Below are 144,179 nucleotides of genomic sequence, written 5' to 3' on the forward strand. Positions count from 1 at the left end.
AGCAGCTGGTGCTCACTATATTCGTGGAGTCAAGTGACTAGTTTCTCGAGTTTTGCTTCTAGCAGGAGAGAAGAAATTGGGCAGTTATTAGATAAGATGGAGTATCTGAGTCCTGTTTCTTTCTTCTGGAGTATTGCAATTGTAGCAGACTTGAGGTTGGGCGAGACTCTTCAAGTGGTTAGCGAGGAGTTGCATGGGATCATTACTGGAGTAGCCAATGTGACTCTTAGTCCTTGGCCAGGTGGGATTAGCATGGCATCCTTCCATTTTTTTCTACAGAGTTTAGTCTTTAGAATCTTCTCTGCTTTAACAGATCAGAATGTTGTTAGAGCGCAAATGGGTTTAATGTAGGTTGATATTGGTACTGCTGTCTATGTCTTTAAAGTCATAGAGCTTCGGAAGTCTTCTATACTGGAGATGATAGGTTGCCATCTTCCGTACTTTGGGTTGGAGCAGAGTGAAACATTTTAGGCAGGTATGGCCAACGTACTGTAAATTGAGAACACTTCTTTTTTTTTAAACTCTTTATTGGTTTTTACACAACATTTAGATAACACACAACACATAACATAACATTCATACTAGCAGGTCGTGCTGGGAGTGTCCAACATCTTCTTTGTCTTGGTGCACAATCTTAGTCATCCATACTTGGATCTCTCATTACTTATTTGCAGCTGGGTATCTTCACCTTTAGGGTTATCTAAAATTAGGTCCATCCCTCCTCTGCTAGCTTGGGCTTTTCCTAACGATGCTTTTCATTTTCCCCTGTGTCCATGTCTGCGATTTCTGGCGCACTGGGATTGTCTGTGTCCGCTACGTCCCTGGGTGCAAACAGCTCCTGTACCAATGAGTTCCATGCCAGTATCTTATCACTGCTTTCACTTGCTCCTATGTGTAATGCCGTAGTCCATACCTTTGTTTCAGCCAGTGACCAGTGCTTTACGTCTGCCCTCCATGCGCCTATGGTTGGGCCGGTGTTGGAGTTCCATGCTATTGCTATGCAATGTTTCGCCAAGTGTGTTCTTGGCTTGCCAACTCTCGGGAACAATCCTAGCAGGTAAGACTCCGGTGACCACGCCTGCATGTGGAGTCCACCCTTTGCCGCTCTTGCCTTTGTCATCTCAAAATGTTATCACTGGACAGGCCCAGGACATGTTCAGCATATCTGCATTTTCTGTTGCGCATCCTGGGCAGCTTTGGGTTGTTGTTCTCCACATCTTGGATATTTTACCAGGGGTAAGGTATGCTCTTTGCGTGACTTAGAGCTGTGGCTGCCTAAACCTCGAGTTCCTGGAGATCCTCTTTATGTACCTTAAGGTCCTTGACCATTCCTCATCTGTGAAGGTTTTTTGGAGTTCTGCCTCCCACTTCCCTCGTACTGGCAGTTCCTGCGTGTTGTGGCTTTTCATAAGCAGTTCATAAAGTCTGGAAACTGTGTGTCCTCCTTCGGCCACGTCGCACCATACATCTAGTGTCTCCCTTGTTCCGCTGTGCTCTGGTAGATTTGGCCATCTCTTTGTTATTGTTTTCACCATGCTATAATATAGCATGAATTGACCTTTATGCACATCATATTGTTCTATCAGGGCCTGGAATTCCACCCATTGTCCCTCCTTCTATAAGTCTCCGATCTGTGCTATTCCTTTGGCTTCCCAGTGCCCACGATACAGGTTAAAGGCTTTAGGTCGGGTAGTCGCAAGTCCCACCAGCGGGATCTGTGCTGAGCAAGGGTCCGGGGTTCCCTGGATGTTCCTCAATTTCTTACAGAGGGTCAGATCCAGTTTGGCCAGTGTGGGGAGCGGTGCCGCCGTGCTGGTTGCAATAGTAGTGTGTCTATAGCAGTCTTGTCTCCAGCCATTGTACCACAAATTGTAGCTGCCCTGCCAAGTAATATCATTCAAAATTAGTCTGTTTAATCCCTCCCGACTCATAGTCTCTCTGCATTGTGTTTAGTGCCAGTCTATTCCCCCCCCCCCCCTTGACAGGAATTCCCATGCTATTGTGTTAAATTGTTTAAAGAATGTCCCGGGAATGTTGTGGGGTATGTTTGTGAAGTAATATAGGAGGCGGGGTAGTACTGTCATCTTCAGCAGGGCTGCTCTTCCTATCATCCCTAGTGGCAGTATCATCCAAAATGTTATTAACTTTACAATTTTCTCTAGCGCTACTTGCGTGTTGGCCCTGTGTGTCTCCGTGGGGTTGTGGTATATATCTATCCCCAAATAGCAGAACATGAGCGGCGCCCATGTCAGGCCTAAGTCGGGCAGTTGGTCTGTGCTAATTTCCCTGAGTCCTGCTAGTGGGTACAAGGAGGACTTCTCTTTATTAAAGGATATACCGCACAATCTGGCAAATGCTCCTATTACCTCATCTGGTAGGTTATTTTGTGGGTTTACGACATATAAGAGCATGTCGTCTGCGCAGAGCGAGATTAGGTGAATGACGTTATCTATTTTTATTCCTGCCTTACCATACTCCTCTCTCAGGAAGACTGCTAATGGTTCCAAGGCCAGTATGTAGAGCATTGATGACAATGGGCAGCCCTGCTTTGTGCTCCTGTTGATTTTTCCATGCCGCTGAGATGTGTCTGCCCATCTTCACCCTCACCCTGGGGTTCCTATATAGCAACTTGATCCAATGCAGGAAGCCCTCCCCCACCCAAAGTGCTTAAGTACATGCAATAGCCAGTTCCAGCTCACGGAGTGGAAGGCTTTTACTGCATCTAAAGACCCCACCTCACACTCCTCCTGTCTTAGGTTGGTCCGGTCTATAATGTGGTGCAGTCTTTGAAAATTCCATGTGGTGTTTCGCCCTGGGTCCGAGTGCACCAACGTGTGTATGACCCGTTTGAGCCTGTAGCCAGGGTCACAGTCAGGAATTTGCAATCCTGATTGATCATGGAAATAGGCCTGTATGAGCCGCAGTCTAGTGGTGACTTTCCCGGCTTCAGGACTGGTGTTATGAATGATTCTATCATGCTGTCTGGTAATTGACCCTGCATGTACGCCTCTTCATAGACTTCCAGCATTTTAGGTGCCAGCGTCTGCTTGTATTTTTTGTAAAACTCTCCGGGCAACCCGTCGGGTCCCGGGGTCTTGGCTGTCAGGAGACTATCTATTACAGCTTCTAGTTCTTCTGCTGTTAGCGGGGCTTCAAGTATCTACACCTGCTCGTCAGTTAATTCTGGTAGTTCTATTTGGGTCAGGGTGTCTCTTATGGTCAAGGTATCTGCCTCTTTGTTCTGAGAGTACAGATTCTCGTAGACTTGTGAGAATACCTGGTTGATGCCGTCTTGTGTCCTCGCCACTTCCTCAGTCCCATTTCTTATCGCATTAATCAGTTCCTTTTTTGTGTCCTGCTTGGTTAACAAGGCAAGGGGTATTCCCGGCTTATCACCTGCGTGTAGTTTCTGCACATTTTCCCGTAGTCTAGTTTCCCCAGCTTCTCGCAAATGGTATTACACTGTAGTTTTAGTGATAGTAGTTTGGCTGGTTCTTCCCCAGTTATGCCTGTCTGTCTTTCCGCCTCTTCTATTTCTTCCTCTACTTTAACCAATTGTGCCAGGATGCTCCCTTTAAGTCCCCCTGTCTTCCCAATCGCTGCTCCCCTGACCACCACTTAAAAGGTGTCCCACAGGGTCCGGAACTTGTCTACACTGCCTGCATTGTGGTCATAGTAGTCTTCTTTTGTGTCTTGCATAATTTTTCTGGAACTCACCCTCCAATAGTGCTTCTTCTCTTAGTCACCAAGTTGGTGTAGGGGCCTTCCTATGAGTGTAGTCCAATGTCGCCAGTAGCGGGGCATGGTCTGAGAGTGTTCTTACTCTAAAGTGTATGCTAGTGAATTCCCCCAGGGTTTCTATGACAATGAAAATATAATCTATACGTGTGTGCGTTCCCTGCGGGCCGCTGTAGTGTGAGTACCCCCTGGTTTCCTCATGCATTTTCCTCCAGACATCTTCCAGTCTGAAATGGTCTAGGATCACCTGTAGGGCTTTCGCCGGAGGTGCTGGCTTTATGTGTTTGTCTGACCTGTCCAACGTCAGGTTGAGTGTGCAGTTGAAATCTCCTGCCCAGATGCAGGTCACCTCTCTGTATGGGGCTAGTCGAGGTACAAGTGTCCTGAAGAACTTTGTCGCGTCGTGATTTGGGGCGTATGCATTCACCAAACACACTTCTTTGTTTTTCAACATTCCGTGCACTATGATCAACCTGCCCTCCTTGTCTTGTTCTTGCATTATAAGCTGGAAAGGGACATTGGGGGCTACCCACGTTAATACTCTATCATAGTTGGAATAGGTTGAGTCGTACATTTGTCCTACCCACTTTTTCGCTATTTTGGACTGTTTTTCTTCCGTCAAGTGGGTTTCCTGCAGCATTGCCACCTTCACTTTCGATCTGTTCAACAAAGCATACACTCTTAGTCTCTTGACGTAATTGTTCAGCCCTCGTACATTCCAAGTGGCTATTTGGATTACATCAGGGCACATTTTGGCAGCTCATGCTGTGGCTCGTCTTTTCCCATAGGCCTATATTGTTCTCTTGAACATGCCTTCCGTCCTCTTCCCCTGGTGTTTGCTTTCTACTTCCTCTACTGGTGTTCCCTCTTCCTCTTCCCCTGCAACCTTGCTCAGAGTGGGCATTTGCTTGGTTCCTTTGCCCTTCCAGTGTTCGGTTATACTTCCTCTTCTTTCGTGCTTTTGTCCTTTTGCTTCGTGCGCTCTCGTGATGTTCTTTGTGACTAGTAGATTCTCCCATTCTTGTGCCTCCTTCCAACCAACAAACTTTAACTGTTAACAAACGCACAGTCACCCTCCCCCTGCTCCGGCTCCGCCACTTTCCTTGCACAGTCCCAGTTCCCTGAGGCTGGCCCGCTGCAGCGTGATACCTTAGAACTGGCATCTCAAACTTTTTTGATTCCGAGGGGTTTGGTGTTGTGGCGTCCATCGGGGCACCCTAGGGGTCATTCTCCTCTGTCTCCTGGGCAGGAGGGTGTTTTCTGGTCAGAGCTCTGTGGGCTCTTTCTACTGCAAAGCCCTGCGATAGTACCCCAGCACCCACTTCTTGTAATAGTAGATTCTCTACATAGTTAGTGGGGTCCTTGTCTTCCTCTCCTTCCGGCAGTCCGACAATGCATATATTATTTATTCGTGCTCTTCCTTCTGCATCCTCAGCTATGTGCTCGAGGGTTTGTATTCGACCAAGTACATCTGGCATCTGGGATTGGGCGGTGGTGATGTTATTGGTGTTAGTCTGCACTTGCTGCTACGCTGTGCTCACTCGGTCTGCCAGAGCTCGAACATCTTGTCTTAGCAGACCCACGTCCACTATTACTGCATCTAATTTGTGTTCAAGCGATTTCTTCAGCGCTGCAATTGCCTCGAGGATGGGGCAGTCTTCTTGTCGCCCTGTTTGCTGTTCTGCTCCTGCGGTGCTCGTACTGCCATTCACCGGGGTGTGTTGGCTAGTATCGTTCTTGTGAGCATAGGATTCCATACTGGTCTACTTACCCTTGCCCCCTCGTTTCTCTGGCATGTCCTGGTCTCACAGTTCTTATTTATCCCTGTGCATTTCTGCCCTTTCTCAGGTAGCAGGTTTTTGTGATGTGGTCCAGTTGCTCAGGTGTGGAAGGATGCTGCTCTTGTTTCTGGGCCTTCTGCGCCCCTTCTCTGTTGTGTAGGTGGCTTGCTGCTTAGTTATGTGTGTCAGGCTATGGCCTCCTTCCCCCTCTCAATGCAACCTTTGTGGCCCTGGTTCAAGTTTCTCTTTGCCACTTTGGTTCTCTTTTGTTCCCAGGGGTGTGGGATCGGATGGAGTGCGGGGGGGGGGGGTGCTACCTGCTTCATGTCTCACCCTGCTTTCTCACCCTGTGTGTTCTTCGTATCCGTGCAGCACCGTAGTTCTTACCACCTGAACTATTTGGGCCCTTCCCAACGTTGTTTGAGCCGTGTGTTGGTTGCTCGGGGGAAGTTGCCCTCTTAACCCTCTCACTGCATGTGCAGCTTGCTTGCACTGCTGTGGGTCTGCTGGGGAGAGTTAGACAGCTGGGGATGCTCTTTTCCCTGCTCTGACTTTCTCAAGGGTCTCGTGTCTCAAGGATCTCGTGCCTGCCGCTTTCCCTCTCTGTGCTCCATTCGCTTTGTTCCACAGTTTCAGTAGTTTGTGTTCTCCCACGTGTGCAGCCCATCTCCGGGTGGAGGCGGGCCCCCTCTGCGTCCGCAGATTCATGCCGTATGGGGTGCGTCGCTGGGTTCCCCCAGCGGGTTAGTTATGTCGGCGCTCTGTGCCCGTGAGCCTTCTTATGTATCCGCCCCTCACGGGCCATGATATGGATTCAGGGGTGAGGGGGGTCTCTGCCTTGTGTCCTGTGCTCATTGCCCTCTCCCCTTGCCCTGTTCTCTGGCTTCCCGCTCTCCTTTGCCGGGCTCACCTGCTCACCTGCAGCTGCTGTCCGTTCTGGTTCTGTCTGCCACACCGCTCCGTATCATTGCCTCCGCTCCAACCTGTGCCGCCGTCTCACCCTTCCACTCCGCAGACTGCACGGCCACTTCTCGTGGTCGCCTGCAAACTCGTCTGCACCTACTCAGTGAGCCACCGGGCTCCCGTCCACCATCTTGGTGTATCTTCTGTGCGGCTCTGTTTTGGAGCGTCTTGTGTTGGCTCATCGTCTCTCTTTGCAACGGTTTTCCGCCCAGGTGTTCTCCTTGCCTTTGGACACCTTCCCATATAATTTTATAACAAATTGGACCCGATTTACTGATTTATCTGCAGGATAGGGTCCAACTCCTATTCACCAACCCTAAACACTAGCCTCTAGGACCCAGCCACTACCCCTGAGTCCTAATCCCTAGCTACTAAACCCTAGCCACTAATGCCTAGCCCTCAGATACTCACTCCTATCCAATAGCCCTAAGTAATTTACACCAGCTGTATATCCTCTAGAAATGGACATCTGCCAAACAGCTCCTAGTTCGACCCTAGTAACTACCCATTAACCCTCACCTGTAGCTACTAGTCATTATCACCTAACCTCTTTCTAGAAGCACCTATCCCCTAGTCACTTAGCTTAACTGTCAAGCTCTATCCCCTAGTTGTTAGCCTCTAGTTTGTCATATGTTTTTGAGTGTATCCTGATGGTTCCCACGGTGCAAAGGGGAAAAAGGCTGAAATCAATCTGGAGGTGGAGTGGCATTAGCTGACGGCACGCTGCAATTTCCCTCTCATGTGGGGGACATTCCGGCATAGATGTGTATACTGAATAGCTATGTGTCAAGTGCAATTTTCATGTCAGGGAAGGTCTTAAAGGGTAAGTAAACACAAACACGGAAACTGTTCCATAAATAATTTGCTTCTTGATCACCAAAGTTGTATATTTTATAACACACAAGGGTGATCACGAAGAGCACCACACAAATTTGAGGTATAGATTTAATAAAGAAGAGGTCTATTTTGCTAAGGCTATCTCTGTCCCTCTAGGAAGAACTTTCCCTGGAAGCCCAGGCTGACCCCAGTGAATGGTGTTGCGCCGCCTATCTAAAAGGGATAAGCGGAGGGATGTCTTTTCACTAATCTCAAAACTAGTTGTCCAAAAACACACAAAAGGCAGTTCAGGGCCACTCGCAATTCTTTGGACCACCGATAGAATGGGATTAAATTTTGTATGTCGCAGGACTCTTCCATTTAGCATTTAAAGGGGGGGTTCTTTCTTTTTTATTTTACCCACCCTCAAGTGTGCGTAAATAAGATCCGTCCTAAAATCAAAACATTTGTTGGTCTATAGCCACCTGCAACCACCCAAAAAAACCATGTCAAAAAAGATATACACAGAGTGTTAGTCTGCATTTATCTATGACAGTTTAGCATGACCTAATCCATTCATTCATGCTTCCATTTGTTTAAGCAGTATAGTTTGTTTTGATTATAGATTGATATTTGCTAAATCTATGCAGATATATTTAGCTTGTTATTTTGGAGAATGCCCATTGTAGTGTGTTTCTAGGCGCTATTGCTATTGTGTTTTTGACCATCATGAATCTGGCTCATGTAGAGCGTGGAGAGAGAAATGTGTTAGCAGACGTACCCAGTGGAAGCAATGTTTCCTTAATAAATGACTCTTGGCAGACCGTTAGAGAAATAACCTTGCTGGCTGCAGAGAAATGCTTGTTTTCATTCTGAATGAGACTGTCTCGATGCGAAAAGACAGGAATGTTATGTTACACAATATGCTGTTCTTCTTAGAATAGAATAGAGAACATTTCATGTCACCATGTTCTAGTACAGTATATGATTATGCTATGCTGGCTGAAATGATGTATGCACACATGTAGTATAGAATGCACGTAGGTTGACATGGAATGCTTTCTATGCATACAATTGTAAAATGAATGCGTCGTTGCTCTGTATAACAGTAGATTGCTGTTCTGTTCTGTAGCTAGAAGGAGGGAGGCTGTCTCACAGCTGTTTGACAGAGAAGGGAGGCAGCCTCAAAGTCTTAGTCTTGGAGGCTGGCTGTGTGGGGGTAGAGCTAATGCTGGGAGGTTGGGATTTGCTAAATGCACTCATTGCTACAAAGTGCTGCTTGCTAGAGATTAGTAACATTTTGTAATGCATGAATAAAGGTGCATTCCATTTTGAAATAATCTGATTCCTGTGTCTATTTGATCCTCTTCTGTTTTGTTTACATAGCATAGCATATCTAGTTTTACAAATGTCACCCAACGCGGGTCCCTTCCAATGATGATCGAGGACGGTGTTTGGGACAGAGGATCTGTGACTGCCAAGTAGGACTTGCCAGCAGCTGTCACTTCCGATCCACTTGTTGGCCGAGATTGTCTACTGCAAGGGTTTGAACCGCGTTGGGTTGCAGCTGTGATGCTGTTTGCATTTTGTTGGATGAAGAGATTACCATTCACAGAAATCGGAGTTTGAGTTGATGGGAGATCGTGTTGACTCTCTTTGGATCTTTGGAGTTCGGTGAGCATGCTCCGAATTTGTTTTGAATAGGCGTGTTTTGTTTTGAAATGTGTGCACATATTTGCCAGGCCAGAGAAACGTTTTTTGTTTGAAGATGCCTGAAGTTTGCTTGTAAACTCACACGTGTTGTAAGGCTTTGCCTGTTCAGAATAAACCTGCAGGGTTAGAAAATGGAATAGCGAGTCCGAACCTTAGTGGACTGAGAGCAATAGGGATAGACTGAGAAATATGTTAGAAAACTGGGAAGTGGTCCCAGAATCAGTGCACCAGTTAGTGTGAGAGAATGAGGAGATAAGGGTTACCAAGGAGAAGTTACCTAGGGCAGATTCATGTGTGATAGATATTATGGGCCTCATTACGACCCGGGCGGTAAGGGATTACCGGTACCGGTAAGGACACTGGTGCCGGTAATCCCTTACCGCCCAATTATGAGGGACCCGCAAAGGGACCTTGGAGGTAATTACGGTTCCACAATTTGCGGTGCCGTAATTACCGCCTTCCCCATTCCCATTGAGCCCTATGGGGGCAAGAATGGGAATGGGGAAGGGCCAATGGTGAATGGGGAATAACCGCCCCGCCAACCTTGGAATGGGGCGGAATCCGGCGTCAACCATGGCGCTAATAGGGCCATGGTTAACGCCCAGGTCGTAATGAGGCCCTATGTCACAAGAATGTTCCATTGACAGTTCAATGGTTCCAGATATTGCCTTGTCAGGGCAACAGAATGTTTCTGTAGGGTTTTCACGTATGCCAGAAATATGTCCTATGTCAGAGTTAGTACCCATTACTGTTGGTCCCTTTACAGAGAAATGCCACTTGCTGACTTCCCATTATGTAGAAAACGTATTGGGAGTGAATGTGTTGAGAGTAATGTATGCAGTAATTCAGTGCATTTCTGATGGTGTGTACTTCACTGTATTCTCGCAGAGAAATGCTTTTACACATTACTTAGCATTGCATTCTGATTTGGTGGGGAGAGGTGAAATTGGGGAAATACATGACAGCAATTCTAATAGCACCATGTTGCCAGTTTATAGAAATAGTGACAATGCTTTGCCCGACCGTTTTGCAATTTATGTAGAGGACAATTTGACCATGATTTCTGCACAGGGAACATGTTTTTCTGTGATTGATGCATTGGCGTTTACTAGAATGCCACGGGGATACACTAACAGTACTAGCATTTACAGTAGAGTACAGGCTGATGGATTAGAGTTTCCAGGGGATGCTTATGGTCAGAATCAGAATGCATTTGTCACTGCATACAGCCTTTTGTTGTGCTGCAATCTTGGAGATTTCGAATTATGTGAAAATGTTTGTTGTGTTTGTATATGTGAAAGATGGATGTGATTTGACAGTGTTAGACCGAGAACATGATGGAAGAGATAGTCCATGGGGATTTTTTTCCTATGCATTGGGTCCTGTTGGTTATGTGGTACCTGAATGTCTTAGAGCAGTAGCTACAGCAGTTGCTTCATCCAGAGAAAGTGAAGGCAAGATGCTTCACAGAGTTGACATCAGCTTGAATTATGACAGACCTTTGGCACTTAATCAACTAGTACACATTGAATGAGAATGGCCAGACACTGTGGTTCGAGCATTGCTAGCTCTGACAGAGACTAGAACAATGTTAATCGTGTATGAATTGTGAAATTCAGGGTAATGATTAGCTTTGTCTGGTGTGAAAAGAGTTTACCGATTACATACAATCCTTGATACTGATCTGTTCTGTAGCTGGAAGGAGGGAGGCTGTCTCACAGCTAGTTGAGAGAGAAGGAAGGCAGCCTCACAGTCTTATTATTGGAGGCTGGCTGTGTGGAGGTAGAGCTAATGCTGGGAGGGTTGGGATTTGCTAAATGCACTCATTGCTAGAGAGTGCTGCTTGCTAGATATTAGTAACATTGTGTAATGCATGAATAAAGGTGCATTCTGTTTTGAAATAATCCGATTTCTGTGTCTCTTTGATCCTCTTATGTTTTGTTTACATAGCATAGCATATCTAGTTTTACAAGAGTCAGTTAACGGGTTTCAGTGACATGTAGGTAGTCACTTTCTTCAGGACCATCAACAGTGGGGGTATTACTTACTTTAATGTAGACCACTTTCCTTCCTTGTACAGTGACAGGCCAGGTGCAAATTTGAACAACCTGGGAAATAGACAGGGAGCATGTTGTTCAATATTCTGAAGTGCCTACTGCACTTCTCATCACATTCACATTATCCTATAGGCAGGATATTGAACTATGTACTTTAAAACAGACAATCTGACACAGGGTTCAGCCACCAGGACATAACACATCACCTACGCATGTGAGACCTTTTAGTTACTTGAGGTCTTCACATCTGTGGTGATTCTTAAGGCGCTGTGCTTTGGCCAACCACCTAATATTGTGTAAAGCACATAACGCTCCAATTAGCCACTATGATCTGGCATTGTATTGCAGGTACAGGACTCTGCTACAACTAGTGCTCCACTGTCTTGACTAAATAAATAGGCACAGTCATTCTAATCAATACCTTGTGCAGCTTTCGTGCAGACACCGGCTCAGTTGTTCCTTCTGCCTGCACCCATAGTTTGAGTGTGGATGTGTTGCTAGGCAATGCTGTTATTGCTACCTCTGTACCGACATACCTCTGGGTCAGTTTGTGCATCTGTGTAAAGGGGAGAGTGTATTGCATGTGAGTATGCAGGGCAATTTTTGCTAGTTGTATTAGCACCTTATGTGGGATGTATTGACCCACTCTGCTATACTATGCGGCATCGCTCTGCTATCTATGGTGCAAGAAACAGCAAAAATGTCAGCAAAACTTTTGTGTGCGCCAAAACCTCCAAAACCGCGTTTTTCAACACACAAAAAGATGGATGCACAACCTGCCACCCATGGTGCATGTGCGGTGGAAAAGAGCACACACTGCAGAAAAAGGGCCAGTGGGCTCCATGACAAATAAACATAGAGTGCAGAGGGAGCAGCAACGCTTTGCAAGTGAAACTCCAGAATTTGCCTGTAAATGACATTTACTTTGCTGCTAAAACTCCAAAATGCCTGTACACAACACTTCTCAACACTCAAAATCTTGCTTGGCGCTAAAATCCATTTAACCTAATGAAGCACTGTGAATGTCAAAGTCCTGAAAGGTTAAGAGCAAAACATTTTTAGAGACTCATAACTTATTATCAGAAATGGTGAAAAATATAAAAAGGGCAGATTTGTTAGTCTAAGTTTTGGCACTACATTTCAAAATATGGTGGAACTGTGTAGCATATTCCGAACAGGAATGGCGGTATATGTGATTTTATGGGAACTGTATTTATGCTAGAATTGTTAAACTTTACACACACATCCCTATGATAAACACACATATTTGTAGAAATTTGGAGAAAGTTTGAAAAATGTTTTCATGGAGAAATTGACAAAATGCTGCAGAAAGGCGAAACAAGATCTCACAGCTGTGGGATTTTGATGAACAGATGCTACATAAAATATGGAATCCTTGTGTGTTATTTTTGTAGAGGTTACAAATGTATAAATATGTATTTAGGACAAAATTCGATTTTGATACTAGTGGCTAGGGGAGGTTTCTAAGGATTGTAAAAACCAAACCATAAACTTGACATCACCTCTGTTTGAACCAATCACTCAGATGCAAGGCGGAAAGGAGGCTCTGATCCAATCCCAGTCCACATGGGTGAGTTTAGTTAAGCCGGCCCATACACCCATTTTTGTGATGTCATTTAAAAGGATAAATAGAGACAGCTGACAACACATAGGGACTCACTCTTCTGATTCCAGCGAAGCACTCTGATCCAGCATTCAACATCCAGCACTCAACATCCAGCATTCAACATCCAGCATTCAACATCTTTCCAGATCCAGATGCCAAGGACCAGGCCAAGCAGTAGCTGAACCATTTTCAAGAAGGCCTCAATCCTCAAAATAATTCTTACAACCCAGTGAAGCGTTGTGGTGTGAGAAAGCATACTGAAACTAGCATCCTGGAACTATCTGGCTTGCTACCATAATGCTGCTTGATGAACTCGCCATCCCGCTAATTTGAAATACCCAGAAACAAGAAGGGCAGATCCTGTGCAGTTCCGGTGACTGTCCTAGATGATCTAGTCCCGTGCCTGATGTGCTGTCTTTCCTTGATAGATCCAATCCATTGACCAGAACCGTGACTGTCCAAAAATCTTAAACTTCCAATGGATTGTGAGTATTAATAGGACGCTGGAGAACTATTGTATACCTTGCATTATCTTGGTCCATTCTGATCTCTGAACTATCCCTACTTTCCCAGCCAGTAACAGTGACAAAATCTTTAGTGCTATCTTATTCTGTCTAGCTGCTAAAGCGCCATTTTCATAGTCCTCTTTATTTGTGTAACTCTGATCCATAAATCCCATTTTGAGTGTTTGGACTGGGGCCGCCGGGGAAGGTGATGGGGATCTGTTACTGAAGTCATGAATCAGTCTCAGAGCTTACTTCGTCCCGACTTGGTTGCCAAGCCTGAATGCTCTTGCCTTGAATGACAGCATAAGCCATATTTTCTGATTCTAAATGGAAGTGTCACGGCCGCCAGCGACTGGCGTTTGTGGCGAAGGTGGACGCGAGGACGCCATTAAATGTTCCATTACGTTCCTCCTCGTCTATCAGACTCGGTCTAGTTGTTTTCAAGATGGCCGCCGCCGTTTGTATATATATCACTCGGCTGCCGGCGGTTCGGCGCGTTGCAACTGTGTTTATTTCCTTGCCCTGTTGCTTGCGCTAGTTTTTCCCTTCGGATAGTCTACTTACTATCTTCCTGTTATTTCTCCACCTCCCGTTCCCTACGGGCCGCCCCCCTATCTCTGTATCCTGTTTGCCTTCTCTTGTGTTTCTGTTCCCGTGTTTAAATCTCTGCTGAGTATTTATTCTCTCTAGTGATACTGCTCTCGGATTTCTCCGTTTACTCTTGTCCTCCACCCCGAGGGGTACCCTCCTGTTAACCGCCATCTCCTATTCCCTCGAATAGCAGAATCGCCGACCTTACCTATTATCTGGATTTTCGGCGAAGGATCATTCAACCTACGACTGTGCTGACGACTCCCACAATCTTCACGTCTATATTGGATCCAGGGGTTTTTTGCCGTTCCAGTGGCTTTTTCCCCTCTGGCTATCGCGGAGGGGAGTCACCGTGGGGTTTCTTTGTCTGAGAGTCACGGTGGCTTCTTTCCGAGGTAGACCATATCTTCTAAAAAAGAAGAAGCCGTACACAGGACTTACCCGTCGGAAGAAACTGGACTATTCAGGTGAGGAGGAAGAGACCGGGGAGGGTTATAAATCGAGTGAAGACGAAGATATAGCTGAACACCTAGCAAAACCCGTAGCCAATATTGCCAGTCCTGATAGTTTGCAACGCCAAACAGAAAACATGGCTACGCCACAACAACTGCAAGAGCTGGTGACAGCTGTCCAAACCCTCAACGTAGAGGTCCAAACACTAAAGGCTGACAACGTGGCGCTCCAACAAAGAGTAGCTGCAAGAGAACAACAGACAACTGATTTACCCCCACTACCCCTGGTGTCAGGTAAATTCGACGGCTCGGAAAGAAAGGTTAAGGAATTCCTGGAGGCCTGTAATATTCACTTCACCTTCCGCAGAAATGCCTTTTCCACAGATCATTCCAAGGTGGGGTTCATGATCACGCACATGACGGGAAACGCCTTGGCATGGGCTACTCCATTGGTATCCCTATCAGACCCAGTGTTGCAGGACTACGCGGCCTTTAAGGAACTGCTGCGACACACCTTTCTGCGAACCGAATGCTCACATGTGGCTAGCGAAGACCTGCTGGACATACGTCAAGGGAGTACCGACTTACTATCTTATATCTCCACTTTCAAGAAACTTGCTGCAGAGGCAGGTTGGCAAGAGCAGGCCCAGTATACCATATTCCGCCGGGGCTTGCGAGAAGAGCTCAAGGATGAGCTTGCCCGGATCCCGCGCCCAGACACCTTTCTAGATCTTCAAACTGCAGTTCTAAGAATCGATTTCCGCCTGATGGAACGAAGAAATGAAAGGAAGAAGGTTCGAGGTCCACAATCTTTTTTGGATATACCCCCCGCCTCCTCCTCACCTGTATCGCGTCACGCGAGAGAGGAACCCATGCAGATCGGAAGCACCAGATCTCCGTTGACTGCCGAAGAAAAGAAGAGGAGACGTGAAGGGAACCTTTGTTTATATTGTGGGGGAGCCAACCATTTGCTGAGAGACTGCCCCGATGTGCCCCCAAGGAGATCGGGAAACGACCGCCCTCGATAGTCAGTGGAACGGACTATCGAGGGGCTACACCTTGTTCCTATACTACACTTTCTGTGGCCTCTTCTCAGATGAGCGAAGACGTACGTCTCATGGTGATAGCCATCAAACTTCGCTTCCGGGACAGAGAGGTAGAGACGCAGGCTCTACTGGATTGTGGTGCGGCTGGAAACTTCCTTGACACTTTTTGGGCTGATAAGATGGGTCTGCTAAGAATCGAGAAAAAGGAGGACCAAAAGGTTGAAGGAGTGGATGGTACACCCCTATGTTCAGGACTCATTACCCACACCACTGAGGAGATTCAGGTGTCCATATACCAGCATTCTGAAAACATAAGGTTCGATATTATACGAGTGGCCCATTTCCCTGTCATCTTAGGAATAGGCTGGCTCAGGAAACACAACCCAACGGTGGACTGGTCTAAGAACCTACTAAGTTTCCATTCCGCCTTTTGCCTAAGAGAATGCCTTCCAGAACCAACATTCACAACTGTAAGGACCATGTCTGCTGTTGAAGGCAGTACAATCCATTGCATACCAAAATGTCTTTCGGAATACAACGAAGTCTTTCAGGAGCAGACCCCCATTAGACTCCCTCCACATCGCCCAGAGGATTGTGGTATCGACTTAGTGCCACAAGCATTGGTCCCCTTTGGGAAGATGTATTCCCTCTCAGTATCGGAGAAGGCTGTACTCCGATGCTACCTTGATGATAATTTAGCTAACGGACTCATAAGACCTTCCAAATCCCCCGCTGGGGCCTCTCTGTTTTTCATACCCAAACGGGATACCAAGGAGCTGCGGCCCTGTATCGACTATCGGGGGTTAAACAGAGTGACCATAAAAGATCGATACCCTATGCCCATTATATCAGAGATCCTAGAGGCTGTCCAAGGCTCTGTTGTGTTTACTAAACTCGATCTACGGAATGCGTATCATCTACTCCGCATAAGAACAGGAGATGAGTGGAAGACGGCGTTTCGCACCCCCTATGGGTTGTTTGAATACCAAGTCATGCCGTTTGGCCTAGTCAATGCACCCTCTATTTTCCAGAGATTCATGGACCGATTGTTTTCCGACCTTCTTAACCTTAACACAGTGGTTTACCTGGATGACATTTTGGTCTTCTCACGGAGCCAGGAGGAACATACCCGACATGTCAAGGAAGTGCTGCGCAGACTACAACATCACAGTCTTCTGGTAAAACCTGAGAAATGTGCATTTGCTCAATCCTCATTGTCGTACTTGGGGTTTATCCTATCCGACAAGGGGGTTACTATGGACCCAAGGAAGGTGGATGCCATCTTGTCATGGCCATCGCCTTCTTCGGTTAAGGACATTCAACGTTTCCTAGGGCTGGCAAATTTCTATAGGAAGTTCATTCCAAGTTTTTCCTTGCTCACTCTTCCTATTACATCCCTTCTCAAGAAATCCACAGGCCCTTTCATCTGGTCTAGTGAGGCTGAAGAAAGCTTCCTCAGCTTAAAGCACAAGTTCTGTGCAGCTCCTATCTTGAAACAACCAGATCAGCTACTACCCTTTATCCTGGAAACTGACGCTTCTGCAGCAGCCGTAGGTGCTGTTCTTCTTCAGAGAGTCAAGGACCTAGAGCATCCGGTGGCATATTACTCAAAAACTCTAAATCCTAGCCAACGAAACTACTCAGTCATAGAGAAGGAATTACTTGCTATGAAATTGGCTTGTGTGGAATGGAGGCATTTGCTCCAAGGGAGCCTACACCCGTTCCAGATACGAACAGACCATAAAAATCTGCAAATACTCAAGCAGCAAGAGTGTTATAACACCCGCCAGGCCAGATGGGCTCATTTTTTCGCCCAGTTCGATTTTGTCATCACATTCATCCCTGGCTCTCAAAATCTAGTTGCCGATGCTCTCTCCCGCAGAGACGATGTTATCTTCCCTTACAGAACGGAGTTTATGTTTCCTCGTACCCGGATCATATCTACTGTGTCTAACTTCTTGGATGAAGTACGAGGAGCCTGCCTCCAAGAACCTGTTCTCACTATGGGAAATCAACCGGTCACCACTAAGGGCGGGTTGCACTTTATCCACGGAAGACTGTTTATTCCTTCCAGTAGTCTCAGAAGACGAGTCACTCAGTGGTGTCACGATTCCAAGACCGCTGGTCACCGAGGAGTACGAGGTACTCTGGAACTACTCCAAAGGGTTTTCATCTGGCCGAACATGAAGGCTGACACACAAGTTTATGTTAAATCCTGTATGGTATGCTTACAAAGCAAATATTCCACCTCGAAACCTATGGGGCTGTTACAACAGGAGCCGGTTCCGCTTGGCCCCTGGAAATGCATTTCTACGGATTTTATTGTGGAGTTGCCGGTATCCCGAGGCTGTACCTGCATTATGGTAACCGTAGACGCTTTCTCGAAGCTTGCACATTTTTCTCCATTGACAAAGATCCCATCCGCCTCGGTCATGGCTGACGTATTCCTAAAGGACATATTTAGGTTACATGGGCTGCCTCAAAAGATAGTTTCTGACAGGGGCAGCCAGTATACCTCCAGATTCTGGGCAGCATTGTGCAATTCATTGGGCGTGGAGAGAGCTCTTTCGTCGGGGTTTCATCCCCAGACAAATGGACAAACCGAGAGGTTAAACGGTACCTTAGAGCAATACTTAAGGTGTTACATAAATAAACAGCAAGACAACTGGGTGGACCTGCTTCCCACAGCAGAGTTTGCATACAATAACGCTGTCCACACGGCTACAGGAACTAGCCCGTTCTTTTGTACCTACGGATACAACCCGCAGTCCATAGTCCCGTGTTTCTGGGAGGAAACTAACGTTCCTACCTTGGAGAACACCCTTGCGCAGATCAAGGAGGCCCATAACACAGCCAGTCAGAGCCTCTCTAAGGCTAGCAGTCATTACAAGGAGCAAACGGACAAACACCGAAGTCAAGTTCCTGCCTGGGACAAAGGTTCCAAGGTCATGCTGTCCACCAAGTTCCTTCCTCGATGGGTTCGGCCTTCTAAGCTGTCACCTCGCTACATCGGACCCTTTGAGATAACCTCAAAGGTTAATCCTGTGGCCTTCCGCCTCAAGTTGCCAAAGGGACTCAGGCGGATTCATCCCGTGTTTCACTCATCTCTCTTACGCCCCTTTGTGCCAGATACCCGGAAACAAGCATCCCCCAAGCTGGGTACTTTGCCGGTTCCAGCTTCCGAGGAATATGAAGTTTCTCGGATACGGGATTCCCGTTATCATCGGGGATGTCTTGAGTATCTCGTTCATTGGAAAGGATATCCTTCCTCAGAAGACACCTGGGAACCACAGTTCCATATTCACTCTCCTCAACTGTTACACAAGTTCCACCGACTACATCCAGAAAGGCCGGGTGGGAGAAGCCTTCGGAGGGGGCATACTGTCACGGCCGCCAGCGACTGGCGTTTGTGGCGAAGGTGGACGCGAGGACGCCATTAAATGTTCCATTACGTTCCTCCTCGTCTATCAGACTCGGTCTAGTTGTTTTCAAGATGGCCGCCGCCGTTTGTATATATATCACTCGGCTGGCGGCGGTTCGGCGCGTTGCAACTGTGTTTATTTCCTTGCCCTGTTGCTTGCGCTAGTTTTTCCCTTCGGATAGTCTACTTACTATCTTCCTGTTATTTCTCCACCTCCCGTTCCCTACGGGCCGCCCCCCTATCTCTGTATCCTGTTTGCCTTCTCTTGTGTTTCTGTTCCCGTGTTTAAATCTCTGCTGAGTATTTATTCTCTCTAGTGATACTGCTCTCGGATTTCTCCGTTTACTCTTGTCCTCCACCCCGAGGGGTACCCTCCTGTTAACCGCCATCTCCTATTCCCTCGAATAGCAGAATCGCCGACCTTACCTATTATCTGGATTTTCGGCGAAGGATCATTCAACCTACGACTGTGCTGACGACTCCCACAATCTTCACGTCTATATTGGATCCAGGGGTTTTTTGCCGTTCCAGTGGCTTTTTCCCCTCTGGCTATCGCGGAGGGGAGTCACCGTGGGGTTTCTTTGTCTGAGAGTCACGGTGGCTTCTTTCCGAGGTAGACCATATCTTCTAAAAAAGAAGAAGCCGTACACAGGACTTACCCGTCGGAAGAAACTGGACTATTCAGGTGAGGAGGAAGAGACCGGGGAGGGTTATAAATCGAGTGAAGACGAAGATATAGCTGATCACCTAGCAAAACCCGTAGCCAATATTGCCAGTCCTGATAGGAAGTCCTTGTTCAAATTCGTGTCTTTATTTTCGAAAAACACCTCTCACTAAAACCTCTAGAAGTCCCTTTGTTTTTAAGATGGAAGTGAAATTTCAACTCCCACTTGTACCTAACATCCTTAGCTATATCTACAACTCCAAACAGTGTGACTGACCCGTTATATCAAAAATCGCACAAGTAAAAGTTTGCAGAAAATTGACATTTGGAAAGTTGTACACGGGTGAATTACCTGTAAATTATTTCCCACTTGACCTTTGAGATCCCAGCTGTTTCCTTTTGATTAAATCATTGCTTGTGTTTGCTTGCATCTGTTCAAAGCGGCTTCCGTAGGAATTTATAATAATTTAAGCATATTTTGTGTCTTTGCTCAGCCAATTTAAAGCCATTCTCATAGTTGAAAAGTCAAATCCGTTTTTCTCTTGTGTTTAAGGGGGGAAGGTGGGAGTGATATTCTGTTTGGTCTGCATTATTCCTGAATACCTGCTCTCTCCTCATATCTATATAAATTGCCTATTGGTGAGTTGAGGTGTGTTGCAAGGGGAACCCCTAACCATAGTGCTATCTGTTCGAAACCAACTCAGAAGTATTCTTTTCTTTGCTGCATTCTTTTTGTGTTCATTACTTCATTCCTAGTGGATGAAAGATATTATTCATTGTTCCTGTCACCCCATTGGTGATTGTTGTTACCTATTAAAAATATATTGTGATTTTAAATTCGAAATAAATAAACAAATAATTACCTTTACAACTAGCCTGATTCCTGGTTCAGTGTAACCTGGGGGATATTTTGAGGAGGGTGAGATATGAGTGGTATATCATTCAGAACATTGAACTTATAGATACAAATAAATAAGGGTTTAATTTGCGCACTCCATGCTGGGCGAGACTTGGATGTGTGCCTGATTGAAATCACTTACACTTAGAATCCCAAAATGAAAAAGCCTCTAGTTATATATCTTACATTCTTTTTACCACCAAAACATGCTGGCCCTCATTACGACCCTGGCGGAATTCGGAAAACGATGGCGGAAATGCAATACCGCCATCGAATAGCGCTCGGTGCGACTATGACCCGTCACCGCAAAGTACGATGCCATTAGCGACACCGTAGTGAACGCCAACGCTAACTGCACCAAGCACGCGCGCGCGCGCCATGCCAAACCGTAAACACCACCATGGCGCAACGGTACGCCAATTCCGACCCCAGCGGACATGTACCTAACGCCATCAAGCATGGCGGAATGCACCATTCCGCCATGGTGAGAAGTACGGCATCGCGAATCAACCGTAAACGGCCCCACTGACTGCCCGTACACCGCTCCCTGCCCACAAAGTACAACTCCCCGTAGGTGCAACGAAGCCACAATGCAACCAGTGAAATGCACAAGTCACCCATGCATGCCAACGAACAAATGGACCTCAAGAGGGGCCAATGGGAGCTGCAGGGCACAGATGGCACGAATACAGAAGCCATCCCAATGGACATGACCACAGTCCCCCACCAAGAAACGCACGCAAACACAGGCACCTGTGACCAGCAATATTCCGAAAATCACAACATTCCACCAGTCCACCTGGCTGACCGGCATCTGTCACACAAAATCCAATCCCCCGCCCCTGAGCATGACAACATTCAAACTGTCATATTGGCAGCCCCCATCCCTGACCTCACGGGCTTCGTAGGCAAACGCGCCCAGTACAGGACCACGCAACAAAACTCCGAAGCTGGAACCCAATGCAGATCCCCTCACAATACATCGCTCCCCAAATAGGAATATGCCACATCACTTGCAAAGAAGAACGCTACACGGCCCATATCAGAATAGAATTTTAATGCACATCAATATCACCAAGCCCATACAGCCATCAGGCCATGAACTCCAAAACACATTTCACCATTGTGGGCTGCATCCGCAAGAAATGACCAGCCACTACTCGTGTGACGCCCTGTTCCCTCATGGTACACAGAGCCACATACACGTACGAAAAGGCAACATGGAAGCGCACAGAACCGCAGGGCCGTCCCAATGGGGAGGCACTAGTCCAGCTGAAAGGCCGAAATGTTGCTCCGAGCCACCAGTACTGCGTAAGGGCATGTGGCCCATTGGCGATCGTCCCATAAGATCGTAATGCTGCTCCACTGATTAACACGAAGCAGCAGGTGTCGGGAGTAAAATCCATCTGCAGGAGTGGCATACAGATGGCAGTGGCAAAAGGGGAGGAGATACCTGTCAACCAAAAGAAAAGAAACAGAATAGAATGGCCATCAGAACTACATTCGAACAACTCACTTCAATGATCACACTAGATCCACAGCCATATGCATGCAAGCCCACTCCAAAGGATCATCACCACCCCAAAACCACTTGCGAATCATAACTACCTATATCGAGGTGAAAACACCATCACAAACGAGTGTACCTGTGCATGCGCCTGTGAAAACAGAATCCTTCAGATGGGATTGGTAACGTGCATGGACACAAGTGTCTGAAGGCGCGTCGAGACAGGGAGGGCTCAACAAGGCCAGATAGACGATGGTCCCACTATGGCAGCCCTGCATCACATAGCGCAGGGGGGGCGGACAGATCCCAAGAAGCCCTGTACATGGCAAACACTGTATCAAATCACCTGCCCATGCATCCATTCATCATTCCCTCATCCCGTAATGAAAACGCCTGAATATTTACTCACATAACATTAGAAATATCCATTGAGTCTGTGCGTTATGCAGCCTGCAAAATCCACAGTGCTCCAGCACGTAATTCCAGTCTAGTGAAGTAACATGTATTTGGGAACGTCCTGCCTTATCGTCCACTACGCAATTGCGCATCCCATACTATTCATATCAATCATAGCATTCTCGCCATGGCCCCTGTCCCAAGGACATTGAACAATAGAACGTTATATTTGCAGTCGGACCTGTGGGCATCTCCTCGCCGCTAGCTGAAAACCGAAAGCGCCGCCCTTCGAATTCCTCATTTGCAACATCACGTCGAAGAGGCATCTGTGGCCGTTTGAAAACACTAATTAATCCATCGAGTGCGGCTGTGTGTGAAAATGGCAACTGCCTTCACCCACGAATGGGACGCCCCGCCCGTCGTTGCAACTCGGTACAGTGATGAATGAGGGCCCACCGTTACTCGAGTACTACGTTCCACTGACCCTTCACAACTCTGTTCGCGACTGCACAGATGGTATGTGAAACAATGGGACCACAACAGAATGAACATATCAACCAATGTTACACGGCCATCGGGTACAAATACAAGATTGCAATAGCAAGATGCCATTCCACGAATTGCAGCGTTGTGCGCGGGACGTGCTCGGCCAAAGGGGAGAGCAGTTTGCACAGGTGGAATGAATCACCACAGGTGGAGGCCATTCAGCCTGGAAACACATAAATTTCACGCCCAGTCTCCTCCCACAACCACTCCGAAATGCTACCGGCAGGACTCGCGATGTTGGCCCTGGGGGACCTGATAGCACTGCAAGTACTCCAACTCCAAGAAGAAGACGAACACCAACTACAACCGGCCGCACGGAGGAGACGCAGGAGGAGGAGGAGGCCAAGGCAGGGCCAGCAAGGGCCGCCAGCACAGCCACTACCACCACGCAGGCAGCCCGCAATCCCACGCCTCCGAGCACATCCGTTCAACCTCACTGATGAGCAGATCCACACCCTCTACCGTTTGGACCGGGACACCATAACCGCCATTGTGGACATGACACAGGCTGACCTTGTCAGCATGATAGATAGCCCAACCGCCATCCCACCCCTACTGAAGGTGGTGTCTGTACTACACTTCCTGGCCACAGGCACCTACCAGCACACAGTCGGACAGTTGCATGGCATATCACAGCCACTGTTCTCACGGACACTATTGCAAGTGCTCGATGCCCTCCTGAAGCACGCAGACGACTACATCTCTCTACCACGCTCGGAGCAGGAAATTACCAACACAAAAGTGGGATTCCATGCACTTGGCGGCATACCGGGTTGCATTGGTGCCATCGACTGCACCCATGTGGAATTGGTCGTCCCACATGCCATGGAGGCCCAGTACCGCAACCGAAAACAATTTCATTCCCTGAATGTACAAATGGTGTGTGACTCCAACAGGATCATTACACATTGTTGTGCCCGATTCCCTGGATCAACCCATGATTCTATGGTCTTGAGGAACTCTACAATACCACGCTACATGGAGCGACACGCAGGGAACAGATCCTGGCTACTCGGTGAGTCTCATTACATGCATGATAATGTGGGATATGTGATTCGGCAATGACCTGGCAGGAAGGGGGGGGGGTGTGCGTACGTAGCAATGGCATTCCACATCATACGTTTCTCGTCCACATACAGGTGATGCCGGGTATCCACTGAAGAGATGGCTCCTCACACCAGTCCGCAACCCACGGGACCAGCATGAGGAGGACTACAACCATGCCCACTCACGTACCCGTGTAGTCATTGAACAGGCATTCGGCCTACTGAAGACCCGTTTCCGGTGCCTCAGCAGGTCTGGCGGGGCACTCCTGTACCGCCATGAGAAGGTTGCAAAGATGGTGATGGCATGTGTCATGCTCCACAACATGTGCGTACGTAGAAATGTGCCCATGCCCCCTGACGCAGAACTGCAAGCACCTGATGATGGTCATGATGAGGGTGGGGATGTGGCAGCACCTCAAGGTGTCTGCGAGGCACCGGAGGCCCGTGACATTCGTCAGCATCTCATTGATGCATGCTTCTAGCACTCACGCCTGGTGGCTGATACATGGACACGGGATGCGTGGCACTGTGTGTGTCTGGTACATGCACAATATGGACTGTACGCCTATAATGGCCTAGTACACAAAGATCAATGTCCACACATCTCATTGGTTGATCGTGCACTTTTTATGGCATATGTGATATCATGTTGTACACCCTATCGACCCGCCACCCAAGTGAGCCCAACACACCCCCTCCACCCTCCCACCTCCCCCCCGAACACCAGTGTCCAAAGATGCTCATCGTCCGTGGGCAGTCGCTATTGCAAGCCCCCTCTGCGGGTATCAGGGGCACCCCTGCCTGTGGAGCGCAGGTTCCTCCCAGATCTACGTTGGGGGCTGCCCTGGACGGAACTTGCAACGGATGATGTCTCTGCCTGCTCACGTCCATGCATGTCCCTAAGGGTTTGCGAGAGCTCAGTGAGCACACGGCGCACTGCGGCAAGTTCACCACATACGTCTTTGGACGTCGCATGCAGTACCCCCCTCAGGCTCTCGGTGCTTCTCTCCATTTGGACTCTCAGGCTCTCGGTGCTACTCTCCATTTGTGCCCTTAGTGTCTCTGTGCCTCTCTCCATTTGTGCCCTAAGTGTCTCAGTTGATGTTTCTATGTCTGCCTTAGTGCCCCCACATTCATCGGCATGGTCCTTGAGGAGCGTGGCCAGTTGCTGCTGTTGCACGATTAACTGGTCGAGGGACTGTTGCCTCTGCTGGGCCATGGCCATTTGCGGGGGTGTCACAGAGGGGCTGTTGTCCTCATGTTGCCCTGCCACAGGGCTTGTGGGGGATGGCCAGTCGTCGTCTTGTGGGTGCCCCTGCGTGGTATCCTCATGTAGTACGGGATGGAACAGACAGGGGGATTGGGACAGGTCATGGATGGATCTGACTTCGACATCCCCGTCTTCTGTGTCGGAGCATGCTGCCATCAATGGGGTGTCACCTATGGTGCTGCTGCCACCGGAGGCAGTGCCTTCTGTGGCATCCGTTGGGGGGACCTGTGGTGGTGGTGTTGTGGCCATGCTGGCTGCTGGGGTGCCTGTTGATGTTCCCTCCTGTGTGCTGCCACTTGATTTGTGCTGCTGCCGTGTCTTGATGCGTGCAGCTGAGGTGGAGGGTCTTTGGCCGTCGGTCTTGGCCCTCTTTGCAGGTGTGCTGGTAGGGGTGTCCTGCAGCTCGTCGTTTGGATCGGACCCTGTGGTGGAGTAAAGGAGGGCGAGGGTTATTGGTGGGTCTGTGGGAATTGGAATGGCAATGTATCACATGCATTGGGGTGGTACCTGAGGGTGATTTGGGTCGGGGCCTTGGAGGTGCTTCCATTTGTGTGTGGAGTGAGGGTGCAGTTGTTTGGCAGCCTGCAGTTAGGGTGTGCCTGCTGCACGTGTAGTGCGTGTTTTAGGGGTTTTTAATTATTTATGTATTTATTGTGGGTTTTAACGTGCGCTATCAGGCCAATGTGTGTGGACGTTCTCCTGGACATGTGTTTCTGTTGCACTATGGGGACACATGGTGCTTCGAATGGATGGACTTTGTGGATTTAGCATTGTTTCATTAGGCCCACCTACCTGAATCTTCGGATGTCTGCACTCCTTTCTCCATCCCTCCGACTCCCTCTATGCTCTCCATTCCGATGGTGGAGGCACAGATTTCTTCCCAGGGGGTCAGCTTGATTGGTGATTCCGACCCTCCCCCGGTGGCTGTGGCAATGTTGCGGTTGGCAGAGAGTATGCTGCGGACGCGTATCCGCAGGTCGTCCCACCGCTTCCTGCATTGCTGTGGGGTGCGGGGTGCGGTCCCCACCGCACTTACCCGCTGTGCCACCAGAGCCCATATGGCCTTCTTGTTTGCGAGTGCCGTCCTGGTCATTTGCGTGGAGAAGACGACGGCAGCATTCTCCTGGAGGGTCTCTGTTAGCACGGTGAGTTCCTCACGGGAGAAGTGGACCTGCCGCTTGCGGTCGCACGCTTTCTTCGCTACTTTTCCCATTTTTCTTGGTTTCGCTAGGGTGGATGACGGGTTGGGTTGTGTCTCAGGGTGGTGATTTTAGTGGTTGTGTGGTTTTAGTGGTTTTATAGGTGTACGGCGGGTTGTTTCCCGTTCCGGGCCCGTGTTTTAACTTCCGTTTCCGTATATTTCCGGTCACCGTACTTTACGGTAGGCGCACACTGCGGTGTCCGCTGTGATGGGTGGCGGTATTGCACCTAGGGCGCCGTACGGCGGCGGTGTGGGCCGTTTTGGGGTCATTTCCGCCATCGCGGACTTTGCACTTCCGCCATGCCGTGGTGCTCGTGCCCGATGGGTCGGAATGGGCCGCACTTTGCTCCTTCTTGCAATGGCGGAAACGCTATTTACGCTGTGGCGGTCCGGTCAGTCACTTTCCGCCAGGGTCGTAATGAGGGCCGCTGTGTTATACCAAGTTTTCAAAACCTGCAGTTTTACCCAACCATCTTCCTTTTTTAAAATAATTATTTTTAAACCCTGGAAGGTGTTTCAATAGAGTAGCTTAGTCTTCCATACCAACAGTTTATGGGTTAATGCTTGCAGATGTTAACACTTGAAGGATGACTATTTCATTTTATAAACATCTGTTTAGTGGCACATCCAGGTCAACCTCTGACTAACTTGAAATCACAAATGGCAGAGTAGACACAATTGAGTTTAAAATGAATGATTGGGGAAGATGGTCACTAGCCAATGCCTTGCCAATCTTATAATCCGTTACATTTTCTAACATGATAATAGTGAGGTCAATAGAGAAAATGTCTAAGACAAAAAGGTCTAGAGGGGCAGGCTCCAGCTTCCCATCAGTTGCTGCTAAACTCTGGAACTCCTTACCGCCTGAGCTAAGAGCAGAGACTTCCTACTGGCCCTTCCGTAAGGTTCTCAAAACATGGCTATTTGCCTAATCTGGACCTACTGACCCGACGCCCAATTACAAACTCAGCTCACATAACTATTAACAGTGTAACTAGTTGCAACAGCGCCCCGATGCCCTCGGGCTTGGGCGCTTTACAAATGAGAAAAATGAATAAATAGGCTACTGATAGAATGGTTTAACTGTATGATTCTTTAGAAAGTGCCTATTATGCCAAGGACGAGTATGCTCATTCTTTTTGCATAGACTTGCATAATAGCCTGGCAGTTAAGTGGTTAAGGTACACAACATTGATGGTATGCCTCTTATTTAGTAAGAAAGATCCACAAAGTGAGACTTGCACTGTGGTGAAATAAGGACTGCCATTGGGATTTTTCCTAGAAGGTTAGGTTAAGTTTGACATTAAAGCCCACAGTTCTAATTGAAACCTGATGAGGTTTCACCTGGCAAAAATGGTCGCCCATCTGAAATAGACCCGTTTTTTGTCACAAATTGCCATTTACAATGTTGCAAAATGTAGCCAACAACAAAAACAAAAATTATGAGGATAAAAAGTGTTTCAGAAACTAAACATCCCTGTGTGGTCATAGAATACAAATTGTGCATCATACTTCTTCCATTAAGCCAATTCCATGAATACCTGACTTAAGAGCACCTAAACGGCATCAATATGGCTGCCTAAATCATAAGCATTCAGTAATTTCTCCCTTGCAAACTCCTCATCATGCATATTTTTATTCTGGCATTAGGGTTTAATATAAATTGCTCTAACAAACAATGTGTCAATTTGAGGCTAAAACAGATTTACTCAAATTAACTTTCAACACCCACCAAGGTAATCTGCGGAGATATAAATGGTAGATCCTGGGATTTCATCACCCAACCTCACTGGATTGTACTTGCAATAGCCAAACCTCACACAGACATATTCTAGTCAGCCAATTTGCATAATTTGAAATAACTGAGTCTATTCAATTCAATTTGATTTCCAAAATGTTTATGAAGTTTGAGTTTAAGAAGGCTGTAGAGTCATTGTCCTCTACACAGCATACCAAACTGCCTGTGATCCACAACAGTTTGTTTTGCATGCTATTACACTAATGATGTATTAAAAGGAATTAGTAATGGTAGTAATAATAAATATTGTATGATGCTGTATATAACCCTTCATACCAAATTCTTTCAGTTTCGAAATACTCTAATAATTGGTGCCACCATCATTGCACGTGTGTGGTACGTAATTTATTGATTTCTGCAGGATAAAGGGCTGAGTCAGCCTGACCACAATATCAAATGTATAATGCACAGCATCATCCTGGTCCCAAGGTGAACACTGCGTTTTCTGTCCAGCCTTGACAGCATTATGTCTACAACCCTTTGCTAAAACCACCAAATGATCCGGTAAGTCACACTCACTGATTTTGTTGTCTCAAACAATTGTTTTGGTAAGGGATCCTATCACTAGGTGGCATGATCTGTACCATGAGACAATGTAATAAAAATGTAGTCATGAGTCGAAATACTGGTTTGATATTTCAGACAAAATTGAACAATACCTTCATTTTCTCTGCCGAATTTGCAGATTTAACATAATATGTTTAACTGGTGAATTCCACCCCTCAACCCCTAAGATTTCTTTATGGAGGGCAAAAGTGGCTGCCACAAGGCTGCCCGATGCAAAGAAGGCAGTACCTGCTACTTTGCAATACATAAGTAACACATGATATTGTACAGTGCATTGCCAAGGCTCTAAGCCTGCTACCTGGCCGCTGTTAAGTGTATCTGATCAACTAATCCTGTAATGCATCTGTGTTGACTGTAGTAAATACTGTTTTTGCATTCACTATATCAAGCCTGTGAAGCGTTTTAATATTTCTGTGAGGAATATATGGATCATGTGCAGTAACCAAAGATTAAATGCAGTTTGATACATTTCAGTCCCACAATGATTCAGCAGTTAGTTCTGTGTGTTAAGCTCCTTGCAGAAATCTGTCTCCATATGTCTGATCACAATACTAAATACAAGCGAAGGCCAAATTAGCTTTTCTGCTCTACACGATTGATAAACTTGAGTGTATGTATACTTTGGTGATAGGAGCAGCTACTCTGCCACAGAACAAATTACCTGCACTACATAGCAATATCCATACTTTCTGACATAGCATCAGCATGGTGCAGGTTCAGAGCCTGGTTCCTCCACAATAAGGTTGTAAAAACTGAACAGATGCCCACAATCAAGAGCACAAAACACCAATCTGGGGAGGTGATTAAGTAGCCCAATTTGAGAATGTGGAAGCAATGTGTGGAGTTTCAATTATTGGCTTTGCCACCAGGCTATAATGATACTGGAAAAGGTCATCTGTTGCGTGTATAGTATTGTGCTTCCTTCTATGAAAAAGTCTGTCTTTTCACATTCTGGTGGCATTCTCTAGCCCATTGCTTGCTCTTTCTTTTCATCTATGCCATTTGAATGGAAGGGGACCTAGGCAGAATGGAGCTTACCAAATGTCACATGCCTCTGCTAAGCTTATTTTTCAGGTCTCCTTATTTGGCACTGTGATGACATATTCTTCCTGGCTCTGCATAGAGGTGGGAGAGTGGACTTAGAGGCCTATATCTCTCGGAGCTACTGAATAATGAGTTTGAGGACAGAACAGTAGCAGTAGTCCCAGGACCCACTTTGTGCTACATATCAGGGGGAGAGTCACATTAGGAGCACCATAAACGTTCCTCATGTTATGCCAGACATCTGGGAGCACCTTACCCGCACCAATCCTACAGAACAACCTCTTCATGTAGCCCATATCAGATTCATAACTCTGGTGGTATAGAGTTGAACTGGAGACTTTCCAGCCCTTTAAGATGTATAGCTATACCCTTGAGATGGATGGGGATGCAGATTTTAATCAAACATCAATAATTCAGACGACACAAACAGTTTAGCAAAGGTTTTTCTGTTTTAATGTAAGTAAGTAAAACAGGGAGTACAACGAACATCAGCAATCGCTCAATACTCAACTCTCAACCCATTTAATAAAAAAAGAATATTTTTATAGACCAAATGTGTCACTACTGACGTGTAGACCTGCGTCATTACCAACGTCATCCTACGTGGCAAACTTCTAAAACCTATAGGGAAGCGGGATCGGCTCTAAGTGAACTATAGGTGTAATATCTGTATAGAGTAACAGAGAGAAATAATTGGATATTCAACAACAGGTGGGACAACTAAGCCCTCCCTTCAAAATGGCCACTATGAACATCACTAAATGTACAACGTCCCATTGGCTACACAAACTATAGGACCCCAACTACGTGGTCCTCTAAAATTGTTTGGCTTCTAACCCCTGTCAATATCTTTCCACCCACGTGAGCAGCATGCAGACTGAACAACCAGGTGCGGGTGAGCTTGTCTTGCTACCAGCTTCCCAGCTTCCCACCAAGTAAAAGTACATTTCCTTCATCACCTCAATGTTTCAGTGGCAATTAGTGTTTGAAGTTGTAGTTTTTAAGGATTATGGGTACTGTCTGGCTTCCGTGCATAGGTGTGATCTCCTCATGCATCCAATTTTCTTCCATCATGTGATTTCAGTCAATCACTGTGAAATATCGTGCATCAACAGGTATATTACATAGAATTGTGGATTGGTTAGCGACTAGGGGGAACTCAGCCTCTACAATCTTGTTTATTGGTCTTAAATACCACAACACCCCCTTTCCTTATTTCTCTGGGTAAATTGATGTATTGCATGATGACTCTGACGTCACCAAGATACCTTGGTCCATCATGGCGGAAATCATCTTGAAAATTCTTTCATCTGCCTTCATCTGCCTCTCGAGACATGGGATATTGCCGTGCTCGAGGTAAAATTGCTCCTGGTTTCAATTTAATCTTCACTTCCCCAACTCCTTTCAGTAAGCCTACGTCATATGGGCCTGGATTCCACAATGAGATTGGCACTTTCACCATATCTTCATCAAAATATTTAGGACGCTTCTTTGCTAGCATCATTCTCTGTGGGGCCTCTTTTTTAATCGCTTTGACTCAATAAGCAATGCACATTTCAAATATCACAAAATCCTCAGATTTGCCATCTCCAAACAAATCTTCATCAGTGACGTCAGTCACTCTGCGGCCTTCCTCAATGGCAATTACTGTGCACCATCGTCTACCTTTCTCATTAGTTGTATCAAGCAAAGCCATATTCCCTCAGACTATAGCTGCTTTTATGTCTAAGGGGAAAATGTGCCCCTCTTCTTCACCATAGGTATCTGCGGTCTAAACAGAAACTTATCTGGTATTCTCATGGTTCTGCCTACTAGACCTGGCAGCCATGTTAACAGAATGCGTATCCCATAATGGAACACTTCGGGCTCAAGGGTTTTGCTCTAGGCGTTATTTGTCCTGCGTATGCCCGCATCATTTCGCACACTTTTAAATAATGCATTCCTGGTGTTCAGCATACTATGCCATCAGCTGTAAATTAAATGGTCATATTCATTTTTGTCATTAAATCTCATCCTAATATGTTGACAGGTGTTTGCCTGGAATAAAGCAGTGGCTCCTTCATATCACACTCATGACTGGTAATGAGACTGGTAATTCTTCTCTAAAAGGAACACGACTTGTAGCTCCTGTAAAGCCCTGAGTATTCATCGCATCACCAGACATTAAAAATATGCCCTCACGTATACACGAGCGTGTCGCACCCATGTCCACTAAGAAGGAGTAAGCTTTGAAGCCTATAATTACGTCTATCCTTGGCTCCACACAAGGATTTGGCATAATAGATAGGACTGAACACATCAGGTCCCCCAGTGAGCTGTACTATTCAGGGTACAGCCTCACTCCATCACTCGTGAATGGATTTCCTCCATCAACAGTGACACCTCCTATTCTATGCGTCATAGGCTGTTCTGTGTTTGTGTTTTGCTGAAGTTGCATAGGAGATTGCTGCGATTGTCCTTGCGGTTGGTTATCTGTTACTTGCTGTGGTTGCAAGTCTTGCTGCACTCTCGGCGCTTTCTGCTGCACTGTTTGATCTTGCGCAACTCCATTTCCGCTTTGCTGCGAATATGCAGGTGGATTTGGCATTCCCTGTCTTGAAAACTGAGCATTCTGTACCATCCCTTGGCTTCTGCAGATACAAGCTATATGCCCTGTCATTCCACACGTCCAACACACAAGCGGTTGTCTTCCCATCTGCCCATTTTCCATGTTTTGAGTACCATTTTGAAAATTCTGAAACCCTTGTTGGTTATTCTGAAAACTTCCCCGATTATTCTGCCAATATCCTTAATTACCATGCCAACCTCTCCCTTGATATCCCCGTCCTCTTGGAGCAAATGCATTATTTGTCTGATCAAACTGTCTTTGGTTATTTACTTGTGGCATAGGTACTGCTTGCTATGGGTTTGATCCACCCACGTTAGTTAACATTGCCCCTTCAATGGCATACTTGGATAACTTTTTCTGCACTAACTTTGCTTCTTCACCTTTTCGTGCATTATTATCCTGCACGAGTCTGCAATAATGTGCGATGGTCAACTGAATTTCCGACCATGGTTTTGCTTCTATCCACACTAATTTCTTGAGCTGCTTCTGCACCTGCTCTGGCAGCCCTTGGCATAATATATGATATAATACAGGTATAGACTTCCCCCAAGCCTCACACGTTTCAAGCGCCCATGCGTCTTGAAAACTTTGAATATAAAGCAACGGATCCTCTCCTTCTTTCATTTTTCTTGTCATTATAGCTCCCATATTGGACGTGTCTGAATATAGCATTTGAAGCGCTTTCCAAATCGCTGCTCTACAGTTATTAAACGGTACTCCATCATGCGCGGTGTTGACTGTAGTCACACCCGGGTAACGTTCTCACGTCCATACATCATCAGCTCTTTCACCAAGTATAGCGATTAGAAGATCTTTAATATCTCCTATGGCTAATGTATTCTCTCCCATCATTTTTTCTAACTCATGTATCCATTTTCCAGCGCCGGAAGTTACATTTGGGAGTTTACATTTTTAAGTTTTCCCTGTCCATCTAGTGCCATTGTATATACTGTGGTCTGGTTCCTCCTTTTTCTAACAAGGAAAACAGCAATGCTCCAAACTCATGCTCATCTCATCATTTGTCTATCTACTGCTGGAGTCATAGTCCCACATCGCAGTCTACCTGGCAATGACCTTAACCTGCTTACATAGGGCGGAGACTGCCCCCTCTGACCATGGGGTTGCCCCTTTTGTCGGTCTGACTGTGTTAGTGGCTTTGATGCCTTAGACATAGGTAATTTTAAATCCAACCATCTTACTTCTTTATCCAAAGGCGGGTGTTCTTCTAGCTCACATATAAAACTCCTAAGCTCCCTTGAGTAGGTTTCCCTTTCTTCGTCTGATACTTCTTGTGCCCCAACTCCTCTCATCGTCATCTTTATTTAATGTTAACCTGTCTAAAGACAGCTACTTCTGTCCCGTACTACAGGAGGCTTCCTCCGTGTCATACAATTGGGTACTCTCAAGATGCTAATTTTTTCTCTTCCTTTGTGCTTCTTTCTGGGCTTGCATTTCGTGATATACTTTATCGATCGTTTCCCCAATGCTTTGCGAGTCAAATTCGTCTTCCAGATTTACGTGCCTGGAAATGGCTCAGACTCAGGAAACAATTCCTCTATGTCTTCCCAGTCTACCAGTGGATTTGGATCTCTTACTTCCTTTTCCAAATACTCAAGATCGTTTGCTCTCTGTCTCCTTTTGCGTTCCATGTCATCATCGACTTCTCTGCACTTTATCTCCTCTTCTCTTATTCTATCTTCCTCTTTCTTTTTCATATATCTTCGTTAATTTGCCCTTTGCTTTTCATCATCCCTTCGCCTTTGTTCTTTTTTCTCTTATCCTTTCCTGTTCATCGGCTTCTATTCTTTTCTCTTTTAATCTTTCTTTTTCCTCGGCTGTTCTTCTTTTATTATCACGCTTTCTTTGTTCTTCTGCTCTCTCTTGTTTTTTAGCTTGCTCATTTTGATATAACTGTTCTCATCTTTGTCTATCTTTTCTTCTAGCTCCTTCGTCTCTCAATCGTTCCTCCCTTTCTTTGGCTTTTTTGACTTGTTCGTCTTGATCTCCACTTTGTCTTGCATCTTCGATGCCTTTACCATCGTGTTTAAGTAAAATCTGACCTCCCAACCACTTGTTCTGTACGAGCGCTAGCTCATCAGTTTTATCCCCATCTCCCTTCCATCTCTTTATTTCTCTCCTGTTGTCTAGAGATGTACTCGCTTGATCACTTCTCTCCTTATCGCGTTTCTCCTTGTCCCTCAGGACTTTGGAGGTGATGTCTTTCTCGGTGTCTTTCTCTGGGCCCTCGTCACTACTTTGCGTAGGTGACTCATATGATGGATATCCCATCGCTGCTTTAAGTTCTCTTAATGGGTATAACCCTTCGTCTTTCTTAGTCTCGTCGTTTATTTCAGACAGGGAGGGCAGAGCAGAAGGCTCTTCACCCCCCTCTTTGCATATATTGACTATCTAATCTAAAGGAGGCTCCTCCTCCTTCTCGTGTTCATACATTTTCCAAAGCTCTAGACTCGGTAGGCGCTTTTCTAACTTTTTTCCTGTGTACACAGCATGCAAATAAGTCATCTTATGCTGTAGAACTGTTCTCGATAATGACCCACCTTGGGGCCACGGCATAACCATTTTGTCTGCGGTCCCTTTAACCCATTCTGCACTGTACTGTTTAAGTTTAAGCGCGCACTAATGGTGTAACCTCTTCCATTTGTAACTTTTACTTCTCTTTTTATTACCACTTCGCTTATGTTCTAGTTACAATTTTAAATTTATTTTTCAATCAACATACACTTATGAGCGAGCATCAATCGTTGCAAGCTCCAATCCTGTTACAATGCAATTTTTTTACTGAAACAACCATCAAAATGTAATCTTAAAATAATCACTTTTCGCGTCTTAACTTTTCACATTTCTTTATCACTTAAAACATTTATTTTTCCAGCTCTTACGTCATCACACTTTTCAACAACATAAAACAAAACAGACAGACTTGACCGGTCATATATACGTGCACCTCACAATCCTTTCCTTTGGACTCGTCTTATCCTCTACAATTCTTGTTCTGACTGGAACTTAAGCCAATTCCCTTAAGAAAGTCTTTAAACTTATCTTGTCTCCTATATGCCCCTCATAAAAGGGGGCTCTGAATTAAGGCTTCTGATAGCATTCTTTAAAATCTAGGAACAGGGCGTATCCTTGTAGCGTGGCTACACCTCACAACTATTTTCCTCATATATTGCTTGGCAACACTTAAGTCAATATCTTTCCCATATGCATATATTTTAGTCTTTTACACTTGCATTATATTTTATCCTGCCTCCCTCTGTTACTCTCTGTTATTTACTATGCATGCATCCCTTTTGCCACTCTCTTTGGTCTTATTCACTCATCGTTCGCATGTTTTCGTCTTCGGACCCTCGGGATCACTGCCTTCGTTACCACCTCTTCGAGCTGCTTTTCGATCCACTTTGCGTAGATGTGGGAGGGGTTCCTATTTTAAAATAGGGGTCCCGTCACACCCGTCTTGCAATATTTGGGTTCTATTCTAACCACGATCTACGGGGAGCTTCACGTCCTGTCAGCCGAATGGCGAAGGTTGTACGATATTGCCGAGACCCTAAAGTTTACTTATGTCGACGGCCGATGGTATCTTATCTAACCATCAATCTCTGCTACCAAGTGAACTGGAGACTTTCCAGCCCTTTAAGATGAGTAGCAATACCCTTGAGATGGATGGGGATGCAGATTTTAATCAAACATCAATAATTCAGACGACACAAATAGCTTGGCAAAAGTTTGTCTGTTTTAATGTAAGTAAGTAAAACAGGGAGTGCAACGAACATCAGCAATTGCTCGATACTCAACTCTCAACTCATTTAAGAAAAAACAATATTTTTATAGACCAAATGTGTCACTACTGATGTGTAGACCTGCGTCATTACCAACGTCATCCTACGTGGCAAACTTCTAAAACCTATCGGGAAGCGGGATTGGCTCTAAGTGAACTACTAAGTATAGGTGTATTATCTGTATAGAGTAACAGAGAGAAATAATTGGATATCCATCAACAGGTGGGAAAACTAAGCCCTCCCTTTAAACTGGCCACTATGGACGTCACTTAATGTACAACGTCCCATTGGCTACACAAACTATAGGACCCCAACTACTTGGTCCTCTACAATTGGTTGGCTTCTAACCCCCATCAATAACTTTCCACCTACGTGAGCAGCATGCAGACTGAACAACCAGGTGCGGGTGAGCTTGTCTTGCTACCAGCTTCCCACCAATTAAAAGTACATTTCCTTCATCACCTCAATGTTTCAGTGGCAATTATTGTTTGAAGTTGGCCTTGAGTCTGTACTGTTCTCTGGGATTTTTTAAGGAGTATGGGTACTGTCTGGCTTCCGTGCGTAGGTGTGATCTCTTCATGCGTCCAATTTTCTTCGATCAGGTGACTGGACACCACGATTTGAGCCTTTCTTTGTATTTGATTTTATTCTCCACTGGTCCTCTGACATCTTTTGTTTTCACTTGACCTTCTTGAACAGGACCTTCTGTTCTTTCACGTTAACTAATGTCAGCCAATTTTAGTTCTGATAAGACCTTGGCTCTTTGGCTCATCCAACTTCTTAGCTGAAATATATTCTGTGTTAATTCAATTGCTTTTGTAACTGCAACACTGAATTTGAGGCCTTCCTCGTTGTTCAAGACTTCTGTATACGTAGTGGAACCTTCATTCTTTATTCAATCCATAGTATCTTTGAGGTATATATGTATATGTTGGCGCTTGCCGCAATCTATTTACAATAAACATTTGGCTAGCTTCATGATGCTTTGCTGCTTGCGTTTCATTGCATCTGTACATGTTTAAACTAACTAAGTATCTTCATCATGCTTATGGCATAAATCTCTTTATCTTGATCTCAAGATGTCACTTATCCTTAGTACTTCTTTATTCTTCATAAATTGTCTGCCTCTCTGGTCTTGTTATTTTCTATATATGGAGTCGATTCAGTTTTGCATGACGTCACAATTCATCCTGGTCATTCAGTTTCTTTATTTCATCAGGAATCACATTCAAATGGCCATCATATTGGGCCTCATTCCGAGCATGGCGGTAAGGGATAGCGGCCACCGCTAACGAGAGCGGTGGCGGTAATCCCTTACCGCCATACTCCGAGTTCCCTTTGCGCCATGGTGGTTTTAACACCTGCCTTTAGCAGGTGTTAAAAACCATGGCGCTAAGGGACCTTGATGTAAATTACGCTACCGTAATTTACGGTGGCGTAATTGACGCCTTCCCCACTCCCATTATGCCCTATGGGGCAAGAATGGGAATGGGGAAGGGTAAATGGGGATTGGGGAATTACCGCCCCGCCAACCTTGGAATGGGGCGGTAATTCCGCCATCCACCAAGGCGCTGCCGGTCCGGGTACGGCGTCAACCAAGGCGTTAATAGCGCCATTGGTTAGCGCCGTACTCGGAATGAGGCCCATTGTCTTGGATGTAGGTATGGTTTCTTTGATGGATACTTCACTTACCATATTCCCTCAGGTATAGGTATTCTTATGGGTACTGCACAGAGTCGTTGCTCTTCGTCTTGCCTTCTGATTGGTGTAGTATATGTCACATACTTTGGTTCATACTTCTCAGGTAATGTATGCGGGGTAGGTGGAGTAGGGGTACTTGGCCCCTCCTCTACACAGTCACAAATTTCACAGGCACTCAGGGGTATGTACAATTTCTCACAGCACTTGCAGATACACTTGAGACTGCAGGCCCGCCCACAGAGTCCGCAAGCTTCTAAAGGTTAATAAACCCACTTGTGGCAACCACAGACCCACCCACAAGGTATGCAGGCCTTCAAGTGCGGGGGCGGTCCACAAATCCTCCAGGGAATTTAAGGGAATCCCGACGGGCACCCATACACCCCAAAAAAGATTAATTCATGATCAGCACTAGCACAGCTAATTTACAAGGCTGACAGGTTCAGCCTGCCTGGTTAGGTAAACAGCATTTATCTAGACTGCCCCCCATAAATGGATACAATTTTGGGACGCTCCCCTCAGCCTCATTGCAACCCACAAGAAGCGAGGGACACAGCTAATCACAACCCTCAAACAATCCAGGCCCTTGTAAATTGTTACAATTTGTTGTGGCTGGGTGTAATGTGGAATGTGGTTGGGCGGAAGGTAGAAGGAAGCTTGGGGAAAGGGAAGGGAAGCGAGGGGAAGATGGTTGGGTATTCAAGGATAGACAATAAAGGAAGAAGGAGGTAGATTAATGTGGGAGTCATTATAACTGGTGTGTCATTAGTGCTAGATTGGAACACAACAATTGGCGACAAGGGGAGACCCGCATATAAGGAAAGTAAAAAGAAACATACAGCCTATGGAGGTAGCTGATTTAAAAAAAAAAAAGGAAACTTTGGAAACCTTTGTAAAGGGAGTGACTAACCTAAAGAGTAGGTCGGAATCGACATTTACAGAACGTGCATACGGGGAGCGAAAGAGAAACTCCCAAAACTAAAGCCTGTCTGGAGATACCGTAACGGGACATGAGCAGATGGTTACGCCAGTACAAACACAACGAGGGTAACACAAAGACTGCGACCCGCCAAATACAAAAGGAGGCAGCAACTGGACTAATGGTAAGAAGCGCTATGCTGCATTGTCAAACAGCCAAACATACAAATAGTTATTGACAATATCATAAAATTATGCCACGACGTGCATGAAAATATTGATTGGAATTAGCAATAAAGTGTTGTACAAGTTTGCATCTTTGATATATTTGAAAGCTGCGTGCTGCTTACCTGCCAATGGCGCGTGAAAGCACAGACCAGCATTGACATCAAAACGCAGTGCGTAGCTCTAACACACACATGTTAAAGAAAAGGACCTAGGAGCGTAAGAAAATGTGCGGCCATATTGGATTTGACAACAGCAACACTAAGCTTGTCACAACAATGACACAAAGGAACAACTTCGGCTGGTATAATGCTGAATCCTCACAACGCAAAGAAACATTGCAGCTGCTGCAACACCCGATCCATAAAACAATCACACCTTAATGCTTTATTAGAGTGCGGAGTAAGCGAAAACAGTCAATTCATTGAAATGTAAATTTCCTAACGGTACATTTGAAAAAAAAACAGAGACAATAATAAATCAAACTACATACGTGGCAGAAAAATAATCAAACCACACAGAATAAGAAATCAATAAATTTATTGCAGCAGAAACAAACATCTCCAAAACAACATCACATGCTACATATTAAATAGCAAAATACACGCAAGCCCAAGAAGCAAAGAAAGGATAGGCAAACATGTCTTCTGGCAATGCAAGTGGGGCTACAACAGCATCACAAAATATGCTTGGGACACTTACAAATCCCGTTAATTACCTATGCCGTCCAAATCCTTTCAGTCTTGAACCACAAGATGATCAAGGACAGTGCTGGCAAGAATGGTGAGATGAGTTTGAGGAATTTTTGGGAGCAGTGGGAACTCAAGATGCTCCAAACAAATTGGACATATTCATACATTTGGTGGGGAAGGAGATGAAAAGTGTCATCAAGACCATACCAACTGAAGAAAAGACAACACACCAACTTTTAATTACCGCCATCAGTGGTCGTTGAGTAGTTCCTCCTAACAGAGACTATGAATGCTACATATTCAATCAATGTATACAAGCCCCACATGAAACTATTGCACAATTTTTGTTACAACTGCAAAGGAAAGCAACATATTGTGAATTTGCAGGGTTTAATGAAGATGAGGTGATAAGATTGAGAGTAATTGAAGGATACATATCATCACAATTTAGAAAACATCTTCTAAATAAATCTCTTCCTCTAAAAGATGTCCTAGAATTGGCAAGAGTGTATGAGAGAGTTGACACGCAAGCAGCCAACATTAAAAATCCAAAAAAGATAGACGCGATTGCCGCTTTGGGACCAAACATGAAAGGACAATCACGATATGCAAACATGTCATCTCGCCAAGATTCATGGAATAACAGTCGTAGGAACTAACAGTGTGGATTTTAATTTCAACATAAAGGTCAATGCCCAGCCCTGGGTCAAATGTGCTTGAGATGTGGACAAGACAATCATTTTCAAACTATGTGTAGAAAAACAAACCCTTTGTTACCAGTGTACAGGCCTAATATTCAGATGGTGCCAAATAGGAGATATGAGATGCAAAAGAACCCCAGCATAAAATTCCACCAGGAGAGTGACAACATACGACCAAATTTTAATAGGACTGCAGCAACATATCCATCACAGCCAGGATTCATCAGGCAAATGGAAAACATGCAGATGGGAACAACCAAACATTTCTCTCCGGAATGTGATCAAAAAGTACAGTCATATCAGAGGGAGAGTCAAGATCAAGAAAGGGAGACAGTGTTAGGAGATCATTATGAAAATCCACCAATTGAAGAACACTCAAACCTAGATCAATATCATGAATATGATAGATACAGTAAGGAATATGTTAGACTCTTTTATGATACCTCTTTCTCTACACATAGTTTGAATTTGCATTGTGAAACTTAGGCTTTTCTCCCTCTATTTAGGATTCTCCAATTTAGATGTGTCTTCCTTCCTGTCTTAAAATGTGCATTTTGTGATCTCCGAGAGTCGTCTTGTCCCGTTGTGCAAGCTGCTTGCCTCTCGCTGTCCTGTTCTGGCTGATCTAGTTATCCTTTCTAGTGTCTCCCTCTCTCCCTTCCTCCTCTCCCCTACCTATTTTATGGTGCTCTCTGTCTCTCGTATCTTCCTGCTCACCTCACCAAATCCGATAGGAAGAAGTTTAAAAATGACATCCTGGTCTCCAACCCAGGCCTCCCTATCGCTGACACCTACACCAGTGCCTCCTCCGAGGAAACTCTCACCGACATCCTCTTTGTCGTTCCTTCGCCAGACCTATGGACCCTTCATATGGACTCTGTGCTCTCTCCTTTCTCTTCCTCTCCCATTAATGGTGGTACCTGGTGGGATGCTCTCCTGGCCTCCTTCCATTCCTCTAAGGTCATCATTAATGTGTACTCTAATGCGACCGTCTTGGTCCAAGGCCCTCAGGCCAACCTTCACCTCTTTGATAGACGCTTCCTGTGCCACATCAACTTCCTTTCTTCTACAGCTGTACCCTCTCCCCTTTCCATGACTACCTTGCCTCCCCCTTCTGCCTCCTCCTCTGCTACCTTGCCTTCTCCTTCCCTCTATGCCCCCTCTCGGGCTCCTTCTACACCTTCGAAGGGCGTACCTCTGGTTTGTACCCCTGCCCGGAAGTCCTTCACAGTGGTCGAAGTGAGCGGGAGCGGTCGGGAGCGGTGCTCCTATACTTTTTTAAATTACCTCGTACAGCTCCTGTACTTTTATTTTAAAAAAGAAACCGTTCCGGAATGGTTTTGTTTTAAAATAAAAGTGTAGGAAGAAGTTGAATCCTTCGCTTTCCGTGCACTGCACTGAACATTCCCTTAAACAGCAGGTGCAAGTGTTTGGGGGGTGAATTGTGTGTGGGAGGGGTTGTGGCAATGGGGTTTGTGGGGAGCAGGGGCAGGCCAGCAAGGAACATAGTTCCACTACTTCTTTTCGTACACTTCGACCACTGGTCCTTCAAGGATGGCAACCTTCTCCGTATTGCCACTCTAAACTTGTGCTCTGCTTTCAAACATATCTGCTACCTTCTTGAAGAACTTGACCTTGATGTCCTCGATCTCACTGAGACATGGTTCACGGCCAGCTCTGTCACTGGCTTCGGCACACTCCTACCTGGCTGCCACAAGATCCTCTCCGCACCGAGGTCCGACTGCTCCGCGGGGGGTGTAGCCCTCATCTTCCCCGAGTGGATCCCTGCCTCTGGCACTCCTATGCAGGCCTACTCTTCTTTTGAATGCCTCGTCTGCAGGCCCTCTCTCTCTCCTAGCCATTCCCTTACTTTGGCTACTATCTATCGGCCACCTGGTCAAATCTCCTCCTTCCTCTCTGAGTGGGAGGACCTCTCCTCCTCACTCCTGGCCTCAACCACTCAACTCCTCTTTCTTGGGGACTTCAACATCCACCTGGATGCCTCCTGTCCTTCCTCTGTACCCTTTCGCAACCTCTGCAACTCTCTCTCACTCACTATTCTCCCCTCTGGCCCGACTCACTCTGCAGGGCACACTCTGGATGTTCTGATCTCCTCAGACCTTCCCCTCTCCGTTCCTCTCTCTACTCCTCTCTCCTGGAGTGATCACTGTCTTCTCTCCTTCCACCTCACCCTCCTTACCACTCAGGCCAAGCCACTTCCATCACTGCCACCCACCTTCTCGGTCATCTGACCCATGAAGCGCGTGTCAGCTGAGGCTTTCGCCACCACCTTCTACCCCCCTCCCACTTTGGCTGACTCTCACCCTGACACTGCCCTCTCCACGCTCCACTCTGCTATATCTGATGGTCTTGATATCCTTGCCCCTGTCATGAGAATCCGCCTGAAGCCTAAACCCAAGTGCAACTCCTGGTACGACTCAGACCTCGTCACCCTAAAACGCAAGTGCAGGGTGGCCGAGAGGAAATGGCGTGCTTCATGTACATCCTCTGAAAAACTGGCCTGTCGCCTGCTCCAAAGGCAATACCGGATCTCTGTCCTAATCAAGAAGAGAGCTCATATCCAAGCCTGCGTCTCTCCGGCATCTAACAACTCAGCTGAACTCTTTAAAATCTGCAAGGAACTGGCCAATCCTGCCACAGTCTCTACCTCTCCTGTCCCTTCCCAGGCCCTCTGCACGGCACTGGCTTCTTACTTCATCTCTAAAACTCAAGACATCCTGTCCTCACTCTCCTCCTATCCACTCCCTCCCCCTACTCCCTGCTCTTCCTCTGGCCCTTCTGCAGCCACCTCTCCTCCCTCATTCTCTGTCTTTCCCCTGTTCTCCGCTGACGAGGTTTCTAGACAAGTCCAATCTATGAAAGTCTCATTGAAACAGGTTCACCCCTGTTCCTCCAAAACTATCAAGGACCACATTGACTCCCTGGTTCCTGCCCTGGCTGACTTCTGCAATCACTCCTTCACCATTGGAGTCTTCCCAGCCCCTCTGAAGCACTCCCTTGTGTACCCTCTTCTTAAGAAACCCTCTGCCGACCCCTCCTGCCCTGATAACTATCGCCCAATCTCCATCACTCCCTTCCTGGGCAAGCTCCTGGAGAAACTGGCTATCTCCCAGCTTAATCTCCACACTGAATCTGTTGGTTTTCTTCATGACCATCAGTCTGGCTTCAGAGCTGCCAGAAGCACGGAAACTACTCTCCTGAACATCTGTGAAGACCTGCTCTCCAACCTTGACTCTAACACACCTTGCGTCCTTATCTTGCTTGATCTCTCTTCTGCCTTTGACACTGTCAACCATGCCATCCTGCTCAACCGTCTCTGTGATAACTTGGGTATCACTGGTCAGGCTCTGCCGTGGCTGACTTCTTTCCTCTCCGACCAACCCTCCCAGGTCCAACTTGGGTCCTTCCTCTCTGCTATCTTTTTCTCTGCCTGTGGTGTCCCCCAGGGGTCTAATCTCTCTCCCTGGCTGTTCAACCAATATCTGGCACTCCTTACCCACCGCAACAACGCTCTCTGCCACAACTTTCAGTGCTGTGTGGATGACACCCATCTCATCTTTACGGCTACCCTCTGCCTCCTCCTCTCCTTCCCTCATCTCTGACTGACTGTCTGCTATCCAGGAGTGGTGTGCCGCCAATGACCTCTGCCTTAATGCCAGTAAGACTGAGATTCTCCTCATTGGCTCACCCGCTCCCTCCTTCCCTGTAGCTCTCCTTGGCCTCTCTCGGCCCTCCCCCTGCTCCCACCTGCAAGGCTAAAAACCTTCGGATCATCTTCAACTCCACACTCTCCTTCTCTCCTCACATCTTGGATGTCTCTAAGAAGTCACACTACCAGCTGCACCTCCTCAGAGGTATTCTTCCTTTCCTCTCCTTCCCCCAGAAGCTCACTGTCTCCAGAGCTCTGGTTCTCTCTATGCTGGACTATTGTAACAGCCTCTTTCTAAATCTGCCTGCTTCTACTCTCCGCCCTCTGCAACTTATCCCGAACAGGACTGTGAGACTGGGCCTTGGCCTCAAGCCCAGGGATCGTATCTCTCCAGGAATGAAATCTCTGCACTGGCTCCGAGTGGCTGCGAGGATTAAGTTCAAAACCCTCTGAATCATTCACAAGTCCTTCTGGGGCCTAGGGCCTCAATACCTTCAACTCTCTCTTTCTAAATATCTTCCTTATCAAGCTCTTCGCTCATCCGTCCTCCAACTCCCTCAAGGTCAGTCGCTTCTCCAAGCAACGAGTTGGTGGTAGATCTCTTTCTTCAGCTCGTGCCTCCCTCTGGAACAACCTCCCTTAAACTTGAAGAGAACCATCTCCGGTTCTGGAAACACCTCAAAACCTTTCTCTTTGCTTCTGATTTTTCTCCTCCTCTCCTCTGCTGACCTCCTGGCTGTAACCTGAACTGCACTGGCTACCTGGATACCCTCTGACCTCGGGCCCAGGCCTTCCCCTGCCAGTGTCAAACACCTGCCCACCTGGTAACCTGTGCACTTGGGGACTGTTCTGTATCCCTACAGTCCCCCTACCAGACCTTGACACCTGATGCTGCCCGCACTTACCCATACACTTGCCACTTGCTGGCCATTTACTTACTATTTTTATCATCTTTCTCATGTACTGCACTGTCCCTGACCCTTTCCCACGCACTTGCGCGATCTGAATGACACCTGGCCTAGTAGGATCGCTGTCCGTCCTCCCTTTGTTCTGCTCCCTTGCCTCATCACACCTTGAAACACTTGTGTATAGGTGCGTTATAAATGCCATATCATATCATAATGTTGTTCTAAAGGTAACAGTGGATATAGGAGGGCGAGAGATACCATTTCTTATTGACACAGGAGCCACTGTGAATGCAAAGACTTATGAGAGCATAGCAGGCATATACCCATTGCAATCATCGCAAGCCCAAATGTTCCAATGGGGTGCGGCTCAACCCCAATTTTGGTGTGATTTGGTACACAAAGGACATTGTGTTTCTGTCAGCATAGATGTCATAAGCAGCCCAGCAGTGGGAAGGTGCCTCCTTATCTCCAAGACGGCTACTGAACTACAACTGATTGATGTCCACTATGACCAGTCTCAGATAATACAAGGATTTCCTCCACAAACTCATGACTTGCAAGCCTTGTCAAAGGGGGAATTAGATATTGATGGGCTAAAGGACTACTTCCCAAAACTGTTCCAAGGTGTCGGCAAGTTGAAAAATAATGTTATACATCTGCATGTTACCATTCGTCCTGTCCCACAACACAAACGATGGATAGGATTTCATCTTTAGGCAAGAGTTTCACATGAGTCGCAACAACTGCTAGAAAGTGATATTATTGAAAGAGTAGATGGTCCCCCCCCCATGGGTATCTCCTTTGGTGGTGGTACCCAAGGCAGATAGGTGCCTTTGGCTTTGTTTGGATATGAGAATTCCCAACACAGCGGTACAAAGAGAAAGACATCCTGAGCTTAACATTGAGGATATGGTAATCAGGCTAAATCAAGCTACCAGGTTCTCGAAACTGGATTTAAATCGAGGGTACCATCAATTGGTAATTGACCCTGAGTCTAGGCCCATCACTACATTCACTACTCATGAGGGTCTCTTTCGATACAAACGTCTACATTTTGGCATATCTTCTGCGGCAGACATTTTTCAGGAAACCATAAGAAGACTTATTGCACCTGTTGTAAATGCCCTTAACTATAGTGATTATATTTTAATATTTGGTGCTACACAGGATCAACATGATGAGGCACTGAAACAGGTTTGCACTATTCTGCAAGACAATGGTTTAACTCTGAATGGCCCAAAGTGTAATGTCAATAAATCCAGCCTATGTTTCTTTGGTCACATATTCTCTTACAAGGGAATCAAAGCGGATCCGGATAAAATTAAAGCCATCGTGGGTCTAAAGGCCCCACAAGATGTGATTTAGCTACGTTCATTCTTAGGGATGACAGGTTATTGTGCCCGTTATCTTCCGAATTATGCAATGATGACTGATCCACTCAGACAACTCCTCAAGAATAATGGAATGTTTGCATGGGATGAGACCTGTGAAGCTGCTTTTGATGCAATTAAGAGTGAACTAACCAGCAATCGACAACTTGTGTACTTTAAACCCAAGTGGGATAAAAAGATTACAGTGGTTACCAGTCCAGTTGGTTTAGATGCTATCCTGGCCCAAACGGATCCAAAAGGGAAGCAGTCTGACAGACACATCGTGGCACATGCCAGCAGGGCCTTGAACACCATTGATCAGGCGTATTCGCAGGCGGAGTGGGAAAGCCTTTCTGCAGTCGGGGCGTGTGAGAAGTTCCATTACTTCGGCATAGGGAGGACATTTGTCCTTATCACAGATCATCAAGCTCTTCTATCACTCTTTGGAAATCCTAAAGTTAAGATGCCTCCACGCATAGAACGGTGGGTTATTCGCCTGCAGGAGTATGACTATACCATATTAAATAAGCCAGGGAAGGAGGCTAATCCTGCAGACTATCTCTCTCTGTATCCTGAGGGGACACCTGAGGCTGTGATGCAAATGGAGGTGGAAGCATACTTGTCTCTTAATGTTCTCCCTCCAACTATCACCAAGGAGTTGTTTGCAGAAAACAGTAAAGCTGATCCCACAATTCAGGCAGCCATTCAGATTACCAAGACTAACAGGTGGAGATGCTTAGACACAGAATGATTTGAAAATGGAGAGGTGGATAAGAGGGATTTACAGAGATTGCCAAGAATACTTAGTGAGTTGACTGCAACAGATCAAGGGATATTGCTTCGGGGGAGTCGATGACTGGCCCCAAAAAGTCTGAGGAAGGCCCTTGTGATCATAGCGCATGAGGGGCATCGAGGGGTTGGAAACACAAAGAAGAGTCTAATGAATCGGGTGTGGTTTCCTCACATGGATATGATTGTGGAAGATGCCATAAAACATTGGGTGGCCTGTCAAGTGACTGATTCAAGTAAAAACCTGTGTCCGCTTCAAATAGTGCCGATGTTGGATGGACCCTGGCAGAGAGTCGCAATTGACTTCAATGGGCCAATAGAGGAAGGAGGGTGTGTTGGTGGCGATAGACGAATACTCCCGGTTTCCTTTAGTCAAACATGTGGTATTCCCAGCATTGAACCATGTGGTAACTGTCAGATGAGTTATTTAGTGAATGGGGTGTTCCTAATACAGTTAGGACCGACAATGGCCCGCCTTTCAAGGGACAAGAATACAAATGGTTTGCTGCACACTTGGGTTTCAGGCATCAAAAGATGACACCCTTGTGGCCTCAGGCTAACGCCATGGTTGAGAGGTTCATGGCCGCAATAAATCGAAAACAGCAGAATGCTGCTTCAGATCTTATGTCCATGCCCCAAGCAATCTTGCAAATGTTAAGGGGTTATAGGAATACGCCACATTAGGCGACTGGGCGCACCCCTGTCAAGTTGATGATACAATATACACCTAGAACTCGATTTCTGCAACTTGAGGACTATACCCCTGTGGAAGATGAAGACATCAGGAAATGAGAAAATGATAAAAGGAAAAGGGCTAAAGAATGGACAGATTGTAAGGGAAGAGCTGAAGATCGTCAAATATCAGTGGGTGAAACTGTCCTGGTTCAGCAGAGACAAACAAAGGGAAGTGGATCCTAGATACAGACCAGTGTCGCTAGTAGTCAAGGCAGTCAAAGGCCCTATGGTTACAGCGGTAGGAGATGATGGTGAAATAACCAGGAATACCTCGTTTTTCCCTAGAATGTTTCAGGATGACTCAGATGGAGAATTAAAAGATATGGATGAAGATGAGGAACTAAATACTGAGTTGCCTGAACGTTTTGGACAGTGTCCGCCTCACTTACAAGATCCTGAGGTCCAGGAAACATCTGTAACTGGTCGGCCCTAGAGAGTTGTCCGCAAGCCCTCTCGCTTGATTGAACAGATTTAGGTTGGGGACTTGATGAGTTTATGTGCTATGAACCTAGAGGATAGGTTGTGTTGAGTGGAATGTGTTTGGGCGGAAGGTAAAAGGAAGCTCGGGGAAAGAATGGAATGTGGGAAAGGGAAGGGAAGGGAAGCGGGGGACGCCGTTTGGGTATTCAAGGATAGACAATAAAGGAAGAAGGAGCTAGATTGATGTCGGAGTCATTATTACTGGTGTGTCATTAATGCTAGATTGGAACACAACACAAGTGAAGGGAAATCTTGCTATAAAACCTGGCCAGCCCAGTACAGTGGTGTGGTCTCTTATCAGGTTACGGCTGCTGGTGAGACAAGTTTCAAAGGGTTTGCAAAAACGGTGGAGAAGAGGTTGTTGCTAGATGAGAGAGGAGATGGCCAAGCGGCCATTAGGAGGTAGTAAGACATGGTGGTGAGAAGCTGGTACAGATGGTTACATCTGGAGGAGTGGTAAAGGGCTAAGGAATTGGCAGTAGGAGATATTTGTGAGAAGCTGATGGAGGAGGGCACATTAGGAGGAGGAAGCACGGACTGGAGTAGTTGGCAGGAGGTGGTGGTGGTGCGCAGATGGTGGAGGAGCTTATGTCAGAAGGAGTTAAAAGACAATTGAAGCTGAAGAAGGAAGAAACAGCTAGAGGGGAAGGCTAAAGAGGCAGCAGGAGGCACGAGCCCCAGAAAGAATGTTCAGAGATGTAAGGATTCTACATGCTAGTGGCAACTTGAATATATTTGAAGTAGCAGATCAGTGACCTGGGCAAAAGGAGCGGGTTTAGACAATTCCTGGCTCAAGCTCTCCAACCACAAGAAGTTCCAACATTACCTGGAACTGTTGGGGATGACCCGCAGTACCTTCCAGGTGGGGGCCCCAGAAGCTCTGTCTTGGACCTGATAATCACCATTCTGCTAGACAGTGGGCCTCATTACAACCTGCCAGTCCGGGACCGTGCAAAATCCGTGACGGCGGTAAAAATGTTTCCGTGTCTGCAAGGTTGCGGAAAAACCGTCCGATTACACGTTGTCGGTCGCGCGCACCACACGGACCCGGAAACGTTGTTACCGCCGTCACGGAAAACCCCACGGAAATGGAAATAACGCAGCCACAAGTGGCGCAAAACCCGTGTCCGCCTCCGCCGCCACGGACACGGAACCGGAAATACCATGATCGCCAAAACAGGAAACAGAGAGGCGGCCATCATATAAAAGCACAATCCATTGCCATCCAGAGCCAGCACAAGCACAATCCTAACTCTGAGAAGCCAAAAGGGACCACCAGCATGTCTGCCAGGATTCCTGCTCAGAGGCAGCGCAAACAGCGCTTCAGCGAGGCGGAGCTAACCGTCTTGGTGGAGCACATTGTGGACAATGCGGAGATGCTGTTCAGCGCCGACCAACGGCGTGCCACACAGCAGTGGAGGAAGGAGGTGTGGGCCGAAGCTGCACACAAGTGCACCGCTGTGGGCGTGACAGCGAGGAGCGTGAAGGACTGCCACAAGCGGTGGGACGACCTAAGGCTGAGGGTACGCAACCTCATTTCCACGCACCGCCAACGCAGCAGTGGGACAGGCGGAGGACCCCCTTCCCCACTGAGGCTGCAAGCATGGGAGGAGCGTTGCAGCAGCGTCCTCCACCTAGAGGGAATCCATGGGATTGGGGAGGCTGAGGCAGGAGTGAGCCCACCTGCAGATGCCGGTAAGTGCCCAAACATGAATGCCACATGAAAATATGCAGTTGTGAGTACTGGGCCAAAGGACCCATTAACAACCCCCCCCCTCCCCCAGGCAGTGCATGTGTGTGCCAAAGGACCCATTAACAACCCCCCCCCCCGGCAGTGCATGTGTGGGCCAAAGGACCCATCATGATCCGTATGGCAACCAATATCACAGAATGCATACACCAGCAATCCGATGCATGTGACCAACACTATTCAATGTACAATCTTAATGACGCATGTGATGCACCCATCTGCCACCACAACAACACTAATTGCATGCCCTTTGTGTCCCCACAGCCGTTTCAAGGGACAGTGATACTGCACAACAGGCCAGCCAATCTGCACCGGCAAGTACACAAGCCACCGCCACCACACAGGAGGATGCTGCCGGCAGTTCTGCACCTCTGGCCACATTACCAGCCACTACAGATGTGCCGCCCACCACCACCACCAACATCCCCACCGTCTCCACACTGCCTGCCTGCCACAGGTGCCACGGGAACCTATCATGGCCACCCAACACAACACCGAAGGCAGCAGCACTGCAGAGGGTGCGTCCTGCAGTGATAACAGTGCCCCGCAAGAGCACTCGGAAACGGGGCCACAGGGGGAGATGCCCACATTGGAAGACCTGGGCTCCTTCCATGAGCTGGAGTTCAGCCCCACATCACTGGGGAGTCCCATGAGGTTGCCCACCCCATCCATGGCTGAACTGAATGCGCGCATGCAGCGGATGGAGGACCAGCAGGCTACCCTCACCCAGCTGGTGGAGAGGCAGCTAGAGGAATCCAGGCTGCAGAGGGAGAGCTACAGCGCCTAGTGCGTCGCCTGTCGAGGTCCATCGGGCGCTTTGCGAGCACTATAGTAACCCTTGCACGCCATGTGCGGGAGGGCAACGACCACACCTCCAGGCTTGTAGAGGCCATGTTGGTTGGCCAACAGGCAAATCTGGCACGGATGCCCTCAATCCCAGATTCTGCGCAATCAAACACAACCACCCCATCCAGCTCCACTACTGCCAGTCCAAGGAGGCGCTCGAGTAGGCTAACGGGTCCCTCGGGCAAGGTTGCACAGGCACAGAAGCGCACACGGAAGTGATGGCATGTGTGTGGGGCAGTGCAGGACACATGTGGACTACAAGGGTGTGAGAGGGGTGGGCACGTTTGGGTGGTGGGGTAGGTAGTTTTGGGGGTCTGAACAATGGGGCCTGGGTGGGGGTGGGCACGTTTGGGTGGTGGTGTAGGTAGTTTTGGGGGTTTGAACAATGGGGTCTGGGTGGGGGTGGGCACGTTTGGGTGATGGGTGGCCCCGGGTGTACAGCTTCTCTAACCAATGCACCTCCTTCCCTGTTGTTGTTACATCAATACATCACCATTTCGAATCAAGACATACATGTGTGGACATTGATCATTTATTTTGCAGTGCAACTATTAATTCATTGTCGTCACCATGTTTGTGCATTTCTGTGAATGTGCCGTGACTCAAAAGTACATGCGAATCAGGGCATCCTGTGCTCTCTGGCCATCATGTGGACCCCCAGGGGGAGGCGTTGCCATCCCATCCCCATCCCCATCCCCATCTCCATTCCCATCCCGATCCCCATCTTCCTCATCTGCGTCTGGTGGCATTGGGATGTTTTTGCGCAGGCATATATTGTGCAGCATGGCACATACGAGCGTGATTTTACCCGTCTTCACTGGGCTGTACAGCAGTGATCCGCCAGATCTGCTCAGGCAGCGGAAACGGGCCTTCAGCAGTCCAAATGTCCTCTCAATCATTCCACGTGTGCGGATATGTGCCCTATTGTATGCCTCTTCATGCCTGTTTCTTGGTCTCCGTACAGGTGTCATCATCCATGGCGTGAGTGCATATCCCGCATCACCTACATGGGATGTAGATGGGGGAACATGTCAGTGTTTGTGGCATCATGTCCTCATCTGCTGCTCTGCATTCTTGTATCATCATTCATTCATGCATATGTACCATGCAGTGTATGGAGGTATGTTTTGGGCATCACGATGTATGTCGCTAACTGGATATGGGCCTACACATTAACTTGCATGTTTACTGTGCCCTGCGGGTGACATTTGATTGTGTGCATGTCACGGTGCAGTGCTGTCCACACATGGCAGAGTGACTCCACTGTACGGAAGTAGTAAATACACGTCGTCTCATTTACACGCCTCTCGTGCCTTTTGAGGCAGTGTTTCAATTGAGGGTGGGTGTCTGCAGTGGCACAAGGTTCATGGGACAGTGACGGGATTGGCTGTGCCAGCGTGTGCACGGGCTCATTGTGGTGCCCTGTCATGTCTTCCTTCATGATGTTTGGCATCCGCTGTGTATTTGGTAGATGGAAGGGGGGTGATGCATGTGCGGTCACAGCGGCACACTCACAATGCTCATTGGCCTGGACACACACACACCACTTCGACAGGGTTGTAGCATCGTCAGCTGTACTCACTCAATAGCCATGTGCTTTGTCCGGCATAGCGTTCCATGTACCGTGGCAACGTGGAATTCCGCAGTACCATTGAGTCATGTGATGAGCCTGGGAAACGTGCGCAGCAGTGTGTAATCAGTTGCATGGCATCACAAACCATCTGGACATTCAAAGAGTGATACTGTTTCCTATTGCGGAACACTGCCTCAATTACACGTGGTACTGTCAGCTCAACGTGGGTGCAGTCAACTGCACCTATGCAATTTGGCATGCCTGCTATGCCATGGAAGGCCAACTTGGTGGCAATGACCTCGGGGAGGGTGCGGGGTAGGGCTATGTGTTCCGACACATGGCGCAACAGGGCATCCAGTACCTGTACCAGGATTTTGGAGAAACAGGGTTGTGATATGCCGTGCAGCTCACCAACGGTGTGTTGATAGGTGCCAGTGCCAAGGAAATGCAGTACTGAGACAACCTTCAAGAGGGGTGGGGTGGCGGTGGGGGTGTCAATTAGGCTGCTGATGTTGTCCTCAATCATGGCGGTGACGTGCAGGATTGTTGCACGGTCTAGCCGGTACAGTGTGTGGATCTGTCCTGGGGTGAGGTTCCAGGGTGAGGCCCTGATGCGTGGTATTGCTGGCTGGCTGCGGGGTCGGGCTGGCTGGGCAATGGGGTTTGCCATAGCTGCAGGGTTGGCTGGTAGCCGCCTGCGCCTCCTCCGCCTACGCCTCCTCCTCTGCGCCATTACTGCCACCATGTGCAGTGCTGCCTGTTGGTTGAGTAGGCCCAGTCCCAGTGCTACTAGACCTGCTGCCTGCATGGTTCTGTGTTGTGTTGGGCAGGGTGTGGCCCTTTTGTAGGCTCCCAGTGGCCTGCTAGGTCCAGCTGGGCTGATTTGGTGCACCTGTGCCCTGATTCAGTTCAGCAGGCAGTGTATAACGCCATGTTCGCGGTGGCGGCGGTTCCGCCACCGTGATCACGGTATTTACGCCATTTTTTTGCCGGTATTTCCGTTTCCGCGCTAGTTGTGATGCTCACGGTGTTTCGTGTTGACGGTAACGGAGGGGTTTCCGTGCAGACGGACTTAACGGGACCCCTATTTCCGCGGTGGCGGTTGAGGGTGGTGCTATTACCGGGGCCGCGGGTCATGATTGGGCGGACATGGAAACGGTGCCGGTATGGTTTTACCGGCAGTGTTAATTCCGGACCGGAGTACTTGTAATGAGGCCCAGTGTCATGAAACCATTCGGATGGCGGTGGTTGCCGCGGACACGACTCCGCCGCCATTGATCGGTTCCATTACGCTACTCACGCTGTCATTGCAATGCTCTAGTTTTGTTCTGCTCGCCGCTGCCAGGAGTATTTCATCCCAGCTATCCCTGTGGTCTGTGCATTGCAACCGTTTTAGCTACTGCTTCGTTTACGCCCATACGCTAGTTTTCTCCTTTTTTTGCTTCATACGGAAGCCTGCCCTTCTCTGTTTACCTGCTCCTTTCCTCTCTTGCTTTTCCACTTCCTTTCTTTGCACTTTGCTCACCTAGCGATTCTCCGCTCTGTTTCCATTCACGCTTACTTGCTCGTTTGTTTACCTTTTTCTGTTCCTACCTGTCGCCGCCTCCTTGCTCGCTGCAGTCAGCATTTTCTGCCCGCTCCTTGTAGCGGTTCAGTCCATATCGATTCTTACCTTTTCTTCTCATTGGTTACTCCTTTACCTCTTATCCGCTGCCTCCCTCCAGCTTCACTCCGGTGAGTTTTCTGCTGTAATTTCATCACAGCCGGTGGACCGCTACTACTCCTGTTGGCCAGCAACGTGGGATAACCATGGGGGGTTTTTCCACCTAAGGGCTTTTTCCCCTGTTATTCCTGCTCCCGGGGCTGGAGTCGTGGAGTGGTCCAGTTTGGGATCCACCACGGCTACTTCTCGTGACAGGTCACAGACTTCAAAACAGAAGAAGGACTATCTGGCCCACCGAAAAGGAATCCGGGAGACAGACTCTGAATATTCAGGTGAGGAGAGTGGTGATTCGAGTGAGGACATTGACAGATTGCAACGCCAAAGACCTACAATGGCCACCCCAGAATAGGTTCAGGAGCAGATGCAAGAACTTTGGAAGGCAGTGCAAAGCCTTTCCCAAGAATTACAGACAGTTAAGGCAGAGAATGTAGTGTTGAAACAACTGGTCTCTAATAGGGAACAGGCACCTCCCGAACTACCACCAATTGCCTTATCAGGTAAATTTGACGGTTCTCCAAAAAAGGTTAAAGAATCCTTGGAGGCTGCTACAGTTTACTTTATATTCAGACCTCAAATGTTTTCTACGGATCAGGCAAAGGTGGGGTTTCTGATTTCAAACATGATTGGCAACGGTCTTGTCTGGGCTACTCCTTTGGTGACAGGAGGTAATCTCGTATTGCAGGACTATAGTGGGTTTCAGACCCTTCTCAAAGAAACATTCGAGAGACCAGAACTCACGTACACAGCTACTGAGGACATCTTAGATGTTCAACAAGGGTCCTCTGATGTTCTTTCATACATCACCACCTTTAAAACCTTGGCTGCCGGGGCTGGATGGGCCGAACAGGCTCAATATGCCATTTTTCACAGAGGTCTTAAAGAAGACATAAAGGACGAATTAGCCCGGTTTCCCTGTCCTAAGACTTTCTCAAATCTGTTATATCTGCTTCACTGCAGATAGAACATTGTTTACAGGAACGACGCCACGAAAGAAGACGCTACAGAATAGGTTTAGTAAGCAATGACCCTCCGCAAAATTCTTCATCACCACAGTCTGCTCCTCGAGATGACCCATGCAGATAGGAAGCACTCGAACACCACTCTACCGAAGAAAGAAGACGGCGAAGAGAAAGAGGACTATGTACTTCTTGTGGTTCAGATAAGCACCTTCTTAAGGAGTGTTCCGAACTACCACAACGATGATCTGGAAATGAGCAACCCCGGGCGTTTTCAGATTCATCCAGTCCCTACGTTTCTTTGTCCATTTCTACTAAGGAAATTAAAGAAGATTCCAGACTCATGGTAGTCAACATCAGCATAAAGATCAAAGACAAATTAGTTGATACTCTAGCTCTTCTGGACTTCGGCGCTGCAGGGAACTTCGTAGATACAGTATGGGTCGACGAGGTGGGTCTTAAGAGGCTGCCCCCCTTGGAAGATCAGAAAGTGGAAGGAGTGGATGGTACCCCACTTTCCTCAGGACTCATTACTCAGACTACGGATACCCTGGAGATCAAGATTTCTCAACACATCAAAAGATTAAAATTCGACATCATAAGAGCTGCCCATTTTCCAGTTATTCTGGGAATAACCTGGCTTAGAAGACACAATCCTCACATTGCTTGTGTCTCGAATCAACTGAGTTTCGAATCAGATTTCTGTAAAAGTCAATGGGCCTCATTACGAGTCCGGCGGTTACCATTCCGCCTCCGTGATTCCTGGAATTACCGGGGCATTACAACCCCGGTTTTCCAGGAATCACGGAGGCGGAATGGTGTAAATCCCCATTCCCATTCAGTCCTATGGGACTCGATGGGAATGGGGATCATGGAAACACCGGCAGCATCTCGTAATGCTGCCGGTGTTTCCTTGTCCGCCTGCAGGCGGGCGGTGTTAAACCCGCCAGTTCAGACCTTGCGGGAACATCACCTCCCGCCTGCAGGGGTCAGACTCAGGCGGTCCGGAAACAACGGTGGCGGCGGGTTTACCGCCACCGTTATTTCCAGACCGCCTGGGTCGTAATGAGGCCCAATGTCTTCCACACCAGTCTTTTACTAAACTACAACTTGCCCGGCTCTATGTCAAGAATCCTCAAGCATACACGCACTGCCGCATTTCTGTGAGGATTTTCAAGATGTTTTTACTGAGGTCAAACCTGCCGCTTTACCACCTCATCGGCCTGAGGACTGTTCGATAGACCTAGAGCCCAATGCTTTAGTTCCATTTAGCAGGATGTTTTCATTATCCCAGACAGAGAAGAGTGCATTATGCACTTATCTGGACACTAATCTCCATAATGGACTCATTCAGCCATCTAAATCCCCTGCGGGAGCTCCTCTGTTTTTTATTTCTAAGAGGGACTCCAAAGAATTGCGGCCATGTATAGAATATGGGGGTCTCAACAAAGTTACCATCAGAGATCGCTACCCCATGCCTCTTATAACAGACATTATAGAGGCAGTTCAAGGTGCACAGGTATTCACCAAGTTGGATCTTCGCAATGCCTATCATTTGCTACGCATAGCTAAGGGGGACGAATGGAAGACAGCATTTCGTACACCTTTCGGGCTGTACGAATACAGAGTGATGCCATTCGGATTGGTCAATGCCCCAGCAATCTTTCAAAGATTTATGGACCGCATGTTCTCTGATCTGTTGTATGTTTCAGTAATCTTTTACCTTGATGACATATTGGTATACTCCATCAACAAGGAAGAACATGAAGAACAGGTTCGGATGGTGCTTAACAGTCTTAAGGCAAACCGCCTACTAGCTAAGCCCGAAAAGTGTAAATTCGGAGTGTCTACCACCCCGTACTTGGGGTTTATGTTATCAGAACACAGAATTTCTATGGACCCACACAAGGTTTCGGCCTTCCTAGATTGGCCCTCGCCTTCTTCCATTAAGGAAGTTCAGAGGTTTTTGGGTCTAACTAATTTCTATAGAAGATTTATCCCCAGGTTTTCTGAAACCGTGTTACCCATAACATCTCTTCTAAAGAAATCTTCCGGACCTTTTGCATGGTCAACAACAGCTGAAGACAGCTTTAAGCATCTCAAGACACTTTTCTGCTCGGCTCCCATTCTATTGCAACCGGATCAGTCAAAGCAATTCATTGTTGAAACAGATGCCTCTTCAGCAGCCATTGGAGCAGCTCTACTCCAAGTGAAGGAAGGAGTCGAACATCCTGTGGCCTACCTCTCACATACTCTCACTTCCAGCCAAAGGAACTATTCTGTTTTAGAAAAAGAGTTGTTGGCCATGAAGCAGGCATGTGAAGAATGGCGTCATTCACTACTGGGTGCAAGCCTTCCATTCATCATTCGAACCGACCACAAGAACCTCAAGGTTCTGCAATCATTGGAATGCTCAAACTCCCGTCAGGCTCGATGGGTGTATTTTTTTCCCAATACAACTTCAAAATTACCTATCTACCGGGTTCACAAAATGTGTTGGCTGACGCCTTATCTCACAAGGAGACTAATTTGGAATCTCATCCTCTCCCTCCTGAACTCATGTTTCCATGTAATCAGATAGTAGCTCAGATTAATACTTTCTTACAAGAGGTAAAGGAGGCCATGGTATTAGAACCCGCTGTCACTAACCAGAAACTTTCTCATGATTATCAACTTAAAGATGGTCTCTGGTTCTACAAGAATCGCTTATATGTACCATCAGGTCATCTCTGCAAGAAGGTCATCAACTGGTGTCATGACAGTTTGTCCGCAGGCCATAGAGGTCAATCCAACACCACTGAACTCATTGGACGTTCTTTTTATTGGCCCAACCTCAAGGAGGAAGTCCGATCCTACATATCGTCATGTCCGGTGTGTGCCATGTCTAAGAATCTCATAGGCAAGCCATTTGGCCTCCTCACCCAGCCAGATATTCCTCAACGCCCTTGGGGACATTTATCCACAGATTTTATAGTGGATCTCCCCTTCTCGGATTCCTGTACCTGCATAATGGTAACCATTGATTCTCTTACTAAAATGGGCCATTTTTCTCCTTTAACTGGACTACCGAATGGCCGAAATATTTGCCAGAGACATTTTTCCTCTACATGGGCTTCCAGATAAGATTACTTCGGACAGAGGTAGCCAGTATATCTCAAAGTTTTGGAAGCCACTGTGCAGACCTTTAGGCATTGACCGGGCCCTTTCCTCAGGTTTCCACCCACAGACCAATGGTCAGACAGAGAGACTCAACGCAACCCTCAAGCAGTATCTCAGATGTTACACCAACCAACTGCAAGACAATTGGGTTCAGCTCCTTCCCACGGCCGAGTTTGCATACAACAACTCTAAACACTCAGCTACTGGTTTAACTCCTTTCTTTTGCAACTATGGTATTCATCCCAGAGCAATCTGTCCCATCTCTTCATTACCTAGCAATTCCCCAACAGTGGAATCTATCTTATCTGAGATCGCTGAGGCCCATAAAGTAGCCAAGAGCAGTCTGGGAAGGAGTTTCAACATCTATAAAAGACAGGTTGATGTACATCGACGCAAAGGCCCCAGAATGGTCCAAAGGAACCAAGGTGTGGCTTTCTACCAAATTTCTACCCAGGTGGATCCGACCCTCTAAGTTGTCCCCCAGATTTTCGGGTCCATTTCGTGTCCTAGAGAGGATTAACCCAGTGGCTTATAAGATCAAACTACCGCATCACCTCCAACGCATGCATCCTGTTTTTCATTCCTCCCTTCTCAAGGAATTTCATCCGGAGACGCGATGCAAACCTTATTTGCCACAAATCTTGCCACAGGGTGATACCCAAGATGAGTATGAAGTTTCCAAGAACCGTGACTCTCAAGTTTGCATAGGACGACTTCAATACCTAGTATCTTGGAAAGGTTACCCTAGGTCAGAGGACTCTTGGGAACCAGAGCACTTTCTTAAAGCTCCCAGACTGGTGGCTCGCTTCCACTAATTACATCCAGGGAAACCTGGTGGAGGTAATATAAAGAGGGGGCATACTGTCATGAAACCATACGGATGGCGGTGGTTGCCGCGAATACGACTCCGCCGCCATTGATCGGTTCCATTACGCTACTCACGCTGTCATTGCAACGTTCTAGTGTTGTTCTGCTTGCCGCTGCCAGGAGTATTTCATCCCAGCTATCCCTGCGGTCTGGGCGTTGCAACCGTCTTATCTACTGCTTCGTTTACGCCCATACGCTAGTTTTCTCCTTTTTATGCTTCACACGGAAGCCTGCCTTTCTCTGTTTACCCGCTCCTTTCCTCTATTGCTTTTCCACTTCTTTTCTTTGCGCTTCGCTTGCCGAGCGATTCTCCGCTCTGTCTCCATTCACGCTTACTTGCTCGTTTGTTTACCTTTTTCTGTTCCTACCTGTCGCCGCCTCCTTGCTCGCTCCAGTCAGCATTTTCTGCCCGCTCCTTGTAGCGGTTCAGTCCATATCGATTCTTACCTGTTCTTTTCATTGGTTACTCATTTCCCTCTTATCCGCTGCCTGCCTCCAGCTCCACTCCGGTTGAGTTTTCTGCTGTCATTTCATCACAGCCGGTGGACCGCTACTACTCCTGTTGGCCAGCAACTTGGGATAACCATGGGGGTTTTTTCTGCCTAAGGGGTTTTTCCCCCGTTATTCCTGCTACCGAGGCTGGAGTCGTGGAGTGGTCCAGTTTGGGATCCACCATGGCTACTTCTCGTGACAGGTCACAGACTTCAAAACAGAAGGAGGACCATCTGGCCCACCGAAAAGGAATCCGGGAGACAGACTCTGAATATTCAGGTGAGGAAAGTGGTGATTCGAGTGAGGACATTGACAGACAGCCAATGGTATGGGGCCCAGGAGGCCTGTGTCTAGGTAACTGAACCAGGGACACTGGCATTCTTGGGACCAGAGGGTGAAAAACAATGTTCTGGATTGTCTGGAAAAATTCTTGATTGGCAGAGACTTATGTTTTTCTTTCATTTGTCCGGGAGGAACATGTTTGGGTTATTGACCTGTGTCACAGATATCTGAGTGCAAGAAACAGGCTAATATAGGAACCTATATAGAGGCAGATATGGTCCCCAAGCTTTATTGAGTAGAAGTCACCACAATGTTGCACAATCACAGGCAGCATCTCTACAAAATGTTTCAATTTAGATAATCAACTCTATATATGTTTAATTCTGAATAGCAATCAGCAATATAGTCATACTTCTGCTTATAAATCACTGTATGAATACTCTCTTGACTTCGAAACAGTTCTAAATTACTCAAGTTGAATAACAAACTATTGAAAAGCGTTAATTTCTCCAATAACACTAATAAGTGCTGAATTCAGAGAACCTTTGTATACATTTACCAGCGGAATATCGTCCAACTCGTAAAGAGCCCCAATTTCATTTGTTTCTTCAGTTACTGCTGGCAAAACCATTTCAAAATCATGGCCCTTTCCTAATATCATTCTGTTTTGGGATATGTGCACCTTGCTGATAGTTTCTAATCTGTATCCACTATCCATGTTAAGGCTGCAAATCAGAGTTATGTGTCTATGCTTGGGTTTGTGTACTTTTTCACATGGTCACATGGCTAATGATCTGTGTCCTGAATCTATATTACTTCCCTTATCTCTTCCTTTTAGCTGCTATTGTTAAACATGGTCTTGTACCTAGGCTAGAGCAAAGTAAATGCGTCTTGAATTGCTGTTTCCCTTGAAATGCCACTTGTTTGTTAGTCTCATTCCAGCAGGGAGGAGGTGGTGAGGGGACTTGAAGGAAATACCTATGGTTATTTTGGGACAGCACATCAAGCTATAGGTTGTGACTGGGACAAGGGGGAGAGGAGCACCAGGGTTTCTGGATATCTTATGGTTTGGGAGGGTGAGGAGGCAAATATGTTTGGATCCCTAAATCACTTAAGATTGCCCTGCTCAACACTATCCTTATGCCACTTGTACCACCTAGCCCAACCTGCTTTATAGAACTTTGCCTGTCTTTTATTTCCATTGCTTTTTTCTGTTCTTTGTCTCTCCACTACTGACCTGTACCTGGCCTTGTTAAGGTCACTGAGTAAGCTTTAGCTCTCTGCCTGAGCTCTTGAAGATGCATCTTTGGAGTCAATCAACTGCTCTGTGATGCCACACAAGTGCATCATAATTAAAGTTGTTACAGTGTCAGCCATTTTGCACAAGCAAGTGCTAGTTGAAGTTGGGAGTTTGGTTGGATGTGGTTTTTAAGACCTTGCTTGGTTGTAATTTTGCATGGCACATTGATGTATTTTTCACTTATTTTGACTTTTGATCATCATTACCTTTACTAATATGTGTGGCTGCCACGGCTTGTGTCGTTAAAGAGTTCAGCCATGATAGTTTGCAAACCTTGTTATATAAACCTTCACGATTCTCCCTATCCATCCTGACTCTCACAATAAGTAATGGTCAATTCTATAGCCTGGCTTTATACAGTTATAGGGTCATTTCTTATGTTGACTCTCACAGCACACACAAAAGGCTTGCCCTGCACATTTGCAAATCCAGGCCTATTGGCTTTGGCAATGCGTGTTTATTTAGGCACCTGTGCATGTTGCCAGTAAACCATGTGTCAAAATCTTTTAGTTTTGTAATTAAAACGTGTTTGTCAAACTGAATTTACACGTGAAAATGTATCTGGGGAATAGTCATTGTGTCCATTCGGTAAGGATGGCCTGTGCTTGTGCACCCCTGTCGACCAATACGTTATGGATGATTGCAAAATGGGTACGATACTGACCCGAAGAAACTTGCCGTAGAAAAGGGAATTCCACTGAACCATCAGACATCGAATATACCAGAACCTGTAGGGGTGGAGAGTCTAATGGGCAATAACATATCGACCCGTGTAAACTGAACACTCAGATTAGAGAACAGGGATGTAACGCTCACCTGATTCCCACGGAGGCGCAGGTCTGGCTTCGAGTGCTGATGCTTCTTCAATGGTGAAGCGCAGGACTCTGAAGATGGACAGGAAGGGCCCCTCTACTCTGGCTTCTCTGGCTCGCAGGAATATTCCCCTGTGCGTGAAAAGGGAGTATTACCTACTGACTGAGTTATGCTCAAGCCTCCCACTCTCTTCCAACCCTCCACGATACCCCGTGAAGTCTCACCTTAGGGTCAGGAAGGATGAGCTCTCCATCCTGCTTCTGATGGAGGGGCGCGTTGAAACCCAGTTACTTCACTGGATTGAGGATTGATGGGAGTTCAGGTAAGCTTGACTATTCAGGTAAGGCTCTGTAAAAGTTATGTTGCAAATTCAAAAGTCCAAGCTTAATAATAATGTTCATTGTCTTTTTCCCCTTAGGGGGTTCGGAATGCCGGAGATATGGCGCCGACCCGAAGTGAAACGTGCAGTTCCAGTAAATGACAGGTAAGTTCTGGATGAGCGCTCGGGTAATGTCTTTGCATTCGCTCATTCAATGTCTTTGTCTCTTTTCCCCATAGGGGCCGGGGTCCGGAAAATGCCTGGAAGTGGCAAGACCCGAAATGAAATGGGAATGACCCAACAGGTAAGTCTTAGAAGGAAACTGAGCTTTTCCTATTCCCTTCCTTCTCTCACCTTGTTCTTGTCTTTTTCTCTCTAGGCTCTGAAGTGGCTGTGGATCCGGATGATCGCTGCTGAAGATGGTGGCATCCAGGATAGGTGAGTGAAATGCAGCGCTGCAGCGATCGTAGCGAAATGCTTTTAAAAATGATGTCTTCCTTTTCAGGATCGTTGGTGTGATGTCTCCGTGGTGCTGATTTAGCAGGTAAGGTCTTTTGTCTCCATTTGCAGGTGACCCAGGATACGGACAGGCGTGGCTGAGGTCCAGATGCAGGAGCCGACACGGGGAGCGTCCAGCTGCGAGGAGCAGAACAACGCGAAGCGTGAGTTGCTGATCGGGTGTGGTTTAAATAGCTTTGGAAGAAGGTCCAAGTGTGTATCCTTCCACCGATCAGGTATGTATCCTTCCCCGACCACACCCGGTGGAAAGTAGTCCCACAGGTAAAGTAGTTCCATTCAGGCCTCAAGAGGGCCTGGATGTGGCAGCATGGTCTGCATCAGGTAAGTGCATATTAAAACACTTGAACACATGTCTAGCTTTATGAGCCTGGCGCCTAAGGCGCCAGGACAGAGGTCCAACATGAGCCTGGCGCCTAAGGCGCCAGGACTGCGTCCAAAGGGCCCCAGCTTGGGCCCGCTGGCACTCCCCTGGGGGAAATGATGCCTGCCTCTGGGGTTGCTGGGTCGGACCTGGCTCCTTGGAGGTAGGCATCATGACAGTACCCCCCCTCAAGGCCCCTCCCAAGGTTCTTTCCGGGTTTTGGCTTGTTTGGAAATCTCCGGTGAAACCTTTGTACTAATCGAGGTGCGTGGACATGGTTACTAGGCTCCCACGATCTCTCCTGAGGTCCATATCCCTTCCAGTCAACAAGATAGAAGAGTTTTGACTTTACCAACTTGGAGTCTAAAATGTCTTTAACTTCGAATTCTAATTCCCCTTCAATTTGAACTGGATCTGGAGGCTTGTACAATCGGGTTCCTGGTTGTACTGGCTTCAAAAGTGATGCATGAAAAACTGGATGAATACGCATGTTGGACGGTAGATCCAGTTTAAAGGCCACTGGGTTGATTATAGCCTTGATGGGATAAGGTCCTATGAATCTGGGATTGAAGGTTCATGGGCCCTTGAGGGGTAAATGTTTAGTTGCTAGCCATACCTGGTCTCCTACTTGGTAAGGAGGAGTTTTACTTCGGTGCCAATCAGCGTTTTCTTTATACTTTTTCTTGGCTTGCTGTAAATGAGTTGCAGCTTCTTTGAAGGCTCGGGTTATTGTGGAATGCAGATGATTTACTGCGGGCATTTCCAGGGTCAGAGGTGGATCTAGGTCAGAGGTCCGAGGATGGTGACCATACAAAGTATAAAAAGGGGTTTGTCCGGTTCCAGAATGCACTGAGTTGTTGTATGCATATTCTGCGATCCAAAGGATGTCTTTCCAGTTTAACTCGGATTGGTGTAACATGCATCGAAGATATTGCTCGAGAGTCTGATTGGTTCTCTCGGTTTGTCCGTTGGTCTGGGGGTGGTGGCTGGTGGATAACCGCACATCTATCTGTGCTAGTTGGCAACACTTCTTCCAAAAATGGGAGATAAATTGACTTCCACGATCCGAGACTAATATGGAAGGGAAACCATGTATGCGAACTATATTCTCCAGGAATTCCTTGGCCAAGGTGGAAGCTGAAGGCAAACCCTTTAAAGGAATAAAGTGGGCCATTTTGGAGAATAGGTCCACAATTACAAGGATTGTGTTGTAACCAGCACAAGGAGGCAGGTCGGTTATAAAGTCCATAGACAGGGTGTGCCATGGTGCAGGTGGAATATCCAAGGGTTGAAGTAGGCCGGCTGGCCTTTTCTTTTGAGCCTTGTTTTGGGCGCAAATTTATGTCTTTTCTCCAAGAAGGCCACCAGAAGTGGCGTTTGATTTTTTCCTCCGTTTTAGCGATACCAGGGTGTCCTTCCATTAAAGATTCATGATGATGGGCAATAACAAGTTCTTGCAATTCTTTACTTGGCAGAAACAACCGCTCCTGGAAGTAGGGTAAGTCATCCTTAACGGTGTAATGAGGACCCTTTTGACTCCATTCCAGTAAGGTTGAAGAGTCTAGAAGTTGTTTTACTTGCGTTTGGATGTCCTCAATAGTTTGCAATGAAGTTAAGCCTAAGATTCTTTGCTCAGGTATGATGGGCACAGGTTCTAAGCTCGAATTAGGTTCTTCCATGCCAATCCGGGATAAGGCGTCCGCTTTTCCATTCTTGCAGCCAGGGCGATAGGTAATTACAAAATCAAATTCCGCAAAGAATAGAGCCCATCGGAGTTGTGAAGATTGAGCTTTGGCCGTCTTTAAATACTGTAAGTTTCTGTGGTCCGTAATTACGGTGATGGTGTGTCTTGCCCCGAGAAGGTAGTGACGCCAAGCCTTGAAAGCAGATTTAATAGCCAGTAACTCTTTGTCGGTAATTGAGTAGTTGATTTCAGGAGGAGAAAATGTCCTGGACCAAAAGGCCACAGGGTGTAGTTGGTTAGTTTCTGGGTCTCTTTGCGACAGGACAGCTCCCATGGCCGAACTGGATGCGTTGGTTTCCACAATGTAAGGGAGGTCTGGGTGTGGGTGCTTCAATACAGGTGCAGTGGTGAATTTGGTTTTCAGGTCCTGAAAGGCTTGTTCGGCCTCAATAGTCCATTCAAAGCGTTTGTTTTTCTTTAGGAGAGCTGTGATGGGTTGGACTGTTTGGGAAAATTCCGGGATGAATCTTCGATAGAAATTGGCAAAGCCGAGCATGCTCTGAACTCCCTTCACTGAGCTAGGAGATGGCCATTTGAGGATGGCGTCCACCTTTCGCGAGTCCATTCGGACTCCTTGAGGTGTTAGGATGAATCCGAGAAACTCAACTTCTGTGGTATGAAAAACGCATTTTTCGAGCTTTGCAAATAGTCTGTGCTGGTGCAATTTCTCAAGAACTGCCCTAACATGTTTTCTGTGATCGGATTCTGAAGAAGAGTACACCAGGATGTCATCAATATAAACAATGACACAGACATCGATAAGTTCCCGAAGAACATCATTCATAAAGTACTGAAAGGCGGCAGGTGCATTGCACAACCCGAAGGGCATCACCTGATATTCGAAAAGCCCAAATTTGGTGCGGAATGCAGTCTTCCATTCGTCGCCTTCTTTTATACGCACCAGGTGATAAGCTCCTCGGAGATCTAACTTGGTGTACACACAAGCGTCTTTTACCTGGTCGATAAGCTCAGGGATCAGGGGCAGAGGATAATGATTCTTAATCGTTATTTGATTTAGGGCGCGATAGTCTATACATGTTCTAAGGTCGCCCTCTTTTTTCGGCACGAAGAACAGAGCTGAGGAGACAGGAGACTTAGACGGGCGAATAAAACCATTGGCTAGGTACTGATCTAAATACTGACGCAAATGCAGGTTCTCAGGTTCCGTAAGAGCATAAATCCTACTACAAGGTAGTTGAGCATTGGGTACCAGATCGATTTGGCAATCATAAGACCGATGGGGAGGTAACGTGTTAGCCTGTTCTTTCTGAAAAACGTCTTGGAATTCTTGGTATTGTGACGGTAGCTGTACAGGGGTGGAAGTTGCTGAGGCTAGACCCATAGCTGGATTTCTTGGATAACAAGTTGGTTCACAATCAGGAAAACTTATCTTCTTTGCTCGCCAGTCAATTCTGGGATTATGTGTTTCTAACCAAGGAATTCCAAGAATTACTTGATATTGTGGGGCCTTGATCACATCAAACACGATTGCTTCCCGATGTCCATCCTGACCCACCAGTGTCACTTCAACCGTGGAATGCGTTACAGGCCCTGAGGCTATTTCGGTTCCATCTACTGTAGTAATGACATCTTGGGTTACTTTCAGGCGGAGAGGAAGCTTAATCCTGGAAGCCAATTCACGGTCTATGTAATTTCCAATAGCTCCACTGTCGATGTATGCTTTTATGGCATGCAACTGCTGAGGCTGTTTTGGGTCCACGAGCACCATTGGCATGACAAAATGCGAGGTCAAAGAGTTAGTTTTCAAGCTCGGCAAGCGGACCCCTACGCTTGTCGGGCTAGGTCGTTTCCCGAATCAGGTGTCAATAATTCGTTATCAGTAGCTCCAACCACCTTCTTAGGTGGTTTAACTGGACAATTTCGAAGAAAGTGACCGGAAGTTCCGCAATACAGACAAAGTTGCATTTGCCGCCTTCTCTCTCGTTCTTTCTGCGTTAATGGTCCTTTAACACCACCGATTTGCATAGGTTCGGATACGTCGGTATTCTTGGAGTTAGCGTGGGTTTTGATCGGTACTCGGGTTTCATACTTGAACCGATCTGCTTTTCTATTTTGAAGTCTGTGATCAAGTTGAACCACCAAGTCTATGTAGTCTGCGCAGACCTGGGGTGGGTTTACTATCTGAGCTAGAACATCCTTAAGCTCTCCGCGCAGGCCTCGATGAAACAATGTGATCCTTTTGTTTTCTGGCCATCCAGTTTCCACAACCAGTCTGTTAAAGGTGGCAATGTAGGGCAGAAGATCCTGATTACCTTGTCGTAAGGATAGCAGTTCGTTATCAAGGGCCTGTCCTTGAGAGTGTCGAGCGAACAATCTTTCCATGCTGGCCTGGAAGCCCTGAAAATTCTGGAGAATGGGATCATCCTGATTTACCAATGGAATAGACCAATCGGCAGCACTGCCACTGAGGTAAGAAAGTATAAAGGCTACCTTGGTCTGGTCGTTAGGGAAGGCTCCGGGTCTGCATAGAAAGTGTAAACGACATTGGTTCATAAAGACGGCATATTTTTTGGGATCCCCCGCAAAACGTTCAGGCGGGGCCAAAGGCATGTGTCCAGGTAGATTAATTTGTACCGGGTTATTCAAACCCATTGATGTGGAAATGTCTCCGGAATTAGGTAAAGGAGTGTGCCCTGTCTGGGCCTGTAATAACCTTTTGGCTAGGTCATCTGTTCTTTCCTTGGATAGGATCAGTTCTCTTTTGAGAGCGTTAGTCTCCTGGCGGGCTGAGTTCACCTCTGCCCGTAATTCCCCCAAAAGCTGGGCCAGCTGGTCAGTCTCGGAAGTCTCCATAGCGCCCGGGTGGGAAATTGTGGGTAGGCTTCGCGTTCTGTAACGCTCACCTGATTCCCACGGAGGCGCAGGTCTGGCTTCGAGTGCTGATGCTTCTTCAATGGTGAAGCGCAGGACTCTGAAGATGGACAGGAAGGGCCCCTCTACTCTGGCTTCTCTGGCTCGCAGGAATATTCCCCTGTGCGTGAAAAGGGAGTATTACCTACTGACTGAGTTATGCTCAAGCCTCCCACTCTCTTCCAACCCTCCACGATACCCCGTGAAGTCTCACCTTAGGGTCAGGAAGGATGAGCTCTCCATCCTGCTTCTGATGCAGGGGCGCGTTGAAACCCAGTTACTTCACTGGATTGAGGATTGATGGGAGTTCAGGTAAGCTTGACTATTCAGGTAAGGCTCTGTAAAAGTTCTGTTGCAAGTTCAAAAGTCCAAGCTTAATAATAATGTTCATTGTCTTTTTCCCCTTAGGGGGTTCGGAATGCCGGAGATATGGCGCCGACCCGAAGTGAAACGTGCAGTTCCAGTAAATGACAGATAAGTTCTGGATGAGCGCTCGGGTAATGTCTTTGCATTCGCTCATTCAATGTCTTTGTCTCTTTTCCCCATAGGGGCCGGGGTCCGGAAAATGCCTGGAAGCGGCAAGACCCGAAATGAAATGGGAATGACCCAACAGGTAAGTCTTAGAAGTAAACTGAGCTTTTTCCTATTCCCTTCCTTCTCTCACCTTGTTCTTGTCTTTTTCTCTCTAGGCTCTGAAGTGTCTGTGGATCCGGATGATCGCTGCTGAAGATGGTGGCGTCCAGGATAGGTGAGTGAAATGCAGCGCTGCAGCGATCGTAGCGAAATGCTTTTAAAAATTATGTCTTCCTTTTCAGGATCGTCGGTGTGATGTCTCCGTGGTGCTGATTTAGCAGGTAAGGTCTTTTGTCTCCCTTTGCAGGTGACCCAGGATACTGACAGGCGTGGCTGAGGTCCAGATGCAGGAGCCGACACGGTGAGCGTCCAGCTGCGAGGAGCAGAACAACGCGAAGCGTGAGTTGCTGATCGGGTGTGGTTTAAATAGCTTTGGAAGAAGTTGCAAGTGTGTATCCTTCCACCGATCAGGTATGTATCCTTTCCCGACCACACCCGGGTAGAAAGTAGTCCCACAGGTAAAGTAGTTCCATTCAGGCCTCAAGAGGGCCTGGATGTGGCAGCATGGTCTGCATCAGGTAAGTGCACATTAAAACACTTGAACACATGTCTAGCTTTATTAGCCTGGCGCCTAAGGCGCCAGGACAGAGGTCCAACATGAGCCTGGCGCCTAAGGCGCCAGGACTGCGTCCAAAGGGCCCCAGCTTGGGCCCGCTGGCACTCCCCTGGGGGAAATGATGCCTGCCTCTGGGGTTGCTGGGTCGGACCTGGCTCCTTGGAGGTAGGCATCATGACAAGGGAGAGGTAACTTCACCGAGGAATTATCTGTCACGGTCACCGATGATGTTATCTCCCACAGCTAAACATTCTTCAGCTCTCTCGTGTTCATTTATTCATCCCACCCCACGAGGAAATAATATAGACCCTAATGATAGGCCCCACCTAATACTAGGTCAGTGTGCACCGGGTCACTTTGTAATAGGTATGGAAACTTCACTCCAGACCATGAATGCTGCTCTGTTTTCCCTCACAAGATTATATGACACTCTTGACACTAAGTTAAATGCACAACACATGATCATAGTACAACTGCTGCATGAAATAAACTCCAAACAAAGGCAATGTAAAAATTGTGAAATACAGCCTGATGTTCTAAATCGATGATATAAATGCTCTAAAAAGGAAGGTAACACCATCTGAATGTGAAGAAGTCTTGTTGATTGATTGTACACAAAATCAACAAGAAGTTTTCGAACAAAAATGTAAAAACAAAGTCTTATCTACAGTAGAGAGGACAAAAAATATGACAAATGAGAAAAATCTAAATAATGATTCTATTCATATGCCTCTTGAGAACCCAGTGACTGAAACCTGCACACCCATGTAAAGTGGGTGAAAGATGTAGTCTAAAAAAAAAGTCAAAATCTAAAAATCAGGAGGATGCAGCAATGTGTGTCCCTCATAAAATACAAAAGGTAACACCTGTTGTAGAAGATGAAGAACTTCCTGAATGTAGTAATACGCCCTCCTAAAATATCTTTAAAAAAAAGAACAAAGATCTAACTTCTCAGCACGCAAAGACTAAATTAAAAAAAACGAAAAATTTTAAAAGTATGACAGGTTCACAACATTTTCTGCAAGCTCTAACTATGCCTAAATCAGCAGTAGCCACGGCTCTCACTGCCATAGCTCATAAGTATAAAAATGTAAAAATGTCCATCTAATTAGAATGGCAAGAGAACGTGAAACTGTAAATAAATCATTGACATATGAACCTTTAGACACTCCGGTCAAACTGAGCAATGAGCAAAAAATGAAAATTCCAGGAAATGAGGTAAAGAAAAGTGATTCTGTTCAGAGTATATCAGCTGACTGTAATACACAAAAGGAAGTGATGAGGCCGGAATCTGCTGAATCAAATGGTGAAATTCAACTACCAATTGGTGATTGGAGGGGTGAAATTGAGCAATCATTAAAAAGATTAATTTTCCTAGCAAACAAACAAGAGGCGTCATCACAGATAAATAATGGTGAAACATCGAGAACGCCCACAGTGAATACGATCCATCAAGCCCAACACTCACAAACCACAAAGGGAATGCAGGCTACTCCTAGACTTCAAAAGCAAATACTGAAAAAACAAGAATTGAACCATTTGTTATTGCAATACTGGCCTCATCCCTTCAGAACTTTTGATTTAAACAGACAATCTGAAATGAACATCTTGGCTGATGTACCGTCGTTAACTGGAATCTGCTCTGCTGACATTGACCAAATTGAATTTATTCATGAAAGTGATCTATCAGTGGTCAAACTATGGATGAGATCGGGGTTCGTTAAAAATGCAATGTGGTAGGCTAGAGCCGATCTATACGAACTATGCTTTTTGCTATTAAATGAAATGGTAATGAACAACCAGCAGCCCTTAAGAGCAGGAAATGTGTATGCTTCCAAATCAGTGGGATATGCTAAAGAATTGACCTCCAAACAGCAAAGGTGGTCTTCAGTTGAGAATGAACAGAGAGAGGAAGGAACTGACACTAGAACGATGAATTATTAGCTAAGCCAATCTGAATATAAATACTCGGTTGCCTCTTGGAACACCAGAGGTTTCAAGCATTTAACAGCCTCCAAAAACATAATATTATGGGAATTTGACATAATAGCCCTCCAAGAAATTTGGTTGTCAACACCTCCAATTTGGGACAAACATACTATCATTATGATCCCGGCTAGTGTACCAGTGAAAGGCAGGCCTATGGCCGGACTCATGGTAGCTATCAAAAATGTACCCCATATCCAACTGGCACCGTGGAGTTCTCCGAATAGTTTTTTTACAGTTGGTAAAAATAAAAATAGACTCCATGACAATTGGGCTAATAAATTGCTATTGGAATCACTTGGCCATCTCTGACAACCAATTGTTTGAGGCGCTTGAAGATTTGCTAAATCTTACACTCCTTGATCCAAACTGTGGTCATCTAGTATTCACAGGTGATTTGAATATCAACTGTTATGAGCAAAACGGCAAGAATGTTATCCCGGTGGCTAGGAGGTGGAACTCATTAATGGCAGAACGACATTTTTTAAGATTGAATGGTGCCAAAGGAGGTGATATTCCCCCCAATTCGACGTGGCACAGAGGAACACAATCTGCCTTTATTGACTATACTTTTGTAGATAAGGGTTTGTTTAACTGTATCAATGAGTTTAAAATAATCCAGCAAGATAAAAGTGACCATGACATTCAATCTTTTAGATGGTCAATGTGCCAGAATAAGAAAAGTTTTGATAGTTCGTTAGCGTCAAATATGATCTTGAACTCTTTGGACTCCTCCGATGCTAGAATCCCAATCTCACTAAGAAATATGCAGATAGCAAAAACTCTAATCTAAAGAATGAGTCAATCTATGTTGAAGAATTACAAATATTTGCATATCAGAAAAAACATCAGGTGTTAAAGTACCAGAGAAACTTCATGCCTATAGCAATGAAATTGCCTTGCGTAAAACTCAATATAGATATGACAAAAGACAGCTTCAGAATCTGGGTTTGATTGAACGTATATCTCAATTGAAGACGCTTAAATGTAGATATAAAAATTGGATAAAAAGCAGACATGTCCAAATGTAGCAAGATGATGCGGACCTAATGCTTGAAAGGCTGAGATCCAAAAGCTCTTCTAAAATATGGTCATTATTAAAAGAATCTCAGTGTAAAATACAAACTGTGTATCAAATGAACCCGATTTCACAGGAGGTCTGGGCTACATACTATAAAACATTGCATGATGACACGTACACTAAGAGATCTAATATCATCCATGATAACATCCAAGCTATAGTCCCTGTCTTTGATATTGAAGACGTGTTATTTTTTTATATCTAAACTATCAATCTCCAGAGCTCCTGGCACTGATGGGCTATCGAATTACATGATCAAAAAGAACCCTGAGAGTTGGGCCATGATCCTTGTCATAATTCTTGAACATACACTGAGAACTAGATGCATCCCACTGTCATGGAGAAAATCTATCACCATTCCAATCTATAAGAAAGGGCTGAATTCTGATCCAGCAAATTATAGACCCATATCATTGATGGATATACCCGGCAAATTATTTGCTAGATTGCTATTAAGAGATCTGAATAAATGGCTAAATACGAATAACTTGTGTGACCCGAATCAAACGGGATTTGTACCAGGAATTGGCACATCTGTCAATTTACATATTCTGGAAATTATAAAACAACAAGAGCGAGACAAACAACAACCAGTATTTTTGGCATTTATTGATTTTCAAGCCGCTTTTGACTTGGTTTGTAGGAAACTACTAATCAACAAACTATTGATGGCAAAGTGTCCCTCGTACTTGGTATATTGGATTAATGAATTGCATACCAATACAACAGTGCAAATTAGGTTAGCATTAGATGGAACCTTGTCTAACCCGATTCAAACAAGTTGTGGGTTAAAACAAGGTTGCATCTTGGCAAGCACCTTATTTAATTTTTTGTTTCTGATGTCCGGCACGATTTTGGTAATGTTGTCTCAGACGCTCCACATATTGGAAGCCAGATAGTCCCCTGGTTGTTTTATGCCGACGACTTGGTTTTGTTGGCAAAAACTGAGGGGCCTACAAGAACTACTATCGGCACTAACTAAGTTCGCGGATACTAATCTGCTGAAGATAAACCAAAATAAATGTAAAATTATGATGCTAGGCCTAAAAAAGAATTTCACTAAAAAATGGCTCACACAAAATGTCATCATAGATGTTGTGTCCAAGTATAAATATTTAGGAATACAAATCAGTAACGATAAAAATGATAAACCTTATTGTAGAGAAGTAGAACAAAAAAATCGAACTAGTATTGCCCAAACCAAACCATTTTTGGCCAAATACGGCAAATTTTCGTTGTCTCCGGCGATAATCTTTTATAAAGAAAAGATCACCCCGATCCTGACGTATGCAGCAGAAACGAGAGATATCATTCCAGAGAAAACTTGGCAAACTTTGGAGGGACGTTACTGGAAAACAATATGTGGTGTGCCAACAACGATATCTATGTGCTTAATTCGCCATGAGTTAGCAATTACATCTCTGTATGCCATATATTGCTGGAAGGTTTTATCGCTATATCGAAAATACATGATATTAGTAAATTCAAATAATGTGATGGCAAAAATGGGCAACCATATGCTGGAATCTATGAAGAAAAGAATTTGTAAATGGCGTAATTGGTTAGATCAGATTATGGAGGAAGCAGACATCGATAAGGATCTGCTTATTTCAAACCCTCAAAGAGGCAAGAAAAAGCTATGGCTGTTTGACTGGATCACCACAAGAGATGCCTGTTTAAAACTAAGAGTCTTTAAGGAACAAGCATATGAAATTAAAGGATTATACAAAACAGAACAGTATTTGTTAAAATATCCTGACCCGAAAAATAGATTTGGCTATTTGCGATTGAGACTCAATCTTTACATGACCAATGAAGTAAGATTCATGAGAAAACTCACAAGTAATGATGATTGTAGATTTTGTAAAGTACTAGGTCAGAGAGAATTGCTAAAACATTTAATTGTGGAATGTGATGAGCTGAGTGAAAGAAGAATAATATGTTTCAAACATATGTATGTTGGACGAACAATCTTGAACTCTGAAACTCTATAGGACTCTCTACATAATAGCCAGACTCCACAAATGAATATGGCAATGGTACTATTTACTCAATCACTCATGCTAAGTGAACAGTCTGATGTAATTGATCCTAATAAGATGTTAATGCCGAAAAGAAGAAGAGAGTTAAAAGTGGCTGTTAAAATGCTTGAATAGAAAAACATATTTAGTCAAAGCTCTGTAAATGAAGATTGTGTTAAATTGATTATTATGTTGTGCTCATTTTAAAGAAAGAAAAGGGTTTAATGACTGTTAAAACAAAAATAATTAATTGTAAAGGTATATGATATACAAGTTTTCTTTTTGTGTTTTTGTTATTTTATTTTGACGTAAATATTTTTAACAATGAAGATTTTATCTGCTTGTTGTGATACATAATCGATTTATAATTTGAAAGGCTGTAACGTTTTTTCCTTGCAGCTATATCAAATAATGTTGTTTTTTTAAAAAAAATGGGTACAACATACAGCTGCAAACCAGATTTTCATAATTCATAGTCTCCAGACAAATCTCGGTGTCTACGACCCAGGCTCTGAGATTGTATCGGAAGTGCAATGCTATTGCTACAACTGCACATGTGGCGATTACACTACACTGATAACACGAGAGAATAGGCGATTCCTTTTGCAAAGTACAAGAAACATGGAATCGGTGGATTCATGAGCTCTGCCTCTAAACTCCATGATTATCCATAACTGAAGAACTTTAACTCTATTTAAAGGCTTAATACGTTTCAAAAATCGGTACACAAAAACATAATCAAGCCGATTCATGGAATAAATGTGTGCCGAAAAGGGGAGCGCAAGCGTGAAAATCGCAGCGCAAGCGTGAAAATCGCAGCGCACGCGTGCCAAAGCCGTGCACATCGATTCATGGAATTCAGTGCGCGTGTAAATCCTGGGATGTGCGCTAAATTCGTGGGTGGCGCACATGTCATTAAATGGTATGTGCTACACGTACAGGGAAAGCGCACATAGCGCAGCGCACACAACAAAAGTGGGTGGAACACGGGGCGTAACACGTGGAATGGGGAACAACGCGTGAAAATGTGGGCGTTACGGGGGAAGTACAGGAGGTAAATGCTTGCAACGCCCACACGCGAGCCAACAACACGTATTCATGGAATCTGCATCTGCAAAGGAGACGGCCTTGTGAAGACATGAAGAACATACATGTAAATATGAAGAAAGACATGGATGCACAAGCACATATCAGTACACCATGCAGTGTAGAATCCAACAACAATCCCCACTAGGGATGTACACACAGTTTTGACTACAGACTGCCCACACAACTCATGGGAGCCCAATTTCACTGTGTAAGTTACTGTCACTTGGTCACACCCTTTGCAAGCCCATGGAAAGGGAAAGCAGGAGGGGTGTGTGTGTCAGGAAACCAAGCATCTAACCCAAAGACAGGACAAGCCTGCATGTGCCCAGCTGGAATACACAGTGGATGCCCAAGGGAGCCACACAAAGCAACACACTGTAAAAAAAAAATATAAAAAAATAAAAAAATTAAAAATGGCCATGTGTGGATCGGAGGGGTGTGGGGGGGAGGCCACCCAGGAGGTTCGAGGTACAGGGTGCACCCCAACACCCACATGCGAGGATGTTGAGAGAAAAAAATACCTCCATGGGATCATGGCCTGTACGGCTACGCTACAGTGGGAGAACTGCCATCGCTCTCTTCACCCTCTGCTGCTAGGTGAGGGTGTGTAGGAGGTGGCCGTGATATGCGAGGCAGCCCACGCAAAGCGCTGGTATGGTCCTCCATGGCAGCAAGCATGCAGGTCTGGAAGCTTTGGCTCTGCAGGATGATGGTACGGAGATCCCCATTCAGCACCTCACGGGTTGCCCGCATTTCAGCCTGCATGGCCTCGCGTGATGCCCGGATCTCCGCACGGGTTGCCTGGAGCTCAGCTGAGAGTGCACGTGTGAGCTGCTCCAGCTGCTGTTCTGACCTAAAATTCCGGGAAGCCTCAAGTTCACCCAGAGTATTCCTGAGGAACCCGTGTTCTAACCTCAGGGCTTCCCTGTGGGCCTGTGACTCTACAGATATGGCTTCGCGCAGAGCCTCCAGTCCAGCCCGTCAGTCCCTGTTGACGCCAACATGTACTCCCTGTGTGAGTGGCAAATGGAGTCTGATGCCTGATGCTGGAGCTCCATCTGCCTTTCAGGGGGGAGAATGGAAGTGGCCACCTTATCCATTGCCTGAGCCATCATTTCACACGATGCTCCCTGTTGTGCTGCAATACTGTACATGGAGTTTTTCCACACTGTATTGCCTGGTGGCGCATGGCCACCGCGTTGACGGGCACCACACCTGTTTGGGGAAAGGCGATCTGCACCTTGCTGTGCTGGCACTGCCTGAGGCTGCAGGACTGCATTCCTCCTTTGATCTGCTGGCCCAGGAACAGGAGGAAATATTGTGGAGTGTGACCCTGCACCCGTAACCACCAAAGGTGGACTTACCAACACTGAAATCCCCATAGAGGGGTCTACCCCCGTGCAGGTGGGTTGGACAGAACAGCATCCCTGCCAGAAACACTCACCTGCGACAGCACATATGTCTCACTGTCTGATTCAACACCTGATTCATAGAGGTCTGTGGAGGAGTACCCAGAACACCCCTGGACAGCATGGTTTGTAGGATAAATGGGTTGTCACCCACCACCACCCCCCGTCCTCCAGTGGTGCCCGGTTGTGGCTGTGATTCCTCCTGTGTCTGCACCATCTCCTCCTCCTCAACAGCATCAAGTGCCTCATCACCTGCAAAAACATGAAAGATAACAAATGGAAACAGGCATGAGTACCATAGCACACACATAGGCCTGATGAGGCAGAGATCCAGTACATAAATTACACATGTCCCACATGACTATAACCATGGCATGCATGCACTGTCAATGAGTTGGAAGGGGAGGCAAGAAGCAGACACTGAGGATTCCAAGATGTAAAAGCAACACATGTGCTGCATGCTGGATAGCACTGGCATCACACATTAGCCTGTGAGTGGCATGTCCAATACACATACATGACACATGCCAACACACAGATGGCACGTAGCATAGACATGGTACATTTGGCAAGTACAGCCATATGGTAGGAAATAAGTACTGTCACCCATCCATGTGAGATGGACATCATGAGATACAACATGCAAAATTGTGTGACATGCATGAGCCACACGCTGCTACATATTCAGGGTTCAATTTTACAGTGATGGCAGGCAGATGGATACATCAATGGTTGGTCACTTCAGCATGACAGAAGACAACAGTCATGTTCAACATTCAAACAGGGCCCAAAAATGATTGTGTGCAGGCCATTACTCAGTCAGTCTGAATGGTTAAATCATTCCCATAACAAGGTAATAAATGCGGGCCATTGTGGGGTGTAATCTATGACAGAAGCATGTCACATTTGTGGCAGTAGGGCAGCAAAATGTGTTGTAAAAATGGCAAGGATTGAAACAATCCGGCTGAATGAACAGGAAAACATTTTGAACAATGTTGTTGCAAGATGACAGATGAAGGGCAACTGCAGTAATCTGGTGCAAATTGGCTACTGTGGTCAGAAGGGATACTGTCACACCCAAACCCAAGGCCAGGGAATGGTTTGGAGAAACCACATGGGTGACCCATACCAGTCATGACTACACACCCTCACCTGGCACTCAATCAGAACACATCACCCAAGCAACATACACATGGATCACACACACATGCATGGGCACTCACCAGACAATGCTTCAAGATCTGGTAGGTCTCCCACGCCTCAGATCTGTTCCTCTGTGACGAAGGTTCCAGCGACAGACTCATGTTCAATGGGTTGGTCGTTCTCTGGTGGAGACCCACCGCCAGTCACCAGAGTAGAGGCATGATTGGAAGCCAGCTTGCTCTTTGCTCTGCTTTTCAGATCATTCCACCGCTTGTAGCAATCATCAGCTGTGCGCCTCACAAATCCAAGGGCACTAATGGTGTCCGCGATGGTCTGTCAGTGGGCCCTTCGCTGAGAAGGCGTAGTCTTGCATCCTGCAGTCACCACCATTTCGCGTCTATGTGCCAACACATAGGCCACAAGTGCATCTAGTTCGGCGTCATTGAAGCTAGGCTTCCTTGACGTGCCGGAGTGTGTAGCAGTGTCTGGGGTCCCAGCCTGTAGTGCAAGAGCACGCTTCTTCTTCTTGGAAGGTGGTGTGGATCCTGAGCGGCTTATGCCGCTCTTTGGTAGGGGCAGAAGCGCAGGTGGACTGGGTACTGTAAGTTTGCGAAGGCACAATGACCAAAGATCTCGGTGCAGGCATTGGCTGCAGGGTGATGTTGGCAGGACCAACCTCGGTGTGATGGACTTGGACCGACACTGTCCCGGCTAGGAGACTTGGAGCTGGGGTGGATTGAGTTGCAGCTGCCCCTGCAGCCTCCTCACCCTGGCTACTTGGGGCAGCAGATGACATTGCTGCCCCAGATCCACGTGGCCTGGTGACAGCAACTTTCACCGCCACACGTGGCTTAGACTTGGTGACCTGGAAGTCAGCTTGGGAGTCATCCTGTGCCGGTTCAGTTGACAATAAGGGCCGGTTTAACAAGGGCTGAGCTGGGATGGTGTCAGCTACATTTCCCACAACCATTGGGGGGGGGCATACATGGCCCCGATTGTCCTCCTCACACTGGCCTCTTGGGGCACCCTGCACATCCTGGCCACGTCCCCTACCGCGCCCACCTTTTGGAGGTCGGCCACCTTTGCCTCCCTTACTGCTTGGTCACCTCCCAACTATGGCACTGATGTTGTTGTGCGTATGGGAGTTGCAGTAAACAATTGTCCTGGGCAATTGGGGTGAAAGGGGTAGGGTACTAGATGGAATTCGTACCCTAGTGCTCTAGCAAGGCTGTCTGTGACCCCTGGGGGAAGATGACGGGTCACGCAACGCACAGGCACCCCAAAAACAAAATTAAACATGCACGCAACCCCTGCACTACGCTGTGGCACCCAGAAACACGAAAATAAGTGTACGAGTGATACACGCAGCCTACAATGACCTCTGAAGGGGTACGCGACACACGGGGGCAACCACAGTTGGAAAATACGTGCGCGACTCACCGTCTGCCTGGAAAAAGAACGTAAAAAAGGCGCACGTGTGCGCGTTGGCAACACCCCCGCCAAAAGAAGAAATGAACGCTCTCTGAGGAAACGGGGAGTACGAACTGGAACCATTGTGAAGTAATTGCATGTGAACCGACAAGAAGTACAAGAATCACCCGCTCGCTCTCCACAAAAAGCACGTACAAGAAAATGGCGTCCTACGTGTACCTTTTATGCCAGCCCACACGTGCCACGTCACGTACGCGCTATGGGACTTTCCTCCAATTACACGCAGTGCCACCCGGACGTGCATTTTTTTCACGTGTACAATGAACATGCATCCATGTTGTGGGAAACGCCTGTGCGCGTTATGTCACAGACGCGCTTACGCACTAAGGGCCTTTCCTCGAATTACATGCTGACATGCACTTTTTTCACGTGCCAAATCTCTCCGTATCAAGCTGGCCACGCGACAACACACGGAAGACCACGCTTCTGCCCAAAAGGCCATTTCCCTGCCCCTCATAGCCCCGAGCACGCTCCCACCTGTCTGCTGCTGCCTGCCTGCCTGCTGCCCACGTGCCCTGCTATTTGGTGCCTGCACGTCAGCCATCTGCAGGGGTCCAGTTGCTGTGCCCACCCCTGCTGGAACAGAAGACTCCCGACTGGGATACCATTGCTCCACAGCCCAGCCCCACGACCCAGTTGCCCACCCAAACCCGCCTCGGGGGTCACCATGTCGGGGCAAACACCATCCGAGACCACTGGTGACCCCCAGCCAGAGAGGCAGAGGGCCACCAGCTTCAGTGAGAAGGAAGTTGGTGTCCTGGTGGAGCAAGTTCTGGGGCATTATGATGCCCTCTTCACACCATCGCGCGCCGACAAGGAAGGACGGGAGAGGATCTGGGAGGACGTAGTGGTTGCCATCAATGCGGAGGAGGTGGCAACCCGCGACACCAAGCACGTCCGGAAGTGCTGGGAGGACTTCGGGTCCAGGACCCTCAACAAGGCCCGGCGCCTCATGAAGGCAGAGGATGCAGAGGGGGAGCGTGCATCCTCACCAACAGCCTGACCAACATCCAGATGAGGGTCCTGGAACGCATAAGCCCAGCGCTCCACGCCCAGATCCTTCGGAGGAAGACCCGTCTGGAGTCGAGCGGTAAGTGGCCATGCATTGCTGTGTGAAACAGGGCATGTTGCAGTGTGCTGGTAGTGAGCTACTTGCCTGTATGTGTAACATAGGCCATGTATGGATGTGTGTGTGCAGGGACATCATGGTAATGCATGTGAGACCAGTAATGCGTGAACCACATGGACGGTGCATGTGTTCCAATGCAACATGGGGAGCAGCATGCGGAATGCACACTTGACTGCATGCCTGTCCCTGTTCTTGGACATGGATGGGGGCTGACAGATGGGTGCTGCTCTCATGTACATGTATGGTGTACATGTCTGTGTGTCTGAAAAGCGTGTGTGTGACTTTGAAACGCCATGGATGCATGACACATGTCTGTGACGATGTGTAGATTCACTTATGCAGTCGAGTCACCCTTGTATCCACTGTGTCTGTGGTGTACGAGCCATGATGCATGACCCTCCGGTGATGTGTGTGCATGGGATCAGTATGAGCCATGATGCATGTGAGTTTTAAGGCAACATTTATGTCAATAGAGACCCTTGTACATGGATGCTGATGTTGATTGCAGGCGCCGTCCCTGTTTCTGCATGTGTGTTGCCTGCATTGACCCATGTGTTGTGGAGGGACAGGATGGAAGTGACGTTTCACAGTGCCACTCATGTGTTATTGCTTCCTGTCTAGGGGACTATTGTACAGTATCCTGATGCTTGTGTGCTATGTCTCCCTCTACGCACCCTCGAGTGAAGAAGAGGGCGGAGACGGCGCTGTGGAGCACAGCGCTGGGGATGCCTCCACCGGGCGGTGACGCAAGGCCCAGCCACCCTCCCAGGAATTGCCATCATCCGGGAGGGAGGGGACTGGTGCCGCGTCTGCCACTACGGCTGTAGCGGAAGGGCCGGGTGAGCCCCCACAGGGGCTTGCAATGGCAGAAGACGGTGCAGAGACATCCAGGTTGGTGGTCTCCGCAGAGGAGGAGGAGCCCGCTACTGAGCCGCAGATGGGGCCTGGTGGGGGTAGTACCACTGGTGCAAGTGGTGCAGTCCAGAGCCAGGGTCAGGAGGCAGCACAGGTCGCCGAGGAGGGGCCTGTGCATGTCGCTGTCCCTATGACTGCACCATCATGCACCAGCAGGGATGCCCCGTCCCAGGCCCGTCCGCAGGTAGGGGGGAGGCCCACTTCATCTGGCTCCCCACTACCTGCGGACGAGGAGTCCGATGACCGTATGGGCTCCGTCCTGATTGGTGTCGCGTTGCGCACGCGTGCCATTCGTGATGACGTGCGTGCTTCCTGGGGGGACCACGCATGCCATCACGAAGAGCTGCGTGGCAACGTGGCACAGTTGGGAGGGGCCATGGTCGGAGGGTTCCTACATGTGTCGCGCACTCTGGCGGACCTCTCCTCCTCTGTGGAGACTATGCGCCAGTCGTTCTCCCTGCCGTCTTCCGGCCCAGATTCCACCAGGGCCCCCTGTGGACCTGGCCTGGCCAACACAGCCAGCTTGGTGGAGATCCCATCCCTACCACAGTCGGTAGTCGGCGGTCCAGCAGGGGTGGACACCCCACTAACTGGAGACCAGCAGATGGAGGATGTGCAGGCATCACCGGACAGGGCACATGGACAGCAGCAGCAGCAGGCTCAAGGTGGGAGCGATGATGGCTCGGGGCCATCAACATCAGAGGGGCAGGCATCGGCCAGAGGGCAGGAGGACCCTGGAATGGGAGTGTCTTCCGTGTGGCTGTGGTTGGGCCAGCGGATAGGTGCAGAGCGGCGGCGTGCGGAAGCTGCGCGGCTCACCATGGTCAAGGCGGAGTTCTCCATGTGCCGGGTGTTGAGGCGGGCTGAGTGCCTCGAGGCAACTCGCAGGAAGTTGGAGCAGGCCATGACTGCATCCCCGCCAGACCTCGGGGCCAGGGCAGAGGCCCACCTCCAGGCAATTGACATGGAGTTTGATGATGCCCTGGCCCACGACATCACAGAGTGAGCGGTAGGACTTGCCCGCCGCCATTGTATATAGTTAGTTAGTGTTAGGTTTCCTTTCTGTTTTTATTTCTTTTGGGACGCTTGGACAATGCCCCACGTTTTTTATATAGTTCTTCATTAGGTATTTTTTTTTTTATAAGTTTCATTTAATAGATTGGGCACATGGACCCTGGATTTGTACTTTGTAAATAGTTTGACATTGGATTTGGCTTCTTATTAATATTTTTTCCATGGATCAATGTTTTTTTCTTGTTTTTCCACTTTGGATTTGTTTTGCCGGACTGACACTTTGGACACATGCTTTTGGATTGATTTGGATTTTGCTTTCATGCTTTTTTGGTTTATATTTTGAACATGCAGATTTTCATTATTTATTTCAATTTTTGTGTTTCATTTAATTCCCTTGCTTTTGTGTTCAATACATTTTTATTTCCTACTTCATTGTCTGGTATTCTCTCTTTGGTTTCATGCATGTCACGATGTGTGTTTTCTCAATCACATGGACCCATTGTGTGGGTGTGACGGAAATGTGTTGATGTCCATACTTTCCATTTGGGATGTGTCATGTAATGGGGATTTCATTGTGGGCTGGATGTAATACCTGGTTGTGTGTTTGGAGTGGGGTGGCGTGGGGTGTGATTTGGGCATGGTTGTGGATCGTCATGACATGGGGGCGGGGGATATGAGTCGGGGCCTGCTGGCAGGTGCCCGTCACTGCTGGGTGGATGAGTGGGTGGGGGAACATGAGTCGGGGCCTGCTGGCAGGTGCCTGTCACTGCTGGGTGGGTGAGTGGATGGGGGGGACATGAGGCGGTGCCTGCTGGCAGGTGCCTGTCACTGCTGGGTGGAAGAGTGGGTGGGGGACATGAGTCAGGGCCTGCTGGCAGGTGCCTGTCACTTCTGGGTGGGTGAGCGGGTGGGGTGACATGAGTCGGGCCTGCTGCCAGGTGGCCGTCAATGATGGGTGGGTGAGGGATTGCAGGGGGACATGAGTCGGGGCCTCCTGGCAGGTGCCCGTCACTGCTGGGTGGGTGAGTGGGTGGGGGGACATGAGTCAGGGCCTGCTGGCAGGTGCCTGTCAATGATGGGTGGGTGGGGTGCAGGGGGACATGAGTCGGGGCCTGCTGCCAGGTGGCGGTCAATGATGGGTGGGTGAGGGGGTGCAGGGGGACATGAGTCGGGGCCTGCTGGCAGGTGTCCGTCACTGCTGGGTGGGTGGGGGGACATGAGTCGGGGACTGCTGGCAGGTGCCTGTCACTGGTGGGTGAGTGGGTGGGGGGACATGAGTCGGGGCCTGCTGGCAGGTGCCCATCAATGATGGGTGGGTGGGGTGCAGGGGGACATGAGTCGGTGCTCACTGGTGCATGGTGACATGTGGGCTGGCTGGGGGGCATGGCCAGGATGGATGGGCTGCCTACAGGACATGACCAGGGGTGCAGGGTAGTCCCCTGTGGTGTGGGCTTCCTGCAGGGGCTGAGGAGGGGGTAGAGGACCCACACTGCCAATTCACGTGTGAAACTCCCCGCACACCCCTCAGAATACACGTACCCCGCTCGCACAGGGCCTATCGTGTGTGGTTCTCCACACGCACCCCCAAAATACACGTACCCCGCTCGCTTAGGGCCTATCGCGTGTGATTCTCCACACACACCCCGTGATACACATGCTCCGCTCCCACAGGGCCTATCGCGTGTGAAACTTCCCGCGCACCGCCGAAATAGACATACCCCGCTTGCACAAGCCCTTTCGCGTGTGATTCTCCCCGCGCACCCCTCAGAATACATGTACCCTGCTCGCACAAGGCCTATCGCGTGTGGTTCTCCACGAGCACCCCCGAAATACACGCACCCCGGTCGCACAGGGCCTATCGCGTGTGATTCTCCACGCGCACCCCCGAAATACACATACCCCGCTCACACAAGCCCTTTCGCGTGTGATTCTCCCCGCACACCCCTCAGAATACACATACCCTGTTCGCACAAGGCCTATCTCATGTGGTTCTCCATGCGCACCCCCGAAATACACATACCCCGCTCGCACAGGGCCTATCGCGTGTGATTCTCCATGCGCACCCCCTGAAATAGACGTACCCTGTTTGCACAGGGCCTATCGCGTGTGAAACTTCCCACGCACACGAGAAATACACGTACCCCGCTCGCACAAGCCCTTTCACGTGTGATTCTCTCCACGCACCCCTCAGAATACACGTACCCCACTCGCACAAGGCCTATCGCATGTGGTTCTCCATGCGCACCCCCGAAATACATGTACCCCGCTCGCACAGGGCCTATCGCATGTGAAACTTCCCGCGCACACCAGAAATACATGTACCCCGCTCGCACAAGCCCTTTCGCGTGTGATTCTCCCTGCGCACCCCTCAGAATACACGTACCCCACTCGCACAAGGTCTATCGCGTGTGGTTCTCCACGCGCACCCTGAAATACACATACCCTGCTCGCACAGGGCCTATCAAGTGTGATTCTCCACGTGCAGCCCCGAAATACACATACCCCGCTCGCACAGGGCCTATCGCGTGTGATTCTCCATGCGCACCCCCGAAATACACGTACCCCGCTCGGACAAGCCCTTTCGCGTGTGATTCTCCCTGCGCACCCCTCAGAATACACGTACCCCACTCGCACAAGGCCTATCGCGTGTGGTTTTCCATGCGCACCCTCGAAATACACGTACCCCGCTTGCACATGGCCTATCGCGTGTGATTCTCCACGCGCACCCCCGAAATACGCGTACCCTGCTCGCACAGGGCCTATCGCGTGTGATTCTTCACGCGCACCCCCGAAATACACGTACCCCGCTCGCACAGGGCCTATCGCGTGTGATTCTCCACGTGCACCCCCGAAATACACATACCCCGCTCGCACAGGGCCTATCGCATGTGATTCTCCCCACGCACCCCTCAGAATACACGTACCTCGCTCGCACAGGGCCTATCGCGTGTGATTCTCCACGCGCACCCCCGAAATACACGTATCCCGCTCGCACAGGGCCTATCGCATGTGATTCTCCACGCGCACCCCCGAAATACACGTACCCCGCTCGCACAAGCCCTTTCACGTGTGAAACTTCCCGCGCACCCCAGAAATATACGTACCCCGATTGCACAAGCCCTGTCACGTGTGATAATTCAAGCGCACCCCAGAAATGCATGTTCCCCGCTCGCGTGATTGCAGTGTAGCGGACCTGTAAACTGGTCCGGGGTTAGCACAGGCCTTTGCGCTGCATTGGGGATTTCAATGGCTTTTCCTTGCGCAAGGGGCATTCTTGCGGGCGTAACTGGCGCTGCGGGATGTTCTCTGCGCCAGCGCTCATTATGGCTTGGAAATTCCATGAATACGCATTGCGCCAGAATGCTGTTTAGCGCACACCGCTGGCGCCCGCTGGTGCACAATCCCTCTCTGCGCTGCTCGCGTGCGCTGCCTCTGCGCTAAAATCTATGAATGACCCCGCTTATATGAACAGAAATGTCCACGTGGTAAACCTTTGTCCACAAGAGCGGGTCCATTATAGCCCCCCTGGCCCCAGCTTTTCTCAGCAAGGCCCAGTGTAATGATTGAGATTGTCAGACTTCATTTGAAGTTGTTAACAACATTAATTAGCTCATGGGAGCGAAGTCTGTTGGCTTTGAGCCAAGTCAGAAGTGATCGCTACACTGTTTTTGTTTTCCCTCGGACCATTTAGAATACAGTAATGCAGCATGAAGATTTCAATCTGAACTCCAGTTGCATTTCTGCTTTGCTCCCATTTTCTGTTTTGCTTTTAAATGAGCTTTACCCTTGGCTTTAACATTAGCTTTTCATGTATTGCTATGAAACACACTTGTTGAACAGAGTGCCTTATAAAATCAGCAATAAATACATTGCCATTTCATCATCATATACCTTTATATCGATCCTACAGATCATAAAAGCTGCATACAAAATTCAGTGATTAAAAGGATCGAATATTGATTGCGTGTCCCCTCCTTAAAAAACCCTCTGCAGACCCGTCAAGCCCAACTAACTACTGCCCCATTTCCATAACCCCCTTCCTGGGGAAACTGCTCAAGAAGTTGACCCTAACCCAACTCAACTCTCATACCGAACTTGTTGGCGGTCTACATGACCACCAGTCTGGATTCCGAGCATCCAGAGGCACGGAAACTGCTCTTCTGAACACCTGTGAAGAACTGCTTGCATCTCTAAATTCCAACTCCCCTGCTGTCCTCATCCTCCTTGATCTCGCTTCTGCATTTGACACAGTGAACCATTCCATCCTCATAAAAAGGCTCCATGATACCCTTGGTATCTCGGAGTGGGCACTGGACTGGCTTATCTCCTTCCTAACTGACCGTTCCTCCAAAACCATACTGGGCACTTTCTCCTCCCCTTCTTCTTCCTCCACCTGTGGCATCCCCCAGGGCTCCATTATTTCACCTTGGCTTTTTAACATATACCTTTTTCTGCTGGCCCACCTCATTTCCTCCTTCTCTGCCAACTTCCAGTGCTACGCTGATGACAGCCAACTCTTCTTCAAATTTCCGAATGACACCCTTGCACCCTCCTTCATCCCTGACTGCCTCTCTGCCATCCAGGCCTGGTGCACTGCTAATGACCTCTGCCTCAATGTCAGCAAAACATAGATTCTCCCTGTTGGATCCCCTGCACCCTGCTTCTTCCCTTCACTCTGGCCTTCCTCCATAGGCTCTCCTCCTGCCCCCCTCCTCTGAAGCCAGGAATCTCAGTCATCTTCGACTCCTCCCTTTCCTTCATCCCTCATATTCAGGACATTGTCAAGAAGTCCCACTTTCAGCTCTTCCTTCTCAAAGGAACTCTACCTTTCCTCACCTTCCCCCAGAGACTCAATGTTACCCGGGCTCTGGTTCTCTCCAGGCTAGACGATTGCAACAGCCTCCTCCTTAATATTCCTTGTCCACCCTGAGACCCATCCAGCTAACCCAGAATAGGGCAGCAACACTTATCCTTGGCCACAAGGCCAGGGACCGCATCTTTCCTGCCCTACAAAGCCTTCACTGGCTCCCCGTCTCAACACAGATTAAATTCAAATCCCTCTGCATCATCTACAAGGCTATCTGGGACTGGGGTTCACTTTATCTTCAACGCTTCCTAGACCAAATACTCCCCTTCTAGACTCCTGCGTTCCTCTGGTACAAACTGCCTGCGTGTGAAGTGGTTTGCTAAACAGAGAGCTGGTGGTCTCGGGAGGATAGTTCAGTGGCAACATGCTCACCTTGGAAGCAAGACGACACAAAGTACCACAGGTTCGATCCCTGGGTCTGCTCTTGGAAACCTCTGGGTATTAAGTGCGTCATAAATAACCTATCGCATCATATTATATATCACTTTCCTCAGTGGGCTCCCTCCTCTGGAATAGCGTCCCTCTCCCTCTGCGTCTTGAGCAGGACCTCCTTAAGTTCTGAAAAAGTCTCAAGACCTTTCTCTTTACCTCTTCCTTCTCCTCCTCTCTTTCCTACTAATCATACAGTAGCATGACTGATGTTCAGGGACCTTATGTATCCTCGTGGCCCTGACCCCCCACATCTCTCATTCCCGCCGCTGTCTATTTACTGTACTTACTTAGGCTCACCCTCCCAATGGGAGGTTGCACTTACGTTCTTCTCTTCTCAGCACTTCGCCCTGAGCACTTCTCATGAGCACCACAGCACCTATCCCTCACCCCTCTCCAACCTGCTCTTGCACGTTCTGAACACTCATAGGGCATAGTAGGTGTGTCTCCCGTCCCTTTATTCTCATATGTTTGTATTATTAATTCTATTATTTTCTTTGTTTAATTCATTGTCTTCCTTAGCCTGTTCCCACTCTGTCGCCCTGTGGGCACTTCGAAACAGTTTTGCTACTTGTATAAGCGCCTAACAAATGACCAATAAATAAAAAATAAATAACTTGCATGATTAATATTTTCAGATAAGAGGTGATGTGTAAAATACACTAATAACATGTTATGTTATATATTTTTCATTTATATAGCGCCTTTTGTACCATCGGTATGATCTCAAGGCGCTGGTAGGTTGAACGCCTTCGAGAACCATAGTTCGAGTCAGTAGAGAGAGAGAGAGAGAGAGAGAGAGAGAGAGAGAGAGAGAGAGAGAGAGAGAGAGAGAGAGAGAGTCAAAAGGTGTGTGTTCACCAGATATGTGTGCAGCAGGTGTGGCACTCGTATGATAGCTGCTTCTTAGTGGTAGGTGTGGTGGTTGGGAGATCAGGAGTATGCGTTAGTTCTGGCAGGGAGATACCAGGCTGATTGTGGCTTCGTTAGGCCTCAGGAGAACTCCTAGGCTGGCGGGTGTGCAACCAGCTATGTCTAGTTAGGATGATGGGGTGTCTGTGGCCTGTGTTGGTATGAGAGCAGCTATACCGAATGTGTCATAGTATCGCTGTGTTCTAGTTGAGTGGTGGTGTATAGAAGAGAGTAAGCATGGCGATGTGATATGGTGGTTTTCAGTAGGTGCTTGGGATCGAGCGTCTTCATGCTCCATGCACTCCAATCATTCCATGTACTCCAACCGTTCCATGCACTCGAACCGTTCTATGCACTCGAACTGTTCCATGCACTCCAACCGTTCCATGCACTACAAGCGGTTCATGCACTCCAAGTGATCCAGGCACTCCAACCGTTCCATGCACTCCAACCGTTCCATGCACTCCAACCGTTCCATGCACTCCAACCGTTCCATGCACTCCAACCGTTCCATGCACTCGAACCGTTCCATGCACTCGAACCATTCCATGCACTCCAAGCGTTCCATGCACTCCAAGCGTTCCATGCGCTCCAACGGTTTATTGCGCTCCAACCATTCCATGCGCTCCAAACATTCCATGCCCTCCAACCGTTTCATGCATTCCAACCGTTCCATGCACTCCATCCGTTCCATGCGCTCCGACCGTTCCATGCGCTCCGACCGTTCCATGCGCTCCAACCGTTCCATGCGTTCCAACCGTTTCATGCGTTCCAACCGTTTCATGCGCTCCAACCGTTTCATGCGCTCCAACCGTTTCATGCGCTCCAACTATTTTATGCGCTCCAACTGTTTTATGTGCTCCAAGCGTTCCAAGCGCTCTAAGCGTTCCAAGCGCTCTCAGCGTTCCTAGCACTCTAAGCGTTCCATGCACTCCAACCGTTCCATGCACTCCAACCGTTCCATGCACTCGAACCATTCTTGCACAATGTCCATTCCTTGCCCTCAATCTTTTCCAGGCATTCCAACTGTTGCATGTACTCCCTCAGTTCTATGCACTCCATCTGTTCAATCAATTCCATGCATATCTTCTTGTCCATGCACTTCGTCCGATCGATGCATTCCATCCGTTCCAACTATTTCATCTGTTCCATCCACTTCATCCGTATCACCCACTTCATTCGTTCCACCCATTTCATCTGTTCCACCCACTTCATCCTTACCACCCACTTCATCCTTACCACCCACTTCATCTGTTCTATCGGCTTCTTCCTTCCACATACTTCATCCTTTCACACACTTCATCCTACAGTCAATTAAGCATTCAAAGCTGGCACAACCGTCTTGAGACGAGATAAATATTTAGCTCTCTTTCGCCAAACCTCATAGACATATTTCCCCATACAATGGGCTTCTACTTCATTCGCCCGCGCCAGACATAGGTGTAGAGCCTCATTTACACTTCTTATACATAATTGTTTAAAAAGTAATACCAAATATTTCCTTCTAATATAAGAGTACTCCGGACAGAAAATAATGAAGTGCACTGTGCTTCCAATTACATTTGGACAGAATGGGTAATCTACAGAATTGCTTGAGTTCCACTTGTGCTTCAAACTGGCAAAAGGCAAAATACCAATTTGCAACTTCATATAAAGGACTCTCATAATGTTCAGCTGCATCCTTTCCAAGTACTGTTCAAAGCCAGAGTATACCATACTTAACACATATGCGACCAAGCTAGCTGAGTTTGATATTTTCACATGGGTTTCTCTCTCCCACCTTCTTGCATACCCCTTTTTCAATTGTGTCTTAACATTTCCTGGGATTGATACTGAGTCATGCCAGTAACTTTCCCACCCCATCGCAATCAGCTAATTTCTTATAGCAGCCAGCCAGGGTAAGTCTGAGCCTCCGGGCTGGGATAAAATGTCTTTTACCACCTTTCTATAATTGCCCAGGTTTCAATTGGACCAAAGGCGGGCCCACATAAACACTGGCCACAAATGAAACCAATGCTCTGCAGATCAAGGTCCCAGAATCCTGGGATATTAGGAGCATTTACAGGCAGGCCCAGAATGGATTAAACATGCCTCACAATTCAGCCCCTTACAGGGCTGCTTGTCTAGCTTGGCTCTTATAAATCTGTAATATGATACTCACTGGGCCCGCCCCATGGTCCTGAGTGAATCTAGCCACAGCCACGCAGTGCCTAGTCAAATTGAGTGCTGCCCGGTTCACCTGGTCACTCCATAGGCAATTAGCCTTCATTCTAACCCCCAAGTAATCATTTTGGGTGGCCTTCTCGATCTGATCATCCCTCAGTCTGATTATAGCCGGTCCGATAGCACAGCGAGTAGGAGTGCTCGCTTTGACATCCGTGCAGAGCCTGCTGACACAGGTTCGAATCCCGGCAGGGCCAAACTCAGCCTTCCATCCTTCCGTTATCACCACACACCATGGGTAGTAATAAGCAGTGCTCAGATGCCTGAGGGATTGTAGTGCTATATAAATGCTGAATTAGTAATTAGTATTAGTAATATAAGATGGGAATTTCTTTTTGCCCTGCTTCTGCTAAACACCATTGACTGCGTTTTCAGCACATTCATTCTAAGCCCATTTCCATCACAAAAAGTTTCAAAGATAGCCAATTGTCTACGAAGGCCTGTTGGGGTGAGGGAAAGCAGGACAGCATTGTCTGTGAACAAGAGAATTGGAATCCTCTCGCTCGCCATTGATGGTGCACCAGTGGATTCTGCCAGAAGCGAATCAATAACCCTGCTGATGAACTGGCAAAACAAACTGGGTGCAAGGAGGCAGCCTTGCCTAACTCCAGCTTAAATGTATACTATGGCTGTTGTTTGACCATCCAATTAATGCCTTATGACTGCTCCATTATTAGTATAGAGGGACTGAATTGCTCTCAGAATTCCCAATGGCATGGTCAAATTCATCAATCTCTGCCACAATCTTACTCTGGGAACACTGTCAAAAGCAGTTTTGAGGTTGATAAAAACTGCATAGATGTTCCTGTTCCTCAGTATTACGTGCTTTGTCAGAATCAGATTAAGCCTCATGAATTGATCTATGATGCTGACATTATGCTGGAACCCGGCCTAGAGGTGGTTCAGCACCCCCGCTTTGAGACACGAGGTATCCAAGTGACCCAGCACCGCCTCTGCAAACACCTTGCCTTCCTCATCAAGAAGGAAGATGGGCCTGCAGTTGGTGGGAGACCCTCTGTCTCCCTTCTTGAACTGGGGACAACTATTGCTTGGGTCCATGCATGTCGAGTCCGGGCACCTTCCCCAGTTTCTGGGACAAAAGTGCTGCTGTTATGTCGCTTAAGGACAGCACTAATGGAACATAAGGACAGCACTAATGGAACGTAGCCCTTCTCCCTGGCCCTGTCCGGGACAACACCTCCTGTAGGACTCAAGAACTGTTTCTAATCCCTATACACATTATGAAAGTGGGCACTCCAGGCAACCTCTGAGATACCATTCTGAATTACATTTTGTTCACTGGATTTCACTGCCCACACACACACTGTGCCAGAATTCTCTAGTTACCAATTTTAGAAGCCTGAAGGAGATTATCCCATAGCCGATCAGAAAACTATGTTTTCTTCAGCTTCAGCAATTTGCTGTATGCCACCCCTGAATTGGCCAGTGTCCTTTTACCCCCTCCCCTAACCCCTTTGGCATCCTCAATCAATACTTTTTTTCAGTGCAACACTCTCCATCATACCATGGCTTTTTGCATACTGACTTGTGCACAGTTGGCATATCATCAACAACCTCCTCAATCAATGGGAGAATATTTGCATAAATGTGTGGTAAGTTTGCTTCTAAATCAAGTGAACACCACTTTATGACACGTCTGGCTTCCCCCTTTTGCTAGCATCCCCACTTAGGCCGAATAAAGTCCCTGGGACAGATAAAACTACAGGGTCATGGTCGCTTTCTGGTCTTTTCATCACCTTAATGTCCAGTAGGTGTTTCCATCGTTCAATATGCACCAGAATGTAATCAATTGAGGTACATTTAGAACCAGACCCAAACAATGTTTTTGCTGGTCTATCACTCAAAAATCTGTCATTACATACCCTGAGGCCTAGAGACAAAAACACACTGGCTGCCACCTCAGCGTATCTATATTTCCTCTTAGAGCATGTTGCCTCCAGCTCCTCAATACCACATCTTGCATCCTCCTCCTAAGTAAGCCCCATCATGTTCACAAGCGGTTCAAACTGGAGGTTCAGGTCACCCATTATGATGATTTTTACCGGGCCTTTCTGATTTTCTCTCCATTGGGAGAACCCTTCCTCCAGCATTGAAAACATGGAGTTACCAACAGCAGTTCCATATCGATTATACCGATTCATACGCAGAAGTTTTGACCCATCAAGGCAGGATTCATACAAATTGACATAAATAATGCCCACTACTAGGGTGCCCCCCTTCTCCTTTATTGCACGGATAAAAAAAAGAGGCAAAGGCCTGGATATTATGGGCCACAAGAGATCAAGTTTTTTGCATGGCAACTATATCATGGGAGTACACCAAATCTAACCAGATTAGATCTTCCATATATTTCTGAAGGCCTGCAATGTTCCAAGACATCAAACGCTGGAAACCAGCTGAAACATTCAAGGGGATTACAGATTGCATCAGGGGTGGTTATCAGGGACAACCTCATGATTTAATGAGGAGGGCTTGCTCTGCGGGCCACCATCTGTCAGTCAATACCCCCGACACTGATAAATTTGGATTGCCCCTGTCTTCCACTTCCTTTAGGCCCAGAGAATCCCCTCCCACTATAGCCGTCGCCCCCAGGGCTCCAAACGATGGCCCCACTGCTAGGGCACTCAATCTAACACCAATGCCAGGTTTGAGCACAACAATTGGCCCTTATATTAGATCCCTTCTTGGATTAGATGGAATACACAATGAAATGGGGGCTGCTCTCTCACTCGATGCCACACAACTGTCTTTTGTACTGGGTATACCACCTGTAGACCAGGGATTATTAGCTCCATCTTCAACCTGCTAGGACGCACGGTCCTCTGCTCCATAGCTAACAGCCCCTCAACCAGTACATTCCATTTTAAGTCCACTCTGATAAAATCTTGGGACAAAGTATGGGGCAAACATAAACATCCGATTATATCACTCCTGATGATTGAAAAACAGCCCCTCTTCGATCTCAACCACTAACATACTTAGCTAATCAAGCCTTCTGCAGAATTCTGATAATGGCTTTGAACTCTAGGGACATTGGTCAGAAAGAAATAGGAGTTGCATTGCTGTGCAATAGACAAATGCCTAGAGACTGGGGGGGGGGGTGAGTGTTCTCCTTCCGGTCCATCTCTCTTGGCACCTCCCTCAGATTTGGTCGGGGGAAAAGGAGATAGCTCCTCGGAGGGCAGGGTGGGTGGAGGGGCCCATCCTCCGGGTGTCCCTCCTACAGGATCACTCTCCTGCTACTTCCAAATTAATCAACCACTTCCCCCAAAGGCACCCAGATCTTGCTGGAACTCAGCCAATGTGCCTATTAGGCGCTTCAACCACTTTTGACAATGTTTCCAGGGCCATTTTGACCTGCTGCACGCTATGTATAAGATTTAAAACCTACTCGCGCTTGCTTGCCATACATGGGGGGGTACTGGGCTTCCTGATTGGGTCCACCCCGGCTGTTGCCGGAGTCATACCCCTATCCTCCTTTTCCTACGGATCTCATAGTCACCTTAGTATGGGCTCCCCCAGCCCTTACCCCACTCCTACCCCCAGGTTTGTTTAATGTACCACCCAAAGCTTCTGTTCATTTCTTGGTATAGAAGCTGCCAGTTCATCCCCCAGGAGATTCAAGAGTGAGAACCTGTTTGACAGAGGAACCAGTGTTGCCACGAGTGAGCCCCCTTTCCCATTATAATAAAGGAGCAGAGGACGTTCTATACCACTATTGGGTGTTGTATTGGATTCGATTGGTATCACATAACTCCTTCCCTCGCTCTGTGTTGGGGGTTTGGTACCTCATAGCCTGGCAAGATCATACCCACCTGCAACAACACAGGTAGCAGGGCCTTTACAGCATCAAGGGCACAACTCGCTTTCTCCCTCATTTGCCATTTCATGTATCAGAGCAATCAATGACAACATGAATAAGAACCCTCAGTCCCACCAGCGTGCCACTCTTCCTATGTGTTGGGAACTAGCAGAAATACCTGTTCTCCAAGCGGGTTCTGTAGACAGACATGATAGCACTGATCCTGCAGATCGCTATTCCAATTCGCTTGTCGATTGATGTGCTTTGCACCCTGAAGTAAACTGCACTGAGAATGGGTTTGTGTGGCTGTCTGACATACCCCAGAGCAGACCTTGGGGGAGTTAAGAGTTGGTGTGCTGCTGCATACTTGGACCTTCTGCACTTTCTCCAAACCTGTGGTGTGGTGCAGTTCATTGTGGTGCATTGCGGTGCAAATATCTTGGAAACTGTGCATTCTAGGGCCTGTATCTCAACTTTTGTTCTTGTGTCAGGACCGGTGCTTCTATGACCACATCGATTTGTGCAGATTTCAGGCAACCGTCTCACGTGTGAAGGTGCTGATGTCCGGGAAAGCGGTGGGGTGTCCAAATGTTATGTTGCTTTTCATATATCTACCTATCTGTAAATATGTAATGTATGTAAGTTAAGTCATGTTCTGACTATACCACTGTACCTCTCTATGCCATTGTACATAACTAATTGGATGTAAGCTACTGTGCACATTGTAAGATAAGTGTATGCACATATGTAACTTGTAAGACTAGCGCCCAGATGCCTCAGGGCTTGGTGCACTCTACAAATAATAAACTGAACCAAACTAATGTCTGGAGGGTCTTAACAAGTAACTATGTAAAATGTTGTGCAGGTTGGTGAAATGGTGTGGAATTTTATAAAGAACCAAGCTTTGCCAAGCCATAAACCCAAAAACAAATGTTGACTTGTGCTGAAATCCAGGGAACGGGGTGGGGTGTCCAAATGTCATGTAGCCAATTATGTCTGGAGGGTCCAAACAGCCTGCTACGCAAAATGTGGTGCAGATTGGTGAAATAGTATGTATTTGTATAAGGAACAACTCTTCGCCAAACTACAAACCCACAAACAAATGTCGACTTGTGCTGAAATCCAGGGAAAGGGGTGTGGTATCCAAATGTCATGTAGCCAGTAATGTTCGAAGGGTCCTAACAGGCAACTATGCTAAATTTGGTGCAGATTGGTAAAATGGTCGTGGAATTGAATAAGGAACAACGCTTTGCCACAAATCGTGCCACAAGCAAATGTTCACTTATATATATATACATATATATATATGTATATATTTCAAGTAAGAACGGCAACAAAAGAAAACTGTTCAGGGGAGCAGCACTCCACATACAAAAGTGTTCCAATTGTCAAGTAGTAATGACGGGTAACCAGCAGCAAACACTGCAATGCCGGTTGTACGTTTTAAAACAACCTTTATTTTTCTTTTGCAGCAATTAAAAAATCCATTTAGTTCTCCCAGTGAGAGTTTTCTTGCCAGACGGCAGCCTGACGCGTTTCGCCACTACCCAGTGGCTTGTTCACAGTCACTCATCACCACAGTAAGTTCGTTTTTATAAAAAAACACACACCTCAGTGAAAAACATAGGAAAGGTGACTTAGAAACTCAACATGATGGCTGTTAGCCATTTTGGCTTGGGCTACTAGTAAAGTAACTCCCAATGTGACCTGTTTAGTACATATTACACAGGCCAAACCCGGCTTTTAAATCGAAGCAATGCAAACACAAATTCTGGCATTTGGATATTAACGTTTTTGTTTTTAAACTAGGCAATTGCATATTGCACAATCCATGATTGATAAGGCCATGCCTAGTTGTACGTGCTACAGTATTATTTACATAGTGTTTATGGACATTTTTAGTTTTGACATGTTACTCCAATTTCGAGACCATGAATAGTTTCACCAGGTCATTAGTAATGAATAAGTTAATCATCATTTATGTATTTTAAAGAACAGTATTTGCCAAGTGCACAGGCAGGGAATAAGCTCTACCCTTGGTCATAACAAAGTTAATATATTGCCCAGAAATCTGCAAAAGTACTTGCAAACAGAGATAGTATTTCAATATGTGTATCACCAAATCTATGAAAATATGGATGATTCAAATCAAAGTCTCAGTTAGTAAACAGTGTTGTAAGCATGTAAAGTGCATAGTGCATATCCAATGTATTCAATGATATTTCCATATACATTGGTGTTTTTTATGTGCACAAAAATGCATTCCTATGATAATAATAGTTTCACATTAAAGAAAACAATAAAGTGCATAGTGCAAACTACTAACATTGTATAAAATGCTTTCATACGATGAAGGTATTTTTGCATAAAACCACACAGAGAGCAGATTTTCTAACAGTATCACATATATACAAAAACTACCTTAAGTAATACATTAGCAATAATGCATTCCTATATTGGCTATTCCGGGCATAATAACATCAAAATTAGTATAAGGGAGAAGCATGTTCTAAAGGGCCAAGTGCATATATAAAACAAAAAACTAACAAAGTCCTTACACTAAGCTGATATTCGAATCACACTATTTAAAAACATCAGATACCTTAAAAATGTATAAGAGATACCATTACTCCAATATCATGCCATAATTGTGTTGTCAACAATTAAAATGCCTCCTTATGTACACTGATTCGCCAAATCAATTAAATATTTGAGTCAGATTATAAGTCACCATACAAAATGAAAGATAAAAAGTGATAAGTAAAAAAGGTAAGAAGGAAACCTTCGCACAGGAAGTCAAACATATTCGGTTACAATATAAGGTTATTAAAATAGATGGGCTGCATGGGGTACTGAATCATATAAAGTATAGTCCTTATGTCCCCAAAAAGGTGTAGAGCTCCTCATCAATATTATGTCCCACTGGGGTCTTACTCTCGAAGTCTAAAATATATTTAGTCTCTTCTTGTCGGAGTATTCTCTCATTATCACCTCCCCTGGGACCTGGAATGACCTTATGTATGCCAAAAAACGTAAGATGGGCCGGGTCGGCATTGTGCATTTCTGAAAAATGTTTGGCCATGGGCAGTCCTTGTTAATAATGGCTCTAACGTGTTGCAAGATACGTACTTTGAGCTTGCATTTAGTACTTCCCACGTACCATTTGACATATATATATATTTATTTAGTTAATGTATTTATTGAGTATTTATAAGGTGCCTGTAAATGGTGTTTCAAGGCGCCACAATACAAAAGGGGCGGGGGGAAGGAAGAAGCATACAATAATGGTCTTATTAGGCCATGTGTCATTTGGATTGTGCAAGTGCTATAACAAGAAGTGCAGGGGGTAGGAGTTGGGAGGGGGAGTGCAGTTCGGGCGGAAGGGATAATGCTAGGGTGGGAAGGGAAGTGCAGGCAGAGAGGAGGGATACATGTGCACGGGGGGAGTAAGGGAAGGGGAAGAAGGGCCCCAGGGGCTAGGGGAGTGGTAAGGGGAGGCCAGGTAGGCAAGTGCCAGAGGTTGCAGGGAGTGAAGTTTACATACTAAAATGTGAGGACGGGTGGACCAGACTCGGTAGGGATGCACACCCTGCCAGTCGGGGGAAGGAGGCCCGGAAGGGCAAGTGCAGGTTTAGGGGCGGGGGGGATAAGGGAGACTGGGGTGCTGGGGAAGACTGTGCGAGGAGGGCCTGTTACCCTGTTAGAAGGGACCACGCAGCCAGTCAAAATGCCAGAGGGGGCATTAGCACGGGTGGGGGAGAGGGATGGAAGAAGAGAAAAGGAGGGTCTTGAGAAGGGCAGGGAGGCCATTCCGTAGGGCGGGTCTTACGGAACATAGAGATCTTCCTCCCACTCTCTGCTTGTAGAAGCATCTGAGCTGCAGAGATTTGGAACTAGAAGACCGAAGGGCTCTAGCAGGGGGATATTTAGGGAGAAGGAGTTAGATGTAGTGGGGTACCAGGCCCCAGAAGGCCTTGTGGATGATGCAGAGGCTCTTGAACTTGATCCTCACAGCCACCGGGTGCAAGTGGAGAGATTTTGGGGCTGGAGAGATGCAGTCCCTGGGCTTGAGGCCAAGGATAAGTCTTGCAGTCCTATTCTGGATTAGTTAAATGGGGGAAGGGTTTGGTCAACAAAAACTGGCTTGGCTGCTATACACAGACGATTTAGTTCTGTTATCACAAACACCTAGGGTTTTGCAGAATCTGCTATCAAAACCCGAAGAATATGCAAAAGACAGCAACCTTCTGATTAATATAGGGAAAACACAAGTTGTCATATGTGGGGCAAACGTGGGGAAGAAATCGAACATATCTCAATGGAAATTACAACATTTGAATCTAATGGTTGTAGAGCAGTATACATATTTGGTTGTGCTGTTTAGTGGCAATATTGCTAGTTCCACTTTCCAGACAACCATTGACTTGAAACTCAGACACTTAACTTCACAAGCTAAGACTCTAGCCCTTAAAAAGGGCAAGTTCTCATACTCCCACATTATGATGTTCTTTCAACAAAAAGTGATCCCCATTATTACATATGGGGTGGAAGCAATGTTGCCGTGGAATCCTGCTAAATGGGAGACACTTGAAAGTCGTTTTTGGAGGGCCATTTTGAAACTTCTTAATTGTGTACCTATGGTCTTGGTGAGGTTTGAATTAGGTTCAGTCTCCTTAGCTACACAAGGTGGCCTGGAGAATATGTGCCTTTTTCAGAAAATGCATGTTGGGTGTTGAATCGCAAACTGTACTGAGTACTGTGGCTTGTTATCCGTTGACTTCAAGAGACAAATTTCCATCTACGTGGAGAAACAACGTGTTGGACATTATCACTTATGCTGACCTAACAATTGATGAATTAATAATGAATCCAGACAAAGTCAAGCTGAAATTGTACGGATATGATTGGGTGTGTACAAGAGAGAAATGTACTACATACCGAGATGTTAATCTGCTAATGTTTGGTCAAATAATAATAATAATAATAATTTCGCATTTATATAGCGCTACGAACTGTCATTTATCGACCTCGGAAGGATGAAAGGCTGAGTTTGGCCCTGCGAGTGCTCTACTCGCTGTGCCACTTGACCGGCCTTAAAGTTAGGACAGATGGCGTATTATCTAATGCGCTGGCCATCTTCACATTTTTGCAATCAGTATTTGAGACTGAGGATGAAGTTATAGCCCACAAATGAAATATGCGCCAGAATAAGTCTAATACCTAAGGGAATGAGTTTTTGCCGCTTTTGTAAAGACATCAAGCATAAAGAAACTACACAGCATTTGAAGACAGAACGAGAACTGTATTTGAAGAATCTCATGGGTTTGACATGCACTGAGAGTAGTGATGACATTTGGCAAGCTCTTTTTGCCACTATGAGAATGTCGGTTACAATCGCCCTAGTACAGTTCTTGCATATGGTTCTATCGCCAACAATTAGTCAAAATAACCATCAAAACACTGCAACCAGTGGCAACCTATTTACATAAATGATGATTGGCGGTCTCATTCCGTTTCCTTTCACCAAAATCTGTACTTATTTTTTTTCATTTTATCCTATTTGTTGTTATAATGAAATAATGTACTTCTAAGAATATATGTGAATGTTTTAATTTGATATCAAATTATATGTCAATATGAATTGTAAGATAAACATTTTTGAAAGGTTGATTTTGTCAGCCAACCAAAATAAAAAATAAAAAATAATAATAAATGGGGGAAGGGAGGATAAAGGTAGATTGAGAAAGAGGCTATTGCAGTAGTCCAGCCTAGGGAGGACTAGAGCATGGAGACATTTAGTTTCTGGGGGAAGGTGAGGAAAGTGAGAATGCCTCTGAGGAGGTGCAGCTGAAAGTGGTCCGCGATGTGAGCAGAGAAGGTGAGAAAGGAGTTGAAGATGACACAAAGGTTTTTAACCTCACAAGAGGGTGAGGGGAGAGTATCCATAGAGGGCGGCCAGATAGTAAGAGGGAAGAAGAGAGCAGGGGTCCCAATGAGAAGGATTTCTGTCTTACTGGCATTAAGGCAGAGATTTTTAGCAGAGACCTATGCCTGAATAGCACTCAGCCAGGCAGGAATGAGAGAGGAAGAAGAGGAGCCAGTGGAGGGAAGCTTGAAGGAGAGCTGCGTGTCATCTGCATAACACTGGAAGTGAGGGGAGAAGGTGGAGATCAAGTGAGCCAGAGGGGCAAGGTAGATGTTGAAGAGCCGCGATGAGAGGATAGAGCCCTGGGGGATGCTGCAGGTGGAAAGTGTGGTAGAGGAGAGAAAAGGGCCACGTTGACCCTGGGACGGTCGGTCAGAGAGGAAGGAAGTCAACCAGTCCAGTGCCAGTTCAGTGTCGCCAAGTGTATCATGGAGCCAGATGGCATAATTGACCCTGTTAAAGGCAGAGGAAAGATCAAGAAGGAGAGTTAGAATCACAGGTGTTCAGCAGAGCAGTTTCCATGCCAATGTTTGCTCTGAAGCGAGACTGATGGTCATGGAGACTACCAACAGATTCAGTGTGGTGGATCAGTGCGGAGATGACCAACTTCTCCAAGAGTTTGTTCAGGAAGGGTCGACAGAATGCTTTTTGAGGAGAGGGTGCACAAGGGTGTGCTTGCGGAGTAGTGGGAAGGAGCCAGGGGCAAATTTGTGATTGCAGAAATCAGCCAAGGCTGGGGCAAGAGAGGCAATGGTGTTCTTGGTAGATCTGGGGGAGCAAGGGAGCACCTGCTTGGAGGAGATTTTCATAGAGATGACTTATTTACAGACCTCATCTGGTGCTTTGGGTGAGGAGGAGGAGAGTAGGAGGGAAGAGGAGAGGGGGGCAATGAGCGGGTGAGGGAGGCTGGATGGGACTAGTGGAGAGTGAGGACAGGATGTCCTGAGATTTGGTTATGAAGTGGGAGGCCAGTGCAGTGCAGAGGGCCAGGGATGGCAGAGATGAAGTGGAGGGAGACTGCAGTGGGATTGGTGAGTTCCTTGCAGATTTTGAACAGTTTAGCTGTGTTGTTGGTGGCCCCAGAGATACAAGCTTGGATATGGACCCTCTTCTTCGTGCGGATGGAGAGTTTGTATTGTCTTTGGAGCAGGCAGCTGGCCAGTCTGTCAGTGGATGTGCTAGAAGCCTGCCACTTTCGTTCAGCAACTCTGCACTTGCGTTTCTGAGAGGCTGGATTGGAGTCATACCAGATGTTGCACTTGGAGGCAGGCTTCATGCGGATCCTCATGACGAGGGCAAGGATGTCCAGGGTTTTGGAGATTGAGAAGTGAAGGTTAGCAAGGGCTGTGATGATGTGAGAGTCAGTGGCTTGAGTGAGAGGGGGAATGAAAGTGGCGGCAAAAGCAGCACCTGACACTTGCATCATCAGTCAAATGGGGGGATGGAGACTGGCAGTGTGGGCAGAGGCTTAGCCAAGGGAAGCTAGAGATCATGTGTGAGGACAGGAGAGTATGATCAGACCAGGAGAGAGGTGTGGTGAGAGGGTTGAAGATGGGGATTGGCAGGCTAATAATTGTAACAGACTAAATAGCACTGCAACCTAGGAAGAGGGCACCTTTAGTAAAGCAGCATGTTTTGGGGTTGAGAGAGCACTTTGGCTTAGGCCTTCAGGAAATGTTTCCCACTTTATAGCATTCTACAAGTTTTTATCTAAAGTTGGGGTCAGGTCTTTCCGGGTTAACAGTTGTTGCTCCATGACTTGAGGATTGTGCTTGAAAAATTCTTTGATCATATTTAAAAACTATAAAATACTAATCAAAACACAAATTTAATCTCTGTTAAAATGTCTGCATTAAGATTGACCTACCTATTAAAAAAACAACTTATACCAAGCTTGGTAGAAGATGAGAAACAGCTGAAGTGCAAGCGGCTCTCATTATCCTGCCACCCTCTTCTTGCACAGTATTAGTAACCCCCTATACAGTATGGTCTAACTCTCTGTAACAAAGTCCCATGCCTGGTGTTTGGGTCATCTAGTAGGGTGGTCAAGGAAGCAGGGTGCCTCTCCGAGCTAGTGGATGATGTGCTTGGGGTAGTATGGGGAGGAAGACATTGTCACCCCCACTTAGTCCCCACTCTTGTACAGGGGACCACTGGATAGATCAACACAATGCTAGTGGTCCTTTAAGACACTGACAATGGGATTGGAAAGATCACGGATTCCCAAAGTAGCTTAGCAGTTGCCCATGAGGCAACAGTAAGGCAACCTCCAAGTGCAAAGAAAGAGTATATGAACACATTGTTCTTGGAATTCGTCCTTCGCAAGCGCTCACTGTGCAGATCGAGGCAGATGTGGCACCACTCAGATTGCTCAGCACTTGTGCGCATGCATGAGAATACACACTGTCCCAATCCAAGATGGCAGATTCTGCTTCCAACAAGCAATTTGGAAAATCTCTATAAAACCTATGATTAAATGTCTGTTAGAAGAAGATCAATCAGCTACAGAGGATCATGAAAATCATTAAAAAACTCATGTGAAAACACTCCTAATCCTGGGGAAGTGCATATCGGGGTGTCAAAATCTGTGCAAGGAAAGGCAGTCTGTGGGTGTTTGGAGGCGGTCTAGAGATGAATGTAGAATGAGTTGGCAATTTAACAGAGAGTTGGTAGAAGGAGGTTGGGATAAAAGAAGAGGAAGCAGAGGAGAATGGAGGTGAGAAGGGGCAAAGGTAGAGCATAAACAAGTGGCAGGTGGAGAGCACAATATGGTGGCAGGATAGAATATGGTGGAAGAAAGAGAGCATGAAAAGTTGACAGGAGGAGAATAACAGGTGGCAGGAACAAGTATCTAAGGTGGTAGCAGGAAGAAACCAGCATACTCAGACATGGGAATGCAAAGAAATATGTAGGATAAGCCCAGGAGCAGTGAGCACAAGAAGGAACAAGAACTTGCACATCCCCCGAGGCAAGGGGCGGGGGGATATGGCCCCAATTCTAAGGAGTTGAGTCCATGGTGGTTGGAGGAACTAGCATGGCATCCAGGAGGGCCAGAGAAGAATTAGAAACCAGCTACAGAGTGTAGGCAGCAGGACTACCAGGGAGGGCAGTGATAAAACCCTTGAGCACCTCTGTGGAAGCAGCAGATGGGAGGTTGTTGTTTCCTTGCCTACACCTTCAATCAAATGCCCATCTGCTTCTACAGATCATTCACTTAACTAAAGTGTATTCACTGAATTTCAAGGGATTTGTGATGCCATACCTTATCCATGGCCTACTTGCCATGGGCCCTGCCCACTCTGAAACAATTTGCAAGAAGACCGTGGCCCACTATGAACATTGGTCATGTCCTATGGCCATTGCCCAGATCTCCCTCATTAGTATATAACTGGTTCCACCTTCGGCCACAGTTGCTGTCCATTCTGCAACAATTCTGATAAAATATCATGCCCTGGCTAGATCATTGCTAGTAAATAGCTTTGTGCCACTGGATATGTCCCCTTGGCCATGGCCACTGTGAACATTGCACCAATTAGGCTAATTTAGCATCACGCATTGGACCTGGCCTTGTCCCTCTGTACTCCGCCCCCTCTCCTTTCATTCCTGTAGTTTCTTTCCCAGATACTTTCCAGCAGAAACATACTCGCGATCACCCTGATGTCTGCCTGCATTGCTGCAATAAGGTTTTCCAATGACTCTGACAATGCACAAATGCTTGATCATTAATGTCTTCCCCATCCCCTCTGTTCACCCCTCCTCCCTTGTAGGTTCCTTCCCCTTCCTTCCACTCAGTAAATCCCTCCTAAACGTCTCCATTTATTTCCTTTCCATTTGTGCCCTTTATTTTAATTGCATTTTACGATTTTCTCACAATAATCCAGCAGAATTTCCTTCTTTGGTAAGGCAAACATGGTTTGACTTAAGCCAGGCTCTTCAGCCCTCTCCAAATGGCCCAACTACCATTTGATGCTCCTTCACCCTCACCACCCCTATGCTTAATTGGAACCATCCCTTTCCTTTCTTCAAATATCTTTTTGAGCCCATCTCTTTTTCACTTTCACACAGAATCACTTAAATTCAGAAAAAAGAAAAACGGTGGCTTTTAATTTCAGAAAAGCCTTAATGCTGCAATGCACTATGCATATAGAAAAGCTTTTTGGGTCCAGGTACCCCATTCTCCACCAGTACTTTTGCAAAAATACTGAGCAGATTCACACCAAACCAATAAAAATGAATATCTGCAATGCTTTGTGTTCATGTGTTCTTATGTGGCACAAATCCATGTAGTGGTTTTAGTTGTGTGTTTGTTCAAATGAAGCGCCTTTTTCTCTGTGGGAAAAGGATTGCGAATATGGTCAAAACTTCTTTTTTTCTTGACTTAACCTTTGAAACGTTTCATGAATTTTTCCTAAAGTTTGATTGCTGTTAAAATGATGTAGGTGAGTAGTAGAGTGGGATATCTTTCATGAAGCATTTCCAGTGACAGTGGCTCAGCCCCTTTAACATGCCCCTGAACCCCAATAAATGTGATTGAACCTCTATAATTGTAATGCCCCCAAAATATTATGTATACATGTTATATAAACTCAATAAGAACCCTGCTGTAGTGTATATAACATTTGATAGAGATGTATCTGAACCCCTACAAATTTAATTGAACCCCAATAAATTTGATGATCCATCAAAAAAACAAAATTATTTAAATGTGATATGAATTGTATATACATTTGATAAGAATTCCAATGAGTTTGATATAAAAATGTAATCTAAATTTACCTGAACCTCTATACATTTTGACCGGGAAAACATTCAGACTTCTCGGGGCTATCCAGCATGGTGTCAAGGAAACTGTAATTAAGAACTGCTGCAGTTACGACAAGGAGAAAACAGTCCCCCACAGCCCGAGCGATCCCTTTGATAGTTATTTACCTTATTGCCTTAGGACTAGATACAACAGTCTTGATGCAGTGGACAACTCTGAAACTTTGATGGCGGACCATGAAGATCATGAGCTCAATGACAATATATGTACACTTTCTGTGCACAGTCAGCCGCCTCTCATCGCCACCGTCATGGGGTGGTCTTTTGGAGATGTCATTCAAGACACTCAGGCGAGTACAGCCGAAGATATAGCTAATTTGCAGATGGCTAACAATGCTGATGCTGTGGTTATCGAGCAGCCTATGGGCAAAGAACCCACACTATCATGTCTAGATATGCAACATGCTGAAATGGAGTCTGAAGGCAATGGATACAAGTCTATGATCATGCATAATGATGGAGTTGAGGTGGGGGAGAGGGACCCTGACCCTCTCAACATTTGTGTAATACAGAAGGACATATGGATCGTCGATATCAGATGTTGTGCCAGCCAGTAGGTATATTTTTAAAGCAAATGTTTGACGCCTAACCCAGAGTTTAAACCATGTGTTTGTTTTTGTCTAAAACCTCTAGCTGACAAAATGGATGGCAATGAGGAGAGCCACGCTGTAGCAGACACTGTCAATGTTTACTGTGTTTTCTGTTAAAAAAGGAGCTATATTAATGACAAGTACAATACAGTGCAAATCAATTTAAAAATGCAGGGAATCTCAATAATAGACTGTGCAAGCAATGTATCTCGATAATGTAGACCGTTAGTGTTAAAGACTATGCGGTCACAAAAGTTGCGACCTTGGTCGATATTCTTGCCATTCAGAGCTTCACAGCCATAGTGTTGAAAATGTGTTTCAAATAACACATTCATAGATGGAGCACCAGGCATAAAATTGATGATCTGCAGCAGGAGGCTCATGAATGTTTGCAAATATCCCATACAGATAAATCGTTATGTAAAATATGCTACATGTTGAGCCCTAAACGTCTTGTAAAAATGATAAGTCCAATATAGCCTTTAACCCAACTAAGGGTTGGGAAAAGGGAGGAACAATGAGTGTCTAAAATGTTGTGGGCTATACAAGTGGCATATAAGCCCCTTTGAAAATAAAGCAGTTTAGAAGTGGATGTCTGCTGTGTATTAGACGTATAAATGAGAAAACTGTTTGCAAGTTGGGGGATAAAGTATATTTAGGCCATTACAACAGAGAAATGTGCATGGTGCCCCGTAAACTGACCTATGAAGATTGAGAATGTATATAATTTACATGCATTTAGGCTTATTTGCAGGAAATAAAATAATAATGTCTTTTGGGAAGCTGGCAATTTAATGTGAATCTCGCCATTGGATGTGTACAGCAATTCAATTAATGTTGGCTTTACTTAAAGAGCTTCTAGGCAGTATATCCCCTAGGATGTTGTGTTATCTGCAAACATGAGAGAAAGCGGGGGGAGGAGACCCTGTTGGTGGTTGTGCTGGACCTGAGGTATCTTGACCAGTTATGGTAGTACGTAAGGCCCTAAGTGAATGATGAGTCTCACTACTTTGATTGAAAAGCAGTGATGATTTATTGGCATAAGACCACCGCGGGCATACAAATGTGAATGTAACAATGTTCTTTGTTTCGCAAACATATATTTCAACAGATGCCACCCTACAATGGACATCTACTGGTGAAATCATTACAAAGGGGGTTTTGACAATTTAAGGATACCTGTGGAACTTTGATTGAAGCTGGCAGTGTACAACATGCAACATAATTTCCTAGCCATTAAAGGATATTGACTATTTGATAAGGACCTTTATGAATTTATATCAGCCACCAGTATATTGTGTACATTTGCTTATCGACGCAGTGAATGCAGAGTGTGTATGAAGTAATTGAACATACTGCAGAATTTGAAGCCCGATTGATAGCTACACAGCAGCATACACCCCCAGATATTCAATGTAAATAAAAATCTGATGTTGTAAATGTCAATATAAATCTGTATTTTGTAAAATGTAGTTGTGTCTTTATGTCCAACAGCTATGGGATGAACATGTCCTGCGTAAAGCTGTCCAAAAGATATTACGATGAAGTGGGTGTTGATATTTATGGTGGTATTGAGGGATTGTATCGTAAAATGAGAACTGGTGGTGAGAATGTGTCAAGAGCGCTGCCAAGACGTGGCTTTCTGATCAGGAATCTTACATGCTGCACAAGTCAGAGGCATATAGCGAACACATACATCTGAATGGGCAGTAAATTCACATCATACACGTATCAAATCAGCTATAACACAACAATAATAGAATAAAAGGTACAAAGTAGTGGCGTCACAGTATATCAAGATGGTGCAAAGCATCAATGCGGGGTTTGGGAGGACTCCTTCCCTGAGGAGATTTCGTCTAGGCCATGGAGGTAACTGTTGAAGGCAGTCCAAATGTTCTTGGGCCGAGATCGCTCTGGTATCGTGACAATAAACTCTTCCTCACAGTTGCGAGACCAGGTAAGTAGGTTTAGCCATTTCTGGAATGAGGGGGGAGAGGGGCTCTTCCAGTTCTGTAGAATACATTTTTTAGCCACAATAGAGCCCACATTCAAAAATGTGGCCATACATTTAGCCCCATCCGTTTGCCACATCCCAAACAGAACTCCCATTGGCTCTGGGTCAACAGGAGTGTCGCAGATCTCAGTTAGTGTCTCCAGAATCTTGCCCCAGAATTCCGTAAGCATCGGGCACCCCCAGAACATGTGTAAGTGACAGGCGTCTTCCGCATCACAGCGAGTGCAAAGTTGCGAGTTGGTTCAAGCAAACCTGGAGATCTTATGTGGAGTATAGTACAGCCTGTTAAGTAATTAGTATTGTATGGTGCGATAGCGAAAATCAAGGGAAACTCTGCTAGTGTGTGAACACATCTTCCCCCACAGATAATCCGTGAGTTCCAGTTCCAGTTCGGTCGCCCAGTCGTCCCGGGCCCTAGAGGATTGGGGCGGGGCACCCAGTAGCAATATCTTGTACAGTGAGGAAATCACACCACGGGCGCCACCTGCGTTGACAATGTAAGCAATCCCGTGGGACTCCAGGGGGTCCTTGGGGAAGTCAGGCCAGGCGGCGCGAAAGGCGGCACAGAGTCTATAATATTGCATAAGTTCTAGAACTGAACCAGAGTGGCCAGGTCTCCAAGTCTGTGGCATAATGAATTGCCCATCTGGGTAAAAGTCTGTTAGGGCGTGGTACCCCAGAGTCTCCCAATGATGCGCCAGGGCCAAGTCATGTGTAGGTTCCAGCCCGGGGAATCGCCGGGCGGGGAGCCACTTCTAGTACGGGTGGTGGTCGGCACCAGACTTAAATGATCGCCCCCAGGCGTGTAAAGTGGTATGAACTGGAACAATAGGGGAATCCGGCTCATATTGTTGGTGCAGTATTAGTGACATAACATTGATGCTCGCAGCCGCCAGAGCTTCCAGTTTTACATGGGGGGGGGCAGGGTACCAATAAGAGGCAAATTGTGCCTGAGCTGCGATCCAGTACCGCATCATGTCAGGGGCAGTGAACCCCCCTTTATCATACGGAGGTGTCATGTCGGACTATTTTTTCCGTACTGCCCCAGAGGGCCATAAGAAGTCCGAAAACATTTTAAACAACGAATGACCATGGCCTCTGATATCGATCAACAATGGCAGCCTGATCTTAAGGATATGAGCCAGTTCCAGGGAGACAATGGGCCTCATTACAAGTTTGGTGGTAGCCATGCCGGTAAAACCCCCAGATATTCAATGTAAATAAAAATCTGATGTTGTAAATGTCAATATAAATCTGTATTTTGTAAAATGTAGTTGTGTCTTTATGTCCAACAGCTATGGGATGAACATGTCCTGCGTAAAGCTGTCCAAAAGATATTACGATGAAGTGGGTGTTGGTATTTATGGTGGTATTGAGGGATTGTATCGTAAAATGAGAACTGGTGGTGAGAATGTGTCAAGAGCGCTGCCAAGACATGGATTTCTGATCAGGAATCTTACATGCTGCACAAGTCAGAGGCATATAGCGAACACATACATCTGAATGGGCAGTAAATTCCCATCATACACGTATCAAATCAGCTATAACACAACAATAATAGAATAAAAGGTACAAAGTAGTGGCGTCACAGTATATCAAGATGGTGCAAAGCATCAATGCGGGGTTTGGGAGGACTCCTTCCCTGAGGAGATTTCGTCTAGGCCATGGAGGTAACTGTTGAAGGCAGTCCAAATGTTCTTGGGCCGAGATCGCTCTGGTATCGTGACAATAAACTCTTCCTCACAGTTGCGAGACCAGGTAAGTAGGTTTAGCCATTTCTGGAATGAGGGGGGAGAGGGGCTCTTCCAGTTCTGTAGAATACATTTTTTAGCCACAATAGAGCCCACATTCAAAAATGTGGCCATACATTTAGCCCCATCCGTTTGCCACATCCCAAACAGAACTCCCATTGGCTCTGGGTCAACAGGAGTGTCGCAGATCTCAGTTAGTGTCTCCAGAATCTTGCCCCAGAATTCCGTAAGCATCGGGCACCCCCAGAACATGTGTAAGTGACAGGCGTCTTCCGCATCACAGCGAGTGCAAAGTTGCGAGTTGGTTCAAGCAAACCTGGAGATCTTATGTGGAGTATAGTACAGCCTGTTAATAATTAGTATTGTATGGTGCGATAGCGAAAATCAAGGGAAACTCTGCTAGTGTGTGAACACATCTTCCCCCACAGATAATCCGTGAGTTCCAGTTCCAGTTCGGTCGCCCAGTCGTCCCGGGCCCTAGAGGATTGGGGCGGGGCACCCAGTAGCAATATCTTGTACAGTGAGGAAATCACACCACGGGCGCCACCTGCGTTGACAATGTAAGCAATCCCGTGGGACTCCAGGGGTTCCTTGGGGAAGTCAGGCCAGGCGGCGCGGAAGGCGGCACAGAGTCTATAATATTGCATAAGTTCTAGAACTGAACCAGAGTGGCCAGGTCTCCAAGTCTGTGGCATAATGAATTGCCCATCTGGGTAAAAGTCTGTTAGGGCGTGGTACCCCAGAGTCTCCCAATGATGCGCCAGGGCCAAGTCATGTGTAGGTTCCAGCCCGGGGAATCGCCGGGCGGGGAGCCACTTCTAGTACGGGTGGTGGTCGGCACCAGACTTAAATGATCGCCCCAGGCGTGTAAAGTGGTATGAACTGGAACAATAGGGGAATCCGGCTCATATTGTTGGTGCAGTATTAGTGACATAACATTGATGCTCGCAGCCGCCAGAGCTTCCAGTTTTACATGGGGGGGGCAGGGTACCAATAAGAGGCAAATTGTGCCTGAGCTGCGATCCAGTACCGCATCATGTCAGGGGCAGTGAACCCCCCTTTATCATACGGAGGTGTCATGTCGGACTATTTTTTCCGTACTGCCCCAGAGGGCCATAAGAAGTCCGAAAACATTTTAAACAACGAATGACCATGGCCTCTGATATCGATCAACAATGGCAGCCTAATCTTAAGGATATGAGCCAGTTCCAGGGAGACAATGGGCCTCATTACAAGTTTGGTGGTAGCCTTGCCGGTAAAACCGGCAGGCTGCTGCCAAACTTGATATTTTTTCCAGCACCCACAAATGGGCAATTACCAGGTCATTACGGCCCTGCCAGACCCTGTAATTGCCCATTTGTGGGTGCCGGAAAAACAATGCTCCCCATCCGACATGCTGTGCTCGCGAGTGCCTTTCTGCCCGCCAGGTCCAACCTAAAATGGAGCCAGTGACCCCATTGGGGTATATGTGGACAGCTCTTCCATTGTATAGGGAGAAAATCATGAAATACCATAAGATGTGGGTGGGCGAGATCAGGGGGGTTTGTTTCAGCCATGGCCAGAACAGGGGACCAACGACACAGACGTACTGGTTCATATGTACACATCCCTAGCAGCCAAATATAAGGGGAAGAAGTTAAATAACAGAAAGGAGGTGTTGGAACTATGTAAAATGGTAGAGGATTTAGAAGATGCCCCATCTGACCCTATGAAGACTGTGGGCGATGTGAATAGTGTGTTTTTTGCAATATTGGGAGAACTGGCAGATGATATTTGGGCTAAAGCAAAGTATCCCGGGATGCGATTAGGGGATGACAGTCACAATGGGGCCCATTTTAATGATATCAGGGCACAGGTGTGGGTGGAGCTGTGGTGCGTATATCCCAATATGGTAGATCACCAGTCAATAATGCAACATAGTATGCAGGATGATGGTAACCCAGCTCAGTATATCTTATAAATACAAGAGATGTGGAGGACAGAAATGGGTGAACCATGGCACCAGTCAATTGAATTTCTCCATTTTGTTGTCAAGAACTGGCTCCCCAAAGAAGTACATAAATCACTCGATAAGATAGTGGGGATTGAAGCGAAGGGGTACATCATTGTAAGCGATTGAAGGGGAAGTAAAAGGAAATGGCACAGAGGGTACAAACAGAGGAAGCAAAACTAGTGCAAAAAAGGTTAGCAAAACTATCAGTGGATGGGGCAGTAGTAGCGGCACTGCAAGAAGGGCAGACAGAGCACAGGGCGATCCTGGGAGAAGTACAAGCGGCACCCGCATGCGCAAGTGGATACGACTGGAACGGTGGGTGTCAGCCACAGTATCAGGGATGGCCCCCAAGGAGGTATCACCAGGGGAGAGGGTGGTTTGCAGGACCCTGGGGAGGAAGGGGTAGTTTTGGTGGGATATTCCTAAGTTGGGGGAACACGGGACAATATTGGACATGTGGGAGAATGGGTCATTTCTTATGGGAGCTTAGGAGAAGAGGGGCATTTCCCTTTGTCAGGTGAGGTAATGGACACACAGGGGTTTTTTGGGGCAACACAATCAGTTCCATTTACAGAAACGCTGCCTATTAAGGTAAGTAACATGATGGAATGGGCCCCATTGTTGTTTTCAACGGCATCCCATGTCAACCTGTTAGAGAGAGACGCGCTCAGTAAACTAAAAATAACCATCTCCTTAACTGAGAGAGGGGTGGTGTGCTCCACCTCAGAATATGCTACGTAAGGGTAATATTGATTATATACTCATTAGGGAATGAAGCAGTAGCTAGAGGAATACCAGTGCACCCATATCTGTTAATTGTCTGGGGCTACAGTATTGTTGAATGCAGTGCTGAATGTACACAAGCAATCTTTGAGAGTGCCATCATTTTGTTTAGACCAGCCCAGCTCCAGGAACAGGTTGCAGGGATTATCATCACGCTCGATTTAAAAGGGGTGGTGTCAAACGAGAAAATGGTCCTTATAGGGACAGATGCCGAGGGAGGAGAATGGCGTGCAGTTCTGGTCATTGAGCCAGCCCAGCCCCTCAGAGAAGTCACAGACAATATATTATTTGCCCAAAGTAATATAGCGCAAGTGCCTGACAATTTGTGGACAAGTAACCCCCACGATGTGGAGCTGTTACGAAGTGTTGCACCAATACTCATTGTGCTTAAACTAGGCACGGTATTGCCCAGAGTTAAACAGTACCCATTGTCTAAAGAAGCTGAGGAGGGAATACATGACACCATCATGGCTCTCCTACACCAAGGCATTATTTTGCAGTCCAATTCTCCTTGCAACATGGCTATATATGCTGTCAAAAAATCCCCACATGAGCAGTCCAGCACTGAAATGCTATGGCAATTCCTCACTGAACAAGTGTACCAACAGCAACCCCATACACGTGTCAAGGCTGAAATATGTGTATGGGGTTGTTGCTGGTACTCTTGTTCAGAGAGGAATTGCCATAGCATTTCGGTGATGGACTGCCCATGTGGGCGGGACAAAGACTGATATGCAAATTGATATTTCTTATCTATGAAAGGTACAGTGAGCAAAAAGCTTGTGCTGCAAACTCTCATCTAAGAACAGGTTATCATGCCATGTTCTTTCTGGAGAGGAGCGCCTGCTATCTTTTTTGAAATATTGGCAAGAAGGTAACTCCAGAGCGTACAGTATCAGTGCGTGGCACTCCCCAACCAGTAACGCCTAAGGACGTGCAGCCATTTCCAGGGTTATGTAATTGCTGCACGGCCTGGATTTGTATTACACAACATACACTCGACCACTACTGCAGGCACTTGAAGAGGCCCAAAAGACAGAGAGCACCATCACATGGACTGATAAAATGATCCCTAGTTTTCAAGAACACAAGGATGCCATTGCTACTGCCCAAGTTCTAGCAACACAAGAGTTCTATCTTTTTTTGCACTCAGGTGGGCAAATGATGACCGTTGTCCTGACACAAAAAAACACTATGGGCCACAATCCCCTAGCATACTACAGCAAGATGCTGAACTCAGAAATGCAGGGACAGTTCCCTTGTGACTAGGCTCTGGCTGCAGCAGTCTTTGCCATTGAGAAGTCTGCCATTATTACGAGGGGATGTTCAGTGACATTGTATGTAGAGCATGCAGTATTTGCCATTCAATAAAGGTCCAAATCCACATTGAATACACAAAGGGCTTCAGCGTTCAAAGAAAATACTGTCCAGCCCATCCATTCATATTGTTCGGTGTAAGACAGTGAACCCAGCCACATTCATCGCTGAACTAATCACTGACGCTAATGACGTGCATGACTGTACCACATATGAAGGCCCGGACAATGACATACCAAAAGCAATGGACTGTGCTCTTGAAGATGGAGAAATATTCTTCATTGACGGTTCTTCAACTATTGACCAGGAGATGGGTAAGAGGCACACAGGTGCAAGAGTGGTGCGTTTGGTAGATGGAGAGTATGAAGTGCTAGTACAAAAGAGATTAACCATGCACTACTCTGCCCAGGCTGCAGAACTCTTTGCCCTTATTAAACCGCTAGAGCCATCCCAAGGATGTCGGATCACCATTTACTCTGATTCAGCATATGTTACCACCACCGTTCATTTAGGACTGTCACAATGGAAGAGGAGAGGGTTTTCCAAGGGCAGATGGATCCCCAGTACAACATGCTTCACTGTTAGACAAGCTGATCCATGCTCTGTCGCTGCCTACGCTTCTTGCTGTTGTCAAGTGCGCTGCACATACTAACAACACAGACCCAATTTCTCTCAGTTACGAGGCAGCAGACAAAGCAGCCAAAATAGCTGCCTATCTTCCAGTATCAGATATCACAGCTTACCCAGAAATAGCTAGCATGCAGCTACAATTAGAAGTTCCAAATACTGCAGTACTGGTTACCCAAATAATTGAGTAGCCGGGACAGGCACTGCAGGCTGAAAAGTTGTTAGGACAAAAAAGGGGGTGTGAGCAGTCGTATGTAGGCAGGTCATCACAGGTAAGATGGTAATGCCTCAGGAGTTGGTAATGGTTGCCTTTGAACAGTTGCACTACCCCATGCATTTATCGAAGCAGCATATCGCTGTGGACATTAAGTGATGAATCTTACAGAGTCCTCACAAAACCCCTATGTAAAGTCTCCTCCCAGGTGGCCAAGTAAAGGCAGATACTTCCTGATCCCAACCCTGGTGGCGGTGTTAGCCGGAAGGATCACCTGGGAGCAGGAGGGCCCCAGGGAAGTAAGAGGACTTTGTGAGATGAGCCACGGAATTGATCTTCCTCAAGGAGGGAATATCCTTAATACCGGAATATGTAATGGCTTGTTGTCAGAGAGAGTATTTTATATTCTCAGACTGACTGTCGCTAGATGATGATAACCACAAGCAGTTATGTTTTGAGAGTCAGAAAAATCCTCTTAAAGTCACTGACATTCATGAACATGAAAGCCCCTCTGAGTCACAGAGAAATAAGGAAGAAGAGTCTTTAAATGTTACCAATTTATATCCTGAGAAATCATACTTTTCAAGTCAAATGATTCACGGAATCCTTATAGTACTTTGTGGAATATGTATAAGATGAATAGTCAATATGGTGATGACAACTTCACTAGAAAAGCCAGTTTTGATATTGTGGACTTCAAGTCCATTAAATCCCAAAGTACTGGGACAAAGAAGAGGGCTGCAGAGGCACAAGACTGCAGGTTGCAGTCAATTAGGAATAATGACCCACACCTGAGGAGGACTGGGAGGCATAAAAAGCCTCCTCAGGTGCAGGCAATGAAAAGGAGCAATAGTAGAAGGTAGAATCGTTTTCCTACCTCCACATAGCAGCAGAAGCAGAGGTTGTGTGTGAGCAGAGATACCAGGTTCACAGTGGCGTGTAAGGTGGAGTCCGATCCTCAGAGGGTCTTTGATGCTCAAGACCATCATTGCAGAGCTGGCACATTGGGAAGCATTGGGAGTGACGACTTTCCCTCTGAGGAACGCAGCTGTAGAGATCACGCAGCGGAAAGCGCACCTTTTGATAATTCTCCCCTTTGTCTGGCAAGTACCGTTAGCAGGCAAGCATCAACATGTTGATGAAAATGGGACTGTCCTTGAATACTCCATTTGCTATCCCATCTGGGCCTCTAGGTCTGGTGTTTTTTAGTTTGCCGATTATAAGCTCTATGTCAAGATGGTCAAAATTGAAAGATACAAGATTTACATGCTGGTCTGAAGGAGCTACTACTGCAGTTGAGTCTACATTATATTTATTTGAAAAAGGGTCCACCCAGTCCCCCTCACTAGCGTCTGATTAGAGATAATGGGGGTAATCCATAGAATTTAGCGCAGAAGTAGCGCACGCGGCTGGCGCAGAGAGGGAGCGTGCGCCAGCGTGCGCCAGCCACATGCCCCAAAATCCATTTTCACGCACAGCGTATTCATGGATACTAACATCCATAACCAGCCGTGGCGCAGAGTGGCTCAGCAACCCTGCAGCACCGCCAGTTACGCCCCCCCCAACCCCACCCCCCGTGCGTCAAAAACATTGCACAAATCCCGAACATGGGGCAAAGGCCAGTGGACCAGCATGCAGCCCCCCAAAATGCGCTAAAAATGCCACACAGCCCTCATGCGCCAGTTAATTCGGGTGGTAAACTCTCTGCGCACCCCTCAGAATATGTGTACCCTGCTTGCGCCAGTGAAATCGCGTGGAAAACTCCCTGCGCACCCCTCAGAATATGTGTACCGCGCTCGCGCCAGTGAAATTTCATGGTAAACTCCCCGCGTACCCCTCGGAATACGCTTACCCCGCTGGCAGCAGCGAAATCACGTGGAACACTCCCCACACACCACTCAGAATACATGAACCCTGCTCGCGCCAGCGAAATCGTGTGGATAAAGTCCCCCCTGTGGTGTGGGCTGCATGTGGGGCATGGCCTGGGGTGATGGGCTGCCTGCGGGGCATGCCCAGGGGTGATGGGCTGCTTGCGGGCCATAGGGAGGGTGGATGGGCTGCCTGCGGGGCATGCCCAGGGGTGATGGGCTGCCTGTGAGCCATGCCCAGGGGTGATGGGCTGGCTGCGGGCATGGGGAGGGTGGATGGGCTGCTTGCGTGTATTCTGGGGGTGCGCAGGGAGTTTTACACGCGATCGGCCTTGCGCGAGTGGGGTACGCATATGCTGGGGTGCGCAGAGAGTTTTACACCCGATTGGCCTTGCGCGAGCGGGGTATGCATATTTTGGGGGGTGCGCAGCGAGTTTTACACTCGATCAGCCTTTCACGAGCGGGGAACGCGTATATTGGTGGTGCGCAGAAGTTTTACATCCGATTTGGCAGTGTGGGCCCTCCCGGGTGTGGCCCTAATCCCTCCCCATGGCCTGCAGGCAGCCCATCACCCCTGGGCCTGCCCCACAGGCAGCCCATCCACCCTCCCCATGGCCCGCAGGCAGCCCATCACCTCTGTGGATGCCCTGCAGGCAGCCCATCACCCCTTGGCAGGCCCGCAGGCAGCCCATCCACCCTCCCATGGCCCGCAGGCAGCCCATCACCCCTGGGCATGCTCCGCAGGCAGGCCACATGTCACCATGCACTTGGGAGCCCTGACACATGTCCCTCACCCCACCCCCAGTGATGGGCACCTACCAGCAGGCCCCGACTCATGTGCCCCACCCCACTCCCATTGACGGCACCTGCCAGCAGGACCCGACTCATGTTCCCCACCCCCACTCTCCAGTGATGGGCACCTGCCAGCAGGCCCCGACTCATGTCCCCCACCCCAATTGACGGCAACCTGCCAGCAGGCCCCGACTCATGTCCCCCACCCCACCCCCATTGACGGCAACCTGCCAGTATGCCCGACTCATGTCCCCCACCCCACCCCCATTGACGGCAACCTGCCAGCAGGCCTCGACTTATGTCCCCCACCCCACCCCCATTGACGGCAAACTACCAGCAGGCCCTGACTCATGTCCCCCACCCCACCCCCAGTGATGGGCACCTGCCAGCAGGCCCCGACTCATGTCCCCCACCCCACCCCCAGTGATGGGCACCTGCCAGCAGGCCTGTCCCCCACCCTACCCCCATTGACGGCAACCTGCCAGCAGGCCTCGACTCGTGTCCCCCACCCCACCCCCATTGTCGGCAACCTGCCAGCAGGCCCTGACTCATGTCCCCCACCCCACGCCCATTGACGGCAACCTGCCAGCAGGCCCCGACTCATGTCCCCCACCCCACCCCCATTGACGGCAAACTGCCAGCAGGCCCCGACTCATGTCCCCCACCCCCAGTGATGGGCGCCTGCCAGCAGGCCCCGACTAATGTCCCCCCACCCAACATGTCTACACAATCCAGAGCCATGGCCCTTATGGCCACCCAAATCCCACCCCACGCCACCCCAGTCCAAACACCCAACCAAGCATTCCATCCACTCCACATTGAATTCCCCATGTCATGATAGAAAACAAATAACCAGCATGCCCATGAATAATTGCCCCTCAGACCCACACAATGGCGACACATGACTGAGAAAACCCACATTGTGACATGCACAAAACGAATGAGAGAAGACCACACAAGTAAAGTAGAGTAAATAAATGTATTAAATCGTAAACTAAAGGAATAAAACAAAAGCACACAATAAGAAAATAAAAAAATCAAAGTCTGGAACTCCCAAAATGATAAAAAATATTAATGCTGTAACCATTAAAATCCAAAGTAAAATGGCTCCAATGGGTCCGTTCATTAAACAAAATCCAAAGACAAAAAAAAAAAATGCAGAGCATTCCACCATGGGTAAAAAAAGAAAAAGAGTCAATCCGGTCCATAACTATATACAAAAGAACATCCAAGGGTCCATGAGCCCAACAATCCAAAGGAAACCTAACCAAAATCCTACCTAATAAATAACTATATACAAAAAGGCGGGGCATAGTCCATGCACCCCAAAGAAAAAAAGAAAACAAAAAAGAAACCTACACCTACATAACCGTTTACAAAGGCGGCGGGCTAGTCCGACGGCTCACTCATTGATGTCCCGGGCCAGGGCATCATCGAACTCCACTTCAATGTCCCAAAGGCGGGCCTCTTCCCTGGCCTCGAGGTCTTGCAGGGATGCAGCCATGGCCTACTCCAACTCCCTGCAAGTTGGCTCGAAGCAGGCAGCCCGCCTCAACGCCCAGCGCATGGAATTCTCTGCCCTGACCATTGTGAGCCGTGCCCTCTCCGCCCGCTGACGCTCCGCATCTATTTGCCGGCCCAACCGCTGCCACACGGAAGACACTCCCAAACCTGGGTCCTCCTGCCCAACAGCCGATGCCTGCCCCTGTGATGTTGATGGCCCCGAGCCATGATCGCTTCCACCCTGAGCCTGCTGCTGCCGTGCACGTGCCCTGCCTGTTGATGCCTGCATGTCCTCCTCTTGCTGGGGTCCAGCTGGTGGGGTGTCCTCCACCAGCCTGACCCTTGGCTCAGGGGCAGCTCCACAGGGTTCCCAGGTGATACTTGGCCCGGAAGATGGCACGGAGGATGACTGGCGCATAGGGGGCTCAGTTGAGGAGGGGGTCGCAAGAAGTTCCAGCACAAGGATGGACCCATTGCCGACGACCTGTCCTAGTAGGTCGACGTGGCCAAAGAGGTATTCGAAATGACATGCATTGTCCAGACGAGAACCCTGCACGTCATCACAAATACCATGTTGGCACAACACCATCCCAGCTAGGACAGGCTCAATACGGTCACGGATTGCAATGTTTGCAGAGAGAGGAAGGCCAGTTGTATGCACATCCCCTCCCTGAAAATGGGTCTGAGCGGAGGCATCTCTGCTGGTCCCGGATGATCCAGTCACAGGATCGGGGACAGGATTACACACAGGCACCTTTGTGGAAGCCTGTGCTGCCTCCTGTCCATGCCCCTGGACTGCACCACTAGCACCAGTGGAATCCCCCCTCCAGGCCCCGTGCGTGGGCCTTCCACAGCCTCCTCCTCAACCGAACCCCCCACCAACCTGGATGACTCCGCGCCATCTTTCTCCATAGGCCCCTGTGGGGGCTCAGCTGCCCCTACTGCTGCCGAGGAGTCCACCTCCGAACTCCGCCCCTTGGACCCTCCCTTGGCAGCTGCGGCCATGGATGTGGCACCAGACTCCTCACTCCCCGAAGAGATGACTACCCGGGAGGGGAGCTGGGCCTTGCGTCTCCGGCTGGCGGTGGGATCCATGCCGCTGTGCTCCACAGCACCGTCTCCGCCCTCTTCATCAGTCGACGCTGCAGACAGGGTGAGACCGAACACAGGCACCAGGGCACTGTACAATGGTCTGATACACACATGACAGTTGCACATGAGTGGCAGTGTCTAACTTCACAGATGGCATCACACTCCCCAACACACACATCATTTGAACCCACACACATGCACAAATTAACAGGAATGGTGCAGCAGGCAGCAGCATCCATATACACACAACAGCATGAACATCCGAAGGTTAGTCTGATGTCACAAGCAACATGGGGAGTGCCGAACACATGCACACATGCCACCAGACAGACATGCATCTGTACATCTCCACCACCTGTCACAGTGCAATCATCGGCAACTATGTCACATCTGCCAATCGGCTTCCTACATGTCTGTGTCACATGCATCCATGGCGTATCACAGTCGCACACATGTCAAACACACATGTATACCGTGCACGTACATGAAGGTGGAACCAGCATCCATGTGTCACACCCCAACCATGGTATAGTACATACACACAAATGCTAACATGTGTGCGTCTCCACATTCATTTGTGCATTATGCTTTGGAACACATACACCATTGATGTGCATCACACTTGACTGGACTCAAATGCAGCAGGCTCATGCCCCTGCACATACACATCCATATATGGGCCTTTCCAGACATATGTCCAAGCCACACACTCCTGGCACACCTCAACATGCGCTGCGTCCAATCAGGACGCATGGGCACTTACCGCTCGACTCCGGACGGGTCTGCCTCTCGAGGACCTGGAGATGAAGTTCTGAGTGTATGCGTTCCAGGACCCTCATCTGGTCATTGGTAAGGCCTTCCTGAGGGTCCTGGACCTGAAGTCCTCCCAGTGCTTATGGATGTGTGGTAGGTCACGGGTTGCCTCCCCCTCTGCGTTGATGGCAACCACGATGTCCATCCAGATCCTCCTCCGTCCATCCTTGTTGGCGTGTTCTTCCGAAGAGGGCATCATAATGCACTAGGACTTGCTCCACCAGGATGCCAACCTCTCCTGCTGTGGCTGTGAAGCTGGCAGCCCTCTGCCTCTCTGGCTGGGGGTTGCCAGTGGTCTCAGATGGTGTTTCCCCCGACATGGCAACCCTCGAGGCAGGTGTGGGTGGGAAACTGGGTCCTGGTGCTGGGCTGTGGAGCGATGGAACTGCAGTCGGGAGTCTTCTGTTCCAGCCGGGGTGGTCCCAGCAACTGGACCCCTGCAGATGGCTGACGTGCATGCACCAAATAGCAGGGCACGTGGCCAGCAGGCAGGCAGCAGCAGATGGCTGGTGGGAGTCGGCTCGGGGTTCTGGGGGCAGGAAAATGGCCTTCTGGGCAGGAGTGTGGTCTTCTGTGTGTTGTCGCGTGGCCAGCTTGATACAGAGTGATTTGGCACGTGAAAAAACAGCACGTCAGCGTGTAATTTGAGGAAAGGCCCTTAGCACGTAAGTGACGTAACACGCACAGGCATTTCCCTCGGCATGGGTGCATAGTGATTCAGCACGTCCGTGTGTTAAAGCGTGTAATTCGAGGAAAGGGCCTAAGCGCATAAGTGACGTGACGCGCACAGGCGTTTCCCTCAGCATGGGTTAAAGGTGGTCGGGTCCAGCAGTTTGCTGTACATGCTTTTCGTCGAGACCGATGCATGTGTTGCTACTTCTGGTTGTTTCACGCACCATCACTACTTCACAGCGGATCAAGGACGTATCTCTTGTTTTGGAGGGGGTCTTGCCTACGCGTGTTACCATGCTAGACAGATGGTGAGTCGCGCACACTATTTTCCCACTGTGGGTCCCCATGTGTATTGCTTACCCGTTTTCAAGGTCATAGCGTATGTGTTTTTCGTGTCCCTGGGTGCCACCGCGTTCTGCGGGAGGTTAATTCCACACACGTGGGCTATCGGGGGTTGCATGCACGGTTTTACTGCAGTTTTGGGGTGCCTGAGCGTTGCGTGACCCGTCATTTTCTCACTGGGGTCACATACAGCCTTGCAGGTGCAAAGGGGTGCTGGTAACATCTAGTACCCCACCCCCTTCACCCCAATTGCCCAGGAAAATTGTCGTGTACACCTCCCATTGGCACTACTACATCTGTGCCATGGTTGGGAGGCCACGAAAGGTGAGGGGCGCCTCAGCTGGGCGTCCTCCATGTGGCAGGCATGGTCAGGGATGTGGCCGGGGTGACCAGGGAGTAGGGGGATTCCAGGGTGTCCAGGGTGGCTGCAGAGGAGGAAGAGGCAGGGGTGCGCCACTTTGGCAGGATGTTCTGCCACGTGTTCGTGCAGTCATGCCACCACCCCCTGTGGTTCCGGGAGATGCAGCTCTTGCATCTGGCACTGGCGCCCATGTGACCTGGCAGTCCGTTTCATCGACTGCCACGGGCCCAAGGGTAGTGGTACCGCTCAGGGTCGACCAGCGCATATGCTGCGTTGGCACCTGAAGTGTCCCAGGATGATTTCCAGGTGGTCAGGAGGCACTTGGTAAGTGCACGCAGGGCTGCTCTGACCGAGGCACATGTCCCTGCGGCAGAGTTGTCATCTGCTGCCCCGAGCAGCTGGGTGTTGGCAACTGCATGGGCAGATGCAGCCAACACTACCCCGGCTGTGAGTCTGTCAGCCAGGACGGTCTTGGTCAATGACCTTGGCACAACGGCTGTTGCTGCACATGGTCCAGTCAAGAGCACCCAGCAGCCACTGACACAAGTCAGGGCTTCCGTCCTAGTTCCACCTGCCACTCCCTTGGTTCAATCCACCAGCACCACTGCCCCTACTGATCAGGGTGGCATTTGCCAGTCAGGTTCCAGATCACTGCCCAAGAGGAGGAAGGTTGCACCTGCACAAGAGGCTGGGACCCCAGACATGGCTCCGGCCTCCGGCACGTCGAGGAAGAAGCCTTTCGGGAAGCAGGAACTGGACTTCCTTGTGGGCTACGTGTCGGAACACGACCGTGATATGCTAGTGGGCCCATATTGTCACACTACGGCTGCCCAGCATTGGGACCACTGGAAACATGTTGCAGAGGGTGTTAGTTCTTTCAGACATGAGGTGCGCACAGCTCAGGAGTACAAAAAGCGTTGGGATGACCTCCGACACTGTGCCAAGCTAAAGCGTGCCTCCAATTATGCCATGACTCGGGTGACTGGCAGTGGGCCACCACCTGAGGAGGAAGAACTCACTCCGCACAAGGTGATCGCTGCAGAGTTCATCCCAGCAGAATTGGTCAAAGTAGTGGGAGAAATGCTGGATTTTGACGCCACGTCCAGTGAATGTTTTTGTGTGTTTGTTTGTCCAGGCCATTTGTGGTTTGCTTGTGCGATGTGTTGTGCTTGACAGCCAATACATGCTATGTGTACATGGTTCTCATGTGCGAGTCATGCAATGCTTCACTAATGCGTTCCTGCTGTGCAGCATGCTGGACATGTAGTGCAGACAGGGACTGTCCTCATCACCACACTTGCACCCTACTCACATGCTAGTCACCCGGCTGCCCCTCCCGTCCATGTTCCAGCTCACTGGCCCTTCTGCATGTAGTCTGGGGTGTCTTTCCACTCAGCACTCGGACTATGTCATCGCATGAATGACGTGCATGTGTGTTCTGCGTGCATGCGGGTACTCCACGTAGACATGCTCCCTTGACCCTCGACCCCCCAGCACCATTATTACACCATTGCACTGGTGGGTAACATGTTGGACTACTGCAATGGCCTGGTCAATGTTGTTGTGTACATGCACACTTCCCCCTGCCAGACACATACTGTTGGGTACATGCTTTGTCCTTGATTCAGGGTGTCTCATTCGGACTGTGCAGATGGAAGATGCTCCGCAGGAATATGAGTGCCCATTCATGCTCCATGTGCATTCCATGCATGCCCCTATGTGTCCTTGGCAGGATGATCATATTAGTACGTGTCCAGGATAACATACATTTAATGGCTTTTGATCATCCATTCCATGCCCACTCTGGCTCAGTCCTGCATCTCGCACATATTTAGGGTGTCATGGTCTGTGTGGGGCACAGGCCTCCCCTGGTTTCAGGCCCCCTGCCTCTGTCCCACTGGTGTAGTGACTTCTGCACAAATGGGTGTACTACAGAGGGTTCATCATGTGTCCTGCTTACTGTCTCATTCTCATCTGCTGTGTTGTCAGTTGACTCAGATGATGCAATTGACGCTACTCAACACTGTCTGCCAATACACACTTCTCTGGTCAACTTTTCACTGCCATGCTATGCCTCCCTGCATTTCTGCATTTTCACTAAGGGGTGGGGGTTGCCTGCAGCCATGTTTATTGATTGACATCATAATGTACTTGTTGATGTAGATAGTCGGTTACATACACATCTTCTGCACTGCACCAACCCACTTCTGAGTCATTTTACACCGTTCTACATGCCGACTCACTGCTGCAATGTCAAAGTGACCTGGCATGTATGGTCAGATTGTCATCTCTTCACTGTCATGAAAGGCATTGGCACAGGTGCATCCTGTGACACATGTACTCAGTATAGGAACACTCTAGCGGATGCTTAGCAAAGTTGATTGGTCAGTCTGTGGCCTATACTAACTGGTATAGGCTGCAGATTGACTATAGCCTGCCAATCAGGTTGTAATGACTGTGGAGCTGCCTGCATGTGTGTATGTGTACACTTTCACATACATCAAAGCAAGTAGCATTGTAGCTGCTTGCATTGCTGTATAGGATGCTGTTCATAATCACCATATGGGTCTATATGGACACAGGCGTTTTTGCACACTTTCACATGTACATATGCAAGCAGCTTCAACATTGTGTAGTGCAACATTGCCGCTACTCACTTATGTGTGTGTGATAGTGTTCATTTACATGTGTCCTCTGCAGCTTTTTTGTTGAATTACTAATATGTAGTTGATTAACATTAATGCTGCTGAGATTTCAGCATTGCGGCAGTTATGTTCAACTGGCACAATCCTGAAGGTGCACTGTCGTGCAGTATGAGTGTCCATAGGCAAAAAAGCAGCCAACCCCATCCCAGTCCCCATAGGGGTACCTCAAGGCTCCTGCCTTTCTCCCACGCTGTACAACGCATATACCAAGCTCCTGTTCCCAGCACTTGACGATATGGGTGTCATATACACAAATTTTGCAGATGACACCCAGATCCTCATACCCCTTACAGGCAACTATGACCAGGATACATTAACAATCAATAAAATCTACGTAATCATACAAAATTGGATGGCATTAAACAGTCTATGTCTTAACGATGAGAAGACAGAAATCCTCATCGTAGGATCTCCAGCCAAAAAAGCAACCCTTCAGCCAGAATATTCAACCATCAATATCGATGGTACCAATATCCCAGTATCGAAGCAAGTAAAAACACTGAGCGTGTACATCGATGCTAGCCTGACTATGACTAAACAGATCAATGTACTTTCATCCTCAACGGCCTACACCTCCAAATTAATTGCGCTCAGCCTACAATTTCTGACCCCAGCAAATTGCCTCACCCTAGCCAGAGCTCTGGTCCTATCGAAATTGGACTACTGTAATGTATTACTACTGGGTACCTCCAACACCAACCTAGCCAAAATGCAACTTTTGCAAAATAAAGTCCTGAGGGCAGCCCTAGGCTTAAAAAAAGATGCCCACTGGCTCCCTATCAAAGCCCGAATTATCTTTAAAACATTATGCATCACCCACAAATGCCTCACTAAAAAAGGACCTATCTACCTCAATAATACTCTGCATCCCAAAACCGACATGATATTACTTAGATCCAAGGACAAATTCCTCCTGGAACAGCCCCCCCCGATTCAAAATCATTAGAGCAGGGGTCAGCAGCTTCACCACTTTAGCCCCCAAACACTGGAACTCCCTACCAATTACCATCAAAAAAGCACCCTCATTCACGGTCTTCAAGAAACAGTTAAAAACATGGTTATTCAACCAATATTAGCACCCAAAGATAGGATCCCGTCCATCGTATACGGTTGTGATTTAGTCCATTGTATATTGCTGTGAATACTCTGTAATTGTGAATACGCTGTAATTTATATCATGTAATGTAATGTTTTGAATTTTACTAATTTCTAAGTTGTCGTATATTGCTGTAAATACTCTGTAAATGTAATGTAATGTTTTGAATTTTACTAATTTCTAAGCTGTCTTGTAACCACGCCGTGACACCCGAGGGTCTGGGCGTGTAACAAATATATAAAATAAATAAATAAAATAAATGTGTACGCCCAGGCCCACTAAGCTATTCTGATGGGGCCTCGCCATGATGATTTGACGCACTGAATAATGGTTTAGGGCACAATTGATGCACAATGAGGTCATTCAGGCCCCGAGGGATGTCCTGGAAGTTTCGTGGCTGGCAGCTCGGACCGTACTGGGCATTATGGTCCCTCATGCCTGGTTGCAGGCCCTCGCTTTGCTCAGGACATTCACTATGTCTACACGGCCCATGACGCCCGCTACGGGCCGAGCTGCAGATCGGTGTATGATGATTTAGTGATGCATGTGTACATGCATATTACGTGTGTCAGGGTGTGTTTGGATTCACTTGCAGCTGTGGCCATTTGGGAGTTCAGACATGCTCATTGTATGTGCCATCACTTTGTTGCCATCTGTCATTTCTGCCTGTGACATGTGCCTGACAGAGGTGGTGTGTGATGGAGGTGATTTACTACATTCAGTACATGTGTAGGCTTTGTTATTTACACACATCCATTTCTGCATTTGGGATGTGTTTGCATATCAATGCCACTGGGTGCATGCGGAATTTCATTTGTGTGTGACATGTCTTCTTCATGTGTTGGCTGTCGATGTGATGTCTATCTGTGTGTGGGTTATGTGCTTCTGACATGTGTACTCATGTTTGTTTTTTTCCACATTACAGATGATGACGCAATGGAGCCAGAGGATGGTGATGTCATTCCTGACACAGGGTTGCTATTACATCAGCAACCCAGCACAAGTGGGGCCATGAAAACCCACATGTGCTCCAGACCATCGTGTCCAGCGCTGGCAATCGGTCTAGCTCGGATGATCACTCTCTCAACAATCTTGAGTTGGATACGCGTCATGTCCATTCGTCGACGGTGAGTGATTCTGATGTGGACGATCTTCTGTCCCCGACACCTGGACTGAGGGGCCAGACGGTGTTGGAACCTCGGCCTGTGGTGGATCGGGATGCACAGTCACACTCCACACCAGTTGCTGATGTGCCTGGGGCATCACGTCAACGGAGGGATGTAGTCCTGCAGCCGCGGGTGGTGCCAATCCAGCGAGGACCACGGCTCCTTAGGCCCCGCGGGGGTCGAGTCCAGCAACGCGGTGGCAGTGCGCCACCAGGGTATACTGAGTGGGAGCAATCCATGTATGCCAATTCAGAACAACAGGGGGCAGCTTTTGATAAGATCGCTCAGAGCAAGGAACGTGTGGCCCAATCCGTGCTCCCCCCTGCTAGGCAGGTGGATCTCCAGCAGCGGGCAGCACAGTCCACAGCCCGCTCACTCAGGCTGGGCATGGCGGCCTCAGACAGGGCACGCCAGGCTGAAATGGTGTCTCTGCATCAAGCACTTGCTGCTCACGCAGAGGCACACAGGAAGGCCCTGAGAGATGACCATCAATCCCTCAGATCTACTCTGGGTGTGCTCAACATGTCCCAGAGAAAGCGGACAGAGGAGAGGTTGGAGTAGCTTGAGAATACCATCTGGGCTGAGCTACGTGCATGCCGGGAGGTGCTCCAGATGTCATGCGAGGCCATGTAGGCAGAACTCCATGTCACATGTGCTACCTTGCAAGGGGAAGCACGTGTATCACGTGAGGTGCTGCATGCTGACCTACGTGTCTGTTAAGCTCACCTGGCTCCCACAGGGGCGTCGATCGGACCCAAACAGCTGCAGTCTCCTCCAACGTGAAGCGTAGTGCAAAGATGAAAGACTGGACTGGCCCGCCTAATCTCGTCTGCTTGACCCGTAGAAGTATTCTTCTGCAAGTGGAGAAAGGGATTTAGCCACCCGTGGATTCTAGTAATGGCACCCCACTGTTCTCCCCACTAATCACCTCCGATATTCCCTTTCAGTAATCTCACCTTATGTCTTTGAAGGATGAGCTCTCCATCTTGCGTGGAATGCAGGGGCGCGTAGATACCAGTTACTTCACTGGTTCGAAGGTGTTGGAAGAGTTCCGGATGAATATTGACTCCGAGGTTCCTGGCGAGAACCCGTAAGTATAAAGTCCAAAGAGTACAATATGTCCGATGTTCACTCTTGTCCCATTCCCTTCTTGTGTTGCAGCTGGGTCCAAGAGAAGATTGTCTTGTGGCAGCTGATGGCGTTCAGGTAAGAGTCTGTATTACCCAACACTGTCCGGTAAAAGATGCGTGTATTTAACTTGTTGTTTTCTCTCTCCTTACGGGTGCGGCGTAAGAAGTTGCGGCATGTTAAAGAATAATGCCTCCGGTGGTAAATCAGGTAAGTCTATGGTGATTGTATTTGTTGGCTCTCTCGGCTAACCTTATCTTTCTTTTGTCCCCTAGATGCTGGAGTTCGGCGAGGAAAATGATGGAGGCAGCGCTGAATCGAAAAATGCTGTGAGGACTGGTGAGTATGGCGTGGCGCTGCAGCTGGCGATGCGACACGTGCAGAAATAATGTCCTTTCCAAGTTCGAAGACGTGATGGATCCGGAATCAGGTAAGGAATTAAAATAAAGTCTGTGTTCTAACCTTTCCTTCTTCTTTCCTCTTTTTCTAGGAGCTCTGGATTCGAGGCAGGCGTGGCAGAAGACTGGATGCTGACTGCAGGCACGGTGAGCGTTACGCTGCTGGATGCAGAATAACGCGAAGCATGTGCTGCTGTTCGGGCGTGGTTCAAATAGCCTTCAAAGTAGTCCCAGGTAAGAAGTTCCCCCAGAACCACACCCGAGTAAAAAAATAGTCCCTGAAGTAAAGTAGTCCCATTCAGGCCTCACGTTGGCTTGACTTCAATGCAGCATGGTCTGCATGAGGTAAGTAATGTACATGAGCCTGGCGCCTATGGCGCCAGGACTGATTTCCTCTATGAGCCTGGTGCCAATGGCGCCAGGACTGTACCCAGACAGCCCCTAGCCGGGGTTGCTGGGTTTTTAGTAAGCACCTGAATGCCTGCTCCCGGGGCTGATGGGCTTGGTCCGGATGCCCGGGGGTAGGCATCATGATAGCACCCCCCCCCAAGTCCCCTCCTAAAGGTGTTCTTCCCCTTGGTCCTGGTTTGTCTGGGAAGTTCCGATGGAATTTTCTCACCAACCGAAGTGCATGAACGTGGTCACTAGGCTCCCATGACCTTTCTTGTGGTCCGTAACCCTTCCAGTCGATTAAATAAAAAAGTTTTGATTTAACCATTTTAGAGTTCAGGATATTTTTAACTTCGAATTCGGGTTCCCCATCTATTAGGATGGGGTCGGGTAGTTTGGTTAATCTTGTCCCAGGTTGAACTGGTTTCAGGAGTGAAACATGAAAGACAGGATGAATCCGCATATTAGAGGGTAATTCCAATTTGACGGCCACCGGGTTGATAATGGCCTTAATAGTGTAAGGTCCCAAATATCTAGGATTAAAAGTCTGAGTCCCTTTTAGAGGTATGTGTTTTGAAGCCAGCCAAACCTGATCCCCAATCTGGTATTGTGGAGCATCACTTCTATGTTGATCAGCATTTTTCTTGTATTTCTCTTTTGCTTGTTTCAAATGTTCTGTTGCTTCCTTAAAGGCTTGTGTAATAGTAGAGTACAGATGATTCACTGCGGGCATTTCTAAGTGTTGAGGCGAATCGAGTTCTGAGGTTCGAGGATGATGTCCATATATGGTATAAAAGTGGCTTTGTCCGGTTCCTGAATGTACAGAGTTATTGTATACGTATTCGGAAATCCATAAAATATCCTTCCAATTGATTTCGGTTTGGTGTAGCATGCAACATAGGTACTATATAGCACAAGTTCAAGAGTCTGGTTGGTCCTCTCCGTCTGAGCATCGGTCTGGGGATGGTGACTGGTTGATAACCTCATGTCGATTTGCGCTAATTGACAACATCTCTTCCAAAATTGCAAAATAAATTGACTACCTCGGTCAGAGACCAATACAGAAGGAAATCCATGTATTCGAACAATGTTTTCGAGAAATTCCTTGGCCAAAATTGAAGCGGAAGGTAATCCCTTTAAAGGAATAAAGTGGGCCATCTTGGAAAAAAGATCCACAACAACTAGAATGGTGTTAAATCCATTACATGGAGGTAGATCAGTAATAAAGTCTAAAGACAAAGTATGCCATGGTGTAGGTGGAATATCCAAAGGTTGTAAAAGACCAGCTGGTTTTTTCTTCTGACTTTTGTTTTGGGTGCAGATACCACAAGATAGCACAAATGACTTTACGTCTTTTTGCCAGGTGGGCCACCAGAATTGTCTTTTAATTTTAGCTTCAGTTTTTGCGATACCTGGGTGTCCTTCCATCAGAGCATCATGATAATTGGAGATAACTAGTTCTTGTAGTTCCTTGTGTGGTAGAAATAGACGCCCTTGATAGTAAGGTAGGGGATTGCTGACTGAATAATCTTTGCCTTTCTTTACCCAGTCTGCAGGGCTGCAGGATCGAAAAGTTGTTGGATTTTTAAATGAATATCTTATAAAGTCTATAGAGTAGTTATGCCAAGAATTCTTTGTTCTGAAATTATAGGCACCGGTTCCGGGTTCGAATAATCTTCTCCCATCCCTATTCGGGATAAGGCATCTGCCTTGCCGTTTTTACAACCTGGTCGATAAGTGATCACGAAATCCAATTCGGCAAAGAATAATGCCCATCGAAGTTGACGCGATGATTGGGCCTTGGCTGTTTTCAAATACTGCAAATTCCTGTGATCGGTGATTACAGTGATGGTATGCCTGGCACCGAGAAGATAATGCCGCCAAGCCTTGAAGGCAGATTTGATGGCTAATAACTCTTTATCAGTAACCGCATAGTTTAACTCGGGTGCCGAGAACTTTCTTGACCAGAATGCTACTGGATGAAGTTGACCGGATTCAGGATCCTTCTGGGACAGGACAGCTCCCATGGCTAAACTGGATGCATCGGATTCAACTATGTATGGAAGCTCAGGGCGTGGATGCTTTAAGACAGGTGCAGACGTGAATTTCAATTTTAGCTCTTGGAAGGCTCTTTCAGCCTCTTTGGTCCACAAGAAGCGTTTGTTTTTTCACAAAAGTGCTGTGATGGGGTGTACAATATGTGAGAATTCAGGAATAAATCTGCGATAGAAATAAGCAAATCCAAGCATGCTTTGTACCCCTTTAACTGAACTGGGTGATGGCCACTTGAGGATTGCGTCCACCTTTCGACAGTCCATTCGAACTCCTTTTGGAGTCAGGATAAATCCGAGGAATTCAACTTCTGTAGAATGAAAAACACATTTCTCCAATTTTGCGTATAACTTGTGCTGGCGTAGTTTCTCAAGGACTCCACAAACGTGCTTAACATGGTCTGATTCTGAGGAGGAGTACACTAGAATTTCGTCTATGTATACGACAACACAGACGTCAATGAGTTCACGAACGACATCGTTCATAAAATACTGGAAGGCTGTTGGTGCATTGAACAACCCGAAGGGCATCACCTGGTATTCGAATAACCCGTACTTGGTGGGAAAGGCAGTCTTCCATTCATCGCCTTTCTTTACACGTACCAGATGATATGCCCCTCGGAGATCTAACTTAGTGTAGATACAAGCATCCTTTACTTGGTCTAGTAATTCGCGGATCAGAGGCAATGGGTATCGGTTTTTTACCGTAATCTGATTTAATGCGCGGTAGTCTATGCACATTCTAAGGTCACCTTCCTTTTTAGGCACGAAGAATAAAGCTGAGGATGCAGGAGACTTGGATGGCCGAATGAAGCCATTAGCAAGGTATTGGTCCAGATATAGTTGTAAGTGAAGATTTTCGGGTTCCGTAAGGGCGTATATTCTACTGCATGGAGGTTGTGCACCGGGTACGAGGTCGATTTGACAATCGTATGATCTGTGAGGTGGTAAGGTGTTTGCCTGTTCTTTTTGAAAAACATCCTGAAATTCTTGATATTCCTGAGGTAACTGCACGACTGGATTAGTGACTGTGGCCAGGCCTTTGTTAAAGGTTTTTTCCGTGTAACAGGTGTGTGCACAATCCGGGAAGGATTATGTTTTTCCAACCATGGCATTCCCAGAATTATTTGGAATTGCGGGGCCTTGATTAAATCAAACACATTAGTTTCTCGATGCCCATCTTGACCCAACAGTGTCATCTCAGTAGTGGAATGAGATACGTGCCCAGAGGCAATTTCAGTTCCATCGACTGTGGTGATGACATCCGAAGCGGTCTTTTTGCAAAGGGGTAGATTCATCCTTGAGGCCAATTCGTGGTCCATGTAGTTTCCTGCGGCCCCACTATCAATGTATGCCCTTACTGCATGCATACGCAATGGCTGCCTTGGATCAATAAGGACCATTGGTATGATTAGGTGCGAGGTCTGAGTGTCCTTCTTTAAGCTCGGCAAGTGGACCTCTACGCTTGTCGGGCGTGGTCGTTTCCCGAATCAGGCTCTATTCGGCTTTTGTCAGCAACTCCTACTACTTTCTTGGGTGGTTTAATAAGGCAATCCCGTAGAAAATGTCCTGCGGTTCCACAGTACAGACACAATTGCATCTGCCGTCTCTTTTCTCTTTCCTTTTGAGTTAAGGGTCCTTTAACCCCCCCGATCTGCATAGGTTCTGATGCATCTGTTCCTTTGGGGGTAAGTTTGGGTTTAACCCATACCCGATTCTCGAACTTAGCTCGATCAGCCTTTCTATTCTGAAGTCGGTGGTCGAACTGGACCACTAAGTCTATATATTCTGCGCAATCCTGAGGTGGGTTCACAACTTCAGCCAAAACATCTTTGAGTTCTCCCCGAAGTCCACGATTAAATAATGTAATTTGTTTCTCCTCAGGCCATCCGGTTTCCACCACCAACCTATTGGAGGTTGCGATATAGGTTAGATGATCCTGGTTACCCTGTCGTAGGGATAAATGTTTGTTATGCAGGGCCTGTCCCTGTGAATGTCTGGCAAATAGTCTTTCCATGCTCCTTTGAAAAGCCTGAAAATCCCGAAGAAGAGGGTCATTATGGTTGACTAGTGGAATTGACCAATCAGCTGTGCTGCCACTAAGATATGATAGTACAAAGGCTACTTTGGCTTAGTCATTTGGAAAAGCTCCACGTCTGCATATAAAGTGCAAGCGGCATTGGTTCATAAACACTGCGAACCTTTTTGGGTCCCCAGCAAAGCGTTCGGGTGGAGCTAAAGGAATAGTCCCTGGTAGAATTACTTGCACAGGATTGCTCGATGAAACAGGAGTTGGGATCCCCCCCGAGTCCAGGTAGGGGTGTTTGCCCAGCTTGGTTTTGCAGCAGTTGTCTAGAAAGATCATTAGTGCGTTCCTTTGACACAATCAGTTCTCTCCTGAGGGCATTAGTTTCTTGGCGTGCGGAGTGCACTTCCGCCCTAAGTTCCCCTAATAATTGGGCTAGTTGGTCGGTTTCTGAGGTTTCCATAACGCCCGGGTGGGGATTTGTAGATGGGCTTGGCGTTCTGTTACGCCCACCTGGCTCCCACAGGGGTGTCGATCGGACCCGGACAGCTGCGATCTCCTCCAATGTGAAGCGTAGTGCAGAGATGACAGAATGGACTGGCCCGCCTAATCTCGTCTGCTTGACCCGTAGAAGTATTCTTCTGCAAGTAGAGAAAGGGATTTAGCCACCCGTGGATTCTAGTAATGATACCCCAGTGTTCTCCCCACTAATCTCCTCCGATATTCCCTTTCAGTAATCTCACCTTATGTCTTTGAAGGATGAGCTCTCCATCCTGCGTGGAATGCAGGGGTGCGTAGATACCAGTTACTTCACTGGTTCGAAGGCGTTGGAAGAGTTCTGGATGAATATTGACTCCAAGGTTCCTGGCGAGAAACCGTAAGTATAAAGTCCAAAGAGTTCAATATGTCTGATGTTCACTCTTGTCCCATTCCCTTCTTGTGTTGCAGCTGGGTACAAGAGAAGATTGTCTCGTGGCAGCTGATGGCTTTCAGGTAAGAGTCTGTATTACCCAACACTGTCCGGTAAAAGATGCGTGTATTTAACTTGTTGTTTTCTCTCTCCTTACAGGTGCGGCGTAAGATGTTGCGGAATGTTAAAGAATAATGCCTCCGGTGGTAAATAAGGTAAGTCTATGTTGGTAAAAAGAGATTGTATTTGTTGGCTCTCTCGGCTCACCTTATCTTTATTTTGTCCCCTAGATGCTGGAGTTCGGCGAGGAAAATGATGGAGGCAGCGCTGAATCGAAAAATGCTGTGAGGACTGGTGAGTATGGCGCGGCGCTGCAGCTAGCGATGCGACGTGTGCAGAAATAATGTCCTTTCTAAGTTCGAAGACGTGATGGATCCAGAATCAGGTAAGGAATTAAAATAAAGTCTGTGTTCTAACCTTTCTTTCTTCTTTCATCGTTTTCTAGGAGCTCTGGATTCGAGACGGGCGTGGCAGAAGACTGGATGCTGACTGCAGGCACGGTGAGCGTTACGCTGCTGGATGCAGAATAACGCGAAGCATGTGCTGCTGTTCGGGCGTGGTTTAAATAGCCTTCAAAGTAGTCCCAGGTAAGAAGTTCCCCCAGAACCACACCTGAGTAAAAAAAATAGTCCCTGAAGTAAAGTAGTCCCATTCAGGCCTCACGTTGGCTTGACTTCAATGCAGCATGGTCTGCATGAGGTAAGTAATGTACATGAGCCTGGCGCCTACGGCGCCAGGACTGATTTCCTCTATGAGCCTGGTGCCAATGGCGCCAAGACTGTACCCAGACAGCCCCTTGCCGGGGTTGCTGAGTTTTTAGTAACCACCTGAATACCTGCTCCCGGGGCTGATGGGCTTGGTCCGGATGCCCGGGGATAGGCATCATGACAGCGTCATCGTCGCACAGGACCAGGCTTACCAGTCCCACAGACTTGCTGCCGACGAGGGGCATGCTGCGAATAGGCGTGGTCAGGGTACTGTGCCACGTACACCTTCTGCTTTCCATCCAAAGGGTGAGCAGGACGATGATTTATCTCCCACACAGGTCAGGCCGTGGAGGCATTGAGCCCATGGAGTTTTTTTTTTAATCTCAACATCATCGCATGTGGGTAATTAGGTGCACCCTGTACCTACCCCCTCCTGGGTGCCTTCCCCACAACCCCCGGTCGTATGTGGCCATTTTTAATTTTTTTAGTTTAATTAGTTAATATAGTTTAAAATTGTTTGTCTATTGTGCATTCATGTGACTGTGTGGTGCTTTGTGGCTTTTGAAAGCATCCACTGTCTATTCCAGCTGGGCCCATTCAAGCTTGTCTCGTGTCTGTGTTTGTGGCTTGGGGTCCTGACACATATTTTTTTGAATTGTTTTTATTTTGTTTAGTTGCAACGCAACTTTTCAAATATTTAAACATATATACACAGTAATCGATCATATATACATACAGCAATAGTAAAACATAATAACTAAATATAAAATCACATTCATATACATAATCACACTAGGGCACAGGTTACACTTATCAGTATCATTGCCCCGACTGAAGGCAACTACAACAAAATACAAAATACAACTACCACGCAATACCACTACCATTCTCGCAGAAGCCTTTAACATACATGGGGCATGTGCTCAGACGTCTGACAGAAGCAGACGTGTTTCCAGGAGCTCTGAGCAAGGTGAGCAGCACGAGGGGCCACGCCCCAGACGACCTTCCTCCAGCCCCTTGCACATGCAAGCTAAGTAGCACCAGTGCTGGGAAGCTTAGCCAGACATTGGGGAAGACGTGCACAGTACAGCTAAGCCGCGCTGAGGAGCAAATGCCAAGAAGCTTTCCAAGTTGTCAGGGCCACACGCAGGGAGCATCACCCATATCCTCGAGTCCCCCCTGCTCCAGAGAAGCTAAGTTATTAGCGCAGTAGCGTTCCTAGCCACAAACTAATACAGCGCAAGGGGGGGCACCCAGCGACGCGCAAACTTGAGTGCAGTGCATATCATTCGCATATGCAATTTGCCATGTGCGCTGCCTATAGAAAGCCACGGCTGGCAGAACGCGACTTGTACTGAAGTTGCACCTCGCCACATGCAGCTAGCAGCTCATCCAATGCCCATTCTATCATGTGTGATTCTTAACACATGGTCTTCCGTTTACCGCGGGACCACGTGTATGAACCATCACAGGGGCAAACAAAAATATATGAACGAAGCAGCAGACACGAGTGCTTGTTTGGGGAGGAGTCACTAAGTTCGAGGCATGAATGGTGTTATGTGTGTGTGGGGAAAACACACACAGAATAGTAACTCACGCTCTCTTTGCAGCATTGAACTGCTCCTGTTACCGGACCTGAGAGTGCGCAGGCAGGAGGCTAGCACTCACCCCAGAGATAAGTCTCTCTTTGGCTCACCTTTGTGCCATTTAATACAATGTGAATGAAGAACATGGTTTCTTTGATTGAGTATGTGTAATTGTCAATTGTTGTATTTTGTATTTTGCCTACTTTCCCTTGCCCATCCACCTCCCCTCTCCTGACCCTCTTTCCGGTTATCCCAAATACTGATACCTATCCAACCAATGGATCCCTAACCTTCTTTCCCTGCTGGGGTCTCGGAGGCCTGTGTAAGTTTTACCTTGCAGGTCCCCAGACCACGGAGGGGGTGGTTGGTTTGTGCCACTCCTGCGCCAGGAGACCGGAACTGTGACACTACCCATCAGTTGTGGCATCCTCATTGATTATTGTGTACTGAAATTGCTACCCATCCTGTTGCATCATTGTTCAAGTGTGCTACCTTGGTAGTTATTCTATCATTGTTATTGGACATGTGCTTGGCGGTTTATAGTCATAAAGTCGAATGAAATAATATCGAAGGTCATAATATCTAAAACAAAAAGTCAAAAAAAAAAATGTCGAATGTTTTTTTTGGTTGTTATTTGTTCGAAATGGGAGGGTTCCCCCCAACCAACCCCCCTTTTTTTTACCCCCGGAACCCAAAAAAAGTATGTAAATTAAAAAATAAAACATTTCGACTTTTTTTTTTCGACATTATTGTTTAGACATTTTTGCAATTCAGTATTTTTTTTTCGACATTATGACTGCACACCGTGCTTGGCCATATTCAGCGACTTCAAGTCATATACTGGAGAATCTTCCAGGGTTTTTTGGTATCTACAGGCTTTTTTCCTGGTTTGGGGGTTTGGCTCCTTGGAATTCTCTGCCATTTGGTATTTTTACCAGTCAAGGTGGCCTCTGAGGGGGCTGGACCCTATTTACACAAAAGGAAGAACAAGGAAACCAAGGGGAAGGGGGATTCTGAAGCCAGGTATACTAGAAGGAAGAAGCCAACGGACCCCAGACACAGTTCTTCTGAAGGTGATGGTGATGAGTAAATGAGGGAGAGGCTTTTGTTGTCAGACAGTACGGTTGGACTACAGTGTTTGGGCACTCTCTGACATTCTCATTGTGGGGTAGTATGTACATGATGTGTTCTGCTGGTCAATGGATGTTCCTGTGTTGGGTTTACTTTTCAGGTGTCAGGGGATTGTTGTGGTTTGACATACTGGGGTGTACACATGGGCAATGTTCACATATGATGTGTACATGACACTGAGGGTCACTTGATTTCACCTGCATGTATTGAGAGCATGTTCCTACTGACACACACACTTACACAATGCTCCACCACACATACAACCACCCTTCCATGCCCACACGTGCACACAGATTGCCTTCTCTGGCATGCTGTGTCCCTGCAGCGCATGAACACTTACCATTTGAGAATCGTGTACATGCGTCACTGGGTTATTTTTGTTGCTTGTCCTTTTTATATGATGCTCAAGGTGTATCCCCAACACAATGGCTGCTCACTGTGCTGTGTGCTGAGCGGTGAGTTGCAGGAGACACACACAGCACACGGGTTTGGGATTTGTGGATTTGGATTGGCCAATGTGCATGCCAACAGACATTCTGTGTTTTGTTAATGGTACCGCTGGTGGCATACATTTGTGTATGACTTTGTATGTGCGGGAGGTTGTTGGTCAGTCATTTCATCTGATTACATGTCAGGTGTGATTGTCTCAGGCCTCTTTCCATTTATCACGTGTCACTTCATATCTAATTGGTCATGTGTTGTGCTTTTGGTTTGCTCTTTTGCTGTTGCATGCCATGTCATGGTGTGACTGACAAGGGTGATGTGGGTTGGGAGGGTTTGGGTTTGGATTGTCATGGCCTGTTTTGCAGGGTGGTGGTGTGATATGCACCTTGCATGTGTTCCTTTTGGTCACACAGGTCACACAGGATTGGTTATGTTTAAGTAGCTGGGGATGCACACAAATGTAGCACTACTGTGTCAACATTCTCAGGGTGGTAAGGTTGTGACAGTTGACTGTCTCTTTGTCATCATCGATTGTCACCCGGTATGTGCCAGGCCTGTGTGCACTCCGCAGGGGTGGGAGTTTAGGTGAAAAATGTGGCCACAAGCTGGGTCCGGACTGCCTGCCACATGCCCTTTCCCCTCCCATGTGCAGCGCCTGTGCCTGTGGTTAGGGATGTGGGGGCACCACCATGTCCACCGGTACGCCCTGCCATGTTGCAACATTGTGCAGGACACATGCTGCCACAATGACCCTACACACTACTGGGGGTGCATATAGTAGCTGCCCGCCAGAGCGGTCAAGGGAGCGGAAGCGTGACTTGAGGACTCCGAATGTGCGCTCCACTATGCCCCTGGTTGCAATATGGGCAGCGTTGTATCTTACCTGGGGTGGTGTGGTGGTGTTCCGTATTGGCGTCATCATGTGGTTGCTCAGAGGGTAGGCACTATCCCCTGGGGAGGTGAGGATGGCTGTCATTAGTTGGGTTTGTGTATTTGTCTGTGTCTGACATGCATGCATGTGCACAGACATTTGTACTCACCAATGAGCCATGTGTCGACATGCTTCCCAGCTTCTAGGTCCCCGCTCAGGGTGGACATTCTGTATATGAAACTGTCATGGGTAGACCCAGGATAGTTTGCATAGACAGAGGTGATGATTCCATGAGAATCGCATACAACCTGTATGTTGATGGAATGCCAGTGCTTGTGGTTGCAGTCGATGTGCTCAGTGGCCCTAGGTGGACGTAGGGCCACATGGGTGCAATCTATGGCACCGAGCACTTTGGGGAAGTGTGCCACCCTATAAAAGTCCTGGACCACGGCCTGCCTTTCTGCGGGTGTTCTGGGCATGTATATGTGCCTGTGGACTGAGGGGCGCGCAGTCATGATTGCTAACACCTGGTGTAGGCAGCGTGTCTGCGTGGGCTGAGACACCCCCAACTATGGCAGTTGTCCGCTGAAATGACCCAGTGGCCAAAAAATGCAGGACATTAAGCACCTTTTCCAAGGGGCTCAGTGCTTGGGAGCACAAGGTGGGTGATGTGAGGTCATCCTCCCACTCAGTGACCAGGTCTAGGATGATACGAGGTGGAAATATATACCTGCCATAGACCTCATCATCACCCATCCCAAAAAGGCTGGTCCTGGGCAAAAAAATGCGGGGCCTGGCTTCTCCTCCTGCGGTGTTCCACGATCAGTGCTGCGAGAAATGGGACATTCATTGTAGCTGTATATGCGTGTTTGTTGTTTTCGTGCACTTTTATATTGCGTGGGGACGCCTCCGCCTGCCTTTGTGTGGCGGACGTGTTTACGCCTGTGCATGTCTTTTGGCATGCGCAGGTTTCCCGTATTCGATTCCATGAATACGTCTCACTCGCGCGCGTGTGGGCATTCCGTGTATTTCCCAGCAGTACTTCCCCAGTTACGCCCTCATTAAGTAAGAGAAATTACTGATCACATGCAAGTGCTTCTTTCTCATTGTCCCATTGTTAAAAGTTCAACAAATAGCTTCGGCTGGCTTCTGCTTATACGCGAGTAAAGATAGGGTTGGATACCATTGCCGGCAGTGCTCAAGCAAGGAATCAGAATGCCAGGTTTAACTCACCGGCTTCTGTGATCTTTGTTCTGTGGGTTGTGCAACTTCCATGACTTTGGCCAAAACTTCTACTGCTTCTGGCTTCACAGGGACACACGACTAAGGATCCCCTCTCATTAATGAGACCCACAGCTTTCGTACAGCTCCTTGCATCAGTCTCTGAAACACTTCTGGCACAGCAACCTTCCCAATCAGGCTCACATGGGGAAAGGCAGACTTCTCAAACGCCCTCTGCTGTGCAGCTTCTGCAACTCAGCATTTCAGGGAATAGGACCCGACAGAACAAGCAGGTGAAATCTGCTGCATCAATGTTCTGGCATCTCTTTAGTTCTCCCATTTCTGCCTGGATTGTCAACACTGTGTCTTCTACTTTCTGCCTCTGCTACTACAGCACACACGCCAATCACAGGTCCAGCTCCTCCTAATTGCCTGCACCTGCGTGGGCCTGTTATGCCTCCCTGGTTCCTTCAGGTGTGGGCTGTTAGGTTTAATTGCCAGACTATTGCTACAGCATGCCTCTTCATTCCTCTTCCTCGTCCCGGTATTTATGGGATTATAGGACTTGTAGTCCACAACAACAAAATCCACTCTTTTAAGCAGCTTCTTGATTTCAAGGGGAGTTTTATTTCCCTCAAAAACATTACAAGATTAACCTTTTTTTAAAATGACTGATATAGTTCACAAAGGAACTTTTCACTTAAAAGCAGAAGGAACATTTATACAAAAGACATTAATCAGTTTTACAGTGCATAGAAAAGTACTTTTCCTTCATCTCAAAATCATTTGCATCAAAAATATCATTCACATGAAGAGTAAAAAACATTAAAATATTAAAAGAAGAACTCATTACAGAAAAATAAAAGAGGTATCTCAATTCATACAACAATTCTCATTAAAAGAGACCAAAACCTCTTGCAGAAAGCGAATAGCAGTTAAGGACCATTTGCAGGATTTATCTAACAAAATAAGCCATATGCGTTCTGCCTCAATAGCCTTAAAATCTTTCAATAGGTACGCAAAATGGGCCTGCCATGTGTTAAAAAGTGAGGGGCACTCCAAAACCAAATGGGAAATAGTCTCTACGACCCCCTCTTGATCACAGAATCTACATTTCCTCAAACTGCGATCTATACCTCGTCCCACTCCTAAAATATCATTAGTCGGATACAGATTCATACGAAGGCATAGGTATTGCGTGCAGAAAAACACAGCTAGACACTTGCACTAAAAATGAGGCATAACACCATATGGTCTAACATCCTCAACTAATCCAGAAAGAAGCTGATTCCCTCTTGTAAGTTCAATTGTATTTATTCAGTCTATTTTCCAGATTCTCTGTTTGACCTTATCTGTTTTTAAGAATTCATTTTATACGTCATGAGTGCTCAGTATGGCAAGGCACTGTGCGTGTGAACTCACAAAAGGGGATGAGAATTTATTACGCATAGCGTATTTTAACACCTACCAAATCGAAGAGGGTTCAGCCGATAAAATATAATTTCTTTGAGGAAGATTCTTCCATATAGCTATTGCTTTAAGAGATATCAACCTCAGCCCATATCTTATAGCCGGGGCAGGTACACTTTGTGGTAGTTTCAAAATTCTCCTCCAGAAAATACCCATTAATTTTACCCATTGGCCAGTTAAGCGAAACATAATAGTCTCAGCCCTTTTCGGGACAATTTTTACAATAATAGTGCTTAAGTGGAACAACGAAAAGTGGCCACATTTTTTGTTTACGTGCCCTGCCCTGAGCCGCTAAAGACGTCATCCTTTGCTTCTTTAGGGCCAACAGGTATGTCATATTGTCCTTATGGAACAATGGAAAGCCTAGATATGTAAACTGATCAACCTTCTCATGGATGCTGTGTCTTGACACCTATTTAAAGTTGCCTTTCAGCTTTCTGGCACTCTGTTTGAAAGCAGGTATTTTAGTTTCTCCAGCATTGGATTTTTCATGGATTCACATGCTTAGAATATTCCCCGTTGTCAGGCTGGGAACCCTCGGTATATTTATTAAACGTTTTCCATTGGAAAAAACTCGACACTTCTGTGTCCTATCTACGTCCTTTTGGGCCACTTACACATGACCCCATAGGACGTACGGTAAATAGCCCCACCCAGCGGCTCCCTTCAGATTTCAACCGTCTCCAAAGTAGCGGGAGCACCTCGTGTTTCTACTCTTTACAAGGTTGAATTTTCTTTCTGAATGTCTGGGAAGGCGTTGTTCCGCCCGTGTGCCACGTGTGGACTGAAGAAAGTCTACGAAGGAGATGGGCATATGGATTGCCTTTATTGTCTTTACCCGCATCATTCTGCGGACAGCTGTGAAATTTGTAAGGGATTCTCACAGAAGACGCTAAGAGACCGTAATAGGCGTCTAGTGGCATGGCTGTATGAAGGGGCCTACCCTTCATCGGAGGTAGGGTCTGCACACAGTCTGGCATCGAGGCCTAAGTCCCCAGTAGTTCATTGCCGCTCTGTATCTGCAGAGCCTCCGGCGAAGAAGCCACATCCTACGGAAAAGCGTCCCTCGTTGGGAAAACATCCGGCGAAAGACTCCTCTTCGTCATCAAAGCATGGTCATGTGGACCAGGACCGCCAACAAGGGAAATCATCCTCTTTGTCAAAAAAAGACAGGAAAGATCATTTAAAGACCTCCTCCTCAGGGGACCATCACAGGTCTTCCTCGAGTAGAGACTCGACGAAGCATAGGTCTAGCTCCAAAAAGGCGGGATCGCCTAAAGAGCCTGCGTCACAGCTACCACCTCTGTCAATGGGAGTCCCGTCGTCGACGGGTTCACTACCACCTGCACAGGCAATACCTGCAGTGGCATCGTCGACCCCAGCGGCGACGATTGAAGTGGCTCCAAAACTTACATTGTCGACGGTGGATCCTCCAGAGGTGTCACGACCCTCGCCCAAAACCCCCTCTGGCAAACCCATTGGCCAGGTGGAATCGGGCCTCTAGAGCCTGCCATCCTCTTCAAAAGCCCTCATGGGGCCAGTCCTGGCGCCTATGGCACCCAGCTCATACACCATGAAAAACAATGTGCTTGGGAACTACTTTATTGTATTGTCAGCCAACATGGAGGCATCCACATAGCTTGGTTCCTAAGAACCAAGCTATGCAGTCTAGTGTTTTGGGTGTGGTAGCCTAGGGACTACTTTACCTGGACTATTTTGTTGGGGCTATTTAAACCACACCCGAGCAAGACAACACGCTTCACGTTACTTTGCAGCTTGCAATGTGATGCTCATCGTGCCCAGCTAATCCCTCGAACCTCGGAGAAGCAGAACTGCAGGTGGACAAAAGGAACATCATTAGCAGCAGCATCTTACCTGCAGTCTTCATCTTTAAACACTCGCCGCTACTGAGAACAGCTTCCTCGAATCTGCACTCATCCCGGACAGAACGACCTGAAAGAGGAAGGTAGAGGCAACATTAAAGAAAGGAGTAGAGACAAATTACGAACTGCTCAAAAGGCTTACCTGGCTGGTCGCCTCTCGGCTGGCACCACTCCGGACATTCCACTCGCGCTGAAGAACACCGCGACCTACAAGGAAGGAAAACACAGGTTAGCAAAGGCAAGACTTTGCAGCGCTGCGCATAGCGCTTACTCACCGCATCATAGCGCTCTTAATGCGCCATCATTTACCAGCGGGGCTCAACCAAGCCAGTTCGCCGCGCTGAAGATCTGCATACCTAAGGGAGAAAAAAAGAGACATTTTAAACAAAGAAAGGCATGCATGATAGTAACAAAACTAAAGAACGGCAATAAGACCTACCTGAACAATATCAAACGGGCCGGCGTCAGTGAAGTAATTGGACCGCACTCGGCCATGAAAGACAACGCACCCCTGCAAAGAGGCCAGGACAGAGAGCATGCCTAATTCTACCACAAGGCAGAAACTTTCCCGCAGACAACATCAGGGCAAAGCTGAGAAGCATAACAGCGAGTAACCCGGCTGGGTGGCGTCCCTGTGGATACTAAGTGAGCGTAACAAGATGTTTGGCAACCGGCAGTGTACAATACAGTTTTGCCAGATACCCTATTGCAGCAGGAATCGGCTTTCTCAGTATCGTCGATGGAGGAAGACTGTGAACATATTGCTTGTCCAGCTGATCTGGGCTTGCAGGGTGTTTGTTTGTCGGCGGTCTTGGGAATGCAACATGCTCCTGTTACATCGTCTTTGCTAAATCCGCAGCCAGTGTTATCCTTACAAGTGTTGATCATGCTGCAGTCTCTCTTAAGCCAATTAGACGCA

Source organism: Ambystoma mexicanum, chromosome 10 (assembly GCF_040938575.1).
Source record: "Ambystoma mexicanum isolate Mex_15411 chromosome 10, UKY_AmexF1_1, whole genome shotgun sequence".
Classification (NCBI taxonomy): Eukaryota; Metazoa; Chordata; class Amphibia; order Caudata; family Ambystomatidae; genus Ambystoma; species Ambystoma mexicanum.